Source organism: Aythya marila (assembly GCF_965140915.1).
Source record: "Aythya marila genome assembly, chromosome: 9".
Lineage (NCBI taxonomy): Eukaryota > Metazoa > Chordata > Aves > Anseriformes > Anatidae > Aythya > Aythya marila.
Genome location: NC_139050.1, coordinates 24,525,830 through 24,667,538, shown reverse-complemented (window position 1 = coordinate 24,667,538; position 141,709 = coordinate 24,525,830). Strand labels below are relative to the sequence as shown.

Genomic DNA, 141,709 nt, shown 5'->3' with positions numbered 1-141,709 from the left:
GTGTGATGACAAATGGTGCATTATAGCGTGTTGCAGTTTGATATGGCATAAACTGCATGCCACGACCCTGACTTAGCAGTGCAGGGTCTTAGATTATTAAAACCCCAATACTCTTGTCCAGGGTGATGTGTAGGAATGTACAAAAGGAAGACATCTCCAGGGAAAAAGAAAGTCTGTATGCTTCCTCATGGCCTGTGGATTTTTCCTCTGAGCCCAGAGGCTGACAAGATCTGCAGCCCCTTTTGGGTGTAATTTATCCTCCAACATGACCGAGCAGTTGAGCCGGTTCATGTCTAGACTCAGCCTCTCCCCGTTGTGCCCTGAGTTTTTTCTCTCTGTGCCTCCCTCAGCCCCAGGGCCTCCTGCAGACCCACGGTGCTTCTTGCTGCTTCCCTCTGCAGCTGCTTGTCCCTCAGAGCTTGGGCTCCTTTTCTCTGGGGACAGGCAAAATATTGCAATATTATCAGTACACGTTTCTCAGTAAGCACTGAAGCAAAACAGGATATTAGAAGTCAAAACAAAAAAATCGTTTTTGCTCTAAGTCAGGATAAAATATCAACACCAAAATGAAGAATTGCGTTGCAAGATATCAACAACTTCCAAGTGCACTTCAACTCCTGCCTCAAGCAAGCTGCAAGATTAAGCTCAAACTTGTTTTTAAATATTGGTTTTTAGTTTCTTTGGGGGCTGTTCTGTAGGTACAACTCTGTTTCCTGATGTTAGAACTATAGGAAAAGTACAAATCCTTAGACAACATTATAAGTTTCTAGAACAGTTTATTGCAATATGAAGAATAATAATTTGGGGAGGGTGAGGGGGGAGGAGAGGGGATTCAGACCAGAACAAGAGCTTTTCAGTAAGAATTTTGGCTTGCACTTACAGGTCTAGGTGCAGGTCTGGATGTATGTACAGTACAAACACATGCACAGATGTGGTACAAATGTGTGTTATGTTTGGGCATAAAATCCAGAAACTGAAAGACATTTCTTACCAGGCTCTTTCCCTCTCTGAGGGGGGAAAAATAACCCTGCAAGACGATGTGATAACACTAGTAAAAAGTTATTGTGATAGTGGATCAACCAGGTTGATATCAATTTGGTGATAAGTGACAGGATGTGTTTTCCTATCATGCTTAGCCTGGTCTTGAATCTTGAGTTATGATACTGGGATCTCAAGTGTAGCTTTCCCTTCTGTTTGCTGTGCATGCCTCTCATCTTCTGACTGCATAGAATTTCCATTTTCATAGGCAAAATCAATTTCATTCTCCTTTTAAAAATGGAGAGTTGTGGGGTTTGTGATGTTTTTTACCCAGGCTTGAAGTGTAATATGTAAAACTGGAATATGCTTACTATTTAAGGTCCAAATGATTAAGAAATACTTTTACCCAGGTGTTTGAAGTCTACATTTCTGTTATTCTTCAAACATTTCTCTTAAATGCTGAGTGGAACAGATACTCAGATCAATGAATGATGAATAATGAAGCAAGATAGCCTATCTCCCTTTGGAGTTCTGAATTAAAATAAGCATGATTATCTAGTTGTAAACCTGCAATTAGGAAGTATCAGCGTATTAAATGGTACTAGGTGACAAACTAGATATTCTTCTTTCCTTTGAACCTCTTTCATAAAAATGTACATGTCTAATTAGAATCTAATTTCTCTGCAAGTCTGTCCTGAGAAATGGGCTTTTACTTCAAGATTAGGTCAATAAGTAGGCCTAATTATCACTTTGAAGTTTCAGCATTGGGTGATAAAGTGACACTAAGCTTTGAAAAATAAGTTGCTGTTATCTGAAAATTTATTTACTGCCTTATCACCTGTCAATGCACTACCTATTTTACCTGAACTTTTAACATCTTTCCATGACTTCCTGGAAAAAAAGAGGTGACAAAGGTTCCCAAGGGTGCTGTGTTATTCAGGTTAGTAAATGTGTTTGATTGTGAGGAGTGGCCAAATGAGTCTGTGAACCTGTCTGGGCATTAAATTTGCAGACAAAGTCTGTTATGGAGAATGTAGATAGATGCATGCCTTGGGGGAAAATCTACTTCACATATGAAATGTTTAGCACTAAGATTAGTGTATAAAATGATTAGTGAAATGACACTATAGCTGTAGTAGATAGCTCTCTGAAATGTTAACTCAATGCTTGGTAGAAGCAAGAAAGGCAAAGCTAATACTAGTAATTATTAGGAAAAAGAGGAGAAAACATGATGTCGTGATGTTGATGTATGCAGTGGAGCCCGTGTCCCAGTAGGACAGGGCAGAACCAGAAACACTTTAGAAGAAGGCAGCAAACACGATCCCATTGTGAATACATTCATCTTCCTCCAAATTAATAAAGAATAACTTTTGACCAAAGATAACCATGTGTGTGCCGGTCACACTTTCCCCAGAAATCCCCAGAAGGAGGCAGTCAGCTCCATAGCTCAGAGCCTGCCTCTTTCTGGGCAGCAATGAAGGTTCAGATTTTTGGAGGTGAGACATTCTGGGCCCATGTGAAGGTGTTACTTTATTTAAATGAAATCAGTCAATAAAACATTCAGAGAATGAGTTTTTCCTGTTAGCAATTATAACTGTAAATATGAAGAATGAAATTGTTTGGATGATTTGTGCAGTGTCAGTTTGCTCAGTATTAAGACTTTATTAATAGGGAAGTGGAGATAAGGCGGCTCTGGTAATCCAAATGATAAATTATTAAAATTCCCATTTGAAAACAAGGAATCAGTGTTTGGAGTTACACTAGTGTGCTAGGGAAACTCCCCTTGCAAAACATCCTTCAGTGCAGAATAGCTGTCTCAGGCATGTGTAGAAGCAAAGGCAAGTCAACCAAACTCTTGAAGCCAAGGATCTTCAAGTTCACAAGCCATGGCACAAGCAACCATCACCTCTGTGGTACTCATCCCAGTTTGTGAATTTAACTGTTGGGAAGTATTGTTTGGTTTAGTGGAGTCCTAATGTGGCCTGGCCATTGAGCTGCCCCCATTGTGTTAGCCAGCTTAGCAGCAGTAGAGGCTACCTATGGCCCCCATCCTCTGCCCTCCTGAAGATCCGACCTCTAAGATAGGCAGCAAGTCCCAGAAAATAATACCTTAAACCACTGCAAATTGTTTTTGTGGGCACACAGAGGATGTAGAGCTGTGCGGGAACTGATGGGCTATGGAAACCTTCCTTTTTAACAGACCCTTTTGTACGAAAAATCAGAAATTCCTATTGCGCATCATACGCATCTGAATGAGAACACATCCCATAAGGTGGTTCAGATTTATCAACCTCATAAATATTCACCATGACAACCCAGTTTCTAGAGTTACAAGAAACTGTGAATTCATTTTGGGAATTAGTGTTGGTTATTATAATTTCAGTTTGGGGCCCAAGTATGTAAATAACGTCTACAGAATTCTGATGCTGGTTATTTGTGTCTTGTCCTTACACAGTACCAGTTATGCCAGCCAAAAGAAGCGAAGGGTTTCTGCTAACACTGACCGAGTGCCACTTTTAACAGGGGTAAATTGTTACTGAAATTAATATATATTTTATTATTTTTTTTTTTTCCCCAAAGATCTGATCTGAGAAACACAAAGTGAGTAAATTGGAATCCTTCTTTTTCCATAGTGTTAGAGAGCAGACCTTGATAACTGGTCTCTCTAAAGGTGAAATTCTATTTAAAAGTTACCTGCATTTGGGATTCTTGTTTATGAGCACACTCTGTCCACATTAAATTTCTTTAAGGTACTGTATTCACACAAGTCCAAAGGGAAAGCAGTCCATGTGATGCCAGAACAATGCTTGAAACTATTTAAATCCGTATTTTTTCACTTTGCAATGAAGGCTGCTAGAGTTCATAAATTACTTCTGTCTTCTCAATGCATCTGCTTCCTGGTGGCAAAGTCTAAATTAACACAAAACTTAATTTGTATAAAGATATTTCTAGTTAGATGGAAGCTCTCCTTCCTCATTATGTTGCAAAAGAAGAGGGGGGAGGAAAAATTCTTTTTCCAATCTGCGTTTACAACCTTTACCATGTGCTGGCCTTAAATGTTCTTGGGTCTATTTTTGCCATATGAGAGAAATCCTCTTTTCCATTAGAAGCGCTTTGGACCTTGATTAGTTTCATTATTTAAAAGTGGACAGAGATGGGCTGGGTTTCCAGCCAGAAGGACATTTGTGGGCTCTTCAGCTCATGGCCAAAGTGGCCAGAGTGCTTGATATCCAAGTCCATCATTTGGTGTTTGGCCAAGAGGTTCAGGAGTTATAGGGCTGTGGACTGGACTGATGCACAGGTGCATGAACACAGACAGTGTAGTCATTATATCAGGGATACTCCCTTAAAAAAAAATAAATAAATAAGCAGCAACAAAAAGTTATTGTTCAACAGTTGTTTTTCATGTTTTTTCAATACACAGATTTTCTACATATACAAGTGCACACGCCCTGTCTAAAAACTGTGCTTGAAAATACGTGGGTATAATCTTTTCCTTTCCTCTCGTTTCGTTTTATTAAGGTTCAGAGGAGGACATGCAATTTGTCACAATAGACATAATGTGAAGTTCAGGATTTACTTGTGAGCAGCCCTGGTTTTTTTTCTACCCAACCAGAAGGGCCCTGGGGGTCCCACGGAGAGGCATAGCATTGTGCCTCTCTGTGTAACGTGGAGCATGAATCATTGGTTTAAGCTCACACTTGGGTGTTATTTCTGATGATGATTTTAATCTGCTGTATTTGCGTAAAGCACAGGTCAAGGGAGGAAACGTGCTTTTAATGAACTGCTTAATAAAAAAGGGCTTCTGCTTTCTGCCATGAACTAAATTTTAATTCAGAATTGCAGTGTATTTTGGAGGGCTATTTATATTAATACTTATTATGCGGCAAAATGAACGCAGATAAATGGATGAAATTAGGCTGCCTTGCTGTCTTGTAAGTACTCTTAATGCAAGGGCCAATTCTGCCACCAGCTCCAGAAAACCTCCCTGGCTGCTCAGCACCCTTGTGCCTGCAGCATGGTGCCATCTCCTCCCGGGCACCCACGTGTTTGGGTGGTACCAGCTGCTGGAAGGACTCAGGTAGCCCTTGCTGCTCTTTATTTCTCCAAACCCAGCCTAACTAGTGCACCTGGAGGAAGGAACATGTGGCATTTCTTTTGAAAAGCAGTAGTGGTGCTGTTTACTTTGAGGATCAACCCACTGTACCTGGATTAATGTGGTGCTGGTACCAATGTCAGAGTTAGAGACTCAGGAAAAAAAAACAACAACAATATCCTTATGTGTCACGTTCAAATTAAATGCCAGAAATTCTTTTTGATGTAACTTTCTCTGTGGTGTGTTGGGTTTTTCTTTCTTTGTTCTCATCCTAACACTTTAGGAGACGCTATCTTGCAAACAGCTTTAAATATTTGGGAAAATGTGGTTATGGTTTCCATGTATTATTTTTCTTCTTAATTTGCTGATATCATTAATTATCTGCAGCCCTCTGTAGCTGTCATGTAGTCCATAACACTGATTTTTACATCCAAAGTAATTAGGAATGTGGGGGGGAATGTTGTGGATTTATTTTTCTAATCTAATATGACCTTTTAGGTACTGGAATTGCACTACATTCATGGTTACTTGCTTTCCTATCAAGGGCAGCCTATCTAGCTCATTTTTGTTTGATTATCATCTCTTATTGTGTTTAAAAATTGGCTGCATAGCTGAAGACTGACCATGAAGGGCATGTCCCTCAGTTTCCAACATGTGGTGATGTGACACGCAACCTCGGCACCCACAGAATGGGCTGTCACTGGTTGATGTCTACCCAAACCCCCTAGAACCAGGTGAATATTGGTTTTATTGCAAGTAAATGATGTATCGTGGGAAAATTACTTGATGAGTGCGTTTGGTTCTCCTTCCCAGGATCTGGGGCTGGCAGCAAGTGCAGCAGGGAGCTGGGTAGTGCCGGGCCCACAGCTAGCTGCAAAGCCTCGGTCCTGCTGTGCTGGTGTGGAGGGTGAGGCACAGGTCTTGTTCCCCGAAGAGAGAGAGCTTGCAGAAAAATGTAACAAATATTTAAAAGTCATAATGGATAAAGGGTCCCGAATATGTGAATACCGCTCATGAGCATTGCCTAGGAAACCCACAGTGGTTCTTGCTGTGCAGTGTGGGTTCTTGTTCTGGGTAACGTGGTGACACTTAATGCTTAGGTTTTTCACTATGTGGCTAAATCCAACAACAGATATTAAAATGGAGGAGATCTGCTGTCTCTGAAACCTAGCATCAAAGAGGAACGACTGTCTTAATTTGGAGGTAAAAGTTCCACAGGCTGGAAGTTCCTTGGGAGGTAAAGGGCAGCAGCCTGGGCACAGCAGCACTGGGGAGCAGCAGCTGAATTCTAGAAGGGGTATGGAAATGATCCTTGACTTCATCTGTAAATAAAGACCCAACAGCCTCTTTTCCAAAGCATAGCTGAAAAATATCCAAAGGCATATCTGCAATTTAGAAACCCAGCATATGCCACAATGTCTCGGCAACGGATCTGGGCAGTAGAATCCTATTTCTATAGACATTACATAAAAGTAGCCATAGCAATGCTAATTTGTGGGTTGTCTAGGGAGCAAACACAGATCGTCAGAACAAGACTAATCTCACTTTGTGTTTTTTTTCTAATAAAAAGGAAGAACACTAAATAATTAACATAAACAAATGAAAACTAATTTGCCAATTTTTAATTTTTACCCAATTGCATGATCCATGTTAATGAATAATTTACAAATCAGAAATGAATATAAAATTAAACTATTTCTCTGGGGTCTGCTGTATATGTTATCTGAACATCCTATCTGACTGTTCGTTTATACAAAAAAAGAGTGAAAAATAACCCCAGAGAAAACAGTATTCAGCATGAACCAGGCTGTAATAAAAAGAGCTGCAGACTCCAGAGGTTTTACTATTTCCTCATAGACCTGGGATCATTTGTCTGAGGCTGTTTTTGAATTATTCATATAAACTGTGGCTCTTTGCTTTCAGAGATTGAATGCGACTGGCTTCTATCATATGGTTTCACATGCTGCTTTTTTGTTTGCATTTAAGTTTTTTATAGGGTGCCCTTTATACAAAGGCTCTGCTGGATGCTGCAGGATTCTATCAGCCACGCATTAAACATTAAGAGCCTGCATTGTGGTTAATACTGAGGGTTTCACACAGCAAATAAGGCATCTGGTGGGAGGGTGAGCCAAGGAAACAAGGGAATGTAATAACTGAAGAGCTAATAAACCTTGGAAATAATGGATAATAATAATAACCAATGGAAATTATTATAATGGAAATAATAATAACCGATGCCATAGTTCTGCTTTGACTTTGGACTACTACCACCAAGAAAAAAGTATTTATTATTTTTGTTCCAAATGCTGTGTTGACTTTACAAATCTTCTGCATCTCGATGCCATAGACCTACATAGGGCTAAACGGGCATTAGATTGACACTACAGAGATGCAGTGCTTTAACTTTCCTACCCCTGCACGCAGCTAATCAAGTCTGAGGGTTTCAAAGAGGGAAAGGAATATCTTTCTGGACCTATCAGAGCTCCTTAGATCCTGAAATACAGGAGCTGATTGCTCTCTTCGTAATTAGAATGGCGTACTTTGGAGGTAGCTGTCTGGTCTAGATGACTATACAAAGCTGTACATTTTTCTTCCCGCATCTTAGGTGGAAGGCTTTCTTCTCCTTGTTCTAATAAAACTGAAAATTTCAGTGTCCAAATATCTTGCTGGTCAGGTCAAAAACAAGGCTGATCTATGGGGTGTTATTTTTTAGAAGGGAAAGAATTTCCTTTGAATCTCTTTTATCATCAATAGTTCAAAAAAAAGTTTTCCAAATGCTTCTTTAACTTCCCATTAACCATCAAATAGCATCCTGTGTGAAGCATTATGGCCTTATTGTCATGAGACGAGAAGTATTCAAAACTGGCAGCAAGCTTAAGCTACTCATCTGCACTTCACTTGCCTGGTGTCAGGCACACAGAAATCTGTCCTGTCTTTCAATTTTCAACTGTCTACAAACTCTGTCAGTTGTTGAGATGAGAATGGAAAAATAAACCAAGGAATAATAACAAAGCATAGGGTGTTACCATCTCTAAGAGATCTCAGAAGAGTAAATGACAAAAAGAAAACTCTTGCCTATAGTTCGATTCATGTGGTGTACAGTCACAATTCACCCTGCAGGTGAAGACTGCATCTTGGACAAAATCTCTGTGTTCCAGGCTGACAGGTACATGTTACAGCAGCATCCTCTAGAAGGTGGACCTCAGCAAACAGCTCAAACTGCTGCTGAGCTGGTAGGGATGTCCTGGGCTTGCTACTTTGGAGTGCTATTATAAGTGACATTCTCGTTGTGGCTGGGACACGTACCTGACTTGTAGTGGATGGGGAAAAAGCACATGAATCCTTTTCTGAACCTGAGAGGATTAATTGGTCACCGTGCACTGGACCCCGATATAGCAAATCACTGAACACAGCTGAAGCAAGATAAAATGTTGACATTTATCCTAACATCATGATGCAAAGATGTTGGAAGTGAACTATCCAAGGGCTTAATATCCTTTGTTAGAAACACAGCAGTAGTACAACAACCAGCTCTTAAACAGCTTGTAAATGCGAGTATAGTGATGTCTTTAAACAGTAATGTCCGGTTACAAAAGTTATGAGGAAATCTTCTTCTCTCGGTTCTAGGAAATGCCCTTTTTTGATGCTTTTCAAAGAATCATAGGCCTGTTGAGAAAAACATCTGTGCATGATTGCAACTACTCAAGTATTTTATCATTGCGTGTAACTGCAATAAAATCTTTGGAGTGAGAAAAATCCTGCCGATGCTATCTCCCTCTCGATAAGCTCCAGTTGTGAGAAGCAGAGGGAAGCATTTTGCTGGGCGGGAGGAGAAGGGGGCTCCTCTAACCTGAGAATGAGTTTCATTGGCTTCTCCCTGTTGATGGGTATCAGGATAGAAGCATAACTTCTGCAAAAGCACTTGCAGTTTATGGTAGCCAGCTATTTCATTGCCACTAATCAGATTTGTAAAGTGCCATCCTGATGTTTATCTGCTCCAGGTGAAAGGCATTGCTGCAGCACACGGGATGCAGTTGCTAAGCAACTGCCTTCAATTAAAACATCTTCGTAGATATCTGCAGTATACAAGAAATTAGATTTAACTCCTCAGGAGCTCAGGCAGGAACAACCCTTGAACCTAGAAGGAACTGTCATGGATCCCTCCTCCTTTACTCTGGCGGTTGCTGTTATATCACCAATAATGCAGAGCTTGGGAGTGTTTTATTTATCCCCAGGCTAACAGTGTGGCTCCTGCACATACTTATCATTAAGTATTTTCAGAATTGCAGGCACCTGTCTAAAATCAGGTGGCTCTGAAGAGGGAGTGGTGCTGGAGCCAACCTCTGACTTTAGGACTTGTTTTGTCCTGGGAAGCACGGCTATCAGCAGGCTCACCCCCAACCTCAAAACAGAGCTCAAATCCAAGAGTGCTCATTTTAAATCGGCTCTGAATAGATGAACTTTTAAAAACAGATTCAAGCCTGGATTTTGACAGGTGTTTGTGCGAGCTGCTCCCACGTGGAGCCCATTGCTGTGGGTCAGGGCTTGAGCTGCCAGGCTCCCTGACACCTCCTGTGCTGCAGCGGGAATGTGATGTATTGTCACAGCCAAACGATGACAAACTCACACAGACAGGCTGCTTTGGTGCTCCAGCATTCACTGATACACCCCTTCACCTAAAATCTTGGAATCACAGCATCCTGCAGGCCACAGACTCCTGGGGCTTCCTCCTAAAAGCAGCACAAGGCCATTTGTTGGGAAGCCCTGGCAGTTTTAGTGTGCCTCCCAAAGCTGGAGCAGAAATACGAGAGGGTTTCTGTTACAAGCTAGGGACAGTTGCTGCCTGCTTTTGTGGTGGCTGAAATTCCCCAGCTGGTTTCTTGTTTGTGGAAGACAAAACAATGGAAAGCACTTGGGAAGGTGACGTGCTGCTGCAGGGTGAGGAGGGGTGGAAACACAAGGGCGAGAGACCTTTTACATGGGGAAACTCAACATTTTTAAGCTCTGGAAGTCCAGTTTTCTGATCTCCAAAATGCTCAGATACCTAAATTGTTTTGAAAACTAACAGGATCTGAGTGTTTTTTCTTGTAGCCCATGAAAATCTTACCTGAGCTGCCTGAAGATCCCAGGCAGGACCGTGGGACTGTTGTGGGAAACGTTTCATGGTGTTTGTGTGATACCTGGGTTAAAGCAGTCTCCAAAAAGGAGCTGATGTTTCATACTTCTGCATGCTGGATTTTAGAGACTGATACTAGGAAGCCTAAGTACAGAAACAGGCAAACATTTGTTTCATTATATGTTCACAAGGTCTAGTGCTTTCACCTTTTCCATTATTTTGAAGCGCCAAATGCTTGCAATCATCCTGCACCATGACAGAATATAATTTGAATGCTTCATAGCAGAAGAAATTTAGCATAAGCAGTGAAGTAACTAAATCCTAGCTTTTTAAATGAATGAAGTTTATACGCCTTTTGCCTGCTCTTGGTACTTGTTCTGTGTTGCTATTCAGAGAAGAAAAAGGGCCCTGTGGTTTTCTCAGCTGCTGACCAGAGTACCCCACAATTTGCAACTATATTTAACATAATAAAAATTAAATGTAAATATAAATTAAACATAATTGCAGGAAATCAGGCTGATTTTGATGGGTATCCTTGCTCTGAAACCTGCTATGTTCAGTGATTTTTTTCAGGATTCATTTAGCTATAGCCAGCGTGCTGAAAACACAGCTGAGGAGTTCTGTAATTTGCCTCTGAGACTTCTCTGTGGCTATCTTTTTAATGGGATTGTAAATTATATGCACTTTATAAGGGGACTACAGTAGACTGAACAATTGTGTTAATGACTCTTATCAAGTGATTAACTGGGAAGGCAGGGTGTAGAAGATTAGATTATTTCACCTGTGAGACTGCCAGGGGAGCATCTTTATTACTTGTCTAATTAGCTTGGTACCATTTTACAGTGGCTCCCAGTAGTGCTGCAAAAGTTAGAGGGATTTCTGCTGCCATCCCTTTCTGAAATCGCAGTGCGGCCATTTCAGGCACGCTGGGGTGAAATGCTGGGGCATAAAAAATAAAAAAATCTTTTGGAGGAGCTTAAAAGAATCACTTAGCAAGGTGCTCTGTGTATGTGAAGCCTCATACAGGTGGTGACCGTTTTATCAGAGTGGGGCTCCTACCTTGATGAATTTGCCACCCAGAGCAAAATGTACGGCATACAGCAAGCTGGATGCAGGAGGGGAGAAATATAATCTCTGCTAAATCAACCTGATCAGTTTGAGAAGTTGGTTTTAACTCAACTCTAAAATGCTGTTAGTGCTGGGATCCAAGAAGGACCACGGGGTTCGTGTTAGCCCAGACAGCCCTTTTGCTAATCTTCTTCCTGATTTAATTGACCTGTGCATCTCTCTTAGCATAATTACGCCCATCCTTAAAAATGAATATGGTGCAGATTTACTTCTTGAGAGTGTTGAGAAAGCTTTAAGGAACTTGCAGTTAGATCTGCTCAGAAAAATGTGGATCTTTGTTACCGCCTGTCTGCTGGGATGTAAGGTCTGGGGGATGGTTGGGCTGATGTGGGTGCTGTCCTGCTGGAGATATTTGCCTTTGGAGGACTTCTCTCCTGTTGAAGTTGTAATGATCTTTATGGCTGAGCAGTTGCTGGATATTAAATATAAAACACTTTCTACTTGTGTTAGAAAATACTGTCTTGTATGATCAAGAGGTGCGGGGAATGGACAGGAAGGTAGTGCAGGGATGGAGGCTGACATAACTTGTGTCTGCTGCCTCTAGCGAGCACAGCTCAGCTGGCAAATTAATACGTGCATTGCTGCCTTCTTAGCACGTTTGCAGAGTTATAAGCATCAGAATGAGTGAGTAGTTTCATTATTATCAGCGTGGAAAAGCTATTTCTCATGTTGAAGACAAACAGGAGTGTGTGTAGTGGAAATTACAATACACATAAAGATTAAGACCCTCATCAAAACTGCTCGCTCTGTAGCTCGTTGTGGGGGAGGAAATGTGTTTCTGTGGGTGCACAGGGTCCTCCATGAACCTAAAATCTGTAGCTCCAGCTGCTCTTCTCTGGGTCCTCAATTAGAGGCTTCAAGTGGCCTCCTCCTGTCCAGGATTGTGTCCCTATGTGTGCCATGTCACAGGGCAAAGCTTCCTGGCATTAAACCCCATACGTGAAATGCCATAGACATGTCCTACAAGCACAGGCTGTGAGGATGGTGGTGTGGGGGCCATAGGTAGGTGCTGCCACAGCGCAGTGTCACAGGTATTGGTGCACCCCTTCCTAAAAGCATTGCCTTTGGTTATGGATCAAATGCATCCTGCTTGGCCTAAATGAGACTTTCAGAGCTGTGAGAAGTGTAAAAAGGCATTTCTGCAATAGACGTGTGGTTTTTGCACAGCAACCTCCTGATTGCTAACCTAGTTCATCAGTCTTCGCTTTTGTGGAAATTAGTAGACAGAACCACATGCTGAAAAGCTGAAAATTGGATTAATATCTTTCTCTTCAGTTTTAAAACAGTCATCTGTTGTTGTCATTAGAAGTAATAGGCTCACGAGCTATAAAAAGAGCTGCTTGCTTTTTCTGGGGGAAACGAAACCTCCGCTGGGAGTTCGGGAGATGGATCTGTCATGTCAGATTTTCCCCCTGCCTTCCCCTTCCTGGCATGCTCAAATCCACCCCGCCCTGGTTGTAGTCTCATCACACATCTCTCAAAATTAAGCTGGACCAGCTGTAACTTGTGATGAAACCCTTCACAGGTGACGGGGTGCTGGATGGTGGGGAGTTCTTCCAGGGGGTTGGCTGCAGATTGGTGTTCTTCATTTGTAAAGTAACTCACTTTGAAAAATCCCCTTCCTACAGCACACCAGTTGCTGTCTTGGCCAGCTCCAGCTCCGTGGAGGTTGTCACGGTAGCAAAGGCAAAGAGTAGTGGACAACATATGCACAGGTTATTTGCTTAAGAATAACTGCAGCTGATGAGGCTTTGCACTGACACATCAGGTCTCCTAAAATGGGATTAAAATCCTAGAAGGGGTTATAGCATCTCCTCCTTCCATAAATGAACGATGCAGTGCATGCTGCTGCTGGCAAGGCAGCTGCCATTTCTGAGTCCAAAGCTTTCTGGACTTCAGCGAGAAATCAGCTTTCTCGCCATGCAACTGGAATCCCAGTGTGTATATTTGTGTGCATGTATATAATATATATACATACTTATATTTTTGGCTTAACACATGGCCTCTCAGATGCCTTCCTTGCAGGGTCTCCTGTAGCAGTCGTGTTGTTCCCGACGTTTCCCTCGCTGTTCAGCCTGGCTGCAGTTTCAGAAGCGCTGCAGCTGCAGAAAAGCCAGGATGTCAAGAGGCTTCCTTCTCGTTAGGTGGTTCTGCCTGCAAAAGTTAAAAGCTTGTGTATTTTGAGGCAGAAGTGGTGCCGTTGAAAGCCTTGACCACAGTGACTGCATCAGAAAGAAGAGGCTTTTTTAAAAGGAATCTAACCTGGCTTCTTAATGGTGTTCATCCTTGTGCAAGGTTTTCAGAGCTGCTGCAACTATGAAATAATGCTCTGTAGCCATGATTCAATAGATTACTCTTCCTGAGGGCAGATCTGAAGGAAGGAAAAAAAAAATAATAATAAAAAACACACACAGCAATTTATTGATATCACAGAAAGTGGAGAAGAGCTCCACAGGTCATCCTGTGAGTGCTCCTGTCCCCTGGGACATATCACCAGCTTCACTTCATTTCCCTTCTGGCCTTTTACCATCAGAGGAATTAATTTATCAGCTGGCCTGGGCATCCTTGTATAGCCAGGATCATAGCAAAAGGACTAGGCACCAGCTTAGTTCAAATGTCTGAAGGCCAAGACTTTCAGCAGTTTGTTCTCTGTGCTGAGTTTACATTTAGTTGATGCAGTTTCCTTTTGAGCCCTATCTTGATTAGATGACAGTGAGGAGACAGCATCATGACTTACAAGATAGGGAAGAGAAACAATTAGGTAGCATGCCCATGGGGTATAAAAGGGAAGAAGGGGGGTTGCATGAAGAAAGTGAAAATATCACCAATTCGTGTATTATGTGATGGAAGTGTCCTGTGGAATATGAGGCAATCACATCCCATGGGAACTCTAAACAGCAACGAGTAAAACTGACAAATGGTGCAGCGTGGAGCTTACTAGAGCAGCCAGGTTACCGTTCTGCCAAAGGTAAAACTTTTCCAACTCTGCCTCGTTGGGTTTTCAGTGAAATCCTGTAAAGAGCAGTCTGGGAATAATCAGAAATGGTGGGGAATTCTGGTTGTGATTTTATTTTTTTTTTTTCTCTGTGGGACAGTCTTACAAGAATTTCTAATTGAAAGGATCCCAGACTTGCACCCCTAGCTCCATCCTGAAGCCCTGTGGGTAACCTCAGAAGCCAGTCCGGGAGCAGTTCAGATCAGCATGGTGCTTGCAGAGTCCTTGGACAAGAAGTCCCTGAGGCAGAAGGTTTCTTGGTGCTGGCATTGTAGGCAATGCCCCACTGCTGTATGTGTGGAGACGTCATATATATGATGGCAAGGGTATGGGATCCGACCTGGTCGCCCACGCTGCGGCTCTCTGTACCAGCTAACCCACTTCAGCAAGGCTAATTCATATTTTGTTTCAAAATCTGAATGCACAACTTGTTTAAGTGGGTTTAGGTAACTCTGTTAATGGCATGATTTTTTTTAATGGGGTCTGGTAAATTGCTCTGACAGCTGTGGATCGCAGGGCCCCTGTAGCTATGTTAATCTCGTGCAGTTAATGTACTTTTCTTGCATATTCATAGCTAAAATATTCAAGGTCCCTATTAGGTTGCCTAGTAGGGTTTCCCCCTCCCAGCCCCAACATACAAAAGCCCCTATCATCTGATGTGTCTTTTGTTCTGAGATATGGAGCTGTTGCCACCATCTGACATTTAATTACTGACTTCACCAGATGCTCAGCGTACTCAGGGCATTGCATTAGCTTTTATGCTCCAGCCTCTAGATGGGATGCAGAAGGCTCCACATGTCCCCGAAACGTGGACATTAACGCAAATCTGTGATGTGTGCCCAAACGGGGGCTCTTTGTGCCTCTGATATAGCCCCACTCTGGCACACGGGTGTCACCAGAGATGCTGCTCTGGGGACAAGCACCCCGATGCGTACTGAGAGGCAGCAGCAGCTTTAGGTGGCTGCTCATGAAATCCAGCACATCTCCCATGGGAGCAGCTCCTCCACACCAGCCCAGAGAAAAGTTGAGTAAAAGCCTTCACCACAAAGGATCCTGATCTTCCTGTCCTCTTTACACTTGTATCACGCTTAGAGGCTTAATTAAGATGCTGTTTGACAGACCCTGTCAGACTGAAACACGGACTCCGCATCATTTAAAGCAGGGGTCATCATCTTCCATGGGAAAAGTGAGCAAAACATATTTCCGGATTTTTTCTGGGGTGTTAGAGAAGCAGCTGAGGCTGCTGCTTCTGTGCTGGGCTGGGCTGTGAACAGCAAAGGGATTGGAGCTGGTGCTGAGCACAGCTTTGGTGAGGTTGTATGGAGATTCTGCAGTAAGGAAGCAAATAACATGTTTTTTGTTTTTGTTTGTTTGTTTGTTTTTGGCTATTAGCTCAGGTCTAATCCAGCTTCTCTCCTCCCAGCCTGAGCGTGGGGAGCAGCACAGATGAGCAGCACATGGGTATTTCATGGAGAGAAAGGAGCAGAGAGCCGGGGATGCTCCTGGGATGCAGGAGCAGGTAGAGCGGCTGCCTTGGTTCCCAGCTCCCCATGCCAGGGCGAGGGGCAGCAGCAGAGGGGATTTCTTTGTTCTGTGCCTGCCTCTGATGACCATGGGAGAGGCAAATGGCAGGAGGTGACAGTATTTACGCCTATAAACTGGCTTCCTGATAGGTGAGGGGAAGGGGCACCAGGTGGCCTTGCTCGGGGGACAGATGCTGCCCAGCTTCTGGTGCTGGCACCTGCCAGCATTTAGCTCTCTCCTACCAGCCGTGTCATGCTGGGAGAGGAACTACCAGTGGGTGAGTGCTGTGGGGAAGTCACAGATGTGCTTTAAAATGCTGTGGAGCGATGGGATGGGGTGCTGAGCTCACTGGCAGGAGCAGCTGTGAGAGCACTGATGCTCCTCGCTGGTATTTGTGAATTAAGGTCTCTGCGTAGCGAGGCAGGCTGGTTACATGTTCTCCTTCGTGGTCCTGGTTGGGCTGTGCCTGGTGGGTACTGTGCCTCCTGGGGAAGGAAGGAATGTGTCTGAATAACCTCAGTCTAAAATAACCATTGGATGAAATTTCAATTAAAATTTGGAAGCACATCAGTGAAATAGAGAGCTACCCAAAGCTGACATGTTTGAATAATTGCTGTACTTGCCCTTAATTATAAAAAGGAAAAACAAACCTTTTCTGCTGCTATTTTTGGGCTGTGGTTCTACTAAAATGGGAGCTTTCTGCTCCAATCTCCATCTCTCTGACCTCTCGGGAAGCACCACTGTACCTTGGCTCGGCAACGATGGACAGACCTCTTAGGCAGAGATGCTCAAACAATAGCACGCGTGTCCAAAAAGGATTTTGAAAATTAATTTTTAATATGTGGCCTCTGCCCTGATTTCTCTGCGCTAGTATAAACCCGCGAGTATAAATAGCTCCACTGATCTGAACGGATATTTTGGGGGCACAGCAACAACAAAGCCTCGTTGCCTGCTGTTCGAGGTAAATATGTATCCAGGCGTGATTTAATGTCTGCACATTTCTTTTCTTAGACGTTACGCTAACATAACAGCTTTTGTGAAGCATACTTCTCCAAAAGGAATTTAGGGACTGGTGCATTTAGATTGTTTGAATATTTATTTCCCAAAGGAGCCCATGGCCTAGAAACATCCAGGAAACGCGTTCCTTCCTTGGCGGCCTTGCGCACCAGTCACCGCTCTTTGCCTTGGCCGAGCGGGAAAGGGGAGCCCGGAGCACGGCAGCAGCAGGATTTGCAAACTGCCAGCACCAGGGGGCCTCCGTGGTACTTGTTGTCCATGGGCTCCTGGGCTTTATGGGTTCAGCACCTCCCAAACCCACTTTTGTGCTCCTTGGCATCTGGTCTGGCCCCAAGCACCCCGCATCTGCTGTCTCCATGGCTAGTCAAACGTGAGATGACTTCAACGTGTGAGGATCGACAAGGAGCAAAGTGTGGCAGAACCATTTTGCTCTACCTGTAAGCTCTAGCAGCAAAGCCCAGGCAGGTTTTTATAGCATGAAGATGGTGCTGGGGTAGCTCGGTGCTGCTCAGGACGGCTCCTCTGTGCCAGGTACTCCCTGGTGCGAGGCTGCAGATCGAGCACCGTGGGCTCTTTTGCCCCATAGGGTTACGGGCTTCACCATCACAACGTCATTGAGAGAGCCTGGGTTCCTAAAATTGCACATCTACAGGCTGAAAAATAATTAATGCATAAACAGAATTACACATTAAAGGCTAGAAAAACCATTTTAGTTTGCTCTCCAAACCAGCTTTGCACTTCGGGCTTTCACTGCTTTCTCCTCCTGAGGTGCCCACGTCTGTCTGCAGCTCCCTGAGTGCCACTAATGTCTGCATCCAACTGGAGTGGGAAAACGAAAGCCGCAGTAAATTTTACAGTATGTTTACATTTTAACAAGTTTTATAGAGGCACTGTAATTCATGGCGTGCTCCAACAGCAGTATGGATCTCTTCCAGTTCAATTTTCCGAAGTCCGAGCTTGCAGCTGGGTCGCTCCTGGCGAAACGTGTGCAGTGCCGATTCGGGGCCGTGAGCCCCCAGCAGCAGCCGCCGTCCCCACAGCCACCGGGTGCCACACCGGGCCCCAGGGCACGGCATTGGCCCCGCTTTGTGCGGACTGGCTTCGTAAGCTTGGCTGCGAGGAGCAACAATCAATACTTCGTGTTTAATGACGCAAAACTGAAATTAGTATGGATTTTATGTCTCCTTCTCTTCCCAATTATGCAAACGCTACCGTGCCTCTTTTGTCGCTGCCTTATGCTACGGCTTTTATACAGACTGTCTGGTGATGTTTAATTGAAAGGCTGAATAGTCAAAAATGTCACAACCAATTTTAGTTTTTACTTTTTTTGTTCAGTCTTCACCCTTAGGTTAATAGAAAATGATGTCAAACACAAGAAATGATTTATGTAAGTCGTGCAGGTTTCGTCACCCAGGGCTATATATAAAGTCAATTGCAAATTGTTTTCACATTCTAAATTACCTTCCATAGCTCTGGGATACACTGAAAAAAATGACCAGTGGAATAATAAGGGAGAGTAAAAGGTTATCTTCTGAACTGAACTCTGCTTCAAAGAAAATAATTTTGGAAGTTGTTTATTTTTAATATGTCAGAAGAGGAAGTTCCTCAGAGCAGGCAAAAAATAAATAAATATATATATTTTAAAAAAGGAAGGCAAAAATAAAAAGTTTCACATCTGGATCATTTCCAGTGGTGGATTATCGGGAAGCAGCCAGGCCCCCTGAACCACGCGTGGTGCTTTATCAGCTTCGGCGTGTCAACAGGACGGCGCTGCAATTAGAGGCCCAGAGGGCCAAAGACTGAGGCAAAGACGGAGGAGAAATCTGACTTGTCAGCTTGACAAATCTAGGTTATGCATAAAACATATTTTGCAGTAATAGCCCGTCCAAGGCTGAGGGAATGAAAGTTGCATTAGGAGTAAATCAGCTACCAACTGTGATCTCGTTTCATGTCGAATGGCGCAGAACCTTGTACAAGATTAAAAAGCACCAGGTAAAATTTCTCTGTTTCACAAAATCAGCTGTATTTGAGAAAGCAGGCAGTAGTGCTGGCTGATCTGCTGGGCCCCTAGAGACAGCAATGGTCTCATTGGAAGCAAAAATGTTGGATTCATCCCCGGGTCAGATGAGCTATACAAGGTGAAAATACGCTCGTTTTTTCCTTTTCATACGCCCAGCCTCCCTAAGAATCCCACTTCTGCCTGCAAGCTGTTGGTCTCCTGGCATCATTTTAACACAGCTAAAAAGCCGCAGTGCTGTTCCTTGGAAATTCTTGAGTGATACATTTCTTTTATGTATTATGACCAGGGCAGAGATGCACCTTTATGAGTAAATTGGGTGGGAATGGAGCAGGCAGCCCCCTCCACCCGTGGCTTTGGGAGCAAGCCAAGCCAGCGCTGCAGAAAGCAGCTCTGCCACGTGGCCTGGCGTTCCCCGTCCTGCTGTGAGCCACTTTGGTGGCCCACAGGTGTGTTTCAGTAACAGGAAAACAATTTAATATGGAATAGAGTCTGCTTTTAGAATTCTGCGTTTGTGCCTGCTTTCTTTAAAAACCATGGTTATTTATTTGTAATTATTTTTATTGCATTTCATCAGTAATTACCACATTTTTTCAATTTTAGGTCAATTACAGATCTCCCCCACCCCTCAATTCCTACCCCTTCTGAACAGCAAAGCCCTGCCAGACAGACACAACTTAGTTTTTTAAGCCCTAAGTCTGTGCTGAAATTCATGGGGGGATTTGTGCTGGCCCCATAGCCTGGACGCAGGGAACCCCAGCTATGCAGCTCAGTCAGTGGCAGCTCTTCTGTTGAAACAGGATCTGATGCAAATAGCCTGGTAAAGATATCAGGCTGTAAATCTCAGCTGGTGACACTCTTAATTATGCAATTGAATACAGTTTGATTGCAGAACAAAGAGAAGTGCCTGTCAGTAAGCTGGTGCTTGCTTGCCTCTTACCAAGACCATCTCCTCCCAAATCAGAGCAGCCACACACCTAACACGTGGAAGAACACTTTCCTCTTTCTCCCTGCCTGTTGTCTTTGTAGGTCTGATATTTTCTTTCAAAGTTAGTGCTGGATGTACTGATAAATGCCTTGGTTTCTGCGTAGCTAGTTTGGATTTGTGGCTTGGGAAGCTCGCCCTGCAGACATCACCTGAGGGAACACAGCGGTGGGAGCTCGAGGGAGAATCTCTGGTGTCAGCCAAGGGCACCCCACAGGCACATTGAAACATTTTTTTCTCTTCTTGTAGGAAGAACTCAAAAGGCTCCAGAACACCCTGGAACAGGTCAACGATGGCAAATACTTGCTTCAAAGGTAACTGTGTGGTTTCTGCCATATCTCGCATGTGGTAAAGTGAAATGATTTCCATAAGGCAACACGCCCTCTCTGAGGTCTGTTTGCTGTAATTATTTTTCACTAGGTAATATACTGAATATTCAAGATTTTGCATCTATTCCATAAACAATTCTTATTTTTAGTTACAGGAGGATAATTTCTGAAAACTGTTGCTGATTGAGTGATGTAATTAAGTGTCCAGTAAAGTCTCAAAAAAACTCCACAGGTTGGGGTCTAATCTTACAAATTTCCATGCAAAGGCCTTTCATTCATGTTGCCAGTCCCATCCAAAGCAGCGCCCCAAGGTGTTTGATTTTTATCTCCTAGCATTTTAAAATTGCTTTCTCAAAACAGTTTGCAGCACTGATTCCTTGGTCATCATTTATTACAAAGAATTTTTTCTTCATATTCTTGTATGGCTTTTGCTGATGTAATTCATTTGCTACCAGCATTACCATTGTTACCTTCCATTTTACTCTCCAGCTTTCTGAATGTAGCCCAAGGGATACAAGTTAATTTAGCAAGAATATCCACTATATTTGCCAGTGTTTTTATTTGCAGCAGCAGCTTCTTTGCTGGGTGTGCCTGTCTCTGGAGCTGGCATCTGGAGGGTTTAGTGCAGAAATCTGCAAGGACTCAGGGAGGCTTCAATCTGGAAAGTGGGTCCAAATTCCTACTTTTTGTTAACAGCCAAGTGGAGCTGGACACGGGGACCCAGATGCCTTTCCCCAAAGACAGCAACACTTTAAAATAAGCAGCTCTTGTATGGGCTTGTCAAATTTTCTGAATTAATTCACAGTGATTGCAAAAGTGTCATGCTGAGATGCATTAAACCCATTTTCTTTTCTTTTTCATAGCCATCAGCTTGCCATGGATGAAGAAAATAATATTGAAAAGTATCACATCAACTTACAGCCCTTGGAATCAAAAGTGAAAATGTAAGTGACCAAGAATGGGGTTTCTACATTTAAATGCAGCCGGGTTTGTCAGATTCCTAAACCTCAGAACCCAGATTGTGTCCATCCCAGATTTCTGTGTAACTCTAAGTATATAAAAGCATCAGTTCAGGAAGGTGGTTAAGCTCCTGGCTGTAAAGCAAGGCAGCAGCTAGCACTCAGCCACGACGCACACCTGACAGTAAGAAACTCCTCCAGCTTCCCAAGTGCCATCATTTTATCCTTTGTAAAACATTCCCTGTGTTTTTGATAGTTTATCGTAGGGTCAGTTATTCTAAAAGGCTTGTCTGTGCTGGGTCAGGACAGGTGGCAATACCAGGGATATAAATTAGCACATACCCAGGTGTCCATCAAAGCTCTCTGCTTCTGCTGCTGGTCTTCCCAGCAGAAAGCTGGAAACAAGGCTGCACTTGCCTCAACAAAATGAATGCCTTTATGCTGAAGCCCCAGAGTATTCAGTGGCAAAATTTGGAGACATCAGGCCCAGGTGTAGTGCTGCACAGAGCTGCATGCCTTGCTGCAGCGCATGCTGAAGTTCACTTCCAGTTGAAAACTACAGCTAACTTGCTGTAAAGGTGGTTAAAATATTAATGCTGTGTTAAAATATTTAAAGGACAAGAAGTTTCAAATTAAGATCCAGCCAGTGTCTTTTAGTCATGCCAATTTAAGGCTGATGAAAGAACAGATTTTCAGAGAGCTTTTGGGAGGGGTAGCTACACCTTATTCTCATGCTTTAAAATGGAAAGTGCGTGTAAATACTGCTTGATTATATTTTGCAGTGGAACATGGAGCTGAGACAATGCAAAGTATAAATGCTTGAGGTGTGAAGATGTGGTTTCTTTAAAAAGCTTTGGCTGGTTGCCCAGGGAGGTGGTAGAGTCACAGTCCTTTGGGGTGTTCAAGAAAAGGCTGGACGTGGTGCTTGGGGACAGGGTTTAGTGGGAGACATTGGTGGTAGGGGGACGGTTGGACCAGATGATCTTGGAGGGCTTTTCCAACCCTAATGACTGACTGTGATTCTGTGATCCCGCACTGCCACCTGCTGAGCCTGGCCGCGGCTCCCTGCTGGCCCAGGCACTCGGGAGGTGGCCAGAGCAGTGAACGGGGCAGGTTTGGGGTCCCCAGCTACCGCAGGAGGGAGCCGGTTGTGAAAGATGCTGAAGTTCCAACCAGGGCTGTGTTGCAGTGCTGAAAGCTGGTGTAAATAAAAGATTTTGAAAGCTGTTCACTCTTTTAACCAAGTCGTTTCCTTTTTCTTTGTTTGCAAGGTGTAAGAGAATTGCTGAGCTAAGCATAGACTCAGATTTAAATCACTTCTGTGAGTTTAAGGATTTGAAATAAAGACTTGCTTCCACTTAACAAGTATCTCAAGATCTGCTAGTAGTGGCTAACAAAGGGTAGCTGTGTGTCATAATTTCCCAAATATGAAAATAAAGTGCACAAAAATAAAACCACCAAAACCACCTCTTGGGTTGAGAATATGTATTTTAAATTGATCTCGCTGCTGCGTCCCCCCTAATGCTGTGCTTGGTGCTCGCCCCAGCATCCAGCGAGCATGGCGTGAATACCTGCAGCGCCAGGACCTGCACCACGAGCAGCTGGACAAGCGCAGCCCCTCGCCGCCCTCCCTGTCCTCGGACAAGATGAGCAGGTCCATCAGCATGAACACCTTTTCCGACAGCAGCACACCGGTGAGTGCCGCGTCTGGGCGCGTCTTCCTATTTGCTCCTTTTTCCTGGGCTCCTGGGCTTTGGGTAAATGAAAGCTGAATTGTTGGCTAAGCATTCAGAAGGGACTTTTACAGCAATAGTAGTGTCTCAAATGAACGTGCAAGTGATGTGACTCTTTCAGGCACAGTTGAATGTGTGACCATGCTTTGGGCTTGTGTAACTGGGAGATAGATCTCAGCAATATGTGGCAAGTTGTTTTTCCAGCAAATCAACATAGTTTCTGACATTGTTTTGTTTTTACTAAAAGAGATATAGAGAAGTTGCTCTAGGGGTTAAAAATTAAACTTGTTTTTGGAAGAAATACACCACCTAGCACATTGGGTGGCAACTGGCTGCAGGCTGTAGTTCTCTTAATACAGTGACTCTAAACTGGAAATCCAAATATAAAGCCAATTTTTGAACATATTATGTGGCTTTGTGACTGTCCCAGGAGGGGGATTTTCAAGTCAATAAATCAGCAGAGAGATATAGACTCTATAAATGTTGCTTTCAGCTTTGAGACAGAATACATCAGTTTTGAGGAAGCTGTGGACCAGAGTGCAGAAAATAATTCAATAATTTCATAAAAACACAAGAGATAAAATTTGCCACGGTGTGTGTTAGACAAATAAATAAAAGAAGATAGATGGCACCATTTGGATGGGCTGTGCAGGATGGATGTGAGCGGGGGTGCTTTGGGTCCTTGCTACGAGTGCATGGTGGTCAGTTACGTGAAGCTTTGTTGGCAGTCACAGGGCAGTGCTTGATGGCTTCCAAATTCACAAAAAGTCTCGAAACCATTGCTAGCGGGGTTCTGAGAGAAGCTGAAGCCTCTGCACAAGGAGGTGGTCATTGGTAGTTTAACTCTGCCTCCACTTTCTGAGTTACCCAGTTTAAAACTGAAGCTAGGCGAACTGTTTCCAGCTGCCATTGTTTTTGTGATTTCGCAGTTAGGTGGGCTGCACTGGATTTGAAAACATTTGCTGAAATATTACTGAGCATTGCTTTATTTTTAGATGCCTCGTGTTCATAGCTGGAGGCGGGGATGATAAACTATGTCTCAATATTGGGCTATGCGCTGATGTCTCTTGTATTAAACGGGCTGAGCTGCTGTAATGAGAGAAATAGATGTGGGTTTTGCTTTTCTCTGCCGCTGGAGCGGCTCGGCCACCACAAGAGGTCCCTCAAACCCAGCGCAGGAGCCTCGTGGAAGCTTTCAGGGCTTCTCCATCCGCAGCCGCCTTTGGCGAACTGTGTTTTCGATGCTTTCGGGTCTTTCAGGAAAATGAGTACATCAGGAAGTTACATATTTGTCTGAAAAAAGCAGCTGGAACACTAGCGTCGCTGCTTAGTTGGCACTAACACAGTTATCCTCTCACTTCTGCATCACACCCATTTAATGCAAAGGCAGACGGCGATATTGTTTTACACTTTTCCAGCGCTGAGTGCCAATAACCTTTGAAAAATCAGGGACCATTGCTGAAGGCCAAGGAAACACAGTCCATTTAGCGTGTCCTTGACTATTGTAATTCCTGAGGCTTTTTGTCAGCCCAGGTATTGACACTGTCAGGTTTCGGGCAGGGCAGGCATAAGGCCAGAACAAAGCAGGGACAACTAACCTTGAGCTGTTGAAATGTGGATGGGAGAGTAATTGATTGTCTTACCCAAATAAAAAGACTTGGCCTGAATTAAATGCTCCATTTGGACTGTGAGTTATGTTTTCTGCTCTAGCATAAGGTAAACTGAGGAAGGAGAAAGAAACTTCTGAGCAGAAAAACAACTGCTGGACCTGTCTGTAATTCTGCACTCTCTTGAAGTTTCATATTTAGAAAATCTGAGCTGGAAGCAGGTGAGCAGAGTGAGGAAATTACCAATCCATTTGCCAAGTCCTCAATTTGGCCTACATTCCAGAACAAGGACTTTGAGAAATGGGGCAAACTCATTACAGCTCCATTTCTTTTGCATAAGCAGTGTTGCTGGTGCACTAAGAAATATTCTTATGGTTAGTTTTTTTTTGTGTAAAAGTGCACTGTGCTGAGCGGTATGGAGCCTCCTAAGCAAATATTGGGAGGAGGGAGAAAGTCAAAATGAAACCTGGACCCTCTGGGGAGGTTTTCCTTCTCTTTTCTAGAAAGGCAAAAAGCAACTATGCCAAAACTAACATGCCAAAATATGTTAGCAATAAGCAGTTATACAGATGGGAGAGAGAAATTTATGAAGTATTTTGAGAAACCACTGTCACAACAGAGCCACTTAATTCAGCTGAAATCTAATCCTGGTTTTCCATTTCCATTCTCACCACAAGCCTCCCAGTGCTCTCTTTGCTGGGTCCTCAGCTGTATTTTCAGTGGCAAAAAAAGTAGTCATCTACTTGAATAATGAAAACCAGGAAGGATCTCGTGTCCATAAAATAAGAAATTGTTATCCTATGGGCTAACAAATGCAAATTACTGCAGCAGGGTGGGTATTGAAGCTGTGCACACTGAATGTCTGTTTGTATCAGGACGTGGGACCAGAAGTTGTGGCGAGGTAAAATTTGCAAGGCTGGCCTGAGCCTTGGCAGATGCAGTGCGGGCGCGCTGGGCATTGCTGATATGCTGACGTTAATTCATTTGTAATCATAAAAACTCTGTGAGATACCACATCTTCCATGCTAGCAGTTTTCATATGATGGGAGATAGCTGGCAAGTGGGCTTTGTCTCTTGCCACTGTGAGTTGCCAGCCCTGTAATCAATCCATTATGTATGGACTGATTCATCAATCTCTAATGTATGTGGCTTCAAAAAGTTGTAGTTTAGCGCTGCTGGCTGTGGTTACCACATTTCAGCCCAGGCAGACAACCTAATTGTGTGTGTCTAAGATTCAGAAGCTTGATAAATCATTAATTATGATATCAATGAATTGATGTGCTTGAACTTGTTTTGGTTCAGCTAGCTGCCTCCACAATTGCAGTAAACGTATTTACGGATGAAATAGTTTAAGAAACAGGAAGATTAGTACTACTTTCCTGGGATGTAGTGACTGAAAGAGCAAAATTAATGATTACTATTATGAAAAATTACTTTGGGAGTATATATATATGTCATTTTTTTAGCTTAAGTACACTAGATATGATCTAGTAATTTGTCACTTAAATATTTTTTCTTTGAGACTCAAATCCAGTCTACACATATGTCTGTTAAAACTTAACATGCGTTCATCTGCCGTGACTCAGGGATGTAATGCAAGACATAATAAAACAGGGCACAATGAAAGGCAGTAACAATCCCCTATCGGATATGTAGGAAAAAGAATAAAACAGTGTACTTAGTGATCAAACCTACAACCGGGTAAAATGATTCTAACCCAAAAGTATCAGTACTTACATGTGGCTGAGACTGGGCAGGAAATGGTGAACTTAAATATCAAAGGCATAGACAATTTTCTACTATTTGGTCATGCAAGCTACCAAAAACCACTGAAAGACAAACGGATGCCTTCTGTGTCATTGCTTATAACTGCCACTACAACATTTTTATAGCCATTGTAGAGTTTATGAAGTCTAGAATTTCACTTTTTAGTATTTTGGAGATAAACCTAAGAGGATAAAGATCTGTGAGCATTCACTGTGTGATTTCATCTCATGTTTCAAATAAATTGATTCTCTTTTTAAATGTCAGGCCAAATTACCTAAGTGTCTGCTAACCTGCTCTTATGTGGCTTTGACTCTGCTGATTTCACCCATAATTTATACCAATTATATATTAGTAAAGTCCTACCTGATACAAGAACAGATCTCTCTCTCTCTCTCTTTTTTTTTTTTTTTCTTTCCATTTGGCTTGCTCCTTTGTCATAAACTACGTTGGCCAGCCACAGCAGGACTATTGCAAAGACCGTCACTGTCTTAAAACATGTTCGTGTGCTCAGTGAAAGCACTGTTAGCTCCCTAGACTCCTGCCAGAACGCTTACTAACCTCTTAATACAAGAACCTTTCAGGTAGATCAAATTATCAGGTAATGGGTCATGCTTTCTGTGTACAAATGGATAAATCATTCTTGACATTGGCGAAAAAAAGTGATGAGGCCAACTCAGAGTGTTTGTGCTGTGGTACACAGTGTTCCCTTGGGCTTGCCACCCAGCAGAGAACAGATATAATGGGCAGAATGACAGAGAAAGGACACGGCTTGAGTGGTGAGAAGGGAAACACTTTTCCTCTTAGGCTACTGCTTTGTAGGCCACAAAGAAGGGATTTGCCAACGATGTGTATGTAGTACACAGTGCAGGCAGTTTTCTTACTGTTGGAAAAGATCTGTTGTCAGTCGCTTGTTAGATTATTGTATCAGGAGTACAAAAGAAGTAACTGTACAATCTTCAGTTGCTTCTGTTCCCCTTTTGCATTTTATTTTTAATAAAATAAATAGAAGCATCAAAACTAATAGATTTGAAAATAATGTTCTTTATTTCTTTATTTCTTATTACTGTGTAGAAAGGAAGCAAAACTTACCCTCCTGTGTGGTGTGTGGCTACGTTTCTGCTTTTTTCCCCACAAAAATAAACTGTATATATAGTTACTAAGAAAAAATGATGAAAATGATGGTGCCAGATATGTCTCCATGAGCATGTGGCTGTGGTTATGATCTGTTTTTGTGATATCATCGTATCTCTTCAAACGTTACAGTCTCAAAGACATAATCTGTGAAAACCACAGAAAACCTGATAATCCTCAACAGACAAGCGAAAGCTGGTGTGAGACATACCTGCATCCAGACTTCTTAGGGAGTTGCTGTGAGATTAAGATTTTTTTCTTAATTCTTTGCTCAGCACCACGGACAGCGGCCCCGTCCCTTCCATCCTCGAGCTCGCCCTCCCATGTCACATTCCTAAAGACATTCCTGAGGATGGAAATTATAGATTCTGTAGTATAGTCATTTCTTACCAGAGCACAGTGCTTTTGTAGGCTGCTGTGTATTACGAAATTGTCTTAGAGGTATAAGCACGTGAAACTTGCTTTTCCAAATGTGACCATATGGTTATTTTTCTAGGCTTTTTCCACAGGTTGAAGTCACAGATAGTAATTTCCAAGGTTTTTCTCCCTCCCCCCAAGCTAGAGTAGCTGCAAATGCAACATAAAACAAATCCACATGTCTTATATATTCATATCTTATAGATATTCAAACACCATCTGACATGGTCCTGGGCTACCTGCCCCACATAGCCCTGCTTGAGCGTGGGGTGGGACCAGGTGACTTACAGAGGTGCCTTCCAACCTCAGCCTTTCTGAGCCAGTAAGATAATGGGAATGAAATAGACTTGGAGCATAATATTGAATCAAAGATAATACAGACGACTGCAAACAAATGTTTGCAACTCATTTTATTCATAATTAAGTTTCTTATCTGTCTGAATTTCTTATCTTGTAGCTTTGGGAATTTGGGCCGTAATAAAAAAAAAAAAAAACATTTCCACTTAGTAAGAATTAGCAGATAATTTGTTAAGCCTACTGTTGGAGGAGTAAGGGATCATTTGTAAAATAAAAAGACACAGGTGTTTGATTTCTGTATAAAAGTTTGTTAATATTATTTTAATACTGGTGCACGTGCAGATTTGCTAGGTTCTACCACTTATCTTGTGTGTACATCATTTTCTATACTACAGACTTGGAATAGTAAACTTTTTGTGCAGATTTACTAGTAAAATCTGTAACTACTTACTGTGGGCAGAATTTAAGTGACTATTTTTCATTAAATCATAAAATTTACAATGTGCAAGTACTCACAATGTGTGGGCGGGTATCTCTCCAGAAATTCAGCAGTTCAGAACATTTTCTTCATAACTTCCAAACTTCTGTAGATGGAACAAAGAAAAAAAAAAAAAACAGCTAGACTGTTACCACATGCTGATCACTGAAAATTATTTAACTCTTTTATAGCAGTTAGCTTCCCTTTTAGCTATTTTATCAGCCTATTATTTTAGCTATTTTATCATGCCACATTTAAAACCTGAGTCTCACTTGGACTATATATATTCCCTTGTTTTAGTACTGGTTACCTTTGGTGATCTGGGATTGCAGCGTAGCCTGAGAGTTCAGAAATATGAAGTTTTGTAGAAAGAAAAAAAAAAAAGTCTTGCACAGTGCCATGCATTTTCAAATTTAATTTGCTCTATTAGAAGTTGTCGCCCTTGTGGCTTAGGAAAAAAGTGTCCTGAACAATTTATAACATCATATATTTATAAATCGTGTCACCTTTAGCTAAAGTGATCTTGGCTTTGTATACTGCAATGCAGTGCTATTTAGAAGCAAGAAAAAGGTCTAAAGTAAAACCTAGCCTCCACTCCCAGCAGCCTTAAAACTCCTCTTGACTTAACGTAGCCAGAGTCCAGCCCCCAGGGCCTGTATCTGGAAGATGGATGTAGGGATCTTTTTACTTTAAAATTGCATATATATTTAAACCAAAATCCTTCTGGAATTTAACATACAAGATTGAAGAGATTATTTCAGTTCATGAATTCATGCTTTTTTCTCACACTGATGGAAAATCGTACATCATCCTGTCTGACATAATTTTAAACAAGGCATTTTCGAAAGAAAGCTGCCTTCGATCAAAATAGTGCTTTTGAGATTTAAAAGAAAGGACTTGCAGTAGTGATATTTCTACCCTGAACTTTCTGATGTGGTTTGGACCCTCTGGCCTGTAGACAGATTGTCTCATTGCTCCCATTTATAGTGTGGATTGCTTGAGTGTTCATTTCACTCATTTTGGAGGCTAAAAATATTTTTGTGTGTTGCAGACTTTCATGTGTCCTGCTATATCCCGTCTGAAAGGAATTTGCAACATACTGTAGTTAAAACAGTAGCTTAAAAGGGGGACGTGGCAAACCCAGATGCCACCGTGTTCTTGCTTGCACAAAAGCCATAACAGATGTTACACAAACTGAATGGTCCTCTCAGCTCTGTTGCTGACTCCCCTAGTTGTCCAGCACAGCTGTGGCTGTGCTATCCTGCTCCTTAGTGTCTTCCTGAATTTTAATTACTGCTCCAATGCAGGACTTGTACCCTGACATGACGACACAAATCATGGAGCTTTGTAGTTTTTACTAGATAGATCAGTACAGGCTCCTGAGCTTAGGGTCCCTTGGATGCTTTGAAGCTCTGCTCTAATAACTGACTGAAGATGGTGCAACAAGGAAGAGGCCAGGTTAATCAAATCTGGTCTTTGGGACTTTCTTCCACGTTTACAGAAATTAACTGCTTTTTCTTAGCCACACCTCATTCCTCCACCTCCCATTTTTCCTCCCTTTCTGTTATTCCCTACCTCAGTCTCTGCTTTCTACAGCTGTGCAGTAACCCCATGCTACATCCACCCTCTGTGTGAAACTCAATGTTTTCTATCTTAATTTAACTATAGCACAGGAACTAAATAGTCCTTTCACCACAAGTTCTCCCTCTTGATTGAAATGGTGACCCTCAGCTGATGCTTTCCCCCTAATTGTTTTTACTGTGGAGTCTTTTCTGTTCTGTTCCTTCCATCTGCTTAAGCAATACATACCGATCCTGCCCTTGTATCCTGCTCAAAAATAAATAAGAGGGTACGCTGTAATGCATTAATAAATACACGGACATAATTAGAGTTCCACATTAGTAACCAAAAATCATTCTGAATTTCCTCGTCTAACTGAAGTCAGTGACTTTCCTCAGGCGTATGCTGAAACTGGTTACAGAAGCACATTTTACACATGTAGAAGTGATGAGAAGACAGCAGAGGTGAAGGGGAATATCAAGTTATTTAAGCAAGTGCAATCCTAACAAGCAATGCCTTGTGTTTACAAAGATAGGCATAAAAGGAAAGGGAGCATTATTATGGAGAGCAGTGTCTCGTGTCTATAAGGCTGGCGTTGTGAATCTGAGAGCAGCAAGAGAGAAAAGGAGCTGTCTTTGATAAACATTTACAAAGTGATTTCTGTAGAATGTAAGAATGCAAATCTTTGCATTTGCTGTTGAATAACATAGATGGAAATGTAATTAAAGATCAGGAAGACAAATCCAGCACTGAAAAGAAAAGGGATTAATTAGAAATCAAATATTTGATGATTTTGTGAGAATCATTAGTGCTGGTGTGGGCTATAAGATAACATTTGAAATTAAGTGAACATGGAAACCAATGTTATTTTCAATTCCTTTAATTTGCTTCAGATAATTTTAGCCCTGAATGCAAGAGAGTCTACACGATGCTTCTGGCCTAACATGACATTTATCTTTTGAACAGGCATTTTATGGAGAAATAGCTCCTGCCACGTGTTGGTTTATATATGTGTACACACAAAGTCATTCCAGATTGTTATATGTACATCTAATGCTCTTACAAGTAATTTCCCCTGGGGCTTTTTAATGCTCTGATACAAAAGGACCATCTCAATCTGTTTCTGCTGGTGGTAGCAGAATGCCAATAGATTTCTTTTTCTTTGTGTGTGTATATTGAATGTTGACTATTGATGTGGTTAGTCAATTTGATACATTTCAGTTTAGTAGCAGCAAAATCAATTCAAAAATGATCTCAGCTGATGACAAAATGTCTAACAAGACATTTCTGTACTACGCTTCTTCAGGAATATTCAGCAGGGGCGTGCTGCTTGAGAGAATTAAAACCTGTCCCAGTGTACTGGCTGGCTTTGGTGTGACATCTAACAACAAGTTTACCATGTTTGGTATTGGTGCGTTTTAAAAATAGCAAGTTTATTTTAGAACTTGGCACTTCAGAAAGTAAGGCTGAATGCTTCATGTATGTTTTCTATGCCAAAGAATTAGAGAAAAATGCTAACTACAGTATCTGATTTATCTCCACTTATAATACTTATTATAAACTTTCTGAGAGCTGGGTACCCTGGGTGTCAGTGGCAGTTCAGGAGCCAGGCAAGGACGAGGAGGGAATACAACAGAACATGCTAACCCCAGCTCTGAGGATGTGCTGGGGCAGAAGAGGCCCTGCCAAACCCCAGCCAGAGTGCCCTGGCCCTTCCCACACCTTGCAGCACAGGAGAGAGACCAGCCAGATCAATTCCCACAGACAAAACTTTAAGTAACAGGCAGTGCTGTCACGATTAGCAGGACCAGAAGGAATTAAATATATAAAATACATGTAATACAAACTTATTAATATGTAGGGAGAAGCCTGTTGGAATAGTCAGAGACAGATCTACATTATATTAGTGGCTATATCAACACTGAAATGTGGCAGCATCACTTTAATGGTGTCTATTAAAAAAGAAGAGCGTATCTTTCCAAGTGAATTCAGCTTATAACCTCCCAAAGTAGAGAGTAGTTATTTCTGCTCATAAAATAAATCTTAGATGAAATATACTGGGCAGGTGTATTTTTACCTGAATAAATACCAACGATGTTAGCTGTTTCTATCACTGTCACAAAATTAAGCAACCAAATAGCAAACACTGTCCTGGTCTTCAGGAGATTCTAAATCTATCTCAGTAACTGCATTTTTTGAGCCAGCTTTACTGCTTACGCATACGAAATAACTTCTTAGGGTCAGCTAAAGTTCATTAGTAAGACGTATATGACATTTTGGGAGGAGGAATGTGCTGAACGGTTCTGCCAAAGGAATATATTTAAGGAAAAAGCCCTTATTTTCTTAGGTAATTTCTCTGCAAGCAGTGAATTATTTCCCACTGGAAGGAAAGCCATTGTAATGTTAGCAGGGACAAACTCAGCGCAGCGGAGAAGTGCCTCATTGCCGGTGATTCATTTCCCATCTGCTCCGCACACTGCAGAGGTAAGCCCAGGCCAGAAGGGTGCTGATTTCGGGGAGATGTGGCAGCTCTGCCAACTGCTGAGCAGCTCAGCATGCCTCCAGCTTCACGGCCCAAATGTGGCTGTGCTACATTCATGACAAGTGGCACAGAGAGCAGCAGAGGTGATCGGCTGGCCCCAGCCCAGCCTAACTGAGCATAGATTGACTTTGTAGGAACAACATTTTAGGAGTTCTCAGTGCTTTTGAAAAGATCTTAATTTTAACATTAAGATGATGCATAAACTTTCCATGCAGGAATTATCCAATCTTAGTCATAACTTGAATTCGTTAAGTGTAAATTGCTATTTGGTTGGTTGACCTCTTAATGTTATCTATCCATTTTTCCGTTGGTCAAATTCCAAGAACAAATTACTTTATAAAATCAGCTTGATCCAGACTGTCTGTCAGTTTTTCTATTAAAAATGATCATACATTATTCCTCTGTGCCACTAATGTGCAGCAGAGAATCATTTCAAAAATGAGTTCTTGCACAACTGGGTGCCAATAGTAATAGGCTTGTGAGCAGAGCCTTTCTGAGGTAATAACTTTTTACTTAAATGGATTAAGGTACAATTTTCTGATGTATTTGGTCATTGTTTTGTTTGAGAAGTGATATTGTGGATATAGGATATGAAATTATCACCTAATTTCCTTGGTTCGCTAACACTTGTCATGGATATGCTGTCACAGGTGACGTGGCTTTCAATAGAATAAATTTTGGCTCCATCCCCTCCACCCCATACATACAGCCACTATGCCATGTACACCATGCAGTTCCCCAGCGTGGAAAGCAGCAGCATGTAGGGGTAATGGGGGCACAGGGGGCTGTGACATTTTGTTGATGATGGCCAAGTGACCTAAAACCATACTCAGGCTGATGGCACAAGCTCTTGGTTTCCTCCAAAAGGCAGGAAACTTTAGGGGTGTCTTCTGATATTTTAGATTTCATTCTGCCCTTTTGGGGTGGTTTTATCTTTTTTAGCATCTTACCCTTTCGCTTGGATCCCATCCTGCACATTGCTGTTCACAGAGGCCTGTGTTACCTGCTGGGTTAGCCATGCCAGCTCTCAGCCCACCTGCCTGTCAGACAGCTCTTACATAGGGCAGGCCTGGATCTCTCTAATTGTCCCTTGTTAGGGACATTTAATTAAACAACGTTCCTCCTGTTGGACCAGGGCATTTGCAGGGGCAGCAAAACTGAGCAGTTAACATCAGGAGATACATGGGTATAAGGTATGTAAAGAGACATAGCTAAACTCTAGAATATTGCTATATATATTATATTTGACATTTTACTGCTCTGTCTAATAATGCATTCCTCACATCTTGTGCAGCAGTCATGTTACTTCATTATTTCAGAATTTAGAAGCTTTTGTTTTTCAAACGAAGACCCATGTTTCCAGTTCCTCATTATGGTGCTGGTTTAATTGCATTATTCCTCTCATTGTGAGATTGAATATGGCCATTCAGCTCAAAAAATGCTGCTAGAATAATGTAAATGGTTGAGCTTTGGTCTTTCCAAGGTATTTAAAATTCTATTGCTGTTCCCATAAGCCACAGACAGTGGGTTATTTTTCATGGACAGACAGTACATCCTTCTCTTGGGGCTTTTACAGACAGACTGTATAAAATGATAACGCAATGAATGGGGCACCTGCCATATTCTATCAGCTGCCTAAATCAGATGTTTCAGACAGAAATTCAATACAGTAAAATACGTTTCAAATAGATTTTCAGGTATAAGGTATAACAAGGAATTTCAGGAGTGTTCTTGATACATTTGCACCAAGATAACTCTAAAGACATTTATGTTGTTTCAATAAAGATGTAGTTAAGATGCTTTCAAACCATCTTCAAAATAATAAAATGACTTTGGTACTCTGAGGAGCTAAGAAGAATATCATATTATTGTATTTGACTATGATAGTGTCCAGAAGTCTTGAAGTCTTAGATATTGTGCTGCCTGTTGGATAAAATATTACCATTTTAGTGAGGAGTAAAAGGAGTATATTGTTCTAAAGAGCACTTTGGGGGTGGAAAGGAAATTAAGGTTTTGCATGCAGGAATAAAACCCTTCTTTGTAATTTTATTTTTAAGTAAAATAAGTGCAATGGTGAACTATAAGTAGATCAACATGTGGTAATACTTTACATGCTAACTTCATGGTATATTTCTACAATGCAGAGATGTTTGTTCTAACTTGTAAAAAGCTGCTGCCCACGTTCCTGGTAATTCAGCAGCCCAGAGTGCTTGTTATGTACGTTGTCTGCTGTAAACTAATTTCCAAACTTGGAGTGAAAATCCAAAGACTGAATCTTGAAGCCAAATTTCAGAAACAGCTTTCCTACCTGTAAAGAAATTGAAGTGCAGCATGGAGATGCTATGGAGAAGTCAGAGGTTTTCCTCTGGAACTGTATTTGGCATCATGCAGAGTGGTGCAAATGATGACCATGACTTCTCTACCAAAGATAGGCAAAATGCTGTAGACAGCATCAGTGGAGATCCTGGTGTGGCTTCTTGCCCTCTTGGTGCCCATTGTGTTGTTTCTCTTCCTGATGGTAAGATATTTTCTATACTTTGTTCTGAGATCATTTTAATTTTTGAGTACTTCATGAGATTGAGTTACCTTGGTTGTTAGGAGACTCTTGATTTCTGTCTGTCCTTTTCCACTTCATAACATTCTTGAGTTTGACAAAAAACACCACCACCAACAACAAACAGACCTTCATTGAGACATAAATCTTCTTTAAGACAGCATGATAGGAACCAGTGAGGCTCAGAAAAACTTAGATTTTGCACATACAAACCACTCACAGTTCATGTTTTCTTTTTCCATCCAATATTTTTAATCCAAATGTAGTTAGTTGCTAATTATATCTGCAGTAACTTCTTTAGTCTCTTCTAATGAAGCAGATCCTTTTGTGATCCTTAACCTTAATGAGAGGAAACTTTGCAGCTGGTACTTTGAGCACTACTGGTGATCTTTCCTTCAGGAGAAACTCTTGATCCCTTCTAGGAAAAGCTTTTGAGGGCACAAATCACCTGCAAATGCAAGCTTGAATCATCATGTTATTAGACATCCCCAAACCAAACTTGAAGCAGTAAAAAAATCCCAAAGTTTCTTAACTGACTTCCCAGAAGGAGGATTAATGATCCAGAAAATTAAGAATATTCACATTTTGTCAATGAAGAGATACTTTAATTTTAAATGTTCATACTTCATTTCCCTCACAGCCTTTGGCATAACCACAGAGCTTTGTTGCTGAGTACTGTCTGTGGTATCGCTGTCCTTTCAGCCGTCCTTGTCTTTGGGAGTGTATTTCTGCCATGCCTCCCCATGCCATGGGCCTGGCTCTCACTTGGACAGAAAGGCATTATTTCATGTGTTAGGAGGCACACACAGCACAAGAGTTGAGTTTCTGTGTAGTCATCCCAAAGCAATCGGAGGCTGTTACTGCATCCCTCTCACTGAAAAAAAAGTATATATAAATAAATAAATAAAAATGCCAGCCTCACTGGCTTTCAATGCATTCATTTTCTAGTATCACTGAAGGGCATTGTTTGGGTCTTCTACAGCATCACTGTCTTTTGTCTTAAGCATTTGCTGTACAGTGAAACTCTTGGGTGATCAAATAGTTGACGTCAGCCACGTGAAATGTGCTGGGAATTGGTGGGATCTCTTTCTGGATGCTTGAGCTTCACTGCACGTAACGTGTTATTGCATCAGCACGAGCAGAGCGCTGTACTGAGAGAGGTGGGTTGGCAGGGAATGCTCACTCAGGACATGCCAGAATTAATCACGTCTGGGCAGGCTTGTTTCGGCCTGGATGTCTTGGTTTATTCTCAACTATGGCTCTTCAAAGAGGGATTTCTATATATATTCTTACCATTATCATTTTGTGCAAGGCTAGACTCGATAGGTGGTGCAGTTAAAATTAATTTGTATCATAATCTCATGTTTTTCTTCTGTTTTCCCCCTTGATTGGGACTAAAAAGGAACTTGAATGTAAGTCTGACACCACATCTGTTGTTTTATTCTGTATAGGGTGTAGTTTAGCGTGTGCCCTCGTCACTGAGCAGCAAAGTCAGCAGGGATACACGATATTTCCAACTCTCTCAGTGCTTTTACTGCAGTGCTGTTGACTGGGTATTATGGATTGATTGCTCTCTGAAAGTGAACTCTTACTGTGCTGGCTCTGTGGCTCCTCCTGTGTGTTTTAAACATGCTGTCAGCTGTCCCCTCGGGCCCCAAACCACCACACTCGTCTGAGTTCAGGCGTTTGTATTAACCAGGGCATCCCTAAGGAGCTGGGAGGGTGTCTCTGCGTGTTTATCTCCTTTGGTAAATAACAACTTGTGCCCGAGATAAGTCTAATTTCTGTGGAACTTCATTTAAAGCATGAAAATGCATGAGTTTTTGAGAATTAACCTTGATGTAACGAGTTGGAAAATGTAGCTGTATTTTAATAGAATTATTTATAGCTGAAAAGTAATTTGTGATTGCATGAGCAAGATGTTTTCCTATTCCATATAACCTGCATGGAGATGTGCAAAACACAAACAAACTTTATTTTTTGCATTTTCTTCCTCCTTTTCTTAGGAAGTTGGCACATAATCATATAACCATAGAAAGGATTAGGTAAATGTGCATATTAGAAGAAAGAAAATAAGCTTTGCATTAAGATTCCTAGTTTCTGTGACAGAAACAAACACGACCTTTTTGTCAGAGTAAGCTCTGAACAGAACCAGTGTGAATGACGTTCCCAGGCAGCGCTGCAACGCCTCTTTTATTTACCTTGCTGCCTTGTGGCCTTTTCACCACTGTTACAATCATCGTACTCATATCACTGTTGGCTAAAAAGGTGTGATAGCAAGCTTCTGCCCAAGCTAAGCTTCACTCCTCCCCAAAATGGGACCAGGCCTGGTCACCTGCCTCAATATGAGTGGGGTACACGTGCTGGAGTGGCACAGGGGTCCCCTGGAAATACAGTATTTAGAGTCTACTGCTGTGAGTTAGGGTAATAACAGGTTAAATGTCAGCTTGCAAAGATGTGTCTGTGAAAATTTAGGGTTGATTCAATAGATTAACTACCAGGGAAAAAAATGACACTGTGCACCGACTTGCCCCACTAATTTGGCAAGCCTAAATTGCAAATAATCAGCGCTGGAGGTAGGACTGAGCATACAAATAGCAGTGAAAGTGGCACATCAGTACATTTTTCAGCCTCTCTTCATTGATTTCTTATAGGTTTAAAACCCCAAAATCTTATAGATTGAAATATCTAGCCAGACATTTCAGTGCAAGACAGAGAAGGGAGTGTTTTTTCTGAAAGAGTTCTGAAATAGTCAGAAAAGAGCGAAGTCATTTGTTTGCAGCAGTAGGGTTCCTCAGCTTATACAATTGCGAGGAAGTTATCTATTTGGAAATAATGTAAAGAGTTTACATTTCATAGTTTTTCTTTATTGCAGAAATATTTTATGCAAATATTCAGGGTAGAAAGATGTTGCCAGATGGAAATGCAATAGTTGTGGAACTCTTCCTGGCGCTTTTGACAGAATATATAATGCCGAATGGCTTTATGCTAATGCCTTGCTCTGGAATTCATATTTTATAGCTACTTTGAAATGCAAATTTAAAAAGTTTTGAAACTGAAAACCTTGCCCTCTAAGAAATACAGTAGTACGCAAAGCAGTACTGAGCTGTGCTGGCTCCCAAGTATTGTCACGGCAGTGTGTAAGGGGATGATCTTCATGGTAAGAAAAGGGAGCTGGAAATCCTAAATGCCACCTGTCCTGCAGGGACTTTCTGCTTTGCTGGGTGAGTGCCACAGGAAGCTATCAAGCTTTGGAAAAGCATCACTTCTTTCCAAGGGGGCTGCTGAATATTAAGGATCCAAGAGATATGTAAATACCACTAAATTAATGGGTCAGGTAATTAGCAATGCCCTGATCATAAAACTGCCAAGATGGGCACGTGGTGTATGCTTGCAGCGATCTGGCTTATAGGGTCGGGGTCTCAGGTATCAACTAACCTTAGATATAGTATTGCAGTGGCAAATATCAAGATATTGAAGATCTGTTTTCCTACCTGTTATATCTTATGTGAATTACTGCTAAGGTGAAGTTTTGGGCAGAGTCATAGGAAGAAATAACAGCTGCAGGAAAGCTAAAAGGCAACAGCATTTTACCCACTCACAGCCCAGTCCCATTCCCACATCTCTGCATTCTCCTGCTCACGTATAAAACACTAATTCCTCGATGCATGTGGTCAGATCTGTTTAAGAATTATTTACGCCCTAACATAAAAACTTCTCAAGCTAGCTTGAGTTTATGTGGTGACTGCAGCGAGTTTCCCTGTAACCTAATGGTACTTAATCCTGCCCAATTCTCAAGCCTGTATTTACCAGAGCAGCAAAGGGATTTGTAGCCTCTCCAGCATTTATTGCATCCTGGCCCCTTGCTGCAGCACTGGCACCAGTTCTGGCAAGGTAATAAGCTTCAATTCCCGGTGTTTAAAAAAAAAAAAAATTATTATAATCCAAAAAGTGGAAATCTACACATGCCATCCCGCTGAGCAAAGTAGAGTCTGAAGTATGCTGAGGGTGATCCAAAACTTGAGAGTTTTTGGACTGGCTTTCAGCCACAGCAATAAATTGCAATTCATAATCTGCTAATATAGTGCCAAATCATGGCTGGGTTCTCAGTTTAATTTATAAAGCAACTATTTCAGTGATGTGTAAGGGGTATTTTACATGCTGGAAGCATTAATGCTCATTGTGTGCATGATTTGCTGTTTCAGTATGGTGCAGTCAATTCATTCCCCTTCAATGAGCATGTAGAATTAAGAGCTGACAGAAATGAAAGTGTGTAAAAGTGGGAGGAGCCTTCTAATATTCACCCATATTGCTGCACAGATTTTCCAATTACTTCTTTAAAACTGTTTTGCTGGAGTTGAAGTTGTGAACTCCATGGGCCAGAAGTAGAAATTGTACAAATTACTTCAAAGCAGAAACATGATATATGAGGAAATATGTTCTGTATTTATATTTTATTGAAGTCTTAAAAGCTGAAGTCACATTTAAGTTGGTTCATTGCAATTTTTTTAAATGGAATATAACTAATGTATTATCTGCCAATCTGCAGATGAGGAGAGGAAAGGACTCACAGCATCCTTAGCTGCTGAACCAGTTATTCGTCACACCAAAAGTCTTAGGACAAAGTCAAAATTCCCATTAATTCTTAAACAGCTCAGAAAGCAATGGAAGAAAAGCCCCACCTGGTCATTTCACGGGGAAGTGGTGATTTTTCAAATTATTTTTCATAGCAGAACCATAATTTTACACATCTGACCAACCTCAGCTAATCAGGAACGAATCGTGATGCATTCGACACATTTGAGGTAAATTAGGGATCACCATCTGGCAGACAGATTCCCTTAAAATTGTTCTCCTTTTTTAATTAAAATATGCTTTAATTAAAAGCAGACATGTCAAGAAGTGCTGTGCGTCAATTACTTTAGTGACAACAGTTTCCATTTCTGGAGGGGCACATGCACTAGGAAAGGATTTTTTGGGGGTGATATTGTATGAGATCAGGACAAGCATGGGAATAGCCTACTTCCCCTAATCTTATGGCACATTAGCATAATACGTAATATAATCAGTGACCGTTTACCAGAACCCAAACTAAACAGGACTTTAGGGATATTACCAATCAGAAATTGTAACTCTGTGTTTTGCTATCTTGATCTCAAGTGCATGAGACTAAAAGTGAGGGGGATGGATTCCCAGAGCTCCAACTGGCTATAAAGGGAGTAGTGTGTGGGGAAATGTGCTTTGGACACAAACTATGACCAAAATTATTAAGACTGTGTGACATTCCTAGCAACCAAATGTGATTTTTTTACACATTCCATTAATCATCCGCATGCACAGTGGCTGCCCACGCAAATAAGAGCTGTACATGGAGATGAGGCAGGGATGTATGTACGTTCTGACATGCATCATTTTCAGAAAATTTTCTGTTAGGTCTGAAACTCTGCAGCAACATCCCCATTTCAGGCTGGCACGGGATGCTCCGTACCAACTGCAGGGAGGGTGCATAAATGTGTGAATGTGTTTCTACAAACATCAGGATTATGCTATTTTTTTTAAATAGTGTATAAATTATTCTTCAACAAACCACAGAAGAGTGACCTCATCTCATCAAAACATTAATGTTTGTGCTCTCCTGCTGTGTTTTATGGCTGACTGCAGTAGGCTCTAGGACACAGTGGGGCTCGTGTAATGCCATCCTCCCAGCTTTGGTCACTGTGGTGATGCCCAAGCAGCTAAGCTCAATGCACTTTCAGATGTGCCATTGTCATCTTTATCTCAGCCCACCAGCTGTGAGTTTCCCACGTTTTCTGTGCTGTGGTCATCACAGTGTTAATTAACCCTTCATCTCTCAGAGCAGGGAGAAGATAACGCAAAGGGCAAGCTGAGGCTGTTGGGAAGGGAGGCTGCCCACTTGCTGATGTGTTTAAGGCAAGTGCTGTATGCCTTGAGCAATTAGCAGTTTATTTCAGCAGTTCCTTTTGAGAAAGAAAGCTTAAAATATCCTTAGTTGAATTAACAACCTTATTTATTGTTGGTGGCACCAGAGTCCCGAAATAAGATGACCTAGATGTCATAGCCTGGACGCAAATTTTTGAGAGCTGGCAATAGGATTTATTCATTCACCAAATGACGATTTATAGCCTTTGGAAAAAACATGACAGAAAATATTAAAATCCAATTTGTTCATCAAGTATCCTGGTGCAAACAACTGATCTACTGGTGAGAGAGGGGGGGGATTAGGGATGTTAAAAGCGGAGCTATTACAGTTTAATCTTCCTCACTAGCTGAAAAGGTTTGAACGTGGAGTTATATTTATTTAAATGTCCCTCAGAGCTCAGATACCTTCCCTGTTCCTCCTTGTGCAAATAGTATTCCATCTTCTCATTTTAGGAGAGTGAAGCTAATAAAAAGAAATAATTTTAGAAATATTCTCTGTTTTAAAATATTTTCTTACTTAATTACTTGGGGTCTTCAGAGTAACAAGGTATTTAAATACTCATGAGAAACTTTACGTATTCAATTTACTTCATACCTGTTGTTCTGAAAGCATTTTACGTATAGATACAGAAAGGGTTTGTGGAGCTCTCTTTTCTTTAACACACTTGCATTTCTCTCCCTGATGCATTAATGTATGAGGGTGTCTGCCTTGTTTCTTGTTTGTCAGGCAGATCTGCAGTACTGTTGTAGTAGGTCCTCCGCCTGCATGGCAGTGGCATCTTTTCACTTGCGGATGATTCTTCTTGTACCTTTCATAATTCTCCAACATTTCTGCATGGATCAGAGGTAAGGAGGTGGCATTTCTAAACTCTGAGGAGTTTAAGAAAATCAATGATTTATCACCAGTGGTTCTTTGATGTTGGCATGCTCAGAGTTCTTTGCATTTTCTCTTAAAAGACAAAAAGGGCAAAGGTATTTTCACAAAAGTATCAGACCCTTTTTTCCTTTCTTTCATAAAGTTCTGAAATATAGGGCATGAATCAGTGGCATTGGAAACCAATGAAGATATCTGTCTTGTTGAGCAGGCTGACGAGATGACTCAGACAGCAAGAAATAGTTATATCAGAACAGAGTGAACAAAAGGCATCCATCTTGTCATTATTACTCAAGAAAGTGATATTATGTGTCATCAGATTATGCTTTCTGAAGAGCTCTGAAATTCATTTAGCAGACGCAGGCCTTGGAAACTTGGAAACCACCTTTGGAGCCCATTTCTCATCCCTCTTCCCTCCCTCCGTTAGGGCTCGCCTCGTCCTCTACCTCTGCACAAATTTCTTCCCTCCCTGCACCCCTCGTGCACAAGTGAATTGTCAGGGGGAAAAGAGCCACTGCATCCCTTGAGTGAGGTACAGGAAAGAGTCTGAGTCTGCCCCACTAGTGGATTTTCGCTTAATACCTGAATGCAGCCCACAGTGTGACAGGTAAAACCGCATGGAAATTGTTAAAAAACATGAGGAGAAAAATACTGTTTTCAGAGCTGACAGCACAATGCTACTACTCAGTTACCAGAAAGTCAGTTTGATAGCCAAAATTGAAGTGTGCAGGAGAAGCAGAAATTGATGGTTGCATGGGCGTCAGGGAGGCTGGGGTTTTAACCTGCTAGAATACCTTCATTGCATGAAGATTTTTTATCTTTTCTTTGGATCATGTCCAAAAATATTCCACTTTTTTCATTGTGATTGGTGATTTTACAGTTGAAAAGTTTTGGTTTTAGTATATAAATACTAAAGATATAGCACATTTAAAAAAAAAAAAAAAATATGGCTCTGTTGTCCCTTCAGTAACCCAAAATGTCTTCTGCAAGCGCAAAGAAAAAAAAAAAAAAAACTGCAAATCAAGAAAACCTGTATGAAATTGAGATTAATAGGAACAACACATGAGCAGAAGAGGTTTAAGTGATTCAGGTGAGAAAATCCCCTCGTTACAGGCTGGAGAGACTAGCCGGGGTGGTCAGCATGGAGCTTTCCCAGTGCCTGGCAGTGGGATGGTGTTGGACCAGGGCTTGGGATGAGTTCTGGGATGTGCTCCCCTCCAGCATCCTCCTGCCTCTGTAACACGGAGATCTTTCAGAGCAAGCTGACCTTGCCTGGTGGCTGGCAGGCAGCTAGACGTCCCACATTTAAGTAGCTAAATTAAATGATGTCAAAGCCCTTCTGTGTGCAGCTTGGTAACTGGGACAAAGAAACCAGAATTGGAAATTGTAGCTCCTGCAGCTTTTAAAATGTTTGCTACGCTCAGCAAACTGAAAAAGCTGAATTAAACTAATAAATAAATAAAAAACAGCTGGTTTCAGTGATCAGCAAACTGGACAAGGGTATGGCCATGGTGTGGAGGTGGGGAAGGTGCAGTGAACCTCTCTGATCCTAGACATGAAACCTAGAAAAATGTTTCCACAATGATACTAAAATCTTAATAACCTGTCAAACGTGCTGTTCAGAAGACATTTGGAATGAAAAATAGCTCAAAGATTTCCAGCTGAACAATGCACAGTTCATTATACATCCATCAAAAGCCAAACTGAAAGTTAATTTAGCTCAAGTCGCTCTGCTGATGAAAGCCAGAGCCTACCTTTTAATGTCAGAGGCGAAAACTGGTGGCTTCAGCTATGACTTCCTCCTCGCTGCCCTGTGTACAAGGAGTGTAGCAGTGATTATGCTAAGTTCAGGGAGAGATAAGTCTGGCTGGGAGTGACGAAGTGCTGGAAGGTGCTGCTGTTTCTAGAAATAACTGCTACCTAAATGCACAGATGATGGAGGGGGAGAAACAAGAAAGGAGAGAAAAGCTCTGTGAACTGCTCTGTTAACTGCTTCATGGACCTGACAGGTTTAGCTTCAGAATCACACTCCTCAGGCACCCCTCAGGCAATCCTTTTGGACAACCTCATTAGCAAAAATTGATCCTCTAAAATATAGAACTGACACTAAACAGAAGAGAAATGCGGGAAGAAGTCAGCAGCCATCGGGAATGGCATCGATACAGCGGTTCTGCTGCATGTCCATGATGCTGGCTCAACCTTCCCAGCAGCACAAGCCCCATGAGCAGGGCAGCCAAAATTTGTGCTGTGTGTGACCAGGGGGGTTGGTCCCAGGTGTTTCAGGCTGGGCATCCTTCTTGTGGGTGCTTTTGGAGGTGCTTCCAACTATCAGGCGAACGGGGTTGCCTCTGAGGATGGAAAATCCATGCCCTTCCCTCTTGTTACATTTGCAAAGTCTCTCGAGCTTTGCATTTCTGCCTGGTGTCATGGTGTTTTACTTGCAAGTCGTTCCTTTGGTTTGGGAAAGCTGGTGTGGTCATGGAAATATTCTTGCTTTTCCTTAGAAGTGGCGTGTTTGTTTATAACAGGGACTTCTTAGCAGACCTGCTATTAAAGGAAACAGAAATTTTAGATCCAATTCAAAGACGGTTTTAGTGAGAAAACTAAGAACAGAAGCAGACACACTCCTTGGTTATCCCATTAAGGGCAGCGGCAGATCTCTGAATGCTTCAGTGCCGTAAGCCCCAAAGATAACTTCTGCAAAGGGAATCTTTAGCAAGGCGGCACGGACAAACCGGTGACTTACCTCTTTGTGTAATTAAAAGCTGCTATCTCTAAAGTCTTTGGCAGAGAATAAATTAGGTGGGGACCTAGGAGAGGAAAGAGCCATTACACTTTAAACAGGAGGCTACATTTCTGAAGTGCACAAGTAGTTAATTAGGATGTGGAAGCTAATCTAACAAAACAGGGGAAGATTAAATGAAGGTGCTTCAGCTGCAGATGAAGCCAGGAAATTTGAACTCCTGAAAAAGTACAAATAAAATATTAACGCTGAGGTTGCATTCGCCACCCGCAGCCTCACCGTGCCCAGGGGGAAAATATCCAGAGCAGGGCTTCCTCCTTCCTTCCCGCTTTTCCCTCGCCAGCTTCCAATTTTCTTTTCCCCAGATTGTTGCTCTTTGTTTGTACACATGGGACACGGAGATAGCTAAACTTACGATGAAATCTCCTATTAGAGTGCTTGTAGATATGGTGCAAATTAAGGGTTTGTGCTACGCGTTGCGTGTGAATGATCCTGCCTTCTGAATAGAGCCTGCCTTGGGCTCTTGCTTTATAATAAAGATATTGGAGTAAGAAGCTGATTTAGTTCCAGCGCACAGTATTAGGTACAGTACACGCTATATTTCAAGAGATAAACTACAGCTAGTGATGACTCATCCCCACTGCAGCAGTAATTATAGTTCAGCCAGAAAAGATGTAACAGAATTAATTCAGGAATGTTTAGCCTGAAGGCATCTGACAGCATTTAGAAAACGTGTGAAATGTATTTTCTTTGGGCAGCGTTTTTAGCATGAAGGCTTTTTGCAGATTGGCTAATCTGTGTGGAATGACCTAAAAAAAAAAAAAAAAAAAAAAAGGTTTCCCACCTACCCAGCCCCAAACCAACTCTTTTTTTCTGCTTTTAATGGCATTTGCCATCCTCTGACCACGAGCATGAGCAGCAGCCCGGGGCGGGTTGTCTGCAGCCCCTGATACAACTAAGTGTTTTATGGGCACAATTAAGTGTCTAATATCTACAGAAGCCTTACCTCTGTGCTATGTATTTTTGTGCTAGATACTTCCCTGTTTCCTACATAAATTAGTTGGTGACTGTCTTAGCTTTGCTTTTCAGTAGGATCTTAATTACACAATAGACGGAGCACAAAGCCTTGTCTCGGTGGCCTCCCGACAATGGAAATCGGTGATAAAATGCATTAAAGCCTTCACTGGTATTGTTTACACATTTACAGCAGCGGTTGTGGTCTCCAGTGATAGAAAAGGCAATAAATAAAAGCTGTTAGGATTGTTCTTTTCATTATCATATGATTTTATAGCCGTTGGTGCCTTAACCATCCATGCATAAAATTGACTGATATCACTCGTAATTACTGGAAATAACTACTCTTAATTCTCCCGACCGGTAGTTAAAGCTTTATCTGACTCAGGGAGCCCACCAAGATGGGAAAAAAGAAGCCAGAAGGAGCCTGCAAGTGTGCAGGTGACGGCAGCAGGCAGGCGGGTGGGTGTGAGCCCAGGCACACTGCAGAGGGAAGCGGGGGCACGGGCAGAGCCCCCTGCATCACACACAGTCTGACGCTCAGGGCTTGGGGCTTGCTAGGTCTGCCTGGAAAAGCAGTGGAGGATTTGGTTTTTAATGAAAAAAAAAATAGTTTTCTAGGAAGAAAGCTACTTTCTATGCATAGTTTCCATTTTCTGTTGAAAAAAATCAGGAATTGCATTTTTTTTTCCTAGGCTTTTTAAAGAAAATTTAGGAGTACAAATAAACCCCATCATCATCAGCTTTTCACCAGCCTTCCCAAAGAAGTCTCCTTGCCTTGTACTTGGAGTAATTGCATTTGCGGTTCTTTCTGAAGTAAAACGTTGAGATGTTTTCACCCTGACACCATCCCAGTTCAAGTCAGGACCATACGCTGAAATGAGGGTGAAGCTTCCATCAATTCCCTGGCAGACCATAACTCTTTGTCATTGCAGATTCATCCTTGGATCTGTTTTATGGCTGATGAAGAAGGTCTGATCATTCTAATTCATTGATTTGTTTCTACCTTATCTGTGACTTTGATATAATCATCGTAGCTTTCCATCCTGATAAAACTGCAATGAATTAGCCAGATAATAAAATTGCTTAAATGCAGATTTATTTATTTAATCTATTTAACCATGCTCCCTGCTGCCTTATTCCTCCCTGCAGAAGTATATTCCCAAGGAACATTGCATATGTATAAGATACACCAGAAAGGAGACTTAAATCTGCAAAGCTATGTAAAGTGTATTTTAGTTTTACCTTTCACACAGTCAATCACGCCTGAAAGTGCAGAAATTGTTATAGACCAGCCAGAGATAGACAGTGTCTTTTTTTTTTTTCTTTGCTGCTTTAAAGTCCTCTCAGTTATACAGTATTTTATGAAAAAGTGATGTCTCGCTAGTCAACATAAGGAATGTGGAGACATACTTTAAAGAGTTTACTTTAACAGTTATGCATTTAAATTGTTCCATTAGAGTGGACGTGCTTTCCCCTCCGCCGATAAAAATCAGTCTTAAGAGAGCAGTGTAGGCTCTTCAAGGAATTATTTTTGCTATTTCAAAGCATAATCTGATACCCATTTTATGAAAACAATGATTTTATACAAATGAAGCAGTCTTCAGTTTAACCTTTCTGGCCACATATTTGTTTTCTGTGATTGCCATGTGATGTTATCATCTATTATTACAGATTTACTGAATAAATGAGTTAGCAGCAACTTGATCAGGCCCTGAAGGCACCGTATGGATCCAGACTTCTCGATTACCCGCCCCTCGTTGCTCTCTACCAGCCAGCAGCAGTCACCAGGGTGCAAATAGTTATTCTGAGCATTGAAAAATAGAGGTGGGATATACAACATTCTCCTGCAATGGCTTTTGTCTATATAAGAAAATAACAGGAGCTGAAATAGGAGAAGACAGCTATTTAATACCTGTAGTATTCAGTTCTGCTTCCATTTCTAATGAATTTAAGAGAAATTTAAAGTTGGGATATTAAAAACCTCTCACAATAATTCATATGATCATAAAGATATCGATACCTCAGAAATACCTCTACAGAAGTCTGAAGCAAGACTCATTACAGGGAAAGGTGATATTTGCAGGACTCTGAAGTAAATCTCTGATGCCAGATACAGACTCTATTCACTGTGTCCTCCATAGGACCCAAAATCTTCTGGGCTGCTTGGTGGGTAGCAGCTGGAAGACAGCTCTAGAACTCTTATTTCTGTAAAAAAGAACAGGGGAGAAAAACAGTTGATATTTCTAATTACCACTTATAAATATATTAAAATAGATTAAAACAGTTACAGACAGGATCCAGTATTTAAAAGGAAATAAATCAAACCTGCATACTTTGTATTTGCTCAGTGACAGCTAGAGCCTGCCACGGCATTTCAAGTCAGCTAGCTCAGTCATGCACAGTCCTGAATCCAGACTTTGATGGTCCCACTTCTTTGCCTTGATGTTATTCACAGCAATCAGTGTGAAAGCGATGTGCAAAGCCAGCTAGACCTTCAAAAAATTGTTAGTGTAAAACTCCATAGAGAAACCTGTAAATTAAGGAGGAGATCAAAGTAAGATATGGCAAAATAAGGAGAAGCACATATTTTTGATCGTGTTTTTCACCGGGTTTTAATTTGAGTCAGTGGTCAGGACCTCATGCGCCCAGCCAGCATCAGGGGCAATAGCATTGGGGCATTCCAGGCACACACAGGACACAGCCTGCATGCATGGAGACGTGTGCTCACATCCCTGCAATCTTCCCAACAATTCCCCTTATCCCCCAGTTCTCAGAGGAATTTGTAAGCCATTTAAAACCGTCAGTGCGTGCGAAGGAGTTCATGCAGCATCAGCCAGCACATGTTTTAAGAAATAGGTGTCTGAGCTTGTTCGTGCCCTGGAGAAGCATATTTCTGCAGAGCTAAGGAAACAGTACCTGATTCTTCAGACTTTGGGGCTCCAGCAACCTGAAGAATGCTAATTATGTCTCTGACTGCTGCTCATCCAGAAAGTGATCTAATTGAAGGTCCCTTTTTGAACCTCGTGCTCCCTGTGTGCCTGGCAGTGCCAACTTTCAGACAGCATCCTGGTAGGCACCTCTTGTCTTAAATCAAATGAAGGCAAACCTGTAAGCTGCCACTTTACAAAGCTTCCCAGGAGGTTTGCTCCAGATTCGGCAGCCTTTTTTTGGAAAGCTGCTGTTTGTGGAGGTGGAAAGCAAAGCAACCTTTCCCAGGGAAGCCGCTGCAGTGCTCAGGCCCCAGATACCCTCTGCTGCCTCTTGGGGCTGGCTGGCCCTGGCTGGTGTGATGGGTGGCCTGCTGTCTTCTGGCTGTCCCCATCGGTGTTCAACATGGCATGTGGCTTTCCTGCATTCATCTACGTAGCCTGTTGGCATTGTTACTCTTTGATTTATCCTCATTTTCTCTTTCTACCTAAGAAGCTATTTGGAAAATAGATTTATTTTTAAGTATCTATGTCTTTTGATTTGTAGTTCTAATTACAAATAACAGCTTGATGTGTCACGTTAAAATGATCATCCTGACGAGTAAATCACAAGGTTCAAATACCAAAGATCTTTCTCTCCAAGAACAGCATTTTCTGGGAAAGAAAGTGTAGAATTACATTGAATGATCATTTTCATTGCTGTGAGAAGTACGGCAGCATCCTCTGTGCTCTCCCAGTAATGTAGTCACGGCAAATAGCACTGACTTCACTGCTGGCACTCTCTCCGTGATTTAACATCATTCAACATCAGCCCAAATATTGAATGTTTTGGATTTTTATTTTATTTTATTTTATTTTATTTTATTTTATTTTATTTTATTTTAGAAGAAGAACTCTCTCTTTTGAGATGAGGTACCAGGAAATGTGCTGACCTTCAATTAAGAAGGTTTAAGACAGGGCAGCGTTGATAACTTTTGTTGGCCAGCTAAGCTGAAAAATAAAACAGTCTTGTCTGACAGGGATGACATAGTTAAAAAGCTGCAAGTCAGAGCACGTGGCCATGCTTTAACATGACTTGAAAACAAAAAATTCATAATCAAAAACCAACTAGTTTTGAAAAATTTGCTCTTGTTCTGTGCCAGCATGGACCTTTCAGGGTTTTCCATGCATGGGAAGAAAAGAGGGGGAGAGGCTGAGACCCTCAGGGGCTGAGAGTAGGAGCCAGTCGGGACTGGGGACACACGTGTGGGGTCTACGACTCAAAGACATCGTTGTGCTACTCACCGTGGTGGCTGCTGTGACTCTGTGATATTTCCTCTTTACACAGCCTCTGCAAGAGCAACCTCCTACATTTTGGCCTTGGAGTTTATTTTAGCTGAATAGGTCTCCTTCCCCACTTGAACAGTAAGCTCCCTGAGTTTATCTTTTAATTATACTCGCCGAATGGTGGTGGTTTTCTTCGCAGAAATATGAACCCCAATGCAGACAATGTGTTACCCGGCGTAAAGGCCTGCCTCAGAAGCAAGGCACACTTTGCTGGCTTTTAAAGCACTTAATTTGAATCTTTTGAGATACCGGCCAGAGGAGAAATAATTTCCTATAATCTGACTCAATTTCCATAAGAGCCAGGTTTACTGAAGCATCCTGTGCTGGGGGGAGGCATGCAGCCAGCCCAGCCAAGCAGAGGAAAGGCAAATTCCTCCTCCTGCATGATAAGGGCCTCCTAAGGGTGCTCCCCAAGGGACAGCATCTGCCAGCGGGGGAAAAGGAAAAAACTAAATGCCACACGCTTTTAAATAAACTGGGTAGTATTTCTGAGGAGGTTAGTTGGTGTTAGCACTGCGATACTGGCACTGCGTTAAGTAGTGGATGTCTCAGGACGTGTCCCAAAAGACCTTCCCTCTCTGCAGTGGAGACCTAGGCATTCCCAGCAGCTCGGTGCTATCCAGTTTTATCACCTCAGCCTTTGGAGCAATGAATGCTTGCCTAATTCAGCAAATAACTCTGGGCAGAGCCACTAAACAGGAGGCTATAATTTAGGCAGTGCTGTTTATACAGCATTTTGCCAAGGATCGACCCAAACCTGGTTATACAGCAGCCATTACCAATTGCAGCTTGCAGATGAATGAGAAGGCAAAATTTAAAGGCTTCAGTGGGGCTTCAGTGCCTGGTGCCTTCTCACTGCCAAATACCAGGTCTCAGCAATCTCCCCCCAGCAGCAGCAGCAAGCCAACAACTCAGAGGCAAGCCCCCAGCCCGCCCTGTGCTCCGCCAAGGAGTGTCGTAGTGAGCGTTTTGATTGTGAAAAAGAAAAGGGAAAAAAAAGGGAGAGAGAAAAAAGGCATGTATGAAGAGTTATGACTTTTTGGTTGCCATCTACCTTTGATTTCCAGACTAATTTGTTTCTGGGGGTTATGAGTTTCACTTAGATGGAGGATATGCTCTAAATCAATCTGATGGTTTTGCCAAGATCTTTATTTAAAACCTTACCCCTTAAATTACACAGCAGTTACCTGACAGAAAGATGATTGAATTAATGAGGGATTATTACAATATTCTTGATTTGAAAAATTAGAAAACAACACCTCCCTCTGTCCTCGGGAGAGCTGGCTGTTTCATTAACAATTAATAGAAAAAATTGACACTGTGAGAGCTGCAGATCATGCTTACTGTGAGCAATATAAAATAGAGAGTGTTAGTCTCAAATATATTTAAAGTAGTTTCCCCTGAACCTGCCAGCTCTCATTTGAAAAGGTTCTGTGTCTGCCTGCTATTTTGTCAGGCAGTGTATGGAGAAATGGAAACCAGCAAAGTAAATTGCTCTTTTTTTCCCCCCTGGTGATAAAAAAGTCATTACCATGAAGATCATTTATCTCTCTGAACAGATATTGTATTGTTTGTTGAGTTTCTTTCCACATAACTTTCCCGGGTAGGGCTGTGGCACTTAGGGTAATCCCAGATACTCCACTCTCAGCTGTTATTTATCGTTTCAATGATAGCCATCATTTTACTGAAGCCAACTTGAAACTGGCTTCCTCCATGGGAAGCTCGAGCGATGTGAGCATCAGGCTCCCAGCCCACTTCAACCCAGGAGAGCTGGGCTGTGCGTTCACTGCTCCATCACCCCTGTGTGTCCACCACCCACTCAGCTGGCCCTGTGTCCCCAGGGTCAAATCCATGGGGGGGAAGTGGGACCAGAGGGTCTCACCAGCACCAGAGCAAATGGTGTCTGTGGAAGATGCTCTTGCCTCTACCACCCATCAGAGCTACAAATTCTGTAGAGTCTGGCTTAGGGAAGAAAGCAATATACTCCAGATTTTAATATTTTTCACTATATTTAGTGTGTGTATGTATATATATATATATGTGAGCCTTTTTTATTAAAAAGAAAGAAATAGATATTACGTGTTGTTTGGTGCCTTGCATTTTGTGTTTGCCCCTGAGGATGTGATAACTCCATGACAGTGAATCCTGACTCAGGAATGGAGGCTTGTTGGAGGACTGCTATTTTCGGTCAGGCACTAAGGCTTGTTATTGATAGCATAAGAAAAAAAAAAAGAAAAAAGAAAAAAAAAATAGAGAAAAAGGAGACAAAAGGGAGAAAAGTCCTGTGGCTATGAAAAAGATGAGAAGTCACTGATCAGCTGCGTCACTATTTTGGAGGTGTTATCTGATGTCTCTGGGCTCCATGCTGTGATCAGACGTCTGTGAGCAGACAGGGACAACTCGCCTCATATCTCCTGGACATCATGTCCATGCCTGAGCACAGGCAGGTGATAGGTGCTATCATGAATCGCTTTGTGCTTTCTTTTTTTAATATTTTATCTATTCTGCTATGCAGATAAATTCTAGTATCTGTCAGAGGAGTATTTATTGGCACAGATGTGCTGCCCACAGGCAGCTGCACTATGCACCCAGGCAAGGGCCGTGGCCGCAGTTCTTCACAAAGAAAAATCCCTTGATCTGAAGCCCTTGATCTGTGTGAAAGCTGGACTGGTAGAAGGTTTTGATGCAGGGTAGCTTTCCTGGGAAATTTGTAAAGGTGCTGGCCCGTATTTGCATTATTCCTTTTTAGCGCGGTAGAATATATTTTGACTCAACCTTGCCAACATAACCACCACAAATTGTAACGATGGTGTATGTGCCTTGTCCTTGCTGCAAGCACATTTGCACTGCCTGTTCCAGCAGCAGAAGGAAGCAGTACCATCAGGTCTCCAGATCCACCTGCTTTTTAACAGGGAAGGCACAAAAATGCCTGGAATTGATTTTTCTCTTCATTACTGCAAAGAGAAAGGGCTCAGCAGAGTTTCTGTGGAGAAGGGAAGGAAATTTCTTTCAGAAGTATCTCCAAATCTGTGAATAAAATGTTCTGTCATATCAGCAAATAGTGCTACCTGTTTATGGGAAAGACTTCTGCTTCGGCTCTGAAGGATTTAAAAATATTTTCAAGCCACAGCTTTTACACTCGCTGCAAATTATTAAATTTCCATGGCCTGTGACAGTGCATTTGATCAGCGTGTTTGATGTCTGACCATAAAAGTGGCAGTCAAGGATTTTTCCAAGGGAATTTCTCATGTTGGTGCACGGGTGCAGCAGTACCTGGGCACAGCGTATCGGTACCCACCTGGTCCACCTGAGATGTTTCCTTCAATCTGAACAAGAATAGGAATCGCTCAGTCGGCACGTCCTGCACATGTGCACGCTGTTAATGAGCAAAGGACCCTGCCTGGAATAAAAAAGGCTCACGATTAAAATAAAAGATTTGTCAGACCCTTGGGGACACCGTGCCAGAGGAACAGGTCCTGGGGGTCACCAGTCTCTGAGGGGTGGGAGGACACTGGTAGGAGGTGGGAGCTGCTCTGCTCTGGCTAGGAGGGCTTTGGGAGGAGTGGGGGGCAAGGGGAGAAATGGGGGATGAGGGGAGAAGTGAGGGGCAAGGGGAAAAGCCGGGGGTGAGGGGAGAATTTGGGGGTGAGGGGTTTGTGGTTCAGCCTGGGAGCACTGCTCCTCTGCAGCAGCTGTCCCTCTGCCTGAGCTCACTTTGCATTCAAGCCAGCAGATCAATTAAAAAGTCACAGGCTGCTTTTCTGCTATTCACATTCATTAAAATTAGGCTACTCCGTTCCTATCGTATTAATCTTTAAGGGAGTAAATCGATGCTGTATTTTCACTTGGGCGTGATGTCTGGTAGGCTGAGCATTCGTGCTGCGTGCCCTGCACCGGCTGTGCTCACCTCTCCGGGAGGTACCTTATATCTGAGGGCCGGGGGCTGTAAGTGCCTCCCCATGCTATTCATTTCTTTTTAATACACGTATAAACACACAAACAGAGTTGTTAACATGTGAAATGCAGAGCAGATGAAATCACGCTTCAATTTCATCTGCCTCAAAAAAACAAACTCAAACCCGCCGCCCTCGCGTGCTCTGTTGCTGCGTTTTCCCTCGGAAGCTGCCGCCAGCCCAACGCGCATTTTTCAGAGCTTCCCTTCCCACCGGCCTCCCTCCGGGAGCAGAAGCACCACGTCCCAGCATCGCTGCCTTCCTGCTGAACATGTCAGCAGGCAGACGGAGCCCCCGTGTGCATCCCCGGTGGGCTCACAGGGACGGCAGCAGTGGGAGCCCCCAGTGCTCCCAGTGCTCCCCATGAGGCAGCCGCTGGCTTCCCAGGCTGCTGCACCGCTGAGCTGTGGACCCAGAGACCCTGCCTCAGAGCTGCCAGCTGCCGGGATTTGTACTTTACTGGCTGCAATGCCTTCGGAAATTTTCCTTTGGAGTATATATTTACCCGGAATTCTCTTCTGTCTCTGAAAAAAGATTAACTCGTTAAGGGTTTGCAGCGAATGCCACTAGATGCCCAGCTCTGAGAAGCAGATGAGGTGGGTGACAATGCTGGCTGGACTTTTGGGGTGGAGGGTGGGGGGAGCTCTGCTGTGCCTGGTTACAGTATCGTGGTTGCTGGTTTCTCCTAAAATGCTGCAGAAAGGCTGTTTGCCTTCATGTCCTTGTACCAGCAAGAGCATCCCTGCCCTGGTGCACTGTGCAGGGCCTGGAGGGAGGGCAGGCCCAGCCCCCGGGGCTGCGGTCCCTTCTGCCACACCTGCAGCTTGTAATCACACACCTAATTGCCTTTAATTAATCCCACCGCCTTCAGTAATAGCATGGAAATAGTAAATAGGGAAGCGGAGTGCGGGTTGAACCCAAAGCTGTGACGGGGTGCAATGGGTCTGTGCCACATGGGCTGGTGCAGGAGCCCGCTGGCTTTAGGGGGCCAGCTGAGGGGTGAAGGAGGTGGTCATCAGTTGGGGCAAAAGCGATGGGATGATGGGGATGGGACCGGCTTCTCCCTGGGGTGTGCTGGAGGCTGGATTGCCCTGGGGGAGCTGGATGGCAGAGGAAGGCTGCAGGATTCACCTGTCAGCATACCTGCAGGCATCTGGAGATGCCAGGCAGGGCTTGGTGTTTGTATTTAAATCACCCTCCCTGCTGGGCTTGTGTTCCAAGCCTCAGTTCCCGTTTCTCCTCTTGCTTTAAAGAAGCATCTCCTATGAGGCTTTCAGATCCTGAGTGTGGCAGTGCAGGTCCTCACCTCGTGCTACCTAGGGGTTAAGGGAGGAGCAGTAAGGCACCAGAGCTGGGCCTGAAAGGCAGAGGCCTGAGGGATGAGGCTGTACTGGGGAAACTGGTTTCATGACACAGGGTTGTATTTGCACATCCAAAAGGCACACAGCAGCTGTTCTACCAAAATCTGTTTGTTTATGCTCTGAAAATGCCTTTTTCACAATGACAGCTGGAGACTAAAGCAGCATGGGCTTCAGTATTTCAGGGGTTTGGGGCACTGTGAGCCTGCACGTTGCTTTGCCGAGTCACTTGCCTTTCTCACAGTTGTAACGAAGACAACTAAGTCTGTTTTCCCTTTTTGTTGTTGCTCGCAGTATGACGGGAGCATTTTAACCATCCCTGCAAACAAGCTCTTCAATCACATTTATTGTTCCCCGATGTTCCCAACAGCATCCCAAGGCTTGCAGCTGCCCCGCACATTCAGTCCCTGGCATGCAGCAGGGCTGGGCAATGCCTGCGTTAGAGCTTGGTGGTTTAATTACTGCTGTTACAGGTTATGGCCCATGAACTGCTCATCAAAAAATGGTAATGAAATGCGTGTTTGTTTTTCCTGCTTTTACTATTTTTCACTCCATATTGTGCAGCTCTTCATTGTTTCCAGTTTTTTTTGGAAAGACACAAGGTTTGACGACAAACAATTGTTGCAAACTTAAGAGGTGCAGGAGCTAGGATGAGGAAATCCGACCTGGATTATCCCTCAGACTCTTAAGAAGGGATGTTTTCAGAACAGAAGGGTGCGACTCAGCACTAGTTGAATATACAAGTTTTATTGTTATTACTTTATTTTAGAAGCAAGCCAGGAATGAACTTTATAAGTGCACAAATTCTTGGAGCTTTTGCTGTGTACACAGTGAAAATATACTCTAACAGGTACTGTAAATCTCCAGAGCAGATCAATATTATTTTGAAATCCAGTGTCTTTGATGCATTGCCGTGTGATCGCGTGAATGTTCCCCACAATACTGATGCGCAGGCATATCTAGGTCGGGCGTTGCTCCTATTGGAGTTGATGAAAAATGAACCATTGACTTTGGAGGTGTAGAGCTAGTCTCACACAGACCACAGCAGATGTTATTTAAGATGCTTTGCAATGACGAGCATATGTAGAGTTGACGGTGCAATGCTGCAGAAAATGTCTGCTCTGTAGTAAAATGCCCCAGTAATATATCTAGTGAGGGAAATAATGTAAGAACTTTTCTGGGAAATTACTATAAGAATTTATAGGCCCAAATATAGTTTGTACATCAGTGTTTAAACAATGGGAGTTACAATACGGGCTGAACAAGATGCGCAGCTTCACATGGTAAAGAGATAAAATAAGTAATGCTAAACAGGCTGCTGCTGTTAAAGGATCTTTGCTGTTCATTAAATTATCTGATGCTCCCATCTACTGTTTTAGGATCAATGGTATTTCTGGACTGCATTTGTGCAGCCATCAGATCTTTGTTGCTGCACTTCCTGTGAATGAAATTCATACGTGTGCCACGTCAACACCATTCTGCAGGCTGCTGCTCCTGCCGCCCAGCAGCTTGGATGAACCCAGCAGCAGAAGCCTTTGCTAACTCCTGGGTTTTTGTTTCGCTAAGCCCATCTGTTCAGCTGGTGTGCAGATACAGGACCAGTGCTTGGGCATGGTGTGTCCATGTGTGTTTACTTTTGTTGTTTTCATTTTACATACATAAATGAAAGTAACACTAGGGTCATCCCAAGAGTTTGTGCGTTCAGGTTGGAGCTCTTGCTACTGAGAGTTTGGCCATCCTGCTGGCACCAAATCTGTGTGCTCTGCAGCCCTGCTCTCCAACTTGCTCCTCGCTGCAAATGCAGACAGCACGTTGAGATCAGAACTGCCTCTCTGTCATAGACCAAAGCGATTTTTGGGGTGATGCTGATCTTGCCTCTGGGATGCCCTTTGGGAAATGTAGGGCAGCTTCCCCAACACAAAACTTCCATCACTTTGGGGATGATGGTCATGACTATACCAGCCCCAGGAGCTGGCATTGTCATGATCATCTGATTCAGCTTTTTTGTTTGTTTTTGTGTTTGTGTGTGTGTTTTGTGTTTTGTTTTTTTTTTCCTCTTTCTCTCTCTTTTTTTTTTTTTTTTTTCTCCTGAATATAAAGGAATTTGGTAAATAGCTTTTTGTCTGTAATCGCTGAAAAGCAAGCGGTGCGCATCTCTGGTCATAACCTTTACCCGGTGTAAGCCTCCTGCACCCCTGCAAGGCAGGAAATGGCACACCATTAAAACAGGTCCTCGTGGAAGCGGGGGGAGCGCGGTGCCCTCCAGCCCCAAAGCATTTAAGTGAGGTGATAAAACACCAGATCGAGCCGTGGCCTCCTGACATCGTGTAACCGCTCAGCATTTACTTGCAGTATCTGTTCCATTACTGCCTGTTGCTAATGTTGGGTTTATTAGGTTAGGGACCTTAAAGGGAAACCAGATTATGTTAGTCTGTCTGGGGGAGCTGAAGGTTTGTAGGGTTTTCTTTTTTTTTTCTTTGTTCTTTTTTTTCTTAATGCACTCCTCTGTCTCTTCCTCCTAAGCATTGAATTTCATTTGACTTTCAGGGGCACCAGCCTGGCTTTCCTAGGTCTGTGTAATTCCACAAAATGGGAGCAGTGCTGGAGCTCTGCCTTGCTGGCTGTGACCAGACCCTGGTGTGCCAGTGGGAAAATCCAGGAGAGCAGCAGGCAGCGAGGTTCCCCTGGTGTCACCCCGTGAATCTGGAGGAAGGTGCCCAAGTGCATTGTGCCTAAAATACCCACTGAGGAGGTAAAGGTGGGTGCAGGAGAGGCAGCTTGAAAAGGACCTTGGCTAAAGCTACCTAATAAATGGTTAAATTTCAACTATTTAACCAAAAAAAAATGCCATGTAATGGCATCCTAATGGCTGTAGGATTCCAGTTCCTTAATTCTGGCTGCACAGTGTTTGTTTAATGTGGAAATGATTCACACATAGAATATATTCCCAGGTTTTATAGCAGATAGCCAAATATCAATCAGAAAATAACTGAAATTACTGATTGACCTGTTCCATGATTTATTTTTTTTTCCCATATATCAGGAAAAAGTTTCACATAACCAATTTTTGTATTCAGTATTAGCCCACCCAGCCTTTTTGGCCCCAGAATGTGGCAATGTTTAGTATAAAGGGAATAAAGCTTTCTCAGTGCACTTCTTCAAAACCTTTGGTGTCCAGGTATATGGACTAGAAAGCGTTGAGTGCTGTGAGTACCTGTGCAGCCCACAGGTGACAATTCGAGCCAGAGCTGGCACGGCTCCGTATCTGCCCAGTCCCATCAATGGCACACACACGGTTTGTTTTTGTTGTTTTTCCTCCAGAGCTGTTAGTAATAAAGAACGATCACAGCAATTTTTGTTACGGCTGAGTCGTGCTGGGCTTTTATTAGGGACTTTTATTAGGGATAAATCACTGGTGCGGTGGCAGTGCTTCCCATAGCGGCTGGCGTTTTGGTGGGGAGTTCCAGGTGGCTGGGGCTGGGGCTGCAGAGCAGCCTGGGCACATCCCTGGTATCTGTTATCACCTGTACCCTCCCTGGGGTCCCCTCATGTACAGCAGTCCCTGGGCAGAGGCTGCCAGGTGAGGGCTGAGCATTGCGACATTGCCACAAGGTCTGATCTCAGCACCTGCTTTTTTTTTTTTTTTTAATTTATTTTTAGATACAGCAGGTCTTGATAAAGTAATTAGCAGCAGAGCTGTCACAGGCAGGCTGTTCTTGGTGCTGCTAGGGCTCTTCTTGAATTAAAAAAAAAAAAAAAAAAGGCAATTTGGGGCCCAACCACATATCTCAAGGGTCCTTTTTTTGTACACATTTATTGCAGTAGCTCGGCAATTATGAATTTGGGCAACATTTTAATTGCATTCCCTTCTCTGTAAGCAGCGGTGTAGAATAAGCCATAACACTGATTAATTTTACAGTTTGATTAAACTGTGAAAAAGCAACGTTTTATTTTAATCAGGCTACACGTGCACTTACATATGTTCCCATGGACCCTCAACAACCCAAATGGGGGGAGCACACACTGCAGGTCCACCTGTGAGCATCCTTCACTTAGGCAAGGCTGGCTGCAGGCTCTGCTGTGTGCCCACAGGCACGTGCTCACCCCTGCAACAGAATTACGCCTCCAGAGAGAAGGAACAACATCTCCTGCACGTTGAAATCCCTCACGCCACACCGGCGGATGGATGTGCCCCCGAGGAAATAAGCAGCGGTTCCAGCAGTTCAACGCCTGTTTTAAATTAGATCTACGTAAGCAGATCAAGCAATTAGCTTAGCCTGCAGCTTCTCTGATGTTGGCATTTTCTCACTTGCCTCTTAAAAATTTGTGCAGATAATGATACCAAAAGCACGGGGGAAGCAAACCGGAGGCAATCAGTTTGTGTCGGTGTATGGTGGGGGTGGCACGCGAGGGCCTAATGCTGTTGTGGGGCTGAGCCTCGGGGAGCAATGGCTCAGGTCAGCCAAAAGGACTGAAGTCTTAATGGGCTGTTTAACGTTTGTCCTAAAAATAAACTGCAAACCCCACCCTGCCCGGCTAATAAGGGTGAGATGCTGCAGGACTGGGTACGGTCGAATTTCCACCGGCTTTGCCAGAGCTGGCTGGTTCGGGCTATTAAAGCCATCTGTTTGCAGCTACGCCTTTATCAGGGTCTCTTCTCATGGGTTCCCTGTTAAAAAGGTTCTCGCTGAGCTTCTGGCCCTCCACCACCCCACTCCTGTGTGCCAGAGCAGCCCCAGGGGAGCACATCACACCCCATGGGGATGGCATCGCTTTGACCCGAGCCATTAATGCGGCCCCAGCACTCGTGAACAGAAAGCCTAGCTTTGCTTTGTCAGTGCTGCTGAGTGATGCTGCCTAAAAAATGCAAATTAACATATTTGCTGACTTACTTTTTATAGCTGAATTGAGCTCGCTGATTACCTGAGCTCACTGGCAAATTAAATATGAATATTTATTTGACTGAGCTAAGAATAGGCTGTTGTAACATTAGGGCAGGAGGGAATATGCATTTACGGTAAGTATTCTTTTGTCTCCTGTGTCTTACAACATGATTATCATTTAGTAAAATAGAATTATCCCATTGATTAGATTTGCATCATCTAAAACCAGGTGGCTTTTTTTTTTTTTTTTCCTGGCTAAGTAACCTGATAAATATAAACTAGGTTTTAGAATAAAATAGCTTCAGGATCAGAACTGTATTGCCTTTAAATATACAGCACTCCTCCAGGCTCAAGCAGAACATAATCTCACCTGCACAAAGTCTTTAATGCCGTGCATTTAAACATTATTTTGTCATTCACTGGATATTGTGAAGTAGAGTAGGGTTTTGGTGTTGTTTTATGTTTTAAGTTGCTCTGTTTTGATCACTGAACAGAAAAATGGTGTGAAAAAGGGGTTTAATGACAAGCTGGGCATCAGTGGCCAGGATCTGTGCAAAAGCAGTCATTTGTTTGCACCAAACTGAAAATGAAGTTAACCTTTTATGCCACCTGATTTCTTTTCATTTGCAAAAGGAAGCCTAACGAGCCGACCTGGGCTTGCCCCGCTTTCTAAAAATTACCAGACACAGTCGTGTTTCTCAGTGCTATGAATTCTGTAGAAATTAAAATCTCTCTCCCTCATACAAAGCTAAACAACAAGGAGTTTATCAGAAACAGGAATGGTGAGCTCAGATACCTCTATGCAAGTAGTTGCTGAACTTTTCCCTCTTTCCATTAAAACTTATGCAAGTGTTGATACAAATCCTCCAAATACTTTTCCAATGAAGTGTTTGTAAAATGGCCTTTGTCACTTTTATTTATTTTTTTTTTTTTTGTGCAGTGATAAAGAAATTTTTAAATAACAAAAAAAATCAGAAGTTTTTGTGGTGGCCATAGTTTGGTGGTTTTTCTTTTTTTTTTTTCAAATTCTATTTGATTTTTAGTGGTTTTGGCTAACAACCTAGAGTAAAAATCTCTGCTTTCTGCCCTTTCCCCTCACAACTACCCCGTGCACGTGCACTGGTGCAGCTCTGTAGGAAAGCAGCCCTGCTGGGTGCCACAGGGAAGGTTATGGGCAGCTGCTGTTGGAATGCCACAGCAGTTGAATTTAGATGGATTTTCTTTACCTAAACTTGTAAGAAAAATCAACCAGGTGGAAAATAAGTCTTTCATAAGCAGGGCATTTGCTATTACAAACATAAGACAGCAACGTTGTGTTGGCGTCTTTTAAAAATTGGCTAAAGAGCTGAATTAAAATGGTAATTATGGTAAGAAGTGATACCTGAAGCAGGGTAGATAATTTTCTGAAGGTTTTGGTGTAATCGTACCGCTCTGAATCGGCTCAGGGCAGCCTTGGCTCACCCACTGGGAGCATCAAGGCAACACCGGCTGCCAGGCAGGTGAACGAGTGCTTAAAAACAAGATGGGAAATAGATCTTGTGTAAACATTTACGTTTTAATTTTCTTTTAATTCCGTGAGGCCTGTTACATGTTTATCAAGGCATGTAACAGCTTTGTGTTAACAGCGCAACAATGCATCGTTAGGCGTGCGCCAGCTGCTCGCGCTCTGGTTCCTCTTCCTGATGGCCCTCACCCGTTCCTGTCGAGGGAAACAAATGTGTGTTTCCCTTCAATAACCAGCACCAGTGCTGCAACACAGGCAGCAACAACAGGAAGGCCTGGACACGTTTCTTGACAAAGCACAGCTCGTTAGGTGAGCGCACTGAGGGCTGGGCAGAGGGAACGAGGTCCCCAGCCAGCGGTGCTGCTGTGTCTGATGGTGAGGTTGTGGTCTTGCACATCCCAGCGCCACAGTAAGTACTTTAAATTTGGGTGAATGCTCTGAGGAGCACAAAACCATATTTTTATGTTAACCTCCCTCTTTGAGACTTTGCCCATACAAATACTGTTCCTGTGGGCAGGTGCAGAGAGGCAAATAGGGCCTGAGGTCTTGCCAGGAGCTAACGTGGGAGGTTTTGTTGGAGGGTTTCTGAGGGAGTCCTCACTCTGTTTGGTGCCCTACTCTGCCTGTTGAAAGGAGGGACCAAACCCACCAATTTAAGGCACCATTGAGTACTGATGCTAAACTAACAGGAGGGAAAAATTACCTCGATGTCATGGTGTTCGTCTCACTTGGATTTAGCTGAGACACCGGGTGTCAGGCAATGTTTCAGGCCATGGGCAGGGCAGACACTGCTCCAGAGGGCTTTGTTCCCCTCAGGTGGGCACCAGTGGGGTGGGATGGGTCAGCTCCTCCTGCTGAGCACAAAAGGAACTGTGTGACTGGCTTAAATTGGTCATTAATGCTTATATTAATGATGATAGCAAGAACATCATCATTACTCACTGATCAGCTAAGGCTAGTTCAGCAGGAGCTTTGCGTCGTGTTGTTTTTCTCTATTGTTTTCCTTTATTTTGGTGGATGGATGAAGTTTGTTATCATTGTCTCACCAGGTCGCCTCGAGCCCTCAAACCTTCCAGCAGGGGCTCCTGGCTCCGTGCAGCCGATGACGTGACACATTTTTTCCAATTCTTGTGTCGTGCGGGAGCTGTGGGAAGGGCGGAGAGAGAAATGAAAACTCAGAAGGGATGGCAGATGGGGAGAACTGTGGCGCAGCAATAAAACTGTGTATTTGTTCAGCTGGAGGCACATGCACATCAGCCCTTGCTGTTGGATTTCTCTGCTTTGTTTTAGTGTAACCCAACGTGGGGTTATTCACAGGAGTGGCGTTTGGGCCAGATACTTCACTGCTCACACCAAGCGTGCAATTCAGCAGTTGGTATTTGTTTGCCACGGAGTAAATAACGATCCGCAAAACCGTATAATGTTATCTATAAAAGCATTTTAATTAAGCTTAACCTCCCTATAAAACAGACGTAGCATTAAACACAGGTGGACAGGGTGAAAGTCTGCATTGCTGGCAGTAATCGTGCAGCGCTCCTGGGCTTGTGCAGCACTCGCTCTGAAACTTCAGTCACCTTTCCCTTAAACTTGCCATTGATTTAAAGAACTCCTGTTATTACCTGACAAGCTTCCTCATTCTCTGCATTTATTTTGATTTTGTAGAGCTTTCAGCCATGCCTTTATTGCTGCTGAGGGGTAAAATATCTGTTATAGCCAGAACCATAAATCTGCCTCTACCCGAGGACTGTATCCTCGTGACCATAGATCACTTCGGTTATTGCCAAAAAGTGCCATCATATCACATTGCAAATTAGGGGATGGGAAGACAGGGCTTTGCTGATTATGCCTATTATGTGTGTCTGAGGGAAATACTTTACTCCCCCAACTAAGAGGAGACAGTTATAAAAAGTTCAGGGAGAAAACCAGGAATTAATGGGCAGTGGTGGCTCTCTCCTCAGTTGTATCTGAAGAAGAGAACAAAAAAGCTGATTTTGGCAGCCCTTGGAGAGCTTTAGTGAGCCAAAAGGGTAATTGATGGGGTGCTGGGACCTTCCTGTCCTCTACATTGCATCCCCTGGCCAAAAATAGCTGTGTGATGCTCAGCTGGGCTGGGGCACTGGCCCAATGCGGGGCTCAAACACTAACAAACAAACAAAAACCAGCCCCAAAAGTGCAATGGCAAAAGAGCTGAGTGTCGGAGGAGGCTGAGCTCCTCAGGGTGCCCTTGGGCTGCCCAACGTGTGCCTGGCAGGGTGGTGGCAGACAGGGAGGGACCCCTCAGCATCCCCGTCTGTGCAAGGGACAGGGCCATTACTGACGGCTGCGAACCCGCCCCATCCTTGGGGTCCTGCTTCTCTCCCTGGAACATTAGCAAAGTAAAGAAATATGAATAAATTAAACATAACATCAATTATTTACCGATCCGAAGCGTTTCTTCCTGCTTTTTCAGAGCCCAGCATCCCTCTCAACACCCTGTGCAGCACGGCTCTGTTTTATTTTTTAAATTATCTAACGTTTCTTTCAATTTTTAATTCTCCCACCATTTAATAATTAATGATCTTACTTTTGCTTTAATATTTTTTCAAGCAGCACTGCAGGCCCTGGAGAGACCTCAGACAGGTCCCTTTATTTTCATTCTTATTTTATTTGGGGATTTCTCTCCCAGTCTTTACCTTCTTTACCACCACCATCCCACATCTATTCTGACTTTTACTTCTTTCTTTTTAACGTTTTTAAGATCCTTTCACCCCATTTTTTTCCTGTTGGCTCCTTGAGCGTGGCTCTCACTCTTGCTTTGCTTGGTGGGGCTTCCCACTAGCTGTCTGTGCTGGAGACACTTTGTAGCCAGACTATTTTCATGATATTTGCATATTTTCAACAGCAGATGGACCTAGAATGCCAAATTATGTGTTGGTGGTTTTTATTTTTTTTAGCGTAGCTTATTTCTCTTTGATTGGGATACATTTTGATCCTTGAAAATTAAAAATTCTCTCCTGGATGGCTTTATCCCCACCCTTTCTTAAAAGCTTCGAGGAATCTTGGCTTGGTTTGGTTTGGGATTTCTTTTCTTGCTCGGCCAGGTTGTTACACGTAGGGCAGGGTCTGGGTGCCAGCGCTGTGTGAGCACCAATAACTCAAACCACGTGCAGCTGAGGGAAAGGAGGCAGCCACCATCCTGCACAGCAAAAGCTCTCTAGAAATCTTCAGGCAGCGAATAGAGCACGGCAATTTGGCTTTTGGAAAGCAGTTTTATTGTTCATTTTTAACACTGCTGGACCAGGACCAGAAAACCCGATCGTGGGCCAGGAGAAATCCTAAGCAGATGAGCCCGGGCACTTCACAGTGTGAGGTACCACCACTCAGCCACGGTAGGAGTGGACTTGATTCATAAATTCAAATTACAGCAGTTTACATACCAGCTAGCATGGAATTGCCCTTTAATACTTTTACATCCTAATGCTGTTACAAAGGACAAAGAATTATTGGGATCTTCCTCAAACGTCTCCTTTGATGAAGGAAATGTGAGCTGGGAGTGCTCGGCGTTAATTCGGGAGGGCTGATAGAGGTGGCTTACTGTAAGCTCGGCTTCTGCTGGCAAAGAAGATATTTCAAAGCCCCAAGCAACACAAAGACACGAAAATGAAGTGACACGGACATTCTGAAAACAGCTGGAGAACAGCTCAGAGAAAGAAGACATGGCTTTACACGTTAAATCTTCCTGGGCCTGGAAACGCTTAACCCCAGCGCATCTGTGTTCAGCATCCCGGGTGCCCTCAGCACTTCTCCTGCTGTCAGACAGGTGGGGTTGCTAGCAGAGGGTTGCATTTTTTGGGGACAGCCCCTGGTCAGAGCCTTAGCAGGACACCTGACTTTGTCTGCCCAGAGGGATGCACGTGGGGGCTTGGCGGTGCCACAGAGCAGGGATGGAGTGGGCTGGAAACCCCTGGCTCTGCCCAGTGCCTCTGAGCAGCCTCCAGAGCTTGTCCCTGCATCTTTCTTCCTTTTTTTTTTTTCCTTCTTAGCCCCCAGCCAGCACTGTGCATGATCTAGGAAGGCTCTTGTCACCCCCATGGTGGAGGAGGTGGCTGTAGCCTATCCCTCACAGCCACCCTTACGGTGCATTGGGGGCAGCAGCATGGCACCGAGCACCCCCAAAGCACCGGGTCACTGTCTATTGGTGACCCGAAAACCTTTCAGCTCCTGCAGGTGGCCAGGCAGCGTGGGAACACATCGGAAGGCTTCGTATCCTGGATGTAGGCTGCACTTTTGGGCTCTGTGCAGCTGGAGGTGAGGTTGCATATTCACACGCACACCTTCACTGGGCAAATTTGAAAGACTCCACAGCCAGCCTGCCCCTGGGTGGTGAGTTACAGCAAGCCCGGAATAAATGGAAGCAGGCAAACGGAGACTGCAATAAATGCTAATGCATTTTAACCTGCTCTGCTACCTACCTGCCAATTAAATGTCATGATGCGCTTGTAACAAGGAAATAAAACACGGAGGCACGAGAAAGGTCAGATGCAGACGAGCACTGACCTAAGCATTATGAGTAAATTGTGCATCTTTCATTACAAAATTATTATGACTGGATTCTGAAAGCCTGGAGTGGATGAGGAAGCCTGCTAACATCAAAAACTCCGGGGAGAGGCGTAATGACTGGTCCTAATTACACAGCTAGGCATGAGCTGGGAGAGCAGACTGAAATGGCAACATTTTCGGTAAATAAAAATGTCAGTGGGATTTAATTAAAACAGAAGGAACTGCGTGAAACCTGTGAACTTTGGGTAGCCGGTGGCTGCCGCCTGGGCCACGTGTGACGGGGAGGCTGGGGAGGCAGCAAGAGCAGAAATTTTGTCTTTTGGGCCGTGCCGGCACTGCCACCTCAGCACTTTTAAAGGTGACTGGATGAAATATGCATGCGGATTCCTTCAGGGCAAGCCGGCCACGCTATCAATTTATGCCAGGTCAATTTAGCGGAGCCTTTGGATTAAAGGAACCTGAAATATGATGCAGGTTTCCTTTGGTGATCAGCCCCTGAGCGATGGCGTGGGGTCTGGGCTTGCATTTCCCAAAGTGGGTGGATGGGAGCACCCAGGGGTGCGGGCAGCACCCAGTGCCCCAGCAGGGCAGCCCCCGGGCTTTGCCCTGTGTGTTTAATGCTCCGTGTCCCCTGTGGTGCTGGGGACGTGCCATGCTCAGCTAAGGAGCTGCTGGCTGTTCTGGTGCGAGGCTCATCCATTTTTGGTCCATTTTTGATGAGGTTCCACCACGGGGGGCTGTGTTTCGAGGCCTGGAAATGAGCTTCCTCGGAGGCACCTCTGACATGTGGAGCCCTGCAAGGCTTTGGCACTTCTCGGGCTCAAATACAGCAGGTCAGGCACCAAAACGCTGCGTGTTTTATCCTATTTGTGTGCTGAGCTTGTGGCACATTATGAGCCATTCATTAATTTTCCCTCAGAGCACCAAGTGAGTCAGGCACAAACTGTTCCTTCCCAGCCAGGGGGACCGGGAGGTCAGGAGCAGGAGAAACATTTCCCGAAGTGCACGTGGCCGGCGGGCAGGGCCCGGCTCCTCCGTGCATCCCCTTCCATCGCCGGATGGAAATCAGGAGCAGCTCCCAGCCCTGCGGTTGGAAATTGCCTCCTGGTTCACAACCAGTGATTGCTGAGAGCCCACTGAAATCTGAGCAACGTTTTCCCAGAGCTTTGGATCAGGGCTTTGGTTGCTGCTCGAGGCTGCCTCAAAGTGTGCGCTTGCACTTTCAGCTGCTCTGGACATTTTTGTAAATATTTACAGTATTTGAATCTTCTTTTTAAAAAAATAAAAACCTGCAGCACACCAAGACCTGTCCTGCTGACTTCTGCATGTTGCTCAGGCTCCCCAGGATAGGCTGATTTTTGTGATTTGTTCTGAGACAACTGTATTTCCTCCTCCTCTCTTCTTCTGAAATGAACTGAATGAAAAGCCCTCATCCCAGCTGGCAGAAATGAATGATTAACCTCAGACCCACCTTAGGGGCATCATGCTGAATAGCTCAGGTTCCCAATGCGTTTCTCTTACAAAGCCAGGTGTGGCTGCTGTGTAAAATGGATAAAGCAGGGAATGGGAGTGGAAGGGGTGAGTGCATCCATCCCCATCTCTCCTCACCCGGAGCTGCAGCAGCCAGCACGGGGCACTGGGGGCCAGGCAGAGCCCAGCCTCCTCCCGTACACCCAGCCCAGGCTCCTTGCTAAGCACAGAAAATAATTTAAGGAAGAATGAAAGCAGGGATGCCGGGCTGTGCTTTTATTGTCAGGAGCTTCCTGCAGCTGAGATGCCTTTTAGCTCTTCAGAGAACGGGACAGGCGATCCCGCTCTGCCTGCCCAGACCCGATCAGTGGGAGCTGCGGGAAGCAGCAGCCCCCCGTTGGCACGCTAATTGCTGGATCTGGATTTAATTTAATAAGTGGGGACAGCCAAGCCTCCTGACTGAGGGGACAGCACTCAGTTGCTCCTGCAAGCCTGGCCTGGGACCCATGCTGGAGCAGTGAGCATCCTCGGGGCTGTTCTGCTCATCCCAAAACACAATCTCTTCCCGGGATAGGAGTAAATCACTGGGGAAAACCTTGTGGGCAGCTCCTGGTGTGAGCAGCAGGAACACCCTTGTGGAGCACAGCCAGCCCTGTCACCCCTCTTTTCCATGCCTTTGAACGTTGGGTCTGTGATTTGCCACCAGCTCTGCTTAAAAGGAGGCAACCAAGCTGCTCTGCAGCACCCGGCACAGCCACCTTGTCCTCCCTTTATTCTCCTGGAAGCCTACCCTGCTTTCCATCACCAGAGCGGCTTGCAGGCTCGGGAAGTGCTGCCAAAAGAGTGAAATCCAAACATGTTTTGCACTGCTTTAGATAGAACCAGCCAGCGCAGTCCCTGCTCGCGGAGCTGTTAAAGTGGTATTTCCCACAAGGAAGGACGTGTGTCGGGACGGGTTTTCTATTAGGTGGATCAGATTAATGCTAATTAATATACCCACGGCTGCGTTATTTTTAAAGAAGGGGGTCGTGGAGGAGAGAAGATAAAAGAGGAGAAGATGAAAAGTCATGACATATTAATGATTCAAACCGTATGCCGGGGCTGGCAGAACAGAAAGTATTATGAATAATTCAGACGAGACAGGATTTTCCTTGCAAGGTCGGTGAACGTAACAGGGCTGGATTTGGGAGGCTCGGCTCGTGCTCTCCGGCACTGCCCAGCGAGCTCCCTCCGTCCACAGGCTGCCGAGGAGCAAAGCCCCCACGGGGGCTCACCGTGGAGTCCCCCCACAACTGCTGGGAAGAGTTAAGGCTGCGTCTCGGTGCCAAATGCATTAAGGGCTGCTTTGGAGCCCAGGTCCCACGGGAACGGGCAGGGCGAGGAGGCAGCGATGCCGTAGGCGGCCGGCGAGAGACCGGGATTTCTCCGAAAATGGCTTGAAGGAGGAGGGCTGCTTTGGAAGATGCACGTGAGTACCCTGCCTGGCAGATGCCTCTGCATTCCTGCTGCTCCTTCTCTTCTCCTAGAAATGTAGTTGGGGAGACAAATCCTGTAAATAACGTGCAAATGGTCTGAATGCCTGGGTCCAAATAGTGCTGTAAGCCGGGAGGGGTCAGCAAAGTCGGGACAGGAGCCCATTTGTTATACAGAGGGTGTGGGTGCAAAAACCTTTGCCCCATGTGAAGGCACTGCTCCCACAGAGATGTACTCAGGCAAACCTGCCAGGGCCTCGAGGGAGAGCCGAACTCAGCCTAAGGTGATATTTTTAACCTCATCTGGTCTACTGATAAATTTTACATGGGCTTTATTTCATAACGGGTCCATCAAGGACACGCGGCCTGCAACCAGCCCCTGTGTCTGGCAGCCGAGGCTGCGTGCAGCAAATTAACTCCAGCTCAGCTTTTGAGTTGTGGTCATCTGTGAGTGTGAGGGAGACCCTTGGGGCATCTCACTGCCTCGCAGGAGCCTTTTGGTGCTTGGGTACCTCATTGTGATGGATTCTGCGTGTGCCCAGCACGTCAGTGGAAGCAGGGAGAAGTGAGGGCAGAGGAGAAACCAGGGGGTGAGGGGTTGAGCAACGAGTCCTGCCCAGGAAAGGGGGCTCCCAGGCAAGCACTGGGGGTGCTGGGCACCCCACCTGGGTCTGCTTCCAACAGGTTTTGACTTCAAGGTGTGATTCATCTCCTTTCAGTGGGGTATCAGTGCTAAGGGCTCTTAAAAGTAAAATGAAGTTTTGCCTTCAGTGTCCCAGAGGGGCTGCAGGTCCCAGCCATGCGGTGAGGTCTGTCTGGGGGCAGAGTTGTGCTTCCTTGGCTCTTTGTGGCTTCTTCTCTCCCAAGCTGCTTTAAAACAGAAAAAGGGAGGCGCACAAAGAGGCGGCCTGCAGTTCCCAGCGACCTTCCCATTTATTCTAAGCACCGTGTCCCTTTGGAGACGTGCACAATTTTGTCTGGCAGCACAGCAGAAAGTGGCGTTTGTGCCTACCAAAGCGATTCCCTGCTTAACCTCACCGCTGCCTTTTATCCTGAGTATGCTCTCAGTATTTATGGGCTTTCTCTGTTAAATGGGAGAGCTGTGAAGTGTGCTAAAACTTCTTAATGAGTTTCCTAAGGATGGCAAATGCTCACGCTGCCCGGGCCAGGGGTGGGATGGGAGCTGCCCTGGCTGGAGCTGGGGTGCGGGTGCTGCGGGGCTGCGATCGGGGCAGGAGGACAGACCCCACAGCTCCTCCCTGCTCCTCCTGTGCACGCCCGGGGGAAGCTTCTCGCCTTTCCACGGTGTGAAAACCATTGAGAAATACCAAGCTGGAGACGTGAAAAATGCCACTTCCAATTTAAATGTCCTGATGGAGCAGAAGCAGCGCTTGGGGGGTACTTTGTGGAGCGTGGTACACGATGACCAGGGAAGGGACTCAGATTTGGGGGCAGAAGGAGAGCGGGGCAGTGCGAGCAGTGGTGCTGGGAGCTGTGCTGACTCAGTTCTGCTGCCAAAGCGTTTTCTCCTCTGGGTTATTTGAGGGCCCTGGGTTATTTTAGGACCCCTCCTTTCTCCCAGCCCCAGCAGCCATGCGCTAAGCTCCCTCAATCCCCGTTTCTTCCCGTAATTAATAAACCCCCAGCAAGGCTGAGCTGCCGGCGCTAATTGGAGCGCAGCGCGGGCAGCGTGGGGCTGCTAAGAGGATTACTCACTTTCTGTGCTGCTGGGTTCCCGTGTCAGTGGGAAAACCTCAAGCACTGGGTCAGCAGCGGGGCAGAGCACAGCACAGCAGCCCCGTCCCCCCTGCTTCCTCCTTTCTTTGGCTCATTCAGTGCCTTCCCCGCTCCTGAGGCTCTATTTTACCTCCTCAGTACCCATTTTGTGTAGGCCATGCCAGTCAGCTCCAGGATTTTCTTCCAGAGACGGTAGGACCAGGCTTTATAGCACTGCGAGGGACCTCGTGCCCTAGCTGCACTAACCACGGAGCAATGCGGGTGTTGATACCCCGCTTTCTTGCAGCACAGTCAAAAATACCCAAGCCGCCTACCTTGCCGCTCGGGAACAGCTGAGGATGGAGTTTGTGCCTCGCAAGGCTTCTGCAAAACAAACAGAGCTCTCAGGAGCTGGCTCCCATCTATCACTCCTGTAACGGAGCTGCCACACCAGGTGTGTTGATGATTAAGGCATTTAAACAGGCACACTTGGTTTATTCAAGATGTTGTCTTGGAGCACCCGCAGGAGCACGAAGCCGCACCCTGTCTGCTGCTCGTCTCGGACGTGGTGTCACCCCAATGGCACCACCTGAAATTTTTGGGGCCCGGGCCACCAAGAGCTGCCCACCACTTCTGATATTTCTCCAGGTGTCTGCTGCACACACGCGTGCTGCTCTGCACTGCTGCCTTGCCGAGCCCAAATCCTCCGCCTCGTTTTTCAGTCTGCGGCTCGAAGCCTTGCTGGGAATTGGATCAGGGAGCGGCGCCGCCAGCGGTGACATCTCTCTCCATCACTCTGCGAGCTTTTCTCCTCCACCACGTCGCAGGCTCAGGGCTGGGAACACCAGGAGCTTATGCTGATGGTTATCCTCTTTGCAGCCAGGCTCTCCAGGTGCCGGTGATCCTGCCTGCTTGCCACGAGGGGTTTGGGGGCTCGCATCCCTGCCAGCCCCTCCTGAACACTGCTTGTCCTCCCTGCACCTCAACAGGCTTTGTCTCAGGCTTTACCTAGAGCTGGAGGGGATCTGCTCGCCCACCCTGCTGCCTGCCAGGTCTGCAGCCCGAAATCCTGGATATTATCCGTGCCCACCGGTAACTCAGCCGTGAAATATTTGCCGTGCTGTTGCTCCGTGACAGCCCGGGTGGGCGCCGCTCCGTCCTGCTGCTGCTGAGGAGCAGTCGGCAGCTGGCAGTGATGCTGCTTTTGCACGAAGCTTTGCCTAAGTGGGTTACTGTCGGAGATTAGCTGCAAATACCTCTGTTGAAATAGCGCATGGATTAGAAATAGACCTTTTCTCTGCGGTAATAGGTCATGGCAATTTGCTTTCTATTTTTTGCTGTCCTGCTCTGGCATTTGTGTGCTGATTTGAGCGCACGCCTGACCCGCAGCTTGGGCAACAAGAGAGCTCAGACACGGCTCTGCAGGTCTTTTCAACTCCCGGTTTGCCATGTGGAAAAAAAAAAACCACCACCACCACCACTAATAAAAGCATATTTTTCAGTCCCTGAAAGCCACGGAAGTTCAGGCTGTGGGGACAGAGGTGGCAGCTGGCTCTGTCCGCAGCACCCGGCCTCTGTGCGGGGCCCCTGGAGAGCACAGGGGGTGTCCCGGAGAGCAGCGCAGCCAGGAGGGCTTTCCTCCCAGGGTATGGCTTTAGGATGAGTCTGCTCCCGTTAACGAGGTGCTGCAGTAATTGTTTGCTTGCTTCGTCACTTCAATTTGGAGCACGCGGATGTTAAGTAAGGCTTCTTGAGGAGAGGAAAATGATTCTCCCCGAGAGTTACGATCCTACAGAGAAAAACAAATTCATCAGGATGCATTTTGTAAAAACAATTAACAATAATTTCACTTGACCCCAATAGCACTAAATGAGATTATGGAAAGCTGAAAAAATTGTGCTCGCTGTTCAATAACGTAATTATATTCGGTACCTGCACTTTTCCCTTTTCCAGGAGGCTGCAGAGAAAATCCGGCCCCCACCACGCTCCTGCTGCTACCTCCCTTGTGGCATGGGCACCCAGCGAGGAGGGCTGCTGCAGCCCCTCCAGCTGCCCTGCACTGATAGGGATGCTCCTGGGCACTGTGTCTTTGGGCACTGCTTGCCCCGGGCCAGAAAGCAGGCAGAGGATCCCCAGCAGTGTCCCCGTGTCCCTGCAGCCTCACGCTGAGCGTTTCTGGGTGAGGGTTTTGGGGCTGGAATGGGGATGTTCACCCTGTGTTTCTCCATGGCCACCTGCAACAGGCTCGGGGATGCGGCAGGAGTTTCCAAGGGCTACAAATTATTAAACAATGGTGATAAATTATAGATAGCAAGTAAAGGACATCGCAGAAGCAGACCTTGGCCATTGCCACACCTGCACAGCAGGGAGGCAGCTCCGGGCACACAGAGCTCAGCATGGGGCACACCATGGCATGGCACAGCCCCTGCAGAAGCACCAGGCATTTTTGGTGCTGGAAAAGCTCCAAAGCAGGACCATTTTCAGGAGCGAAGCTGCACTTGGAGGCCCCAGCCCAGCACTCGAAGGCAATCAGCTAAAAAGAGCAGTGACTGATGTAACCAAGGCAAGACAAAGCACATACAGTTGCTTTCAGGCTAATATGTAGATTTATGCAGAAAACAAATATAAAGAGCTGCATCTGTTGCAAGCGAAGGATAATTCATCATCAGGGAAGAGGTTTTGTTTCCTCGCAGCTACATGTGCTGTAGTTACATATTTTATTTTCCTTGTTGTTTTTTTTTTGTACCATGATGGTTTGTTTTTTTTTTGGCTTTTTTGAAGTTTTGTTCCTTATTTGGAATACAGATTGGTAACAAAATACTTCCCGGAGAGGGCTGAGCGGATTCCTAATGTGGTAAATCAGCCGTCCCTGGCCCTTGGCTCTCCGGTACGCTCTGCAGTCCCCGGCAGGTCCAAGGCTGGCAGGCAGCCTGCAGGCAGCTGCACGACGATGGTAGATAAGGCTGGAGTGGCCCTGCTGCATTTGCAGGGTGGTTATTAGTCCCCTGGGACCCCCGGGATGAAGGAGGGAGAGGTTTTGAGCTGTTCCGTAGATTTTGGAAAGCAATTTGAGGGCAGTGGGCACCGGGCAGGCGCTGCAAGGAACAGCTCGGGCTGCCCGTGGAGCTGCCGTGCCCACGCGCTGCTCCAGCAGGCTGCACGGAGCACATCATAAATCATCAGAGGAAAGCAAAGCAGCAGGCTGTGCCCCTGTGAGCCTGAACTGCATCGAAATGTACGCCGGCGTGTAAAGACGCGGAGGCAAAGGAGTAACAAAAGGTAACTGCCCTTGGCCACACGCTGGGAATCAGCAGCGGTGGTAGGTTCAGAGCATGAGGTGCTCCCTGGGCTGAGCTCACCAGCAGTGCCTGACAGCCTCGGGAATATCCTAAACTTTTTTTTCCTTGAACTGTGGCCTGCATCCATCAGTGGGCGAGTTCTCCAAGCATCTCGCCTCGTTCTGCCCGAGGAGTGCAACCTCCCGTCAGCCAGAAGGACACCTCCCAAGAAATTCCCAGGTGCTGGCTCCTGCTCCCAACGTTGTGTCCTTGAGCTTAGCCAGCTGGGCTGGAGGCAGCTGAGGGACCCGAGCACTGTCCTCCCTCTCCTCCGCAACACCACCAGCCCCCAGCTTTGTGACCTCCGTGACCAGCAGAGCTGATGGAGGCAGCAGCCTCAGCTCCTCGCCCACACATCATTAAGGGGCCAGTTCCTCCCCGTTCCCCTGCCCTCTGCTCCCCATGCGCAGAGAGGAGCAGGGCAGGGTGGGTTTTGTCACAGCGCTGACCTTCGGCACTAAGTAACCTCCTCCGCGCATGCTGGGATTCGTGAGTTAATAGGTTTAGGGCGACTCCAGAAATATCAAGATGTGGCGGTGCTGCTGTGGAGTCATGCAGAACTATTTCAGCTATTTCCTCAGCTGCATTCCTTACCAACGTGCCTGCGAAACCAGTTTAGGAAATGGCATTTTTTTTCTATGGCCTTGGTGATTACACTGAATTCCAGAGGTCCTTGCGGAGATAAGGGGGATCCCTCCTGACCTCGCTTTGTGCTTACCGAGTGCATTTGCTCTGAGTGCTCTGCTGGCTCCTTGTGACTGCCCAGACCGGGGGAAACAGCCCCAGCAGGAGGAAAAACAGAGGAAAGGGGAATTCACAACCTCACCGAGTTTCCATTAACCCTGGCAATGTGTCCTTGCTGGAAAAATATGTGACAGCAGGCACAGTCCTGGCTCCGTTGCATGAGGAGGAAGAAGAGGAGGAAGAGGAGAGATCATGTTTTCCAAGGTACCAGGCACATCTGCATCACCCATCCCGGTTCCCCAGGCCACTAGGTGCTGTGTGCCAGGCCTGGGGACAGTGGAGGTGTCACGGGGTGTCACCTCCAGGCGATGGGCAGGGCTGGAGTGGGCAGTGGGAGGTGGGCATCACACCAAAGGATGAAGGGAAAGGGGGCAGCAGAGCCACGCTCCTCGCCTGCAGAGGAGAGGGCACAAGCAGAGCACTCTGGAGGCAGCACCGCTACTGGGCTGCTAATAAGGTAATTGCAGCCCATTTAGTCCTTGAAGGGTATTTTTTTTGGTAATTGCCTTTAATGCTGTATTTGCTTTCTACTGATTTCAGCATAATTTCACTTTGACTGTATTCAGGTGGTAATCCCTGCCTTGCCGAAGCGGTGATAAAACCTCTGGTGTGTGTATCAGCACATTTCCCACTGGCTGGGAATAAAATTAGTCATCGTGACTGGCCACTTTGGCGTCCTGAATGACAAGTCTCAGGGGTTTCAGCAGTTTTCTCTTCTGCCCTATTAAAATGGCCAAGAAGTAATTTTAATTGAAGGGGATTTGTTCCTCCCTTGTTTCCTCCTTCATAACACACCAGGAGCAGGAAGGTGCGGTAGGTGCTTCTAAAAACAGAGGTGTGCCTTTTTATTTCCTTCCCCACCGTTATCTTTTTGAGAATTCCCCAGAGGGGAGAAGGGGAATTTGCCACTGGGCTTGGCCAGGGATGCATAAGAAAGGAGTCAAATAAGAAACTTAAGAGAGGCTCTTTCAAAATCTTCCTGGTCAATCTGCAGTTGGCCTTTGGCTCACCCTCCTGCCTGCAGCTCATTATTTAGAGGGAAACCACTTGGGCACCATTTTTTACACTCTCTGCAGGCCTGTTGTGTGGCTGTACCACCAGCCTGGTGGTGCCTGTAGAGCCAGCTCCGTGCTCTCCCTCCCCTCCACCTCTCCTCCTGCCGGCAGAGGAGCCGTAATAAGACCACAGTCACTTAGGCTCTAGCTGCCGGGTGTGATTTCCTCCTCTTCGTTACCCCTCCCTCCTTATCTCTGCTCTAAATTAAGCAAAGGATTAATTTGCTAAATTTAAATGTTTAAACCTGCCAACCTGGATGGAAACATCCCCGGGTGCTTCCTGCAGCCACTGGAGCGAGGTGCCCCACGCACTGCCTCTGTCCTCTGCCTGGCATGTGCCATGCCACACGCTGTTCATTTTTAAGTGGGAACAGCATTATTTTGTGCTTTGGTGTTGCAGGCAGGTGGGTGGGTGGTTACCAGAGCTGCAGGAAGGCATGGGGCTGCCCAGGAAATGTGAAGTAATGCAGCAACCCTGTGCTCCTCGACGAGCAAAATCGTCGGGGCTCTAGCACGTGGTAGGGCTCACCCGACTGCAGCATGTTATTGGTGGTTTCTAGAGGAGATGGCCTTTGGCGATTGAATAAGCAGTAGTAAAACAGAAAAAAAAAAAAAAAAAAAGTCTGAAATACCAAATGCAACGTAACCTTATACCAGGTGAGGTGAGTCAGCAGCACACAAGGGCATTTGGCTGCTCGAGCTCCTGAAAGTTCACGAAGGTGTGAGGGGTCACGAGCAGCTGACAGAGGGCAGGGCACCTCTCTCCTGGATGTACCAGGAGATGTGTTGCAGACATCACTTCAGTGTGAGCAATACGTTCCTTTACCAGCAGCATTCAGCCTTAAATTTGACCTTTTCCATTCCTGTGCCTACTCTGATGTCTGTGGAAATCATCTGGAGCTGCCAGCTCGGCCAGAGCTGGGACTGAGCACCCCCTGCACAAACAGGACAGCGCCCGACACCACCAGGCATGGGGCTGGGAGCCCTGCAGCACAGGGGATGAAGCCCCAAATCCCAGATCCTGTTAGCTGGTGGTGGGACCTCATGAAGTCCTTCAGGGCTGGCCTGTGCAGGAGTTTGCTGAATCCCTCAAAGAGAGCCCGAGCAGTACCTCCCTGTGCTGGGCGGGCTGCGGGGGATTAATCAAGCAAACGACACTAATAGGAAACAGCAGCAGATGTCAAGCATGTGCTGCTCCTATATATAATTTGGCCTTAAAACACAGATTTCTGAGTTCCTGTTTGATTTCGCAGTACTGGAAGGTGTCTGTCACCATGGTATCTGCCTGCTCCTCCCGGCGCACCAAGCATGGCGCTTTTCCCTCAAAAACGGTGCAAACAAGCCTTGGGAAGGGGCCGGAGGGGTGGGACAGTGCCACTTGGCTTTCCATCGGAGCTGGAAGTTGGATGGGTTTTAAGGAATGACCAGGACTGCTCTCCGGGTGGTCCTTTTCCTTTTTTTTGAAAGGAAATACAAAAATTGCTGGTGCTCAGAGGAAGCGGGGCGTTCCTGTCAGGGCAGGGCAGCGCCATTTCCCTGGCAAGGCCCCACCTGCATGGTAACAAGGGGCAGCTCTGCCCCTGCCCAAATTTAAGGCAATCACAATCCAAAAGCATTGGGTTAAGATGTCGGGTGAATGTTTGGGAGCTTTGGGAGGGGACGGGATTGCTGAGGTGAAAGAAAGAGCTGCTGCCGAGCCATTCCTGCCTCTGGGTCTGGACTTACAGGCCCCAAGGGGCTGCCTGGGCCTTCACTGTCCCTGCCTCCCTCCTTCCCCTCCCTAACAGCTTCTGCAGGTTAGCATGAGAAAGAATAGTGCCAAAATGGTAAAATTAAGTAAATTTAATAGCTTATGATAATAAGCAAGCTGCCTTTTAAATTGGCCCTGCATTCATTCAGGGGAAGTAGTAAGGACTCTATTTTTGTGATATATTTCTGTTTCAGAATCAACTCAACCAGCCTTGTTTGTATTAAAACCTCCTTTGCACTGAATAAAATAACTGTAAAGCACATTCTTTCATCTAGAAGGGCTTGTGTTCACACCCTCCACCCCTTAAAATTCATAGGAATTTCAAGCCGTTCATCGCTTTGGAGAAGCAACTTATTTGATGTAGGCTTGTAAAGGAGAAGAAATTACATGTGTGTTGTGAATAACAATAACCAGCTTCTTCTGAAGGGTCAAGTGGAAATATAGCCCCCATCTGTAATTAGGAATGCAGAGGGCCTACTTTACAAGGGTAAAACAACTGCATCTGTCTGCAGAGAAAGTGGAAGAAAAAATTTAAAAAAAAAGAGAAACTTAGACAATCATCAAGCACATGTGTTCTGATTAACCTAAAGAGGGAATGCCCATGCTTGAAGGAAGACCTGGGTGTGGGTTGGCAGGGACAGGGGACAAGGAACTGTTCCCCACAAGCCAAAGGGTGAGACCCCATTTTGTCAGGGGCTGCTTTTCTTCAGGTACTGGACACGTCTTCCTCTCATGTTTTTTTGTTTTGTTTTGTTTTGTTTTTCTCCTTTCACCCATACTTAGCTGGTTTCATTTAGAATGAGACACCTGGGGTTCTACCAAGGGCTTGGTGTCCCTGGGACACTCCAGCGGCTGCTGGAGGTGTTCACCTTACACTGCTGTGCCCGTGGCGACTTTTTGGCATGAAACCTGAATTCGTTGGAAGTGCAAAGGGAACTCAGGTGACCACAGAAAGGACTGTGAGCATCCACAGAGTCCTGCCTGGACAGGCAGTGCCCCGAAAAGTCAGTGTGCCTTGCAGCAGGGGAGCTCCCTCCTCTTCCACGCGATGTTAGCCTTACACTTGTCGCAGGAAAGAAAAGAAATCTTCCTAATCAATCACGCGCGCCGTGAGATCCTATAAATAAAGCTTTCCGCAGCCTGTGACTACCAGACTGGAACCGATCAGGCTGCTCCCCCGCCTTGCAATACAGAAATACGCTCAAATACAGAAATACGCCCCACAAAATATGTCAAACACAACCCCCCCAGCCACAGAGCTGTGCAACTGGGACAGATTTTTGCACTGCGATCCATTTCCAGGATGGAGGCTTAACTCTTGCTCCCTCCTGCCATTCACTGGGATTATTTTTACTAGTGCACTTTGCACAGTCACTGATTTTATGGGTCCCACGGCAGGTGCCAGCAGCCAGGGCAGGGAGGCAGGACGGGGTGGGATGGGGGAAGCAGCCCTGGCCACGGCTGCTTTCGGTTACCTGGAGTGTGCCAGGATTTACTCCGTGCTGGAGCCTGGATAGCACCTGGTGATGTCCAGAGAGATCCTGTCTTTGTGACCAAGCTTTCACTGGTCACTGAGCTGTGTCTGGGACCCAGGGTCTCCCACACCACCAGGTGCAGGTGTTTCCGTCTGCCCAGGAGAGCTCACAGGGTAGGTTTGTCACAGCCAGTGTCTATTTCTGGGACCTCTGCCTCACTTGTCCCCTGTCACCAGAGGGATGGGAGAACAACAGGACCCCAAAATCGGCCGAGCCCATACAATCCCCTAAGCACGGCCACCTCCTTGTGTTGCAGATCATTGCCGCTAATAAAGGGGAGGTGGTGGCTGTGTCTGAGCTGTGGAGACATGGATCTGAGATGTCTATGCTGACACTGCTCGCCCACTGATAACGTGTCCTGACCTCAGCAAGCTCCCCCCAGCATTTGTCACCTAAATCTAAATCCCATCATCTAAAACCGAGTATGTCAGTGCAAGCTCTGGGAGCAGCCTGTGGGCGATGCTCCTGGGACCTCCGCGTTGGCCCCGCTTTGTGCAAGGCAATCGCCCAACGCCTCCCCCGGCTGCTCCGGGAGAGGTTTGTCATCTGCTGGGGATGAGTAGCTGCACAGCAACAAGTTCAAAAGTCAAAGGACTTAAGCAGCTGCAGATGTTCTCCTGCTTCCCCTCTTCCCTTTATGCTGCTTGGAAGAACCAGCAGGGCTGTGCCAGGCCCCCCGTGTGCGAGCAGGGCACGCGGAGCTGGCACAGGGAGCTGCGGGCACTGCCACCAGCTCTGCCAAGCCAGACATCCACCCTGGCCCTGCTTGTCTGTCCCATGTCACACACATCGGTGTCAGGCACTACCTTCCCAATCCCACGCAGGGTGGCATTTTAAAACCCCATGCAGTCACAGGGATGTGTGTCTCACTTAGATCCCCATCCTTCTGTCAAAAAACAAACTCCAAATGCAATTGAATGACCGCATTTTAGAACTGAAACCGCGATTAAGGCGGGCTGCCGGCTCTCCCTGCACCAGCCCCTGTGGCTGTGAGAAGTTTGGTGTCCCTGTCACCCAGCACCCGGCAGGACGCAGCTCCCCGGTGCCGATTTCGGGATGGGGATGGGGGCACCTGCGGGTGGGACACCCCTTCAGCCCCCCCGAACGTACACGGGGAGGATCCTTCTTTCGGAGCAGGGCTGTTCAGAGGTCCCTCGAGCTGTTTTTTTAAAAGGGGAGGGGGAAGAAAGCTCCTGTCCTCCTCCCTCACCCCCTCCCCGGCCGCCCTCGGGGCCCGGCAGCCGCCGGGGGCGCTGCGATCGCGGGGCCGGCGCCGCCTCCCGGCCGCCCCGCGGCGGCGTCGGGGCGGCTCGGCGGAGGCTCCGGTGCTCGGGGGCAGCCTCCCCACCCCCCCCAAAAAAAAAAACAACAACAAAAAAAACAAATCCCGGCTTCTTTCCTTCTCCCCCACCCCACCCCGGTGGTCTCGGGTCGGGGCCGGGCATCCCTGACGCGGAGCCTCTCGCTTCTCCCCGGCAGGACCCCCGCGAGGATGGCATGGATTTAGGGAGCGACGCCGGCAGCAGCCGCTCCAGCTCCGAGTCCAACTCGAGCAAAGTGACGCCGTGCTCCGACTGCAAGTCCTCGCCGTCCCCCAGCAGCCTGGACCTGGCGGCGCTGGGCGACTCGGAGGAGGAGGAAGAGGAGGAGGAGGAGGAAGAAGAGGAAGAAGAAGAGGAGGAGGAGGAGGAGGACGGGGGCTCCCTGCCCTCCCCGCCGCCTCCCTGCCGCTCCGCCGATGCCCTCCGCCGCTCCTCGCCCGCTCCCCGCAGCGGCTCCCCGGGCTCCTTGAAGCGCCCCCCCCCCGGCGCCCCCCAGCCCGGAGCCCCCCGGCCGCGGCCGCACCAGCGCCCCCCGCCGCTGCCCCCCCCCCAGCAGCAACGGGGGGGAGCCGGGGGGGGAGCGGCGGGGCCGGGAGGGGGGCGCCGGGGGGCTCGGAAAGGCTCCGGGGGGCTCCGGGGGAACGGGGCGCAACCCCCCCGGGACCCGCAGCCCCCGGCCATGGACTGGGCGGCCCTGGAAAGGCACCTGGCGGGGCTGCAGTGCCGGGAGCAGGAGAGGGGGCAGCGGGCGAGCCCCGCTTCGGTGAGTGGGGCTCGGGGGTCTGCGGGAGGGTTTGGGGGGGTTTGGGGGAGCCGGCGAGAAGCCCCCCCCCCGCGGCCGCGGTGGCAGCGGGGAGCTGGGAGCGAGCCCCGGCGCCCACGCCCCGCAGCCTGGGCTCGGTTCCGCCGGGGTTGCCTCGGTCCCCGGGCATCCTGTGCAGTCATCTGGCCCCCGAGAGCTGGGGGGGGGTTTCCCCTGGCCACTAATTGCAGAAAAATCCGGGCGGGTGCTGGCAGGGATGAAGGATCTCCCGAAGCAGAAGGAGAGCTGCCGTGCGGGGCTCTCCTTCCAAGGCTGAATGGGGTGGCCTCGGTGCTCAGAGGAGCCTAGACAGGTAACCTCCTTCATTCCTGCCATTCATGCAGCTTTCTTTTTTCTTTAAAAAAAAAAAAAAAAGTGCTTTTCTTGTGGCTCCGAGGCTTTCCTCTGCAGCGCTATCAGATAAACTCCTGCTGCCCCGGCTGCCGGAAGCAGCAGCGCTGCTGGAAACTCTTTGCCTCCGGTTACGCTTTGCGAGGTGAGGTCTCACCTAAGGAATCTCGCCCCTAAAGCTTTGCCTGGGCTCACCCCGCCGAGCCGGGGTGTGTGGCCGTGCCGTGGGGCCCAGCACTCGGTGCTGTGCCCACAGAAGGTCTCCTTCCCTGCTGTCAGCCCAGGTGGAAACCCCCCTGTTCTTGGTCTTCCACCCAAACCCCAGAGTTCTTGGAGCTCCAGGAACAACAGCTCGTGTGGGTTGTGGTGCTGGGGTGCTCTTGCTCCCCTCTGTCCGGGCACGCTCCTGTCCCACAGGAGCCCGGGATGCTCCTGGAGGCTCCAGGACTTGGATCCACCCTCACCCAGGATGGGAGGAGGAGGAATCCGAGCTCTGCTGCTCTGATTTCCCCATGGGAGAGGTGCATTTTGTCTCCACCAAAGTCCTCTGGGGAGGAACACGTGGCCGGGTGGCACCTCCTAGTCCCACAGACCTCCCATGGCATGGGTTTAGAGTGACAGCAGATGTCAGAGGTGACACTGGGACGGAGGGATGCGATGCCTTAAAGGCTCGCTGCAATCAGCTTGAAGAGAAAATCTTTCTGATAGTTTGTTTTTATTCGTGACCCTGACATTTTCCTAAGGTTCGGCATCTCGCTATTTATAACAAAACGCTGTCTGGCCTGCTGGAAACCCCAGCGTTTGTCAGCATGGAAACCGCGAGGTGAACCTAGGCAGTAAGACGATGGGCTGGTTGGCTCCAACTGCGAGACGAATATGTTTGAAAAAGGGAAAAAAGAGAAATTTCAGTGCTAAGGCCTTGCTCGGTGTACTATGGAATGATCTCATCAACAGGGACGAGGTGGGGAACTGCTGCTGCTGGGAGTGGAAGCGTGTCTTCAGCTGGTATATGTTAACAGGAGTCCAGCGTGGATGTCTTATTGAGAAAAACAAAATCCTGAGCAACTGTGAAACTGGAGAGGAGTTGTTTCTCTGCGGGTGGTTACCTCTCGTTGGGTTTCATGGTGCTCTGTGGGGAGGCTGTGCCCTGCTGCAGCCTGGTCCTGCTGTGCCACCGTCGGACGTGCGGTTGTTGCGGGGTGCTGGGGAGGGTGCCAGGCTGCACTTCGCGGCTTCACAGCTCTGCCGTGTCTCCTTTGTGATGTTTTTGAGAATGAGACTTTAAAAAAAAGCACTTGAAAGCTGCCGGTTCTGTTACAAGGGGCGAGCGTTTCCCGTCCCTAGCTGGGTGAGGTGGAAGGGAAGGAAGGCCGGGTGTAGCTCGCGGCGCCTTGCTGCAGCGGGGCCGGGTGGATGTGCATCCTTCCCGGCGTCCCAGGGGATGGTTTCTTTTGGGATGGGCCCCGCAGCCGTGTTCAGGCCACCTGCAAGCCTGGTCTGATGTGCTGGGTCACTCTGCGTTAGACGGCTGGACCTTGGTGTGCTGGAGGAGAAATCCCCTCAGTTCTCAAAGGGGGTTGAAGGTTGGTGACACGCTCAGACCGACCTCATCAGGCGGCTGCAGGAAGCCCACTGCCGGGGTTTCTCTCCCTGCCCACCTCCTGCCTGTATCAGAAGCAGTCACAAAGGTGCCGTGCCAAGATTTATGGCTCTTTGGGGCTGCGGAGGTGCGCAGGAAGCAATGCCTCGTGCTCGCAGTTCCACTGCTGCTTCTAATGAAGTCAAAATGAGCATTAATGGCTTTCATTTTCTTCCCATTGCATCTCCGAGGATGGTAATTACAATCAATGGCGTGTGTTTTCTGAAAAAATAATATCTGCACGTTCCGTAGTCAATTAAAAAAACCCTCGCAAGGCAGGAGGTGGCTCAGCCAGCTTGTCTCCCTAACGGGGCTTTAGCACTGAGATGACCTGGAGCTGCATGGCCCTGCCGAGCGAATGGTGCTGCCCACAGACAGGCTCCTTGCAGGCAGTGGGGATAAAAGCTTGTCCCTGCAGCCTCCAGGACTTGTGCACGGGTGGGAGTGTGTCAGAGTCTGTATTTTCCCTTCTCATCGCTGGCATGTTCCTACGTACGCTGCCGAGACAGACAGATGCCAGATACCCGGTACCTTTGGCAGTATATATAACACGTCGTGCCTCAGCACGGTCTGCCCAGGCTTGTACCTCGCCCTCGGGCGTGTGGGCTCCTGCTTTCTGCAGAACATGCTCGCTGCGTTGGGAAGTTAAATTTGTTTCCTTCTGAATCACTTGGCTCTTCAGGCTGGCGTGATTTAGAGGAGATGGGCGCAGTGCTCCTGCTCTGCTCCAAGGAGCGGTTAACCGTGGCCTGCTGCCCATGGAGACGAATTCAAAGTATATATCATGGTCCAGGATTAAATCTTGAAATGATTTAATAGTTGGCCAGGGCAGGGTCTGGCTCTGGTGGAGTGTCTGGCTGTCGGTCACGGGCTGGGGTCAAACGGGAGCTGCGGTGCTGCTCGCTGCAGAGCTCTGCTGCCTGCGTGCTTCATCGCCGGCATTTAGGGAGCAAATGTTTGCTTGGCAAGATTGGCAGTGGTTTCTTCTCACTTAAAATAAGTAAGAGCTGCTTGATGGAGCTCACTTAAAGTGTTAGGCTCTCCGTCCCTCGGTGACGTGCGATGCTGGCTGAGAGCAGGGAGCAACCGGCAGGGCTGCAATGCCCGGCAGGCATCTTCCCCCGACGAGAACTGTCAGCGCCTTAACTTCTGACACACTCATTTTCCAAATCAAACTTGTGGCTTGCAAGAAATTGCATTTCTGTCATTCCTGCGCTGTAGGAGCGCTGCCAGACCTCCTGTCCCCACCTGACAGCAGTCGTATCGGGGCTCTTCCATTTACCGGCTTTGACCATTTAACTCCTACGGCGACTGGAGAGAGGAACATGACTGTTTGGGTGAGAGAGGTGCTCCGAGGTCAGGACATTTGTTTCGGGGCCCAGCTGACGAGGCAGGCACACCCTTCAGACAGAGGTGTAGCTCGGCCAGGCAGCAGGCTGGCTGTGTGCGGTGTCCCCGCGGGGTGACGTGCCGCAGCGAGGCTGCGCGTGGCGGCCGCCTCCGCATCCAACCGGCAGCGTACTTTGGCCGCCTTCCACCCAGCTCAAAGGTTAGGTGAGGCTGGCAAGATATTAATGGTTCTGCCAAAGCGTGCCATGTCATTAAGCTAAGGAAACAGCTGCAGGTACTCTGAAGGGCTTGTTTCGTGAGCAGCGTCGGTAATTACATGGACGGGGGAGATGTATATGTGCTGCTCGTGAGACCCGTCCGGGCAAAATGACCACAATTAATAATCCTGGGCAAAAACTCCATCTCCGTCGCTGCCGCAAAGCCTTTCATTAGAGAAAGTGCTAAATACATGGGGTGACAGCATGCGGATTTCTTTTTGATGAATGTTTCTCCTTTATCTGAGTATTAATATTATGGTAACTACTGTGTTATGGACACCAGCAAGCTGGCGTTGCTCCCTGGCCGTTTGGTAAGTGACTGCTTTATACGTTATGCAGAAATCATGAAAATGAGCTGAGGAGCGGGGTGATTGAAATGCTGACAGCAGCGAAGGCAGCAGCAAACCCTCTGCCATGTGCTTGTGTGCGATGCTGAAGAGCGCCCTTCGTGATGCTGCCTGTTGTAAGGTTGATGAGTATGTTTTAAGCATATTTGGGGTATTTAGTATAAGCAGCAAACTCTGAAGGTTTCTAAACAGAGAATTAAGCTTTTATGCAAGTCAAAATCTGGATTGCCTTAGGGGGTTTTGCCAGTGTAACCCCGAGACGGAGCCATTCTGCTGCAGGAGCCATGTCCCCTGCCCTCCAGCACCTCCACCACTGCCCTGGATTTCCACTTACACAGAAGTGGCACCTGGGGTTGAAACAGCAGCAGGCAGTAGGAACACTTGATAGGATAATAATTATGTACTTAGGCATCTTTTTTCTTGCATATTGGGTGTGCTAAGGGAACAGGTTAGCGGCTTTCAGCTCTCATAGTTGGCCTGTGCTGTGTAAAACCCGTTATTTTACTGCTGAAGGACGAAGTTACTGCAGGGCTGGTGCTTACCCGGGGCTGGTGCGTGTGTAATCATGGTGTATGGGAAGAGAGAATTATAGGCGGAGTGTATTAACAGGCATATAAAGACCAAGTATTTATTCAGTGCAACTCAAAACATGTTTCGGATCTGCGGAGGAGTGCTCCAAAGCCAAGCGAGCTGCAGGCCGGGCCTCATTGCCAGGGCCACTGCTGACAAAGCATTGAGCCCAAGGCTCAGGAATACAAATACAGAGCCCACCAGCCCCTCAGACTTGTGTGGAAATGTGGCAAAAGGGAATTAAATAACCACGGTGAGCGGGAGGGCCGATGTCTGAGCCGGCAGAGGCTGTGGGAGCTGCATGGGTAGGGCACAGGGCACAGGGCGGCCTCTGCCCTTCTTGTGTTCCAGCACCCATCCCACAGCAGCCTCCTCGCTTGTTTTCCAAAGTTTGTGCCCAAACTGGAAGGAGGGTGAGAGCTGGGGGCTGCCAGCAGAAGGCCAGGCCTGGTGCAGGGCAGGGAGCCCGGCGCCCGTCCCCTGCTGAGGCGGGCAGCTTCATGGCGCTTCCACCACAACCTGGTCTGATGAATGGTGTCTGGGAGAGGTTAGCACTGCTCTATCTCTCCCAGTAGCAAAAAGGGCCCTTCTACTTTCCACATAACCTACTGCCAGTGAGGGAGAGGCTTTGGTGGCTGTGCCATGGAGCACCCAGCCAGGAGCAAGGGGCAAGCACGCTGCCTGCAGTGCAGGCCGGAGAATGGACGGCAGAGCAAAGCACCACACTGCTCGGAAAAGCGTCCCATCACAGCTGTCCCACATGATTTATTCTCTGTGTGGGCACACATACACGCAGCTCTTGCCCTTATCTGCACACAAGCACGCGCTGTTTTCTCCCTCTTGGCAATGAACTTTTCTCCTCCGTCCTCGCTGCGATGAGGAAGGCGGCCCAGCGCCGGCTGCCTTATGAAGGACACTTGGGGTTTGCCTCTCGTCCTAAGAAAGCAAAGGATAAACAGAAAGCAAGGATGGGCTCCCCTGCGCTGTGTGATCTGTTTTGTAAACACTAATATGTGAAACAAATCATTTTCCAGTATTTTGGCTAAGCACATAAAATAAGCTTTCTGAGCGCCCAAGCGCTTTGTGTTCAGAAGGCTGTGCGACTCCCCCTGCTGAAGCAAAAGGATTTCTTTCTTGCCTTAAGAAACTTGTGTTTGGCAACTAGTTTAACAAACAAACAAGGAGGTTTTGCCATGCAAATTGACCTTCCTCAGGGCCTGCAGTTGGAAATTGCTGCTCAGCCACACATGGTAGCTGCACCCAGGTCTTTTCGGCTGTGCAGAGCCAGCCATCAATGCCCGTTGCCAACACAAAGGGGCAGGAGCTGCTTTGAGTATTAAATTTAAATGAAATTGTCATTTTTTCAGACAGCACGATATGTTTTAGAGGTTACTTTTAAATATGACGTGCTTCTAGGAATGCTGCTTTCACAGTACCCAGTGCTCCACGTCCTGTGAACCTGGCAGTGCTAAACAGTTCTGCTGAAAACGTTGCATTTGATCAGAAAAGAAACCAGACTTTATTTCTTCTTTTCAAAAAGAAAGGCTTTTGTTGGGGTATATGTGCTTCCACGGTGCGGTTATGGAAGTCAGCTACAGCTGGCTCTGGAAGGAAGTCTGCTATCCCCGTTTCTCCCCGTGCCTCTGTATAGATATTTATTTCCTACAGCAAGCAGCTGCTCAGGATAATCACATAATCTGGTCAGTTCAGTGATTTCCAGCATGTGCCAGTGTGGACAGTGGGTTTCTATGGCTGCAGGCTGTTACAGTAAGGTCACCCAAGCCAGGCGGAGCAGCCACAAGTAGCACAGAGGAATAATGCTTCTGAGCAGCGGCTCCAATTTCTCCAGCAGTGGGGCTCGGTACATTTTGGCTGTTAATTGTCGGATAATTCCACTTTTGCATGAGAAGCGTCCTGAGATATAACTGAAATAAACCAGGGCCAGCTTCGGAAGTATTTCTTCCAGCTAACCTTTATCCCAAATCAATCCTAATTCTGTAAGCAAAGCGTTAATGGCTTTGGTGGAAATGAGCTCCCATGTTGCGTTACCTGAGCTGCAGTTGTTGCCTGAGATGGGAACACTCCGTAATAGCTGCTGTCTTCAAGGGTTTCCAGCTTTTTCAAGTACTTGTATCATTTTTGTCCACTTTGTCTTTCCCTGTCACGCCTGTGGAGTCATTTGCGTCACAGCAGTAGTAGATCTTATTTATATCACCAATTTTGGTTTCCTGCTCAGTGATCTATAGATCTCCTTCAAATGAGAAAATTGCACTAAAGCCATTTATTCCAACCTGTCCGTGCTTTGTTAAAATGAAATCCAAGCGTTCACTTGAGCTGGAGGATATAACTGCAATTCAAAGGGGATGGGGAAGGGGAAGTGTGGGGATGAGATGTAATTCTCTCGGTTAGTAGGTGGCAATGCAAAACAGAGAGAGAGAGAGGGAGAACTATATTAAAGTGCTTAATTCTCTCTGCATACAAGAGCTGGTAGTATGTACAGTCCGTAGAGGATTGAAATGCTTTTAGTGAGTTATTAAAAATTTAATCTAAACTTTTTATTTAATGTAACTCCTGTATCGGATTTATTAAAGAGGGACTTGGGGAAATACCAGGATTCTGTACCTGGGTCATGTGTGGCCATCGTGTTTCCTGTTTTCCGTGCCTGATAGGAATTTGATGATAAACTGATCTTCGTGGTTTAAAAACAAGTAATCTGTGAATCATGTTTCCTTGCTGAGTGCTCTACGCCTTGCATAGAGACGTTAATAGTCAATGCCTAATAGCTTGGCGTGCAGGCTGACACAAGCTGGCTAGCCTGTTCTTTCTTCTGCTGCTTCCTCATCTTTTACTTCTCAGGCTGAAAACTGCAAAGCCAACTTCTAGCTGTGACTTGCAAAGATGAAAGAGGCCTTTTTTATGGGGAAGACCTTTTATGGGGACGATTGGGTGTTTTTTTTTTTCTGGATTAGGAAAATGAGGAGCTGCTCGAGCCCATTTAGTTACAGGGCTGCACAGCCGGGTGCGGGAGCGGTGTGGCAGTGACACTGCAGAGGGGTGAGCACGGGTGACTGGCAGAGGACTGGTGGAAGTTTTCACCTGGACCTTGTGAAATAGGATTTTCTGTAGGGTGAAGGCTTTGTGCTCACGCCTTAAGTGCTGTTTGACACCAACCTTCCCCTGGGCAGACAGCTCTAACAAAAAGATTGATGTCATGCTGCAGCAAAGCAGAGAAAAGAGGAATGTTAAAGTGCTCGAGAAAAGACAGATGCAAATGTGTGCCCTTCTCCTGCAGGGCAGCCGGCAGCTCGGCCAGCTGAGCACAGAGGTGCGAGCCCTGGTGCTTGCACGGTGGTGCTGGACTCCTAACTTCAGTATCTCCCAGCTCGTCACTTATGGAGGCTGACCTGGAGCTATTTAAGGACAAGATGCTGTCCCTGCAGAGCCACCCTGCAGCTCCAGGGTCGCTCCCAGCTCCCATCTTCTCCATCAGTTTGTTCGCAGTCCCTCCTACCTTGTTAGCTGCACATTTGAATACTAATGAAATGGGTTTGGACGTAGAATTAGCTGAAGGTTCATAACACTGAAATTACTGATATTAATAATAGATGCTGGAGAGCCTCTGCGGCACCAGAAGGAGAGCTTCAAGGAGGTGGCCACTGGGTTTGTGGCCGTGGTGGCATGCGTGGAGGTCTCCTAGGAGCTGGGACAGCTGGGTGGCCATGCCCCTGCCATGGGCACCCCTCCGTGGCTTGCAGAGCTCTCATTGCACATCCTGGTCCCGATGCAGAGCCTTCTGGAGCGGAGGATTTATAATATAAACTTAGTGCTGATGTTGTCTGTAGGACATGACATACTGCTTACGGTATGCCTGCTAATTACTCTTATGTTTGCGTTTCTCACCAAACAAAACTGGATCCGAGCCTGGAGCTGTCCGAAATCTGGATCAGCCCCTGCCCTCCCGCAGTGCCGGAGGGACAGGATTTCAGCTGTGAGACAGGGGCAGCTGGCTTGAACTAGTAACTAGCTTCATGGGAAGTTTTTTCCTTGATGAAGTAATGTGTCTGGATGAAACCTAGTGAATGAAAATATCCAAGAGCACATGTTTTGTGGGGAGCTAACACCCGCTGGTAAAGTGAACTTGCCCGAGTGCAGGCAACCAGAAACACCCAGCACTTTGGCCATGCTGCTGCCGCTACCCACTTTGCAGCAGAGCTGCTCTCCCTGAGCACTGGGGACTGATGCTTGCCTGCCCCCAGGGCCATTTATTTTGTAACTTCAGGTTGTCCTTACTTTGCCGTAGCAGCCAGCATTATCATCGCCTTCTCTTTTTCCTCCCACAGCTCAGGTACTTGCCCAAGAGCATTGTCAGCCGTCCCCCCTCTCCCCCATCAAAATGAAAACCAAGCTGTGCCACAAGCTTCAGGCCAGGCCTGGCGCCTGCTCTGTGCCCGACCTGGTGACACGCTCTGGAGACAGGTCCCTGCTGCCCTGGGGACATTTTGCTGGATGATCCCAAAAACCCACGCCTGCAGAGGGGCTGCCCCGTAGCCTGGGGTGGTTTGCAGAGCCCCCAGCCTGGTGCAAGCTGCGATGGGCGATGTAGCTCCTGCCTGGTCGGTGCACATGAAAATGCCATTGCTTGGCCTTCTGCTCATGGCCCGTGGCTCCTGTCAGGAGTGATAGGAAGGAAGCTACATGGCACAATGACAACCTCCTGCCCTGACGTTTTCTTCCCATGAACAGCTTTTTCCCCCATTCCTTTGACACAGGTAGCTTGGTGAAACACAGAAATGCAGCCTGTCATTTCTCCGTAGAGGGAGTCTGAGACATAGGAACAGCTTCTGATAAAGGCATATCAATAGTCGTGCTGCTGGCTGATTGCTGCGGGGCTCCAAAGGCTTTGGAAAAACACGGGTTTGTTTGCAAAAGGTGTGCACATAGGTTCCTCTGGAAAAGGGGGCTGGGGAAAGGAACGCTGCCTGCGGCTCCTCTCCTGCTCGGGGCAGCCCCCAGACAGGCAGCAGCTGGCCCCTGCCCGGAGCAGAGCAGCAATTTTCTGCTTTTTGGCCCAGGAACAAGGAGCTGCTGCCTGCCAGCGCCAGGCACGTTTCCTTCCCTCCAGCTGAGCGTCACCAGGGGAGGCCGCAGGGACGGGGCTGTCACCTGTGTCCCCTGCGGGCACGGCCCTGCTGGCTTTGGGCCTGGTCAGGTGGAGCCGGGCAGGCCGGGACTGCTTCTGGGCCTGCAATTAGTGCCCTAATTGCACTAATGGGGGGAGGAGAAAGGGGCCAGGTGGCTCGCATGGCTTGAAGGGGTTAACCCAGATCACTGGTGTGAGGTTATCGATCCACCCCTCGGCTTCAGGAGGGAGGAAATGCCACACGGAGGAAATACCTCGTGTCACACCTGGCCCTAAAAACCCGCAGGCAGTGATGCTGTGTGCTTTGTAAGAGCTGCGGGCTCCCAGAGCTCAGCCTGCTGGCAGGAGAAGCCCACGGCCAAGCGGGGGAGTGAAAACTGGGAGCTGGGAGGCGAGGAGCATCCTTCTCTTGCTCTTATATGGAGCTGCCTCGCCGCGGCTGTGACTCCCTCTCTCCATGACTAACGAGGCTCAGCTGGGATCCACCCTTGCTTATCCTGTTATTTTTAGAGCTTTCCGTCCTCACGCTTGGCGTGCCGGCCCTGTCGGCAGCTCTCACGGCAGGGCACGCTGCGCTTTCGGCCCTCTTGTGCCTGCCTGCAAGTCCTGCATGGGGAGCTGGGGTGCCAGGCCGGGCAGGGTGCTGCTGGTGGAGCTGCTGCTAACGGTGGCATTTCAGGACGTGCCCCTCTCCTAAATGGGATCCCGAGATTTAGTTTGCTTTCTCAAGCCTTTGCAGCCGTTTTCTGAAGGATTGCAAATGTGAAACAGACGGCAAGAGCTAGGCTCTGAGGGCTGAGATCTGTGTTTGCTCCCACACAGCAATTGCAGACTTCCAGAAATCCTTGATCTCAACAGTTCAGGGGGGGTGAAGCTCCGTGAGGGCTAATTAATTTTTGCAGAGGTGTGTGCATAGCATAAATAGACCCTCAAAAATAAAAATAAAAATAGATTTCCGCCAGGCTTTGTCAGCAGGAGCTGAGTTACAGACACTGAACTTCAAAATGGGGCGAGAAATCCCCGCCTGTTTATTGGTGTCGTGCCCGTGACTCAGACAAGGGCCGTCCTGGCACGCTCCTGCTTGTGTTCAGGAAGCAGTCAGAGGGCACTGCTCTTATCTGCCTGTCCTCGTGCCCCGTGTTTATAGGATCTGGCTGGGTTTGAAAAAGAAACTTTTAATTTCCGAGTGACTTGGTAGCATGGTCTGTGTACTTCTTCAGCCTCAAAGTCCCCGTTCTGGGTTTTTGCCACCTGCTTGGCAATTCGAGTGAGTTCCCATATAAAGCCAGCCCCTACCCGAGCCTCCCAGACGCTCCCTGCTGGAAAGCAGGAGGGGAACAGAATGGGACAGGCAGGCTCAAGGCAATTGATACCGGAATGATCCCAGAATAATCCCAGAACGGTGCTGGTGCCACCCACACGTGCTGCCCTCATGGTCCCCTGGGCTCAGGGCCTTCACTGATAATTGATTTTTGTTATCAGACGAACACAGCTACAGCCTGCAGCATGCAGCACGTCGCAGACAAATTAATTGCCTGTGGGTGTAAACGCAGGTTATACGTGTATCTGTGCTCCTGCATGGCCACGCTGGAGTTTCAGGGACGTTGTCACAATTTAAAGGCTTTAATCCCGAATTTGCTCGTGGCTGCCCTGGTGCCCGCATCCCCAGGCCGCTGAAGGGCTGCTGGGCGCAGAGCTCGGGGTGTGGGGTTTGGTTTTCTGCACCTGACTCATGAACATCTCCACGTAACTCCTCATGTCCCCATTTGGGGAAGCTGTTCTTCATCATCTCAGAGGAAATCTCTCTTCCTCTTCCCCTTCCTCTCACACCATTATTTTTTTTTTTGCTCTTTTCTCATCATCTTTGGAAAATGCTCCAACTCCTCTCCCAGCATTGCATTAAAATGCACATTTTAGTGCAGAAAATGGGCTTTGCTGAGCAAAATCTGTGTGAGAGCTCTAAATGCCCCCCATTTTCCCCTACTCCTTCTTGCCATCCACCTTGAGATTAGGAAAGCCCATTTATTTTGCCTCCCTACCACTCCCCACCTATGGGCAGGACTAATTTAGCCTTGTTTTGTTGGAAATGGAGCAGCAGGGCAGGAAAGGGGCAAACTATGATCTTCGGTCAGTGAAGTCATGTAATTGTCTGCAGAGGGTGCAGAGGGTGCCTTGTGCTTGGTGCTGCCCTGCATTTGTGCTGCGGGCGAGGTTTAATTTTGGTTTGGGTGAGATGAAGTAGAAATGAGGTGCCAGGACTGGGGCTTGTGGCAGCTGGTCCCGAAAAGCAGCTTTCCAATGTGCATCAGGTCTACATCGTGTGCCTCTGCGGGTACCAGGCCAAAAGCACTGAAAGTTATTTGTAGCTGATGAAATTCATCACAGATCCTCTCCCAAAGAAACCGCGCTGCGAAGCAAGGTGGATTGTAGCATTTTAAATTATTTATATTAATACAAAACCTTACAGCTTTATATCGTTCTGTTGGAAAGCTCGTGCTCGCCTTAGCATTTTGCATAATGTGAGTATTGCATTTCCGAAGGAACAGCTTATTCTTAAGAACATAAATAAAATTGCGGGGAGGCAGCAATAGCTTTTCTGTTGCTATCTCACCGCGCTCATTAGCAATGAGAATGGAGAAATGGTTCTCCATTCATTAGCAGTAAATAACTGGTGGGATATCATACCTACTAATCATCGGGCCATTTGTAAATTCTCTATTAAGCACGTGCGAGCCAGCTTATGAATTGCACAATTGAAATCTAAGCTCATGCAGCTGTATCAGCGCATCTTCCCAGATCAGCTCCATGGCAAAGTCTGATTGTTTGCGGCACAGTTCCTCACTTTTGGAGCACCAGAAAGTTGTAGACACTTGGGTGGCTGAAATTAATTGCTGTAATTCACCGTAAAGCATTCACCATCCTGTGCGCCGGGGGGATCATAATGGGAGAGTGAAGTTGCTGCAGCCTTCTGCTCTGTGCTTTGTGGGAACAGAAAGTTGTGGTTGGGTCGTGTAAAGCCACAGGTGCTGTCTGGGGGGACACGTAGAAAGTTTTCCGCGTAAATCTCTTACCTCTGAAAATGTCCCACAAGAAAGTTATGATTGCAAGATGTGCATCATAACTTCTGCATCAAAATAAGAACACAACAGAGGTTTTTGTGAAGCACCACAACACAACAGCACCTTTCCTGGTGCTGTTAATTCCCCAATCATACAAATTCCAAAAGAATCGAAATTCACTGAAGAATTTGTTTTGTTTTTTTTTTTTCCCTGTAATTTCCCGATAAACTCATACTGGGTCTTCTAAGAGGAAGAAGAAGAGTTTTGTTCTGATATTTTATTCCACAAGTTTTTATCCTAAATATTTATCTTGGGCACCCCCGTGCTTCGGGAGGATTTGTAAAGCTTCTTGCTGTAAAAGACTGCAGAAACCTCAGTGGAAATGAAAAGTCCATGGAAGAGGGACAGGCATTGTCTGGTTTTTTAAATCACCTGAGGATTACCTCCCCATAAGGAGGAGTAACATGTCCAAAATGATGGAAAACAGCTCAGCATCATCTTCCCTCAATAAAGAAGCAGTGGTCTAAAGCATTACACATGAATGTAATCCAAACAAATATTCCCTTTTCCAAGGAGATTTCTAGTATTAACCGATTAAAAAAATAATCTTTTTTTTTTTTTTTTTCCTTCTTCTTGCTAGATTTAAACCCTGGAGAAGCTTTAGCTTGGCTTAAAGAGGAGCTAAATCCATAACTCCCAGTAAATCATCAGCAAATGGAGATGAAATCCCGTGATGCCATATGGGATTCCCAGTTGTGTGAAGGCTGGGCCGAGCCCATCCTATAGGAGCTCTATGGGGTTTTCATTGGGGCAAAGCAACCCCGGTGCTGGCCCTGGCTGGGTGCAGGAGTGGTCCTCGCGGGGTCTCAGCATGTGGTGTGGGGCAGGCATAAAAATAGCTGCGTGGGGCAGTGGGAAATTCTGAATACAGAAGGAAAGGGCTGGCTGCGGCTTCCTGTGAGGTACCCACATTTCTTCACTTCCTTCCCATGGTGGTGAGAACACACAGTCAGGAGTGCTCGGCTTTCCTGTGCGGGTGTAGTCATATTGCAGGGTCTGCTCCCCGTGGGGGAATGGCTTTGGGAGCACTGGGAGCCTGTGTGCACTGCCCGGCTCTGTTACTGATGGCCTAGGGCTGACCATGGGCAGCTCCAGGCCCGTGCGTGCCCCAAGGGACCAGGGCATGGTGATTAAGTGATGCCTTACTGTAAGGTTAATTGTAAGAAAAATCCTAAAAGATGTGCGCAGAATTGGAAATTACACATTTTCCCCCAGAACAGGGAACGGCGGGTGTTTTCTCCTTCTGTAGGGGGGATAGGCAATGAAGCCCTAACATTTAACCACGGGGATTTCAGTGCCGGGTAAAGCTGGTGCTCAGAGGGGGAGCTGTCCCCTCTAAGCACAGGCATCTCCCCACACCCCAAACCCTCTGCAGAAGAAGCCTTGGTAGGAAACCCAAAAGCAGATGGCGTAAAATGCCCCCAAGCTTCTCTCCCCAGCTTGTAGGGCCACTGGGGGTCTTGGGGTATTTGGGGTCTTCCCACTGGGTTGTGCGTCTGCAGAGGGCAGCGCTGCTCGGTGCTCCCAGGGACATCATGCCACACTGACCCGCCTGGATGGCCGCCAGGAAGCTTTCCCTCCGTTTAATCAGGCCTTGCATTAATTATTACCTACCCGCCTGACTCGTTGGCAATGACAAACCCCTGGGCTGAGGCCGAGGTCTGGCCCTGTCCGTGTGCTCCCCGTGAGGGCGTTGTGGGCCTGGAGGAAAAGCAAACCAGGCTCTCTTCAAAACTTACTCACAGTATGGTTTTTTTCTTTCGGATTTGTTGAAGCAAGGCCCCAAGAACGAGAGCTGCCGACGCTGTGGCTCGCTTGGTTCACATGGAGCAGCCATCTGAGCCTGTGTCCGGGCCATTTGGGGTACTTGACTTTCATTTTTAAACCTATCCCAAGAGGCAGAGCTTCCGTAGCTCTTTTCTTTTATTAGCACCTTCCACACGTGGTGAAGTTGCCGATTGGGTGCTTGTGCTCCTGTGCTGACTTTTCCCAGGGGATTTGGGGCTCGTGGCTGGGTTGAACCCTGCTGTGGTGGGTGGGAGCGGAGGAGCTGGGGTCTCCTCTCCACCCACATTGCCAAAATGCACAGGGACCAGGGCACTCCATCCACCCACCCCTGCTCCAGCATCTCCGGCCTGGCTGCAAGGAGAGCCAGGGCAGGGCCCTTTCCCTACAAAGGCCGATTTTTCTGGAGGCCCATCTGCTACGGGGAGTCAAACCCCAGACGCGCTGTGAGCAAGTGCAGCGTTTCTGCAGTCATTTCCATTTCTAACTTGGCTGCGGGACGGCCGGGCGATGGCTGGCACCACAGCACGAGGACGAGGACGAGGGGAGGCCCAGGGGTGCCCCCAGCCGCCGGCCACAGCAGCACAGGGCCTGCGTTGTGGTGCCCTGTGGGTGCTGGCGGCATTTTGGGATGGGCACGGGGTGGGCTCGGGACCTGCTGTGCCCCAGGCCTTGTGCTGGGGCTCTCGGGGTACCCAGCACCCTGGGAAGCAAGCGGCGAAGCCAAACTGTGATAATACCCATGGGTGATCCTGCTGCAGGTGCAGGGATGGGAGAACACCCTTGGGAGAACACCCTCTTGCTTCCCCATTTTCCCCCCTTTTCTCCTGTCAGAGCAGAAAACCAAGCGGGGGCTCGGATCCCTCCACCTGGGCAGCGTGGCCAAGCCCCCGGCCCTATTTTATTTGGGGTGGTGATGGGTGGGGGGGGGGGATCTGAGGAGGGCAGCGCCTTGAGGACACCGGGGGTGCCCTGGGGACCCCCTCACAGCCACTTCTGCCTAAGGGGGGGACACAGGAGGCGAGAAATGCCCGGTCCCCCCCGTGCCCCATATCGCCAAGAGGCGGGGGCAGCGCCAGCGGGGGCGTAGCTTTGCGCAGCGCCCCCCCCCATCCACCCGGCGCTCCCGGTGGGGAGCTTTAATTCCTTTTTTTTCCCCCATTTTCGCCTCCCCCCATCCCCCCCCCATCTCCCGGCGGGCTCGCTCTTTGTGTGGGAGGGAAGGAGCCGGCGGCTGGCGCTGGGCCCGGCGGTCCCCCCCCCCCCCCTTTTATTCCCCTCCTATCCATCCCCCCCCCCCAACCCCTCCCCGAGCCCGGCAGAGCCGCGGCCGGCGCTGCGCAGGCGGGGCCGGGCGGCAGCGTCCATCTTCCCCGCGGGATGCTCCGAGATGGTCCTGCAGGAGAACGGCCCCTACCAGGTCGGGGGGGGGGGCCCGAGCCTCGAGGGGGGGGATTTGGGGGGGTCCCGAGGGGAACAGGGGCCGGGCTTGGCGGGGGGACACGGGGAGGTGCGGGGGAGAGCAGCCGGAGGGATAGGGATGGGGGGTAGGGAGGGGGGGGCTGCGCCTTCCTGCAGGTTTTTTGGGGTGTGTTTGGGGCGCAGAGGTGCGGGGGGGGGGTCCGGGATGGGCGCTGCGGCCCCGCTGCGCTCCCCCCCCACCTCCCTGCAGCGCAGCGCCCCCGGCCATACACAGCCCCCCCCTCCCCAAATACAGCCCCTTTCTCCCCAAATGCAGGTGCCCCCTCCCCAAATGCAGGTGCCCCCTCCCCAAATGCAGGTGCCCCCTCCCCTCCCCAAATACAGGACCCCCCCCCCCATGCCAAACGCAGGTGCTGCGGGTTAGGGCCCTCCGCAGGGAGCTGCCCCCCCAGCTCCGTGCGCACCCCGGGGTGGTGCTGGGGACCCGGCCTGGCGGTGCCCAGCACCAGCAGCAGCCCCCAGAAAAATGGGGGTGGCCCGGGGGGGGGCAAGGATCCCTGCCCTGACCCCCAAAAAGGCCCATCCCGGTCCGGGGTGGGGTTTAACAGCAGAGGTGGGGGTGCAGCGGCGGTGGCGGTGCGTGCCGAGCATCCTTTGGGTGGGGAGAGGGGCCCTGGGTGCTGCTGCAGCTCCGCAGCCCCTGGAATAGAGGGTGGGTGCTGCGGGGGGTGCACCTGCCCGGGGAATGACATTTTGGGGGCTCGATCGCCTGGGGAGGTTGTTGCCCCCCCCCAAATATCCGTGTGCTGCGGTGCTGGGAGAGGAACGCGTGCGGACGTGCGGTGGGGTGCGTGCTGCAGGGCGCCCCGCAGGCACCGCCGGCCACCAGAGATGGGCCCCGAGGGACGAGGCTCTGGCCAGGGCAGCAGCACAGCCTCGGGTTCCCCTCAGCTGCATTTAGCCCGATTTCAGCCCATTTCTCATATAAAATGCCAAATCCATCACGAAGGGGAAAGATATCTCTGCGAGTGTGTGTATACATAGGGAGAAAAGGGTTCGGAAGCTGTTGCAGTGCGTGTTTTCACCGTAACAAACGCCGCTGGGAATGGATTTCCCTTTTTAGCTCCTTGGGAAAAAAAATAATAATAATAATAATAATAATCCCGTTGATTCATTCCCCGCTCGAGGGGCTCTGGTTTTGCTGCAGCTCCGAGCCTGTTGCTCTCGTACCTCGGTCAATGGTGCCATTGTTTCTGCACGGCGGATGTTTGCCCAGCACGCTGAGATTCCCGGCTGCATCGCCGGTCCCGGGGGAGCCGGTGCCTGGTGCCCGGTGCCCGGTGCTCGGTGCCTGGCATCCAGAGGCCCGGTGCCGGCCTGTTCGGCTTCCCTGCGTGCTGCTGCCCCGGTTTTGTGCCGCGGCAGCAGGGCTGCGTTGGATCTGTTTTAATCTCCGCTTGTTTACGAGCCGCTTTCTCTCCTCCGGAACGATAAATCCGAGAGTGGAAGCAGGCAGAAAGAATGCAGAGCTCGCGGAAACGGTCCTTTGAACGTAATCTGTCCCCAAACACTGCAAAGAGACAGAGAAACCCTGCCCCCCCCCGAGGCCCGTTAACCTACAGGCCAAGTTTTAATCCCGCTGCGGCTGATGATCCCGGGTTTGGGCTCGAAGCGGGGGCAGAAACGATGGGATTTTGGCGGCCGCCCTGGGCGCTGCGGGGGGAGGAGGGTGGCGGTGTGTAGCTGCGCTCCCCGCATCCCTGCCCACACGCCTTTCCGGAGCTGCTTGGGATTTCTGGGAGCTGCAAAACAAATAGAGGAACGAGCCGGCGCGCTGGGAGAAGCCGAGGACATGTTTGGATTAGAGGAATTCAGCTGAAAAGCTCCGACCTGAGCACGGCCGGGAGAAGAGCCCGCACCAGGAGGGTGCTGGGCTGGTTGGGGTTTGGGACCTGCTTTCTTCGAGCTCAGCCTGGTTGCCCCATGGCCAGGAGGCCCCAGGAGGCCCCAGCACCTTTCCTGGGCCACTGCCCGGTGCCAGCAGGTGGCCGCTGCCTTTCCATCCCTGGGGGCCGTGGCTGGCAGTGCCAGCCCCCATCCAGCTGCACGCTCAGGTCCTGGTGTGCCCACAGGGCCACCACCGCCTCAACCAACAGGGATTTTCTAAAATCTGATGTAAAAAACACCCCGTACAGACCTCTGCGGGGTGGCTAAATGAGGACACGCAGCCTGAAGGCCACAAATAAACTGAGTATTAGAAAAAAAAAAAAAAAAAGGATAAAAGTAATTTCCTCTTAGCTATTTCTTTCCCTGTTGTACTCTTTAATTTTCCCCTGCCAAAGATTTTGTAATTTTGTTCAGGGCTCCATTTCTCCTACAATTTGACAAGGATGGTGCCAGCTCCTGCATGTTAGGTGAGGTTCAGTGAGGTCCTGAGCTCGCACAGAAGGAAAGCACAGCGTGCAAATCCAGATGCTAACACCAAAATTAAGGTGAAGTTGTTTGCTTTTGTCCTGATGTGTGCTTGAGCAGCGCTGCGCTGGCTTGCAGCCTTAGCTGGCGTTTCAGCTTGCCTTGTGAGCGCATATTTTCAGCGTTGCCCAAGGGGTGCAGCGTTGCAGGCCACAAAACCTGGCTCCCCAGGCTGTTGCTGGCCTCATCCCTGCTTCTTCGCCTTTTGGCAAAATGCTGGGTGTGCTAACACTCAGGTGGGCGTCCCTCCACTCGCAGAGCTGTGTTTTAACAAATCCCTGCAGTGCAGGGGCACGGCGGGTTGAGGGGACGCCTCCTAGGAGATTTATTCAGACCTCTACGACAAGATAAATGTTCCGTGACGTGGTGCTGGTGAGGTTTCTGTGAATGATCCACCGCAAAAACATCTCTGGGGAGGGTGCACAAGCGGCCGGTGCTGTCCGTGTGCAGACCGCCAGGTGGAGGCCGGCTTCAGATCCCAGCACGGCCTTTCTGGGGAGAGCTTTGAGTGTTTTTCATTGAAATTCACTGGGAATTGGGGGTTTGTATCCAGTAACTCGGTAACCGGCGCTGTTTGGAGGCTGATGGTGAGCAGCGAGGGGCTGGAGGCGTTTCTCCGAGCCTCCCCCAGCGGAGGAGGCTGACGTGTGCCAGCAGTGTTTAGGAGCTTTTTATTGACCCAAACAAACGTTCCGTGTGCGTGGCCTGGTTAAATTTAGATCCTCGCGTGCTCGTGAGCAATCGGCATGTTTAAACCACGAAGCAGCCCGTTTCCTTCCCTCGCCTGAGCCGACTGGAAGGCTGCCTTCCCCGGATGGGCTCATCCTCACCACGGGGGCACCAGCAGCACCCAGAATCACCCAGAAACACCCAAAAACACCCAGCACCATGGCACTGGCCGGGGCTTCATGCTCCTTTTTGTCGCAGCCCCGAGCCGACCCGCTCCGTCCGTGCCCTCTGTAAGTTTTCCTTTTGTGCTATAAAAAGCCAAGCGGCCTCAGGTGGTTCTGGCAGCTTCTCCCCAGCGCTCCCATCGCGCGGCGCTGAGTGGAGGAGCGGCCGCTGTAACCATGGAGCCGCCTCGCAGCTGATGCAATCTGACGTCTGCTTCCCCGTACCCAGGAGGGCTCGGCAGCAACGAGATGCCCAAGCCGAGCCCACCTTGCAGCACGGCTGCTGCTTGTGTTCCTGTGAGCCCACGGGTGCTGTGGGTGCCTCTCAAAAGGACGCTGGTTGCCAAAGGGATGGTTGTGGGGCCGGTGCTGCGCATCCCTGCTGGCCTTCGGCATCGCCTGGGCTGGCTCCCCATGCTGGGACACCCAGCAAATGTCCCCATTTTGGGGCTGAGCTCTCTCCGGAGCTCAGGGTGACTTTATCTCTGGTCGTGGGCACCCCAACGGCACCACAGGCTGTGGGATCCCAGCCGCAAGCCCTTCCCCTCCCTTGCACGCTGCCTCCCCTCCCTGGGAGCTCCCAGGCCGATGGTGTCTGCAGAACCCCCAAAAAAACCCTTTTCTTGAAAAAAACGAGGGCCGGGGCGTACCGGCGCGGTGCCGTAGGCCTCATTGTGCTCCGAACAAAGGTGCTCGGAGAAACCAAGGCGTTATCAGAGCGGACGTCAGTCAGGGTCCCCATTGTCGGGAGGGGAAGTTAATTTTAGGAGCAGCGGGAAATGGCACCGTGAGTCAGCGGCGGGGGGGCAAAACTAATGAAATGCCCGGATGGCAGCAGCTCCCAGCCGAGGCAAGGAGCTAGAAATCACCATCCTGGGAAAATAACTGGATTAAACAATCCTGCCTGTTTATTATCTTTTTCCTGCCACTCTCAGGGCAGAGTTAAGGCACAATCCGTGTGTCACCGCGGAGGTGAACCCCACACCGTGTGCGTTTGGGGTGGGATGAAGTCAGTCGGGCTTGGCACCACCATTTCGGCCGCGGGGCTGTTGCAGCTCTGGGTCCGACAGCCCCACAGCTGGCTCCCAGCAGAAACCAGCACCTCTACGCCACGTTTTAGGGCTCGCTGGGCAAACAGGACGTGAGGTCCATCCTCCGAAGGCTCCCCTATATAACCGCGTGTCCGGAGCTGCGCTCGCACGTCCCGCTTCCGTCCAGCTCCCGCGGGGCGGGTGGCGAGCCCAGGCTGCTGGGGCTCCGCTCGCTAACCCCTAGAAACCTTTTTTTTGCACCCAAAAGAACCGCTTTGGGCCGGGAACACCCTGCTGGGAGCTCCCTGCTGCTGTCGAGGGACCCACGCAGCACCGGCCCGGCTCTGACATAAGACACCGGGATTTTTCCTGCCCTTGCGCAGCCGGCGAGGGCTCGGGGCTATTTTTACCCGGCGCTGCCAGTGGCTGGAGCGAGCCCTCGGCTTTCTTTCCTCCGCCGGCTCCCGCTAATCAGCCCCGGCTGCTGCCTTTGACTTTATTAGGGCAAGCTGCGGGCAGGGAGGCGGCGAGGCCCCGGCGAGCGAGGCCCCGTTGCCGGTGAGCGGGGTGCCCGGGGCCACGCTGCCATGTCCCCGCGGCGCGGCGGGGAGCGCCCGGCAGCCGGGGCCATGAGCGGGGCCGGTGATGGAATGGCTGACATCATCGGGCAGGCATCCGCGCGGGACGTGGAGGGGAATTATAAAAAGGTAGGGGACAGAAAGGAGCCTTTTGTCCGCGCGCTGCGAGCGGCCCCCTGCTGCCAAGCGCCCTGCGCTGGGCACGGGGCTGCGGGCACAGGGATTGGGAATGGGGCTTGGGCACAAAGCTGTGGGCATGGGGTTTGGGAATGGGGCTTGGGAATGGGGTTTGGGCACGGGGTTGCAGGCACAGGGCTTGGGCATGGGTTTGGGCACGGGACTGTGGGCATGGGGTTTGGGGATGGAGCTGTGGGCATGGGGTTTGGGCATGAAGGTGCAAGCCTGGGGCTTGAATATGGAGCTCCAGGCATGGGGTTTGGGCACAGAGCTGTCGTGCACAGGGCTGTGGGACACAGGGCTGCAGGCACGGAGCTTCACGGTGCAAGGAGCGCAGAGCTGGGCTGCGTGTGACATGCTGATTTCATGTGCTCGCTGATGCCCTGTCCCTGGTTTGATGTGCTGCTTGGCAAAACTCCCCCTCCTCTGCATGTCCTCGTCACGGCTTCTCCCTAAAAGACATTTCCAAAGCCCTCCTCATGCCACAAGACCTGTAATTTTTAAGGCACCGTGCCACGTGGCTTGAGAGAATACGAAGGGTTGACCTTATTTTGTATTTTACGGCACAGCCATCCATCAAAACAAGTGTTGTGCAATTATAATTTCTGTTGGTAAATCCAATCATAGCCTTTGTACTTCACGGAGATAAAAAAAGGCTGCGTACGGGCCTGGGACTTTAAATATAGTAATTGTCCATGTCTGGTAATGACAGACCCTGGCAAAAAATAGCGTCCGTGGCGTGGCTGTGCCTGGTGCTCCCGTGGGGACCAGGCAGCCCCGGGCTGGTGGGGCCATGTCCTCTGATGTCCCCTGATGTCCCCCAGCTTCACAAACCCCATAGGTTTTAACCCCTCGCTCGGACAGGGCTGGCACTGCCCTGCAGGCTCTTGGTCCTGCCTGAATATTTACAGCATTCATCAGCCTGGTATTTGCTGCGTGGCTCTTTCCTTCCAAACATTTTGGGCAGGGTATTAACAAGCCGTGCCTCTGCTCGTCCCTGGCTCGTACCGATCAGCCCAGCCCCAGAAACGTCCCTGCTGAAGGTGGATGGTCCCGAAGTGCGGTGGTGGAGCCCGGCAAAGTGCTGCTACACCTGAATCGGGGATAAATATTTCATGTGCACTCTCGGCTTGCTATTTTGGGTGACGGCTGCAAGGAGTGAAGGCCGCTAAGTAAGCCAGCCAAGCGGGGTGGACGAACAGAGCGGCCCCTCAAGGGACATAAATAATACAGCGTGGGGATATGGGGCGGGCTGCTCTTCCCAGAAAACACAGAAATCCTGTTAGGATCGCCTCGATGCGCCCCAAAGGACTGTGCTTGTGTGGGAAGCAGGCACATGTTGGACAAGATTCGGGGTCTTGGCCAAAGATGGGATTTTCATGGTGCCTCCACGCTTAAATCAAGATGGGCGTACGCGGGGAGGTAGGGATGAATGGCTCTGCGAGCTGAGAGTTGGAAATTCCCGTGCTCACCGATTGCTGTGTATGTGCAAGAGAAAATACATTCAAAAATGGGTCAGGAAGAGATAAAATGGGTCAGGCAGCCATAGCGGTGTAACGCTAATGAACGGGGCAGCACTCGGCACTCGCCACCTTTGTGCCCATCCCGTGCACCGGAGGAGCTGCAGGAGGCAGCAGGGTGCTGGGACAGAAACGGGCACGGGCAGAAAGCAGCAGAAAACATCAACCCAACAACTTTTTTTTAAAAAAATGATGTTTTATTATTATTATTTTTTCCCCACTGGCTGTCCTGAGGACGGGAGGTGTTTGCTGCTGGTGCCGACGAGCTCTCTCCAAGGAACGGGGACGGCCTCGCCGCGATGTGTCGGGGCAGGCGCACGTGGAGCAGAGCGGAGCGGTGATTAAGAGCACAAATTGCTCTGCACAATCAGCAAACAGCGGAGAGAAAATTGCAGTAGGCGTGCAAACAGCAATAATTGCAGCGTGCGGGGTGGAGGAGCAGCGTCTGGCAGCCTCAGCTCCTCCCGGCGAGATGCCTTCCTCTCGTGGGGGCTGCACCTCTCTTGGAAACGCTCCCACCTGGTTTGGGGACCTCCTCCACCAGCATGGGGAAGCAGGAATCCCACCGTGTCCTGTAAAAATCACAGGCTAACAGAGCAGCCTTCAGCAATACGACTGACCCCCCTTTAGGAAATACGTGTGGTTTTCATTTTCGTGTCAAAATGCGTATTTAAATAACACGGTTTTATATTTTCCTTGCTAGTACCTTTACATTTTACTCAATACATTATTTTTTATATACAAAGTATGTTTGATAGTCAAAAAAAAAAAAAAAAAACACCTGCAATTTTCCTTCTCAATTTCCAGTTTTCAGTGCTCAGCTCAGGATGTATAATGCAGCTGGTGGGTAATTTATCTAAAGCATAAAGTTCAGCTCCCTCAGGCATATTATATTTCTTAGTAACTGTTCCCTATTTTATAATAACAAATAGGGCTCTCGATTTCTTTATGGTCATTATCCTGTGTCTGTTTTATAAAATGGGAGACGCCGAGTTCGGTACTGGGAATACTGTTATTTAGGATCCTCAATAACGGCCTGGCAGAGAAAACAAATTGCACATTGATTAAATGTACAGATGTCAAACGGGGAGCAGCTGCAGCCTCGTCGGGACACGGGGCGAAATTATGAAAGGTCTGGAGAGAGAGAGCACCGTCTGAAGGGGGAAAATGCGTGAGAGTGGTCCGCAGCTCTGTGTGTTTTAAGGCAAAACAGCGAGTTTGGGGATGGGATGGGATGGGATGGGATGGGATGGGATGGGATGGGATGGGATGGGATGGGATGGGATGGGATGGGATGGGGTCCTCTGTCCAGCAGCAGCCCGTGGAGGTGCCTCTGGCTCCCGGTGTCTGGGCGAGATGGGAAAGCCTGGGCATGGAAAAGAGGCAGATGGGAGGGTAAGGGCGAGGATCGCCTCAGTGGCAGAAGGGAGGAGGAGTATCCGTGCTTTCATGAAATATTAACGTGCCTTGGGGACGTACCCGGGGATGCATCTGGCACTCGGAAGCAGCTGAGCTCAGAGCCGGGTCGCCGGTAACCTCTTTTTGAAGGAGGAGGCTGCCCAGTCTACATTTATTTACCAGTATTGCTTCCAGCCCTGCTCGCGCGTGGCCGGGGGCCGCGATGGGCAGCACGAGGGACACACATGGGCAGCCCCCACCCTGCCCTTACCCCACGGAAAGATCTGGTTTCCCTGCGGTATGTCTTGTTGCTTCGTCTCTCCTTGGTTGCTCCTCCAAATAGCGGCCTCTCTCCCCAGATCCCCAAGGGGTGGAAGGCTGCCAGGCCGGGAGCATCTTCACTAAACAGTGGCTTGCATGGGAAAAAAAAGAAAAAAAAAAGAATCATTTGAGGGTGTTTGCCTTATGTTTTTCAAGTGTTGTCTCTGATCTATTTTTACTTTAGTCTCTGTGCTGCTACCACCAGCAGGGCTGGCTGTGTTTCCTCGAAATGCAGGCTGAGGCCTTGCTTACTGAAAGTTTAAAAAACAGAATAAAAAAAATAATATCTAGGCGGTCTAGGTTGTGACTTCTATGAACAGGAGCTGAACTTGGAAAATTCAGTACCCCTTGATGCCAGGAGGGTTACTTTTAATATTTTTGAGTTATTTGTAGTGGTGAAAAAGGGATTACGTTACAAATGAAGCGTGTGTTTTGGTAAGGGATTGGCAATGTAATGGGCAGTGTGCTACTGTGATATAGGCGGTCAGCACTGGAGTTACATTAAATGATTAGCTATTTGTAGCTAATGATATACATTTCATGGTATGTCACTCCCTTCTGTCAGATATAGATACTTTATTTTAGTTAGGTGAAATATGGGAGGTACGTCTATATGGGCAGCGTGGATTGAAGTCTGTGCCTGCCTGCTACGTTTTCTGCTGTTGGGTATCCCTGGGAAGTTGTTCTGTGTTACTCTGAAATGCAATGTTTCAGGGCTTCCAAATGTTCCTTCTGCCAATTATTTGCCTTCTTTTAAGAAGTTGTAGCCAGCACGGGCGCATAATCCGTTACCGACAGCCAGCGGTGTGGTAGTGCTGTAAATTTGGGTCTGGATCTGTGATTCTCACTTATTGCACACCGATTACTTCCACAGCCATTCCCGTAGCCATCGACGGGTGATTCCTTGTAAATCATTTTGTAGCCTGACTTTATCCCAAATACACACACATATGAATGCGTTTTTAAAGCCATGGATAATTTGATGGCAACGGTTAAAAACCCACCTGCAGGTCGGTTGCCCAGAGGGCTGTGTAAGGTGCCTCTGGGGGAAGTGGAGGCACTGCTGGTGCCAACACGGCCTCGGTGGCTGTGTGTACCCCTAGATCTCAGCAGATATACATGCAGACGTGCATCAGGAAGGCTCCTTGGGTGCTGAGCCCCCTTGTGCACGGGCCTGGCCACGGTGCCGGGGACTTCACCGCCTGCCTGACACCTCCCTGCGCTCCTTCCCTCGCAGGCGCAGAAGAATGAGCGCGAGTCCATCAGGCAGAAGTTGGCACTGGGCAGCTTCTTCGACGATGGCCCGGGACTGTACACCAGCTGCAGCAAGAGCGGCAAGCCCAGCCTCTCCTCCCGGTACGTGGGGTGATGGTGATGGTGGGGGGCAGCTGGGGCTGGGGTGGGAGAAGGGCTGGGTAGCAGGGTTTGCCATGGGAATCTCTGTGTTGAGCTGCAAAATCCGCAGAATTTGAATGTTGTCATGGAAGATGTGCATGCCCAAAGCAGGATGGGCTTGATAAGTTATTCCTGGGTTAGCTTGGTGAGAGCTTGTGAAAAAAAAAAACACACTAGGTTGTGAAAGTGCATCCTTCTTCAGGGGTTCGGGAGGCAGAGGTGTGCTGGAAGTGGATCTTTCTCTGATAATTACCTTGGTGGTAGCGTATCAGTGGAGCTCCTTCTCCTTTGCTGAATTTACCTTCTACTGCCTCCTGAAATACCTGCAGCATTGCCTGGGGATACAGCAAGGTCTCCAGCTTTCTGGACAAGAAATTTGGGGAAACGAGCGTGCAGGGAGCAGAGCCGCAGCGTGGTCCTGGCCTGGGCAGCAACCTGGGGGCTTGTGAGATGTGGTGTGATGGGGACAGGCCCCAGGTGTGCTGGGGAGGGCCTGGATGTGTTCAGCTGCCAGGGGGGGGCCCACAGCACTTGGAAAGCCTCCCACACTCGGGTACCGACAGGCTGCTGCCATGGCATGGCCACAAAAAACCTGGGAGAGTATAAAAGCAGGAGGAATGCTGCTAGCACAGCAGAGAGGTGCAGTTGCAAAATTTGACTGAGCTGCAAGGCATCTGAAAGGGAAAGCTGTTGTGCGCTGTGTAGTTACAGCTAAACCAGTAACCACTACCTCGTAATTACGGTGCAGGGCTAATTAACGCTGCGCAGCAGGGTTTGGCAGCTGTGCCATGAGAAAATACCAGGTGTACCTGAATGCTTTGGCTTTTTGTTAGTATTTATAGCCTGGGCAAAGCACTGGTACACGCTGCATGTGTCACCCACAGGCTCTCAGAACCAGCAGAGGCCGACCCGCTCCTGGAGAAGGGACTGGCACTGCTTGGCTTCCCATGGGCCAAGTTTCAGGTGCCACATGGACACAGGCTGGATGTGAGGGGGGTGACAGTCCCTGTCCCTCCACGTGGTGCTCCCAGTCCTTGTCCCAGTACCATGAGGCAAGCACAGGGCGCAACCACGCACTGTAGCATCCTCTTCCAGGCCGGTCTCTGCCTCTCAGCTGCTCACTGCTTTAATCCAGGCTTTTTACAACACGGCCAGCATCCTGTTTCTACCACTCCAGTGCTCCCAGAGGTGCCTCTGCTAGCAGACGTGTGGTTTGGGCATTTAGGTCACGCTCTTGACACGCAGGCATCCCGCAGGCCCCATTTTGCACTTGCTCTTCCCTTTCTGTGTGAAGCAGTTTTAAGCCAAGCCGAAGGCAGCATCCTGCTCCCCGTCCTGGGTACCCACGTTTATTTAGCCTGGCTTAAAAGCGTGTGTGTAATTATTAATGCTAACGTAGAGTAATGAATGAACAATACCACGAAACCTAATGTAAAATTAGAGTTTGCTGCCTGTAAGTACAGATATAAACCCCCTTGTTGCAGAGCTTGTGCGTGGGCCTGCCCCATCTTAGGCACGTGGTGGTGGGGCCTGGTAGTGCTGGCACAGGAAACCTCTGCTTCCTGGGGATATTTTTTAAAAATGAATTTGGAATATGAGCAAAGACTGAGCAGGATCTGTAGGAGGCAAATGGGCCCGGCCCTGACGTCAGGTGCCTGGGACACGCAGCGGGAAGGCTGATAACTGCAGTCATCGGCTGCTGTGCCCGATGAACGCCACTGTGGGGTTTCATAAATACGGTTTTGTAAAAGGAGTCACTTCCTGGTGTGCTACGAGATGTTTATCTGACCAGAGGCACCAGATGAAGTGGTTTCACCCAGTTCTCGGTGCACCACATGTGCTGCTCCAAGCCTGCCCTGGCCAGTCAGCGGCACGGGGCTGACTGGGATGTGGGAATGGCTGAACTGGGAGCAGACTGCCTGCATTCGGCAGGGCCAGTGCTGGTTCTGGAGGGGTCAGTGCTTGGCCTGAAGCTACCAAATGTGGTCATCGATGAGCTGGAAATATGTGCGATATCACGGCTCATAACTCAAGTGGTAGCGGGAGTGAAATCACCTGGGATTTGGGAGACTGCACTGGGTGACAGGGGTGCCTCCTCACCTCCGTCCTGCTCTTGCCTTGCTCAGCAGTGGGGTTTGGAGCTGTGCTGCTTCCCTTCTCCCTCTCACTTGGGAGCTGATTGCTAACTGTGGTTATTTATAAAGCCGGGAAGGTTTCAGCTGTAGAAGCAGCCGTGCAATGCAGCGCTGCCTCTTGGCCACAGACAGGCTTACTACCCTCCTAAATAAATCATTTTGGTCATCCCACGTTATTTGGTATTAAAGGCCACCCGCGATGACGAAGCTCTGCGGTATCTCAGCAGTTCTGAAGTTCATCAATAGATGGTGGTAGAGGCTTTATATCGGGTAGAGGCCTTAGCGTTGCGGAGCCGGGCGCTTTCAGTCCCTTGGGGATGCCCCTTAGAAACCTGGCCTGGCGCAGAGGAGGCAGCCTGCCTGGGACTTGTCACCATCAGCACCAGCATTTGGCCCTGCTCTGCTGCTGGTGGGGCTTTGGGGCTGCTCGGGGCCGAGCAGGGCATCGCTGTTGCAGGTCCACCACAGGGCACGGCCACGGAGGAGAGGCAACTGCATGGGGTCACAGCCTGGCACCGAGGCGGTTCCTCTCAGTGTGTGAGAGTGGAGGTGTTTTTGGCGTGTTTCCACGTCAAATAACAGCTCTGGGACCATCTTCTCAGGGAAAAAAAGTGGTTCTGTTTTTCTTAGGTCAGTGCAAAATCAGGCAAGCAGGGCCTGCTGCTGCCGGTGCTGCAGCACCTCGCCTGCAGGCCCTGTCGACATGGTGGGGGGAAGCGCAGGATCCCAGCACGGTGTCCAGCCCCATTCCCGTCCCCGTCCCCGTCCCATCCCCGTGTTGTCACCTCTCCTTCCCCCGCAGGCTCCAAAGCGGGATGAACCTGCAGATCTGCTTCGTGAACGACAGCGGCAGCGACAAGGACAGCGACGCCGATGACAGCAAGACAGAGACCAGCCTGGACACGCCTTTGTCGCCCATGGTAGGTCTGGGGGAGCCTCTCGCAGGGGTGTGGGGCACAAAAACCTTAACGCTGTCCCTAATGGGAACCCGTGGAGAGCCGAGCCTATTAAAACAGCAGCACTAAACCCCAGAGCAGCATCTTCAGTGGTCAATAAAAGTAATGCAGGGTGCTGAGAGGCAGATTGCACATTGCCCCTGGGTAGCAGAGACCTGCTGCTGACACCAGCCACCTCCATGGGCAATGTCCCTTCTTTGCCCTCCTTTCTCCATGGGTCTGGTAATTGCCCAGGCAGTAATGGATTCGAAGCCGTATCAGCTCCCACCAGCTTTCCTCTCCTCTTTTCCTCTGTGAATATAACACAGAGGCCCCAGACATGTGCTAGGCTTTCCTCCAGCTTAACCAGCCCGTCCTCTAAATACCCATTGATCTGCCTGGCTCCCCTTTGAATTGCATGTGCTCAAGCTGCTGCTGGTACTCAAAGGAGGCAAAATCACTGTTTTTTTTTAAATAATCTTGCAGATTTAATTTTTAAAAAATAATTTTAAAAAGTGTACGTTTCACCTTGCCTGTAGAAATCATGCCATTTGTGAGTGTACAAAAAGGCGATAAGGTGCAAGCCAACTGCTTTGCTCTGTCCCCGCTGGCGGCGGCGGTGGCGGTGCCGGGCTGTAACGGCTGCGTGTCTGCTTCCCTAGAGCAAGCAGAGCTCTTCCTACTCCGACAGAGACACGACCGAGGAGGAGTCCGAGTCCCTCGATGACATGGATTTTCTCACCAGGCAAAAGAAACTCCAAGCCGAAGCCAAAATGGCCTTGGCTATGGCAAAGCCCATGGCCAAAATGCAGGTGGAGGTGGAAAAGCAGAACAGGAAGAAATCTCCGGTAGCTGATCTTGTAAGTGCGGGGCTGGGACCTCTGCCCATCGCTCCTCTGGCTTTATCATAAATAATTACAAGTGAAAACAATTACAGATAATTCAGGGAAATAATTAAAGAGTTGAAACTTTATTTCCAGCTGCCACATATGCCTCATATAAGCGAATGCCTGATGAAGAGAAGCTTAAAACCCACTGATTTGAGAGACATGACTATCGGGCAGCTACAAGTGATAGTCAATGATCTCCACTCACAGATAGAAAGTAAGTGATATTTGTTTAATTCTTCTTTGGCATGTCCCGTCTACTTCAGGGTATACATAAAAATGTTGGTAAATGTACAATAACACAAATATAAGTGGCACTGCAGAAGCTGGAGGTGGATTTTTTTTGCCAGATTCTTCTCCTTTTTGCCTTCTTTTTTTTTCCCCAAAGCACCCGGAGTGCTCTGTAACATAGGGATGGTGGTGGCAGCATTGCTCCAGCACCTGATGCATCGTTTGTAACTCAAAACATTGTCGGGTAAAAATACTCTCAGGACATCTGGAAGCTGCTGCCAGTTTTATGCCTTTATGCAGCTTTATGGCTGCGTTTTCCTGTGATGCTGTGCTGTGGCATCAGGAATATCCACAAGTGGAGAAACTCCAGACTAGCAGGCAGCCTGGGCACATAGATTCTGGTGAACGTGCTGCTCAGGCAGCTTGCAGCAAGTTAACGTGTTTCATGGGTCCTTGCATTTGCCTCCTTGTCTGTCTTTGCTCTCTCCAAAGGATCCAGGGTTTTTCCCCCAGGCATCTCCACCTTCCAGTGCCAACAATTAATTAATCTTGGAGGAAACTTCTCCAGTGGCTGTAGGTCAAAAAAATGAAAAAAATGTTTATTGGGCTCCCTTGCTGCTCTGTAATTGCTCGCGTTTGTTAATTAGCAACCCTCCTGGCAGCCCCAGAGCCCTCTGCTAGGGATGTTTTGCTGCTTGGAGACTGCCCCTGGTTTCTGCCCGCAGGCGGGCAGCAGCAGCCGCTCCTCTTCTAATGTTCACACAACAGGCAGGGATGCTACTCAGGGGGCAAGTGGTGCCTAAATACCCCCAGGCTGGATGCTTGCTGCAGTTTTTATTGCCCAGGACTCCTCAAAAGCTGTAGCACTGAGGCTTGAGTCCCAGAAGCACTAGGAAATTTATTCAATTACAATATTACAAACTCACCCCTGGGCACAGCACCAACTCCCCGCCTTTCTCTCCGGCCCTAGGCTTGAACGAGGAGCTGGTGCAGCTGCTGCTCATCCGGGACGAGCTGCACACAGAGCAGGACGCGATGCTGGTGGACATCGAGGACCTGACCAGGTGAGGGGGGTCCATGTGCGCTTCCCTTCGCTCGGGACCTGGCTCCGTGGTGGCAACGTGGACGGGGCTTCTTTTAGCAGAGTTTCAGTCCTAGACGATTTGGGTTGGCGGTAACAAAGCACTCAGGGTTTGGGGGCCAAAATCCCACAAAAGCAGGAGCTGCGGGGAGACAAGCACCAGAAAAGCAGGCTCGACCCTGCACAGGTGTGTCCTGTGCTTTGGAAAACGCTTTGCTTCCAAAATGCAGTGAGCAGAGGTTCAGTAAGCAGAGGGATTTGGCAGCCCGGGCAGCGCTGCGGTGGCGGTGCCGCATCCTGGCATTGTTCGTGGCCGAGGAACCCTCAGTTCCCTGCGGAAGAGGAGGAAGTGCCTGAAGCTGAAGCAGACCCCATGGGGAAGGTGTTTCCTGGCCGGGGAAGCGTTTCCTTCCTGACCTGGAGCAGCTGAGCCAGCCCACCCCTGGCCTCGCTCGGGGCTGCATTTCCTCGGGAAGCGCTGCAGGAGCGGCACGGCTCTGGCCGTGCCTCCATTGGTGTGGGTTTGCCTCCCTCCCACTGATTACCAGTAACAGGGCTGCTTCTTTCCCTCCTCCCAGACATGCCGAGAGCCAGCAGAAGCACATGGCAGAGAAGATGCCGGCAAAGTAAACCGAGACGCCGTCAGAGCAGAGATGGAGCTCGCCTGTCCTTCGCTTCTGTGTCTGTACAAATGCTGATGTCCATGGTGGCGCACCAGAAAATCAGTGTTAGTCATTGGTCGTGTCCGAAGCTTTATGTCCGGTGATTGGCCTCTGCTTCTTAATTTATTTTAATTTTTTTACTCGTGCCACTAAATATCAGGCATTTTAATAATATTATTACAGAAAATGTACAGTACTTATAACATTATAAATCATGGATGAGAAGAGAGGGTAGTTTAACTTTATTTTTGGTTGCTTAGAGATTTTAAGTTGAACAATATTTTACCATTGACTACTTTTTTATCCTTCACTGTAGTTTTAAATAAAGAGACTGTACTTGACGGTGCTATACAAGTCAAAAAATACATGCCTGCCTCGTAGTGAAGTCGTAGCTTTCAGTAATATGTACATTTTAATCAGTTTTCAACATTTTGTGAATGTTGACTACCTGACATTCATTTTTAGATGTGCTATTAACATTCAGTTGGATTCAAAGAGTTACCTTGGAAGTTTTATGTATAAAGATGTAAAATAAAAATTTAAAAAATTGTTTCATATGATATGTCTTTTTGTTGACTAGTGGTTGACTTGGTGATGCACCAGTAATGTACTCGTCTAACTAAATGTGCAATTCCTAATTTGCCATCACCAGAAAGAGCCTTTTTTGCCGATCACATAAAACTATGGAGAGAAGACAGGATTTTTGTAGAGTTATTTATTTGTAAGTTCATAATGTATGTATGACATGGACTTAAGATATTCTTCTATAATAACATTCACCGGGCCCTAATATTGTGACTATTGTTAGAATCAGCAGGCACATACAGTAGATGTTTTTATATTTTATTGTCTGGGCTAAATATTTAAATGACTCACCAGTGTCAGAAATAATAATTAATAATAATAATAAAAGAAAGAAATCTATGTTAAAAATCTAAGCGGCATATTAAATGTATTATATATGGTTGTTGCTCACCTCTGCCTTTGGGCTGGCCTCACGTCTGCTATCCGTCCCCATCACCGTGCTGTCTGTTGTGCCCCCCTCTGCTGCCCCCCACGTTTTTAGGAGGACGGGCACTGGGCGAGCTGGGAGCTCTGTCTCCAGCCTTAATTTCTCTGTCCCAGGGCCGGAGCAGGGCCCCAGCTCCCACCCCAGGGCTGGCCGTGGCCAGGAGCAGAGAGCTCCGCTGCCTGCATTTGGATTTTTTTCCTCGGTGACAAATTCCTCTTAGCCAAGTGTTGGGCTGACGACTTGTTCAGGGTGTTTGCAGCAAGGCGAGAGCTGCATTAGATTTCCATCCCCTGCCATAAATGTGATTTACAGAAACGATTTACCTTTTTTTTTTTTTTTCCCTTCTTTCTCAGAAGCAGCGCAGGCCAGGTTGTGAGTGCCAGACCTGCAGGGCTGGGGTTTGGGCCCTTTGGGGCTGCCTTGCCTTGCCGAGGTGCTTTCCGAGCCTGCTCTGACAGCAAGATGCTCGCCTGCAGGCTGGCAGCGTAAACTCCGCTCATTTCACTTGCGTTTTTGGAATCTATGCAGAAAAAAAAAAAAAAAAAAGATGCCTGTGTTCGGGGGGTGTTTGCTTCCCTGCATCTCCTGGTTGTCTTGCTGCTGTTAGCTGCACGTGGCGATAGCTGGCTGCTGGTTTTGTATTTCTGCTCTGTAAAACGTCCGTGTTTTCACCTCTGAGGCCAAAATCCCCCCCGCGGGGTGCAGAAAAGCTTGGGCTCAGCTTTAAAACTGAAAAGCCTGGAGGTGTGCCGGTGGGGTGCAGCGAGCAGGGATGGTGTAGGGTCCCCACTGCCCTCTCCGCTGTCACCCCTGACCCTCCTGGCTCATGCTTCAGATTTTTGGGCACTTGGGTCAGGAAGCCTGGTCAGCCCGGGGTTGTGCTCACCCGATAAGTGCCTTTAACTTGCTGGAGAGAAGTGAACCTCGCACGTTCCGCTAACCTGCTGTCGAGGACTGCCAGCGGTGTTCCCATCTTTAAGGGTTTGGTTTTTAACAAAGAAAAAGTTAAAAAATAAAAATAAAAATAAAAAGGAGTATTGCTGGGTAACTGCATCTTCTTGGATCTCTGTCCAGTGTACTACGGTATCGTGCTGGTGTGTATGATGGCAATGCTGTGGAATTAATGGATTAAATTACGTTTTTTGAAAGAAAAATGTGTTGTGTGGTTTCTGAGCTGCTGCCCCAGCCCCAGGATTTGCCTCCAGCTCCTGAGCATGGCCAGGGTCACCCCTGCGCCTGCTGCACGAGCGGCACCGAACCGGAGTGTGGCCGAGCAAATGTTGTTGGAGCACAAACCGTATGGCACAGCCCGGTGCAGTGACTCCGTTTTGCTGTTTATTCAACACTAAAGTAATGAAAAAGTTCGGATGATTTGCCCATGCCTTTGGGAAGCCAGGGGGAACTGAAGTCCTTGCCTAAGTTTGCATGTCAGGGTACCTATTAATTAACATAAACCTAAAAATAGACTTCCCCAGAACATGTACTCCGTCAGCCATTCCTTTCCCAATTTTTCAGTCTCCCGCGTGTTTTCAGTTCCCCTGCACTCCCTCCCTTGGGCTGTTTCTCAGCCGGGAAAGTTTATTTCTGTCCCTAGCAGCTCATTGATGCTGAGGCTGTACTGGGCTGTCCAGTGCCAGAGCCTTGGCTGCTGTGATGCCCATACGCCCACGGGGAGCTGCTGCTTCCTGCACTGGGGGAATTTGGGGTGTCTGGGGGCTCCAGAGATGTGGGTATTATTTTGTTTTCTTTTTATTTATTTTTTTTTCTGCCATAGCTTTTTTTGCTGCTTTCCTTCTATGAATGGGGCATTTACTCGGTTCCACTTAGGACTCCCATTATCAGTACTCTGACCATGGAGCCAAATTCCCCAAAAGCAATTGAAAGAGCCCTCGGTCAGACGGTTTCTTTCTATGGGGTGACATCAGCATGGATGGTAGGAGGTGGTTTCTGTTCTGACAGCAGCAATGGTGCCCACCAGAGCTACAAGCACTCAGCATCCCACCCAGAACAACCCCATTGTCCCCCTGCCCACAGGGACATCATCGGGGGATCTTGATTTTCAGGCAGGAACCCCTAAATGGCACAAGTGCCAGCAGCTGGCACCCAGCAAGTTAGGTGCAGGAGATGTTTGGGCCAAGTTTTGTGCAGATAAGTGCAACCCTCAGCTTGGATGTGGCCAGCGCCAGCCCTTGGCACCATCGCCCCATCCTGCCTCATCTTGAACGAGCAGGAGAAAACATCCCTGGTGGTGGCTGTTGAAGGAAAAGAGGGGTTTGGTGATAGGCCATCATTTATTTACTACAAATGGTTTAATTCCATGTGGATAAAAGCAATCCACACACTGCAAAGATACCTTCCATTGCCTTGGGACACAGCACCCTACAAGCCCATCACTGCTGCGGGACTCGCGTGGCCCCATTGGGCCCCGCTGCTGCAGGGGCAGCAACACCACAGAGTGGGAAACAACCGGAGACAATTCCAGAGCTTGCTTTTTAGTTATTGGAATACATATTATCTATATTTTTAACATATATTTGTAGGTTTTTTTGTATGCTAGTAAAAAATCCGATGACATTTCATATAGCCATAGAATGGTTTGGGTTGGAAGGGACCTTAAAGCCCACCTAATTCAAGCCTCCTGCCATGGCAGGGATACCTCCCATCAGCCCAGGTTGCTCAAAGCCCCAACCTGGCCACAAACACTTCCAGGGATGGGGCATCCACAGCTTCTCTGGGCAGCCTGTGCCAGTGCCTCACCACCCTTAGAGTGAAGAATTTCTTCCTTATATCCAATCCAATCCCTCCCTCTTCCAGTTTAAAGCCAGCACCCCTTGTCCTGTCACTACACACCCTGACAAAAAGCCCTTGCCTGCTTCCATCTGGTCTCACAACAGAACGTTTCTTTTCAATTTCTTTGTGTTTTAATTCCATCTCTTGGTCCCAAACCAATCTGTGCTTGAAAAGCATGAAATGGTACACTCAGTAAGTATATATATATATTTAATTTTGGCGGGAAGTTACCCATTCAGTTGTCTCAAATATAAAGCAGCCCCTCGGACTAGAGATGTGATTTATAAACCAGCTACTTCCTGTCAAGCAAATATTGCCATTTGGGTTCCCCTTTTTTTCCCTTTTTTAAATTTTTTTCATCCACAAGCATCACCGTGACGTGCACGCAGGCCGGGGAGGCCCGGCCCTTTCTGCACATCATCTCCCTGGGCGCTGAGGTGATGTGCAGGGAGTGAGGCGAGCATGGAGAACCACAGCAGAACACGTGCCTGTGGCCTTTTGCTGCTGCTGGTTTATTGCTCGAAGGGAGAGGAGCGATGGGTGTGGAACTAATCGCTGTGCAGCCCCTGAGGAGGAGCACCCCTGCCACAGGGCTTGCGGAGGGCACCCCCAAGGAAAAGCCGTCAGGGAGCGCTTACGGTCCGAGCTCGCTTCCCTGCAGGAGCCCACGCCCAGTGCTGGGGAGTTTCTCTTCCTTCTTATTGTAAAGTAAAGCGAAAGCCGTGTGTGCGGGACCCTGAAGCCTTCGCCTGCTGCCAGCGCAGGATGCCGGGCCAGCTCCTCATGGCTAACCCTGAGCAGCACAAAGGCGGCAAGGAGGCACCAGCTGCAGGCCCTGTGGCTTGGCACAATGGGCTCTTCATCTTCTTCGGGCCTGCTCAGGCTGCCACCATGCTGTCAGCACCTCTCCTTGGTCCCAAAGCTCAGCATCTGGTGAAAAACCTGGACTCTGGGGTCTGTGCCATTAGCACCAGGCTCCCCTCAGCCTCCAGCGCCTGCGGTCGCTGGCTGGAGCCACGGACAGCAGAGACCGGCCACAGTGCCACTCACCGCCGTACCCACCTAACCCTTGGCTTCCTAACGGCAGCATTTCGGGGGAAGAAACATGCTTTCAAAAGAAAAGTGAAATACGTAGCATTTTATGAAAAAGGGAATTGCAGAGTTTCGCTTGGATCGGCCGGGCCGGTGGCCCGCGGCAGCAGGCGTTTCCAGTCAGCCTGCTCAGCACTTCTCCGGCGGCCCGGCCGTGAAACCGCCTGCAGACGTGGAGCTGTGGGTGTAGGAATTTTCCCAGGTGTCGGCTCCTGGAGGTGAGAATGTCACAGGGACCGTGCGGGGAAAACTCCCAGCTCCCTTGTCGTTTTGGGCTAGCAGCACTGAGGGCGGGTTGTGTGCCGCCTGCAGGTACACACGGCGATGTTTGAGCTTGGCATCATCCCGGCTGCCTGCCCTCATCTCATCCCACTCCTGAATGACCTGGCTCTTTGGCAAAGCAGGCCCAGCAGCTGGATGTAAGCATGAGGAAAAGCAAAGCCTCTGTGCTCTTGGTGCCTTCACAAAGGGAAAGACATCACCTGGAAGTGCCACTGGCCCCCTCCACGTTGCAAGGTTTCTTAGGAGGTTTCTTATTCCCTAGGGTTGAATTTGCTCCTCGTGGTCACTGGTTTTGTGCCCTGAGACCCCCAGGACCTCCCATTCTGTCCATCATTTTCTCCTGCCACACCATTTACCTGGACCGTGCCACCATTTACCACTGTTCCCAGCAGGGTGTCTCCCCCTGGCACCACCCCAGGGGTGCCACGCAGGACCCCCAAGGGACACAGACCTGCCCTACACCGACCGCGCTCACCGAGCCTCCTTACCGTCAGCGGCTTCCTTTTCCAAACCACTCTGCTCAGGAAGGCTCAAAAAGCAGCAAGGAAGGAAAAAATCCTTCCCACCACACGCACAGCTCTCCAAGAGCTCCTGGTTTCAGGACCACGGCCACGCAGCAAGTGGCAAAGGGCTCCTGGCCACCAGTGTCCCGGTGCCAGCCGTCACCTCCCCGCCACCGCCTCCCACCGCCGCTTCCCCCGAAACAGCCGCCGGCCGCAGCCAGAGCTGCCGGGAGCTCCGCAGCGCGGCCGGGCTCCAGCTGCACCCAGATGCTCCGTGGCAGAGCCGTGGTGACGACATGGAGTGAGCTCTGTTTGAAGTGCAGCTGCAGAGAGGTTAAACAAAGCAAATCCGGACATTTCTGTTGCTTTGATTACCTTAAAGAAGTGAAACAAAACTTGGTGTGCCTACATTAAAAATAATTTGAAAATCATGTCTGTTACCTCTCTGGTCTGTGAATGCTTTTGCCCATTTTTGCAGCCATCGCTGTCCATTCCCCCAGCACAATCCTGGCAGACAAATCGTGTTCTGTAGTTTGCAAGTGTCTAAATTGTTTATCTGAACTTATTTTTAAGCTGGAATATAAATAAGAGTAAAATGCAAAGCACTCTGCTGCCATGTGCTGCCAGAAGTGTTGGGTTTCTCCTATGGGCAGACATTGCTTTCTTTCAGGGTAAAGGCCTGAATTTGTCACTGACATGATTCAAGCAATCCTGTTGCTTTTGGGAAATGCAAGAAGTGCTGCACCTGTGCATCACCTGGCCAACAAACCTCAGTGCCCCTTCTTACGGTTTGCTTAGCAAACCACAAAGCTGAATGCCTGATTTACCAAAATCCCTTTATTCATTTCTAAATTTACCTCCAAAGGGCAGAATTCCTCTTGAAGGACAAAACCATGGTGAGCATGAGAATTGCTCTCAAGAGCAGGTGTGTCTGTGCTCGACACGTGCAGGGCTTTTTGTGAAAAGCCCTTTTTTTGTGAAAAAAAAGCTGAGCTGACAAACACGGGCCCCGCAAGAAGGAAGCCGGGCTGCGCTCGCCCTCTCCGCGGTTACAGCCATCCTGTGTGGCTGACAGCTCAGAGCCACAGAGCTGAAACTGCGTGAGCTTTTGCACCCGGGGCCAAAAGATAAAAGGGACAGATGAATGGAAAGAAAAAAGCACCCGGAGGGCAGAAACGCGGCAGAGAGTGGAAACAGAAAGCGAGATGCGCGGAGGAAGTGAAAGCCGTGCAAAGGCAAGCACCCAGCGCTGCGCACTTTCTTCTTGCACCAGCTCACCGGACGCAGCCCCTTTTATTTCTGTTCATGTAGCCAGACTTTAAGCCAAAAGCCCCAGGGCTGGAGTGGTTTCTCCCACACCACCAGCCCCGTTTCTGTGGGGAGGGCTCCTGGTGTTGCCCGTGCCACATGGAGCCTGCAGAGCATCGCGCAGGTAGGGCAGGTGCTGCGGATGGCACCGGGCTCACGGCCACGGGGAGGGGCAGGGGAAACCAAAAAGATTTTGGGATAGCAAACCCAAACTGGGATGTCACTGTGTATCTCAGCACCTCCGTGCTTGGCCTGTGTTTGTTTTCCAGCAGAGACCACTCCCATTCAGCTTAATACAGATTTTTCTTCTCAACAGAGACTAAAAGAATCCAAGACCATTCATAGCAGCAACTTAGAAAATTCTTAATTTTTTTTTCCATTTTCTAGAGCACTCCTAGAACGATCCTGCCGTCTGCATATGAGAAGTTACTCATCCCAAATGTGACTGGTGGTGTACCCGTGTATCTGCACGGTGCTCAGCATCAGCTCTGTGCACCACCCCAGCCAGCTGCCCTGGGGGCACAAAGCTGCCAAAAAGGCAGCAATCTGTCAGTGAAGCCACTTTGATAAGCCACTTGAATATTAATCTTTCCCCAAAAAATACACAGAAGCAGAAAAACATTGCCCACGACCAATGCCCCGCATGTTCCGAGAGCTGCAAAAAGTACAAAAATTAGCTTTATTTATTAAAGCATCCAGAAGGCTGGTCTCACATGAGTAGTCTCTGCCTTGGCGTTTTGCAGTTCTTTTTATGCAGCAGCGATCTACAATTAACAGCCAGCCTGCCTGTGATTTATTTTTATTGCAGCTTTACTTTATATATATATAATTATTGCATAATTATATACAGGCACATAATTATTACATAATTATATTTAATTATAATTACGGGAACTAGGACTTTCCTACAAACAACCCATCTCTTCCAGCTGAAGACAAGGTACAAGTCCACGTGCAACACGACCTTCACGAAGGGCTCAGGATTTGGCCTTCTAATGAAGAAAATTCACATAAGACAGAAGAAGACATCTGGAAAGCCCTGCTGGGGCAGCTCAAAATCTTGCCCCAGGTGCCAAAACACTTCGAAGCCTATGAGGTCTCTAGGAACAGGTGGGAATTAGGCAGTAAAATGGAAGATCAACCAACAGCCGGGACTCGCCTTCTGCCCAGAGCTGTGGAAAAAAGGTGATTTTTGTTTAGTTAGCACTTGGAGAGCAACGGGGAGGCAAAGAGGAGAGTCCTGGTTGTAAGGGGAGAGAGAGCAAGCCAGGACTGACACAGAAGGTTAGTATCACAACCACTTATGTCATCGCACATTTACAGGAACTTCCTAGTTTTTTAGAACAGTGCGGCTGGAGAAGATCCTATTTCTCATCACTCGCATAGGCAGTCCTCAAAACTAAACTGAGCAAAGATTCTCGGGGTTTTGGTTTTTTCTAATTGGGTTTCTTTATCATTATTATTTTTCCTTTCTTTTTCAAATAGGATGGTAAAGTATTGTTTTGATTGCATGCAGCGTGGTGAAGAACACCATGTGGCCCAGTTCTGACTACAGGAGCATCCTGAAAGGCTCCTGTTTTTCTCTGGAAGTTAATTTCAGCATGAGCAATTTATGATTGAAATGAAGGCAGGGAAATTACAGTTTCTCATGTAAAATCATAGATATTTTAACAGGTTTTTTGGCACACAATCATTGCACTGTATTGCTAAGTGCATACGTGATGCATCCCTGTATTTGTTGCTTTAATAACAAAAGAGTTGCTCCACCTTTATAACACTTCTTTCACCTGACAAAATGGATATCTGTGAGCAAGACAAAATATGCAATACATGGATTCATTGATTTTTCAGTTTTAAAATAACTTAGAGGTTGGACTCAATGGTCCTCGTGGCTCCCTTCCAACTCGGGATATTCTGTGAGGCTATGAGGCTACAAACTTGCTTTTCTTTTTGGGATACTGGTTCCTTGCACAAGAGCACTCTGCATACAGTCAGCTGATGCTGGGCAGGGAGCACAAAAATGGCACGAATCAGGCAAAAGGAGCAGAAACTGGCCAGACACAACCCACGGCTGACCCCAACCATCAGAAGGAGCGCTGCTGCATCGTTGTCCCTGGGTCCCACAGCAATACCTGTGGGATTGCTGCTCCAGAGAGTTTTGGGTCGGCACAGCATCATCCCCCGTGCTGGAGCTGCTCTGGATTTAACGCTTCTGACCTGCAGCAGGTGTACAGGTGTCACACCCACGTGGGGAGAGCTTCAGTTTCAGGTGAAAAACTTCACTTGAATTTATTGTTCTCATAGGAAAATAAACGAGAGCTGACAACCACATCGTTTGGGAAAGGTTCCTTACCCATACTCGAGAAACAGCTGTAAAACATCCCATGCAGCAACACCTGCAGTTAGTCCTTATTCTACCAAGGGAAAAATAAATCTCTGAGCAATGCTACGGCATCCCTGTGATTAAGATATTTCCCAATTTATCATCAACTGTTGAAGCACACCAAAGAGGCGGGCTTCCTGTGCTGGTGCAGCAAAACCAGGCGCTGCTCACCCCGCAGTGGGATGAGACACCTTGAGGCAGTCGTGGCACGCTCGATACCATTCAGTGGTTGCATGCAGAGCCCCCTGCCTGTCTTTGAGCTCAGCATCACTCCTCTCACCAATTTCCCCGTGCTGTGGAGCACTGCAAGGTTAAATGCAGCCACCAACAAGAAGGTGTTGGCCAAGCCCTGTGCCAGCACCTCGGGAGAAACTTCCCCGTCTGCTGAAGGCAAGGCTGCGGCAGAGTGCTGGGCAAGGAAACCTGGAAAGCCAAACTGGTGCCTTTTCAAGAACGTGCCTGCCTATTCCCAAAGTCTGTTTCACTTCGTGGTGAGAAAAACAAGTCTCCTACACAAGATTAAAACCACAGCCCACAGCTTAATGACTAGCCCAGAAATGGAAAACACACAGTAAAACTGGAAAATCATACGGCACTGCTATGCTAGCAGGCTGGGGCTCTAGACACACCACAGCCTTCTTAGGGGAAATAAGATGTCAATTAAAATAAAGAGAATCTGAGAATTCATTAAAAAATTCTTGATTCATCCTGCTCCTTTCTAAGCTAACAGCAAAACTCCCGTGGACTTCATGGCAGTCCTGGTGGAAAGAGAAGTTTTCTGCAGCCGTGTGGCCATGCACAGCACGCACTTACCTTAAAACATCTGGTGGTTGTGCCAAGCAGGTCAGTGAAAAGCAAGTTCCAGGCAGGTTTGCATAAATCTTCATCAAAGCCATGTCATCGTTAGAGCTGCTAATAATAAATGTTAATAATAAAATAATAAATGTTAATAATAAAAAATTGAAATGCTTATCTACGTGTCATATGAATGAATACTTGAATTAAATCTGGTTTTCCTGAAAAACATTTTTTTTAATGTAAATTTCAGTTAGCAACCCGGGGTGGGCTGGTGGAAAGAAGCAGAACAGCAGCGGCTCGGCAGCTGTGATGCCCTAGCAGAAGCAGTGAGGGCTCCCTTCTCGCTGCCCCCTTCACACACCTCACTTTTTGTGTTGTGGGAAGGGAGAAAAAGACCGGCGTGGGACAGTGGGGAGCTCAGCGCCTGCACTTTGGGTGCTCTGCAGGAATGTGCACAGCAGGAGCGTGCTGCCAGGAACAAATCCCCAAATCCCAGAATGGCTGAGGCTGGAAGGGACTTCCAGAGATGATCTGCTCCAACCCGTTGCCCAGCAGGGTCACCTGGGGCACCTTACACAGGACACCCATGCAGGGTCTGCATATCTCCAAGAAAGTGACCCCGCAACCCCTCTGGGCAGCGAAGGACTGTGCAGAAATCATTGCCAATCCACACGCCAGCCTCAGAAATTCACTTTAAAGCGGTGACACCGGAGCTGCTGCCCCTCTGAGCGTGGCTTTTGGGGGCTCCTGCACACCTCACCCCACCTGCTGCCGGCGCAGAGATGCAGCGGGCGCGCTGCTACCCCCGGGCACCCCCGGGTCCCCCTCATACCCCCGGGTCCCCCGCACATCCCCGGCTCCCCGCACACCCCCGGCCGCCCACGGGGGCTCTCTGGGTGCCCTGCGGGATTCCCGGGCGGCCCCGCGGCTTTCGGCTCCCCTCCTGGAAAGGAACAGCGCCCCGGGGAAGTCCTGCTCCGCCGCCCCTATAAAAGCGGAGCGGCCCCGCAGAGCAGCCGGAGAGCCCGGGGCACAGCCATGGAGAAGCGAAGCACCTCCAGGGGCAGGGGCAGCGCGACCAGCATCGCCGGGGGCACCGGGATCGGTACCGGCACCGGCAGGGGCTCGGGGCGCTGGGCGCTGCTGGCCGCGCTCTGCCTGGCGCTGCCCCTGCCCGTCCCGGCGCTGCCGCCTCCCGTTCGCAGCCTGGTCCCGGAGCTCCGCCGCTCCCGGGCGCTGCTGGAGGCTGCCAGAGCCTCGCTGCTCAGCCTCAAGGTGGGAGACGGGCAGGGAACCGGGTGGTGCCCGGGATGGGGCGGTTGGGTGGTACTTGGGATGGACGGGTGCTAGGTGGTGGGACCAGGGGTGGAGGGATGCTCGGTGGTGGGACACGGGCACTCAGGGGATGCTCGGTGGTGGTACTGGGATGGAGGGATGCTCAGTGGTGGTACTGGGATGCTCAGTGGTGGTACTGGGATGGAGGGATGCTCAGTGGTGGTACTGGGATGCTCAGTGGTGGTTCCCAGCCGGGAGGATGCTCTTTCTCAGCTCCCTGCCAACCTCTCTAACTGCTCCAACTTTAGCACCTGGGTTTGTGCAGGTGCCTTTCTCAGCTCCACTTTTCTCAGCTCAGTGGCAGCCAATTGCACTGCTCCCACTTTGGAACACGCTTTTTCTCTCATGCTGCTACACAGCTGGCTCTGGGGATCCTGCTCCCATTGGCGTTGCATTTGCATGCTGTCACCTTGCTGCCCCAGCACCTTCCTGCACCAAAGCCCCTGGCAGAAGCACCAAGGGGATTTTTTTTTCTTTTTTTTTTGGCTAAAATTCCCTGCTACTTTTGCAAGCTTCACCTCAGAGAAGCACAAAAGAAAGCCACCAAATAGGTGCATGGTTCCAATGCTTGTGGTGTGTCGGTGAGCACTAAGTGTCCCTGCAGATGGCATTTGCTAATTTTGACTTCCCAGGAGATAATTTTACATCTGAAATTACAGTGACACAAAGTTCTCTGTAGATTCAATGGCTGAGAGAACAATTTGTGTTGCTAAAGGTATGGAGACACTCATCCAGCAACAACACATAGACCAAAACCTGAGCGTGTTCCTGTTTGGCACAGCCGCCACGTTTTCCCCAATTTCAGACACTTGCTCCATTTGCCACCTTCTGGGGCTGAATCAGTGACCCTCTGATTTCTCTTTTTAACGCAGGAACGTGGGACGCTGGGATTTGAATGTACCCTGGAAGAGGTTGATCTCGAAGACATCACTAAGGATCGAATCAACACGCTAAAAGCTTGCACGTCCGAGGACCCAAGGGTAAAAACAAATGCTCAGGATTCAGCATCCCAGTGTCACGGAACTGCCATATAACTCACATTTCCACATTTTAATGCACGTTATCATTTCTTCCTTCATTTGCAGACTGGAAACTGTCCAGTGTTGGAAAGTCCTACTTTTGATAAGGTAAATTGGAGGTTTCTCCAAAGAACCACTTATTTTGCTTGGTTTGCATTTAAAGCTTTTAGCAACAAATTCCAGCGTTTCTTAACAATTCTGACTTTTGCAGCATAAATGCCTGCAGGGGATCTATGAAGATCTGAAAACCTACAGGGCAGAGCTCAGTGATCAGAAAGTGCTGACGTCCATTGACGAGATGATGAAAGTAAGCGTTTCTGCCTCGTTCCTTTCTATTATTTCTGCCTTAAACCAGCGCTTTAACCCAGAGTGTTCTGCCCTGCAGTTAGTCATAGAGTGAATGAACATTTCTGACAATTTAGAAAATTGCTAGTGTTTTTTTTTCTGGAAGGTAAAGGAGGCAGATATAAAGGGCTTGTTGGGTTTGCTGGCTCAACAAAAGCTGATAAAAAGGAAAAAAATCATTGCCTGTGCCTCTCCAAAGAGCTTGGAGATGTCACCACTGCAGGGCTGACTGCAGAGCGCTTGTTATGGCTGGTGGGAAGAGCCTTGGTGCCCCGATGGACACCTTGGTCTGGAGGAAATAGAATTAATCCTTAATCCTTAATGCAGGCCATGCAGCCGGGCAGCCCGGGCGCGCTGCAGCCGCCGCCCAGCGCGGCGCTGACCTCCTTCAAGGACCGCATGAGGCTCTGCGGTGTCCTGCACGCCTTCCGCATCCGCGCCGTCACCATCGACAGGATGATGAACTACCTGAGCGCCCTGTGAGCCCCCGGGCAGCGCCTCGAAGCACTGCAGCAAGAAAACACGGCGGGGTGGGCGTCCTGCGACGTGGCTGGCTTCGTAGGAAGCGAGCACGTCCCATTTTACAGAGTTTCTTATAAGGAGCTATTGCCAAGTGCCTTTTTAAGCTATCTTGTTAAATTTCTACACTTCTAGACAATAAGCTATATCGTACAGTAATGTTCTCAGATCACCGAACACTCAGCTGTAACCTTAAATGTTTTATTTATTCAAGTTTCAGAAATTGAAATGTATTTATATTCCTAAACGTATTTATGATATTTCTAAACGTATTTATAATATTGCTGATTTATTTATTATGAAGTTCCTTATTTATTCTATTTATTGCCTAATAAAATTACAGTTTGCATAAAATACCATGGTGACCTTTACTTCCTTGAGCTATGACACAAATCAATCATATTGATCAGCCTCCTAAGGTGCTTGGCTACTGCCCCCATCTAAGCTGTGTACCACGATACCACTGAGCCCTGGGGGCAAATTCAAGAGTCCAATTTCCTCTTGTTCCTTCCACCAGCTGCGTTTCCTGTGGATTGTCTCTGGGACTGAGCCATTCTTGTTCACAGCCATTTCCAGTCCCTTGCAGTTTCCTCGGTGAAAGCCCGGCCCCAGGGAAAACAATAGCTGCACTGTTCAATTCAATGGAGCGAGAATTTGGGGCAGAGCTCTTAAGGGCAGAAAGGATGACTGGGTGATTATTGTCCAAATTCTCCCCTCCAGTGCTAAAGCTGGCCTAAAAAGAGGAGTGGGAGGAGGCCTGCTCTTCTCAGCTTGTCCAAGCTGATCCCAGGGATGTCTCTGCTGCTTTTTGTCCCACCAGCGTTAGTGTCACCTGTGTACCACACCAGCCCTCGCAATGCCATCCTATAACATCCCCCAGTTTGATAGCTGAACTAGAACCGTGGTCTTTATCCCTACAACATGCCCATAATGGAGATGTAAGGCAAGGCCCTCACACCAGAGGGCCGTGTTGGTTGTGTTGCTTCCATCCCTCCTTCCTGCAGGAACGGCGGGCACACAAAGCCAGAGCTGAAGAGCACAGAAGTACATGTGTTTGTTTTTTTTTTCCAAAAGTTTCTTGATTTTGATTCAAAGAACCACGGTGTTGAAGACGTGAATGTATCTTTGGACCATCTGCTGCACTGCCCCTGTTCCTACAAGCAAGCATCCTACTCCCAGCTGTGTTTTACCTGTTTCTACTTTTGACTAGGGAGTCCTAACACAGCATTGTTTGTATCGGGTACCTTAAAGTTCCCAGGTGCTGTGTAACATATAGATTGGGAGAACAAAATCTTATAGTTTGGAAGCAAAATCAGCTAGCTTTAAAAGAAGAGCCCGTTTGGAACTTTTCCTTTTTTCCCCTTGAGCCACATCAAAATTACAAGCTGAAGTTGGTTTTGTAGACAACGAAGCTTCTTGCCAAAGAAGAGTCACAACAACTTACCTTTTCTTTCTAAAGCCCACATCTCATCCCCTCTGCATGCCCTGGCAGCTCTTGCAGCAGCTGGGGCACACAGAAGCAGCCTTCCCCTTTCTCCTTCCCCATTACAGGCAAAGTCTTGCTCGGTTTTTGCAAACCCCTTGATTTTGCATGTTCAGAAAGATTCATTTTCAAGAATTTAGCTAAACTTGCAACGAATCAGCACCAAGCACATGCAAATGGCTATGATCTCAGCGCAGCCTGCCTGAGAGTTCACCGCTATGAGGGGCCTGCACGTTCACACAAAATATACAGCGTGGGTATGCCTTACCTTTCTAAACTCACTAATATTTCCCAACAAAAGCATTTTGTGCTGTAATTTAGCATCTGCACTCAATAGAACCATTAGCTGGCAGTGAAACTAGTATTGACATTCGGGGAAATTATCCCCTTAATGCTCCCTTTTCTGGGATAAATTGCTTTATTCATTAGTGGGGAAAAAACAGATAATGACATCTGTATTTTTATTATTAGTGGCTAAACATTGCACATGTGGAACAGCATGTGTTTAATCACCACATAGCAAAAAAATAAAACCCTCTTGTCATTTTGAAACAAAACCTGAGGCTTAAATTGAAAACCCAGAGATGGACACTGGGACAAAAACGCTTCCGTTCCCTCTTCCAAGCTCATCACTGCTCCACTTACTGACAAGGGGTCTCCCATCACAAAACCATAAAGAAATAAGCAGTTTTTTCTGCTAAAGAAGTGAAAACTGGCAGCTACGGTGTGTGGAACTGCAGCCAGCAGGAGACTGTCCTTGAAGACACCCAGCTGCCTGATGGTGGAAGATGAGAAGTGTCCACCAAGGCACCACATGTCCCCAGCAGCAATTCCTGTTTGCCTGGCAGAGGAAGAGCCAAGGGCAACTCTGCATCCACACGGGGAGGTGTACAACACACCTGGCCTGGCTTTCCCTAAACATCAGAAGAGCCCCCGAGGCTTGGGGCACTGCCACAGCCTCTCCCTTGGCCAGTGGAAACCCCTCGGGACTCTCCGTGGAGAAACCCCTCCTGGAGAGGGATGGAGAGAGAATGCTACTGCTGTGTGATGGCTCACGAGGGCTGGCAGATGTGAGGGACGTGCAACCCTTCCTCCAACACCGCTGCCTCAAACCCTACTGCTCACCCCAAAACAGGAACACGCCCTGACCTGACAGCGTCTGGCAAAGCAGCACTAAGGGTGGAAGAGATTGCCCATGGTAGGCAACCAGCAGGTAACCTCTAAAAGAGTCGTATTTCATCAAACAGTTCAAATAAAAACATGAAACGCATGCAGTGTGAATGTTTCCTTTTTAATCCTGATTTTTAAAAGTATGCTTTTTCTTTCATAAACATACACAGGGGAAGATGATCCATAGAATTGCGTGTCTTTAAAAATAAGACAATCAAGTAGCTGCTCTCTTCTGCAAATGACATTATTTTCAGATCTCTTACTACTGTACTACTTACAGTACTACAGGTATTGCCACAGAGTAACACTCTTCTTGGAAAATTTGAGTTTTCCAAGCTGAGTTTTCTAAAACTCAAAATATGAGGTGGTTTTTTTTTAATTCTTTTTTTTTTTCTATTTCAGCTTAAGCACCTCATTCTGTTCAAGTTAAAATCGCTCATGTAAAAAAAAAGTATAAAAAGTTCATAATACAAAAAAACATTCAACATAAAAATATAAAAATTGAGACAGACTATACAAGACAAGAGTGAACAAGAAAATCCCACAGAAAATTCAAAGCTGCCTGCGGTTAGTAGTGGTGCTACTCTGAAGTTGGTCTTCAGTTTTTCTTTTTTAGAAAACAGAACCACAGCCCAACAAAGGCTGAGCACGCACGAATATATACAGTGGCTACATATACACAGCAATTATGCAAACAACCTTATCTGCAAATTTAAGAGTATTCTTCCCTGATCGTAGGCATCTGTACGAAATGTGACTTACCTCATGATTTTGACAGTTCCATTATTTTTTAGGGGGATGAAAGTTGCTGCACAACTTTTCTCCCTGTCTTTCCCTGATGTAAATAAAATGTTTCAAGATAATAGTCATATACCCAATAAAGGTAAACCGATTTCTCCTAGTGTTCATTGTCTTTTAGGACTGGCTCAAACAAGACAAAATTCTGTTGCAAATCTGGGGCACGTGAAGCCTGGCACTTCCATCCTGATTCGACGGCGGCGATGACCGGCATCCAAGCGCATGAGTAATTACTCCTGAAAAACCCACATGAGTAATTACTCCTGAAAACACTTCTTGCACTTACATCAGTGCAAAATTTCATTCACATTTCTTTCATAGACTCTGTCTAAACTTTCCACTGACTGATTATGACTTCCATCTTCATTACTGAATCACAATGAAATGCCAGGGAAACAGCTTGAAAAGTTTAACCATTTGGATGGGGAAAGTTCCCGAGCTTTTTGTCAGCTTCTTCTTGAACTCATCACTGAGCCATAAAGCCTGGGGAAACGAACACACACAAGCACGTTAGCATTTTAATAACTTCTAGAGATCAAATAGTATATACGTTGAAGAATATGTGTATAAAAAGGTACAACAGTGCAAGGTATGGCAATATACATGTTTGCAAGGACCAGATGAGTGAGGAAACAGCAGCAGTTGTCTTCCTGTTGGAGCCAGGTTGCTTTTATGGATAGCAAAGCAAGAATAAATTTTTGCTTGTTCCAAAACCATTATTTTTTGGACTTCTTTGGGCTTCCTGATACAAACCAACAACTTGCCTAGGTATGTAATGCCAATTAGTCTGGTCACGGTCAAGTATTCTGAACAGTCAATCCAAAAAGGTTACTCATTTTATATCAGTTTCTGAAGGGAAATGTACAAATTCCACAAGAAAGTAAATCATTAATAATGTTAGAAGGGAGACAATTTTGACCCACACAATAAAATGTGTACTAGGTATTTAGTATGTGAACTCTTAAAATACATCTGAGACACGGTGATATAATTACACAAATACGAGAAGTGGATACCTTCTAGTAGTTGTACTATATCATATGATACTTTTTCGCTGAGTCTGCTGTACAAATTTTGTGCGGTTCCGTTGCTTTGCTCCCTTTCTCTCCACTTGCTTAACAGCAGAAATTTTTGTATATTGACTTCCTGTTCCTTCGCCTGAATCTGCTGAATGTCTTTCATTTCCATCTGGAGGCATTCAATAGCAACTTCTTTCCACTCTGCACCAAACAGCTTTGCGATCGCCATCAGCTGTTGATCGGTTAGTAAGTTCATTGTTTTAATTCCATCTGGAAACACACAGAACAAAAATCAGATCTATTATTACTCTTCTGATCAGCTTTCTAACTAAATGACACTGTTGGCTTTGTGCAGGGCCAGGGGACATATAACGAAGGGGACCTTATTAGTCACGCAGACAAAACTGGATTATAGATTCACCTAGAACCACTTCGGTTGGGAAGAAAATCCAGCCCTCTAAGATCATCAAGTCAAGCACTGTAGAAAATCACCTGAAGAATTAAGAAGCCTGATTCATAAAGATGCTAAGTTCTGATTTTGTGCTGTATGCCCTAAAGGCTTTTTATTTCCCCTCCACTTATAAGCAGCTATTCCTCTCATAGAGCTGTACGAACACAAACTTCCTTCGGTATGTCACGTTATGTTACCAAGCACCCAGAGATTTTGTGATGTCTAACAGCAAGGCTTAGCATTAACATATTAAGCATTCGCCATCACCTGACTAATTCAGATGACTGCTTTTCCTCAAAACCAAACAGTGTTCCAGGAGGTTGAGGTTTGTTTTTCTTTTAATTACAGTAGCTAAGAGGTCTCAGCCTACATGGTTATATGGACTAAGCCATTTTCCTTTTCTTTATCACCATTTAAAAATGAAGTTTTGAATGATGAAAGCTCTCCCTCTGGTGGCTACATGCACCCATAAATAAATACCTACATGCATGATTATTTTTGCTGACATGTGAAGCCTGATGCCAGCTATATTATTTGATTCAGAAAATGACCGTGTTTTCTTTTTTCAAAATAACTATTAGTAAATTAGTAGTTTCTCTCTGGGAGCTCCCAGACACCAAACATTTCTGAACATCAAGGCATTATATGCCAACAGGAAATGGGAGCTGATTTTTTCAGCCTTTTATGGCTAAGGACATATTCTGAGTACAAAATCTGAGACATGTAGTGGAAACCCCTTTTAAAAGCATCCCTTATTTCCCAGTCTAAGAAGACAACACCATTTTAGCTGACCCCTATAAGTCAAGTTTCCTAGCTGTTTCTCCACATTTACCTGTTGAATGAATGGCAGTGTACAGAGGTATATAAGTGAGGCACACAAATTCTGTAGCTACAAAAGCAGCAATTTCTCCTCCTATATTTCACGGTCAAGTTTGTGGAAGTGTACAAAAAACTCGGCTTCACTTCAAATCATAGGATTAAAAATAAAAAATAAAAATAAAAAAAACAACACGCAACCCAAACTCAGTATTTTAAATGATATAGAAATGCTTGCCTGTAGTACTGTTAGACCTTTGCTTTTTGCCACAGTGTGTCTCTTCTTCGGAAAAGCTGTTGGTTGATTTCCGTCTTTTGATGCCTAAGAAGCAAGGAAGAATCGATGTTATTTCATTCTTTTCACACACACATCACTTGAGCAATAACAGCAACTGAGGCACATAGAAAACAAGCAACTCGGAAATATCTTCAAATGGACTTACTGCCTGCATTTCTTTTTAGCTCATTTTTGTTCTGATCATAATGTATCCAGTCACCTGGAAAACAGTTTTCAAAGAAAACAATAGGTCAGGTGGGAATTTCTATTGCTGTGCCCTAAGTCCAACCATTGTCACACATGAAAACAAACTATTAAGTGGATTCGTGTTGCTGAGCTAAGATTTAAAAGAACGAGATTATTTCTCCCATTTTCCCACGCCACTTATATAATGTATATTGCTCCTGGTACATACAGCAGAGCACCCTCCTGTCCCACCCCACAACACTGACACCTTTGCCTGCAAGCTGAAGGCACCTGCTCCAGCACAGGCTTCAAAGACACTACTTTGTCCGTCGTCTTGACGTCTGTGCTGCGCAGGGGCTTGTGCAAGTTACTCCAAAATTCGGTATGCAACCTCTTGGATCTCTTCTCTTCTTATCACTTCCAGTTCCAAACCTTGCAATTTTAACAGCAGTAATTGAAGTTATTTAAAGAATTTAATCTACAGGCTGAATTGCATCCCAAACCATGCTTTCTTTCAGCGGGAACAAACTGCTACTCAGAACACAAAATACCTACTTTCTCTTAGCTTTGCTTTCCATACAACTGCTTCAGACTCCAGTTCAATCAAAGACAAGGTGAAGTCTTCATGTTTCTCCAAATAGACTTCAATGTAACTTTTTAGTTTCAAAAGAGATCCATCAACAAATTCAATTTCCTGTAAAATGTTATGTTCAAAATAAACATTTATCCAAACATTAAATTAAACAGAAGACATTTGGCCGGTGGCACATATCTGATCCAAACTCCAGACTGCCCAGAGTTTTGCCATCAACTTCAGCAATGTGAGGATTTAATCCCAAAGATTTAGGTCTTTAAGAGGCAAATGCTTTCTGTAGCAATTGCAAATGGAAAATGGAAACTGCTCTTAAAGCCAGAGCAAGCCCCACACTCAGCAGGAGTGGGAAGGAAAAGTTATTTTCTATCATGTTTCAAATCAAGCTGCGATGCACAACATGACAGTTACATGAGGAACTTACCTCTGGAGTTACTTCAGCTTCTGGTTCGCAGAGTAATCTGTATCTCTTTCCTTTCTGTAGTAATTTTTGGCACACAGGGGGCTTGTCGATTTTAATGAACTTCTTTTTTGAATGTTTCACTGCTTTTGCTATATCCTGAAATTTTAAAAAGACAGCGTGTTACACCCCTCGGTGAAAGGAGTCACATTTACAATCCACACTACTTGGGGCTCTGTGTTTTTTTAGCACAACTCTAGCAAAACAGCCACAGCCTGTGCCACACAGCAAACTCTACTAGATGCTGTGTACCAAATGCAATGCTTGTGAGGGCAGATGGCTCCATTCCTCAAAATAAATAAATAAAAATAAAAAATGAATTGTGCTACATCAGCGAAATTCAAAGGGCTTTGCAAGCCAAATGAAAGCAAGCATTGTTAGCTGCTACCCCCCTCTCCTGCTGGCCAAGGGGGGATTGGTGAGAGGGGACAAGTGGTGCAGATCTGAGCCCTGCCAATTTGGTGGCAAACACGTTTTTGATGTGTTGTCATTTTTTGTACTTTTCACGGCAGCATGTGAACGAGCAGGTGGGCCAATACAACTGCTCACGTATCAAACCCTAACATGCCAGGGCCTTTTTCCATGTGGAAATGCCACCAGAGCTTCGCGTGCACAGACTGCAGGGAGAGAAGGCTGCCTCTTGGCCAAAGCACCGAGGTGGCGAACCCCACCTTGATAAAGGATTCGTTGTTCGTGGCCACGTAGACCCGGAACAGCAAGGAGGGGTCGCCGTCGACGGCCTTGTACAGGACGACGGCGCCGTGGTAGAGCAGGGGCTCCTCGCTGTGGATGAGAGGCCCGACGGGCGACAGCGAGCTGACCAGCCACCGCACGTGCGAGGCCGAGTAGTCCATGGACGGCTCGATGGCTGCACCCGCATCCTTGATGTGCAGCACCTTGAAGGCTGGATGGGAGTCACCATCTGTGGGGACACAGAGAGTCGGTGTCGGCACCCACGGCCCGGCCTGGCCCCGTTGCCCGCACTCGAGGCCGGTACTCACCGCCGAGGCAGAGGGAGTGGGGGAAGGCGATGGAGGTGAGGGCAGAGGCCGCCTTGCAATGCACATCGAAGAGGGGGCCGCCCACCACCCATGGCGGCTTCACCAGCCCGGCGTACTTGCTCCAGGACAGCAGGGAGTAGCTGATGGTGACGGCCTCGGTCACCTCAAAAATCAGGCCCGTGACGCTGCACTGGTACGTGCCGTCCGCGTCCAGCTTCAGCCTGCCGGGACAGACCCGCCGAGTTAGCCTGGTGCCTGCTGCAGAGCAGGTGCTAATTATTATTATTAAATAAATAATGAATTCTTTGTATTGTAATAATTCATAATTATTAATTAACTATTGCAACGAAACAAAACACATGAGAAGCCGCCCTGAGGGCTGTCTTGGACAAGGATCTACCGGCAGCACCGGCAGCTGGTGCAAGGTGTTTGTTTTCAGGGACTTGGGGGCATCTTTCATTATAGCTACAAATGCATTTGTGTAGGAATTTTTTTCCCTGCTTAATCTGAAAAAGTATCTTGATGGGAACAACATAAATGTATACCCACTATATTAAAAACAAAACATACAAATATTGTCCTCCAGCAAGTCTCCTAGGGGTCACCTGCTCCCTCTGGGCCTATATAAATAGATAAAATAAAAATACATATTTTAAAAGCTCGAGAGAAAACCTGCAAATTGTAATTCTATCTCATGAAAAATAGACATTTTTCTTTTTCTAAACATACATTTTCATTTCTGCAGTGCTCACAGTGGGGCAGACAGTTCACTCCTAGGGAGAAAACAGGCAAATCAGCTCATTAAAATCAAAGTAATTAAATGCTCAGAAATAAAAAAGGGAGGGAGGGGGGAAGAACTCCAGAGCTCTCTTACCACCAGATTCATTGCGGTCTGGCTGTGATTCTTTCTTTTCTTGTTCTTCATCTACATAAAGAAGTTTTAAAGGCACATATTAATACACGTAGTGAAAGAGCTCCCTGGGAAGGGCCATCTGTGGCTTTTACATAACAAAAGGACAGTGGGGACAGACCTCTCTGTTCCTGCTTCTGCCCACCCCAGCTTCCTGGGATTTCTAGTATTTGCACCCCTGTCAGTGGGGGCCGCAGTGATGCCTAGCCTAAAAAATACATCCATCAGCCTCCAGGCAGGTCTCTGCTCACATACTCAGCAGGAACAACCCAACAATTTCATCTGCTTACTTTAAGGAAAAACACAAAGGAAAATATTCATAGGCCTACTGTGCCTGCACACAGCTTGGGAATGAGGCTGGGCACCAGGATAGAAGATTTGTCAAAAGCTCAAAGCCTGCCCAAAGGCCTGGAAATGTTCATGGTGAGGGGGAAACTTCTCCCCAGGACCACTCATCCTGCCAAGTACAAACGCCAACCACCTGCAGGGAAGCCAGGCACCACGTTCCCCAGCGAGAAGGGAGCCACGCTAGAGCAGCACACTTGGCCCTAAATGGGTTTTGAAATGCCTGAATCCGCCTCACCAAACTCCAACACAAAAGCAAGCAAGCGGAGCTGACACATGAGGCAAAATTTTGTGGCCCGGAGGGGTCAAATTGTGCAAACGTGACTGGCAGAGCTCACGCCACAAGGTGTGACGAAATGCAACCGCCGTGCTGCCAGCCCAGCAACGCCAGCCTGCGGGCAGGCCCTCCCCGTCATCCCGTCGTGTCAACACCTCCCAGGTAGGCATATGTGGCAGAGGAAGAAAATCTATTATTATCCGACACCGTGCTGAGCTGCCTGGAAGCCATCACAGAAACACCCAGGCCATGACAGCGAGCTGGACCCCGTCCTGGAGCGCTATTTTGGGCACGGAGCGGCCGCTGGCATCGCTCCGAGCCCCGGGCAGGAGAGGAAGGCTGGCTGAGCTCCGGCAGTGCCGCTCAATAGTTAGCAGCGCTGCCATGTTCACACACACCACGCAAGCACTCAGCCCTCCAGCAAGTGTCTGTGCCAAAAGAAAGGCCCTGGCTGGCAGCGGTTGTGCCAGCGCTCGGTTGCTGTCTGCCTGCCCTCGTGCATCCCAGAAAAAAGCCACGTCGGCTTCCTAATGCCTCCAAAGGCAGACACAGGAAAGGAACAAAGCAGCACACTCACCTGACCGTCTTGTATCAGACTCCTCAGTATCTGATGGAAAAAAAAAACAACAACAAAAAGCTTTCTAATTCTTCAGTAAAGACTCTCAGTCTTGCATGAAAAGAGAATAAACTGTTCGTGGTGTAACCCGTGCAAGTGGAAACCCACACGCTTTTCATCAACAGCAAACACTTCCTTTAATTCTTTTCCTGTCCATCCTGTTTTGCCACTTGTGCTGCCAATTTTTATGCAGATTTATAGCCTCTCGGTCTTTGGACGGCTACTGCGGCGTACAAACATCTGCAGGCATTGTGTGAGCGAGGCCAGTGCCCCACGAGCTGCCGCTCCTCTGTTATTGCAGGGCTCAGAAGTGAGTGACTAGGAAATAATGTGCTTGCAGAAATATCATTCTGCTTTTCAGCATTCAATCATTGAATTACCAGCGCTGTACAATAACTTCGAGACTCTTCCCACAAAAAAAGCAGCACTGTTTAACTGAAGTTACGTTTTCCAAAGAGGGAAATTAAATAAACTGGAACACAACGCTCACCTGAGTCATCTTCTGAGCTGCTGCTGGAGCTGCTTTCGGAACTGCTCTCACCTGAACAAAATCACACCCCGTTAGTGACAGGAAGGAGTAAATAAAGCTATGCCACAGGCAGGTAAGGGATACATTGAGAAGTTTAAAAACATTTGTTTGGTGGGCAAGTTGGGTAACACCACAGGGTAAGAAAATACTGAGCTATGCTTAGGCATAGACTCAAGTCAGAGGAGAGTTGTGGAGAGGAGACTTCAGAGGTCATAGAGGCTTCTCCTGAAGGGTACACATGATGTTCGTTGCTTAATTTTGATCTATAATGTCCTAAACAAACTGGGGCTGTTCTGGGCCCTCCCTTTGCCCCGGCACATCCCACTTCCCCAGCTGAATCACGGTTTCCCACGGCACGCACGGGAGGTGAGTGAAGCATCGGCAGGGACGGGCGCGTGCCACCAGGGAGTGCCTCGGGCTGGGGCTGTGCCACACACGGCTCTCATAAACCCCTCGTACAAACGTGAGTTGGAGAGAAATCAATATTGGAAAAGAAATGACCCGGTTTCCAGCCCCACAAAGCTGGACTGGCTCCTGGTCCCAGCTCTGCTCACCTGCCGGGAGCTCCTCGGCACTGCCCTCGGCACAGCCGGCGGCACAGCCCGCTCCTTCCTCGCAGGAGGCCTCCAAGTCTGGAAGAGGATTTTTGGGTTTTACGCGCATGTTTTGCATGAAAAAAGGAACTGCTGAACACCTAGAATCAAAGTCTCTGGGGCTGTCAGCGTCACGCGCTTCACACATCCTCAGCCCAGGAAAGCGACGGGGCCACCGCTTCCTGTGCTGATAAAACCCCGAGCAGGTTTTCTTGCTTTGAGTTTAATCGGCGTCTGCATCGCCCTGCAGGGGCACCCAGAGGTGCACCGGGGCACGGAGGGAGCAGCACACGGTGTGCTGCAGGGCAGAGGGGCTGCAAGGACGGCCACGGACCCCCCCTCCCACCGTAGCAGGCAGAGCAAAGCGCCAGCCCACAGCTGCCGACTCCCAGCAGACACAAAAAAATGTGCCCAACACCAGGCTGTCATCAGCAGCCAAAGAGGAACCCACAGAGACGCGGCGAGGACCGATGTCCCACGGCCTCCACCCCACAGCAGATGTCCCAGCCAGACCGCCGCGACACGCACGCCTCCGTGCTCCGAGCGGGGGTGTTAGAGATCTCACAGAACCGTTTAGCAGAATAAAAGCTCTCTCCTCATGATCATGCACTGATTTTTATTTTGCACGAGGTCTCTGGCAGGTCCAGCTCTGCCCATGGTGCTCACCGAGTGCTCCGGCTTGGATGCACGGAGATTCGGCAGCCATCTACTGAATTTTCAGTGCAAGACTAGCTCTTCTCCTGGCATTTTTGCACTACGCAGATAAAAGGAAAAGAATAAATAACAAAATAACATGAATTTTATAAACAAGCATAAAATCTCAAAAGTGAAACCCATGAAACTAAAGCATTACACATTTATTTTTCTATAGCCAGTAGTTATCAAATTGTGATTTTCTTTCCGAAGGATGGGAATTTCTAACAAGAAACCCACTGAAGCCACGCACTTGACAAAGTTACTGTACCTTGCTCGTCTGCAGAGAGGGATTCGATTCCGCTGGAAGACAAAACGGGAAATGCATGAGAAGACCTGACAATCTTCTGCAACCTTTCCACACAGGCCAGGGAATTTGAGGAAACCGAGCAGGTTTTAAGGCAAATTAAGCAGTAACGATGGGAGGATGGTGTTTAAAAAATTAATTTTCTCAATGCAACCCCAGACCCTGGCTCTTGCCCTTGCTGCAGGGATGCTGGGGACGCCTGGTTTACCCCAGGGGCTCCCACGAGGGCAAGCCCTTGGTTCCCAGCCTCTTTTGCAAAGCCAGGCTCTCCAGGACACAAATATCTGCTCTGACAAGCAGGCAGGAAGGTTATCAGCGCTCCTAGTGCAGGGAAGCATCAGGGTGAGTACAGCACAGCAAAGGCTGCTGAGACAACAAAGGGAAATAAGAGAAGAGAGCAGGAGCCTGTCCACAGCCCCCGATGTTTCTGAGACCTTTGTTCAGTCTTCAGGCTGGGTGGAGCAGCAGGACGCTGACATTATTTATCTTCTTCAGCAACACATGGAGCTCAGACAGGCTTGATGACCCCTAAGTGGCAAATTACTCCAATCTGATCACCTGTTGGTGACCCACAGCAAATCCAGACCCAACTTTGTCATCCTTTCTCTCTTGGAAAGGGGAGATTTGCTGGTTTTATCTTTCATGGATCTTCATCAGATCTGGAAACCTTTCCAGGGAGCTCCACAAAGCTCTCAAGCGCCGTCCCCGCTGGAGCACTCCACAAAAGCATCCGATTAGGAAGGGAACCGCTCCGGGTGCAGTTACCACAAAGCAGCAGGTGACACCCAGCTCTGCTTCGCTTTGGAATCAGAAGCCAACCCCATCCAGCATCCCTGCTTCCCCAGCAGCCCGCCCAAAGTGCGGCATTGTGCAGGCAACGGCAGCAGCAGGAAAACAACCCTTAAATCCGGGTCTGAGCAGCAAGGAAGCAACGAGGAGAGGTCCGGGCAGCGGGACAGGGACACTCCCACGCAGCCCGAAGCGGGAAGATTTCTCCATCAAGGCCAGGGAAAATGGAGTTAGACACGGAGAGGGATCTGGGTGAGAGTCTCAGTGCGGGCAGGAGTGGGAATCGTACCCGAACTGCCTTGAAAAAAATAGACTGAAGCGCTGGGAAAAAGCCTGGATGGAGCTCAGCGCGCGCCCGAGCCAGTGGCTGTGTGTAAACGCAGTTTGCCTATAGATGGCTTCCAGCCCTGCGCTTTGCTCCTCCTCAGCTAAAAAACACGCGGCGAGGAAGAGAACCAGGCCTACTCGGGCTGACAAATTATTGCCCACAACCAGCTAATTGCTCGCGGGAAGCAATGCGTGCCCAGCCTTATCTCCTGCCGCGCCGGAGCCGCGCGCCTCTGTTGTTCGGCCCCTGCTGAACCAAAACCAAAACAGTTGAACCACGCTGCTGCCCGCAGCCTTGCAGGCGGGAGATAAACACGCTCGCCTCCAGACCGCCCCAGCTGCCACCCGTTTTGGGATGGGTGCAACTGGGTGCAGGGACACGGAGCGCGGTGGGCTCGCCGAGCACTTTTGTTCGCTTTAGGGGACGATGGCGAGCGGGGCTGGGGATGGCGGGCGGCTGCACGGCCAGGCCCTGGCCTCGAGTGGGGGGCACGGGGAGCCCCCGCTGCAGGTGCCAGGCCAGGATCCTGCAGCCCACGGCCCCACAGATGTCCTGGGGGTGTAGGATGGGTGCCCAGGGGCTGGGCCGTGCATGGGATGGGGTCCCTTTGCTGGGATCCAGGCAATGGGGGGGGGGGGGCGTTTGGGGACAAGGGGGGATAATGGGATGGGGGGGACAATGGAGAAGGGGCGATGGGGAGGTGGAGGCAATGGAGGGGGTAGTGGGGAGGGGGGGGCAATGGGGAGGGGATGGTGGTGGGGGGCTGTAGGGGGGTGAAGGAGGATGCTGGGGGGGGCTGGGGGATGCAGATGGGGACCAGGCTAAGAGGAGGGGGGGGATGCTGGGGGAATAGGGGAGGGTTAGGAAGGGTCTCGGGGTGCGGGGGGCTCGGGGGAGGGTGGAGGGTGATGCCGGGGGGTGGGGGGCTCCGGGGGGGTCCCGTCCCCGCTCACCTGTCGGGCTCCTGCAGGCGGCGGGACATCGCGGCGGGGAGAGCGGGCGGGAAGCGAGCGGGGGGGGGGGAAGAGGGAGGGGAGAGGGGGAGAGAGGGAGGAGGAAGAGGGGGGAGAGGGAGGAGGGAGAGAGAAGGGACCGCCCCCGGCCCCCCCTGCCCCTCCCCGCAGTGTAGGGGGGGAGTTTGGGGGGGTTTGGGGGAGTTTTGGGCTCCCCCCCCCCAACCCCGGAACCGGGCTGCCCTGCAGGTGGACGTGCCCGTGCAGGAGGTGCTGGCACAGCTGCTACTGCACCAAAAAAATAAAAGGAATAAAGAATAAAGCCGGCCCAAACTTGCAGCAGCACACCAGGGACGTATTAATTAAAGCAGAGGGCGATGGGTGGAAGCTTTGGTGGCAGGGTGCTCCTGGAGCCCAGCAAACACCCCCAGCCTCCTGCCCTGGGGGAGGTTTTTTTTCCCCCCCAGAAAAAAAGCCCCCTGGGGTCCAGTTTGTGCCCAGGGCCTCTGCCCCTGGTGCTGGGCACCCCTGAGCTC

General features: G+C 48.0%; 3 protein-coding genes and 1 long non-coding RNA gene across 9 annotated transcripts; 2 read left to right on the top strand and 2 right to left on the bottom strand.

The window, feature by feature from the left end:
- Window positions 1–75,091: 75,091 nt before the first annotated feature.
- Window positions 75,092–113,751, top strand: SCHIP1 (schwannomin interacting protein 1). 4 transcript variants are annotated; one of them, XM_082767204.1, is made up of 8 exons: window positions 75,092–75,238; window positions 80,854–81,459; window positions 107,106–107,224; window positions 110,201–110,318; window positions 110,996–111,193; window positions 111,314–111,437; window positions 112,422–112,515; window positions 113,111–113,751. In XM_082767204.1, exons 1-8 carry the CDS (start codon window positions 75,227–75,229, stop codon window positions 113,160–113,162), a joined length of 1,323 nt encoding a protein of 440 aa, XP_082623330.1. In that variant the 5' UTR covers window positions 75,092–75,226; the 3' UTR covers window positions 113,163–113,751. The 4 variants fall into 4 exon arrangements, with proteins under 4 accessions (XP_082623330.1, XP_082623332.1, XP_082623333.1 ...); XM_082767206.1 differs by lacking the exons at window positions 75,092–75,238; window positions 80,854–81,459 and adding an exon at window positions 81,761–81,811; XM_082767207.1 differs by lacking the exons at window positions 75,092–75,238; window positions 80,854–81,459 and adding an exon at window positions 97,397–97,476.
- A 10,649-nt stretch (window positions 113,752–124,400) lies between these two features.
- Window positions 124,401–126,544, top strand: IL12A (interleukin 12A; the record flags this gene model as incomplete). Its single annotated transcript, XM_082767244.1, has 5 exons — window positions 124,401–124,637; window positions 125,570–125,677; window positions 125,783–125,824; window positions 125,928–126,023; window positions 126,389–126,544. 5 exons carry the CDS (start codon window positions 124,401–124,403, stop codon window positions 126,542–126,544), a joined length of 639 nt encoding a protein of 212 aa, XP_082623370.1.
- A 2,791-nt stretch (window positions 126,545–129,335) lies between these two features.
- On the bottom strand, window positions 129,336–135,884 carry LOC309881229 (uncharacterized protein). Its single transcript, XM_082766940.1, has 11 exons — window positions 135,708–135,884; window positions 135,563–135,606; window positions 135,404–135,453; window positions 134,834–135,054; window positions 134,504–134,754; window positions 133,797–133,931; window positions 133,336–133,474; window positions 132,761–132,814; window positions 132,556–132,639; window positions 131,048–131,320; window positions 129,336–130,514 (listed from the first exon to the last, which is right to left on the bottom strand). The coding sequence occupies exons 5-11, from the start codon at window positions 134,684–134,686 to the stop codon at window positions 130,498–130,500; spliced, it is 885 nt and encodes a 294-aa protein (XP_082623066.1). The 5' UTR covers window positions 134,687–134,754; window positions 134,834–135,054; window positions 135,404–135,453; window positions 135,563–135,606; window positions 135,708–135,884; the 3' UTR covers window positions 129,336–130,497.
- A 1,054-nt stretch (window positions 135,885–136,938) lies between these two features.
- On the bottom strand, window positions 136,939–141,232 carry LOC309881189. Of its 3 annotated transcripts, none has more exons than XR_014318095.1 (6): window positions 141,174–141,232; window positions 139,068–139,099; window positions 138,770–138,857; window positions 138,065–138,142; window positions 137,472–137,522; window positions 136,939–136,972 (listed from the first exon to the last, which is right to left on the bottom strand). It is a non-coding gene; the product is annotated as an uncharacterized lncRNA (long non-coding RNA). The 3 variants fall into 3 exon arrangements; XR_014318097.1 differs by lacking the exon at window positions 141,174–141,232 and adding an exon at window positions 139,538–140,792; XR_014318096.1 differs by lacking the exon at window positions 138,770–138,857 and having other exon boundaries at window positions 141,174–141,221.
- Window positions 141,233–141,709: the final 477 nt, after the last annotated feature.

Bases quoted from the DNA above. Each gene is read 5' to 3' on its own strand.
- SCHIP1 (XM_082767204.1), top strand. The intron at 81,460-107,105 runs GTGAGTGGGGCT...CTTCCCTCGCAG, and splicing joins AGCGGGCGAGCCCCGCTTCG to GCGCAGAAGAATGAGCGCGA. The intron at 112,516-113,110 runs GTGAGGGGGGTC...CCCTCCTCCCAG, and splicing joins GACATCGAGGACCTGACCAG to ACATGCCGAGAGCCAGCAGA.
- LOC309881229 (XM_082766940.1), bottom strand. From the start codon at position 134,686: ATGGACTACTCGGCCTCGCACGTGCGGTGGCTGGTCAGCTCGCTGTCG. The intron at 133,932-134,503 runs GTGGGGTTCGCC...TTAAAATTTCAG, and splicing joins ACAACGAATCCTTTATCAAG to GATATAGCAAAAGCAGTGAA. The intron at 131,321-132,555 runs GCAAGCATTTCT...GTGTGTTTCCAG, and splicing joins AAGGTCTAACAGTACTACAG to ATGGAATTAAAACAATGAAC.